The following is a 106,502-nucleotide window of genomic DNA, read 5'->3' as shown; positions in this document are numbered from 1 at the left end:
TATGCTGTTATCATATTCAGTCATTGTCAAATGTTTAATCTTTTGTTCGTGTGTGTACGATTGCTGCGTCAACCAGTATCAATCGAGAGAGATTAAAAACGAGAATTTCTGTTCAAAATATATCCGCTTGTCCATACTTTATTTTTTGCTACGATGTTTCTTGGGCTCGACTTTTTCTCATTACGCACAGAAGATCCATTTATTCTTTAGGCAGAATCCTAGATTGCCCTTTGTTACAATACATATTCTCAGCATGTGCGTAAAGGTTTTTCTCTTAACAGGAATATTCATGCATAATATCTATAATATGCAATCTATTTTTTCAATGTTTGATTTAATTTTTGCAATCGTTTGCCTCATATCATTCTCCTCCTGCGACGAAAACAAATATGCTACGTCTTAATTAACTTGCGGAAATTCTGGCTTCACAAATCTTACACGTGAATCTGCAGTCGAATGTATAGTATGGAAATTTCTATAATGCGCGTAACAGACGCGAATAATGCGGATCATACTTCAAATTTAATCAAACTGAATTCGTCAAACAACCAGGGTACATCGGAGTCGGTTACAAATTACGCAAAGCGCACGGAGTCTCACTGCAAGAAGCCGACCAAAATTCGACGAAATGGACTTTGACACATGATTCGGAATTCTGCCGGCCTAAAAGAACAATTCGTCAATCGACGGGTATTACGATTTCTAGAGAAAAACGAAAAAAGAGAAAATGTTGGGATTTTAGAACTTGCCTCACGAAATCTTAGTCCAATGATCGAACAGCGACGCAGCCCTCTCAAGGAATTTTTTGACCCTGAAACCAAATCTCTGGAAGACCTTGATGAGACCTTAATTGTCTGCTACAGGCTCGTCTCCGTACTACGGCATTGGCATTGGTACGTTAATAGTGGTACGGCACAGGTAGGTATACTTCGTAAATTATGGAAAGTAAATGTCGTAGAAAGTGTTGAAATATAAAAAAGCATGTATTGCATTATACAATAGTATTGGTACAAATATTTACACACATATACTGTATGTATAAATATTTACATAAGACAATTATATATAATATATAAAGCACAATGCAGTATAAAAACTTAGATCTGATGAACGTAGTTGTATGCTAATAATTTAACAAATACCAAGGGTATTGCACAGGGCGTTTACTTACTTTTTTTCTAATCAATATCGCAAATGCTTGATATAAGGAGTGTTTGGAATGACGGGCGATGCAATACTGCAAAACATCATTCTTATGCTAATCACTAAGGTATAAAAAAATCATTATTTTACGCGGAGTTATTTATTGGGTGCTGAATGCCAATGCTACAGTGAGAGTGCCGCTTATGCGGGCACTAGGTAAAATGGCTGGGTCTGTTGCACACGTGTTCAGCAACGAACAAAGACTCTGTAGGCTTACCTATCTACATACATTGTATAAAAAATATCATTACCCATAATCAAATGGCAATAAGTCATATACAGTATTGTTTTGCTCAGACAACGCACTCAAGGAAAGATTTGCGCGGTTGTCTATAATGCTAGAATCATCGCTAAAGTAAATTTTCTGACGCAGAACGTTTTCATCTACAACTTGATTAGGTTTGAAAGATAAAGTTTGCAACAGCCGCTGTCTAACGGAATGCACAGCCACTTCGTATTATCGTTCCTTTGTTTAAGTTTTGAAGGCTCCTGCTTGAGCAGCTTTGCGTATAAAAGTTTTCAAGGTAGTTTCGTCGAGATTGGAGAAATTCTGAGTTTGTATCACAGCCGTCATGTGGTTAAGGGCGAACTTGAAGCAAAATTCTTCTAGTTCCTGTAAGAGACACATTCCTAATATTCTGTTATCGTAGTTTTTTAATACTAAAATCGAGCAAACGAAACTTTTGAACACACCTGCGCGTTGTACTCGATTGCTGTACTGTAAAGGAACGCCGCGTTTTCGACGGTAATACCTCGCTTGATCATCTGAACGCAGCGTCTTTTCAGCTGAGTCTCGCAGTACGCGTTTGCCAAGTCCAGAAGTTCTACGGTACGTATCAGCAATCACAGTTCAAAATATGGATCAACTTCAACGATTTTGCTATGAATATAATGGTAATGAAAGAAATTTGGCGAACCTAATGCGTTCTCAGCAGGTAGATCGACCTCGTCAGTGTACAAGTACCTCAGAAAAGATTTATAGACTGCATGTGAGAATTGATCCAGCTGAACAATGCTGAAAAGTACATTAACGAAAACTTAGTTAAGTGACGATAATTAGATGTCGAAAGTAACAGTAAATAGAAGACTAGAAAATGCCCTGCATACTTTTGACTGTCCTCAGCCCAGTGTTCCTGGAACATGGATCTGAAGTGTTGACATCGGATCTTCAGTACCGATTTGTGAACGTGAATTGCCTTTCCTTGAACTTGTATCACTAGATCACTCGTCGTCTATTAACGCGGAAATTTGTTATCATACATTGCGGAACTGCGCTAACAAATGACAATACTGACAAACAACGTACCGCGTCGTCAAAGGCTTGCCTTAGGCAGTCGAGTATCCCGGTTTCTTCCTCGGCATGGAGAAGAAGCGGCCGATGCATGACACTTGGGTTGGCATAAAAGGCGAGGGCGTCGTGAGGATGAAGCAGCCGCGTTGGCGTCGGCCAGGTAACACTCTGGCCCCGACACTGCCCCCACATGTAAACGCATCCTCCTTGGCCAACTGCAACGCTTATGTGGTTGTAATGAACGGCTGCTATGTCTGATACTCTCCCCATCTCTACCATGGTCACCTTGAGATGGCAAAAAATGAGAAAATTATTTATCAGTCACAATGGGTGAAATCGAGTTGCGTTTGTGCCTGCCTATTCATCTGCCTATTAACTTCACCTTGACGGGACTAGAGGCATTCGCCTTATTGCCGAGTCCTAATTGACCATAACTGTTACCGCCCCAGACGTACAGAGTTCCTTCGTCGCTCAGAGCAAGGGTGTGGGCGTAACCGCATGCGACTTTTTCTAGAATGATTAAATTCACAGTTTCAAATACCCTTGCAGAGAAAGCCCCCATCTAGAAATTTACCGATAACCACCGTGGCGAGGGCGGCGACTTTGATCGGATTCAACTGGTTTACGTAATTTCCTATTCCGAGTTGGCCGACCCCGTTGTAACCCCACCCGTACACCTCACCACCATCAGTCACGGCTATGCTTGACGTTTGGCCACAGACAATGGACACAACCTTTTTTCCGGTCAGACCCGAGTTAACCTTGCGTGGGGCTCCCTGGTGTGAACTTATTCCGCTACCAACTTGCCCGCAGTTGTTCTGACCCCAGGCATACACCTGCGACATGTTAATTCTGACATCAATCAGTTTATCGTTACACGGTTTCTTACAATTTTTGCATCTACCATTCACTTTAGGTATTCCCTCTTCCTTTATTACACTAATATATTATACCTCTCCTTCATTGGTCAGGGCCAAGGAGTGGTGGCTGCCGCAAGCAACGTCTACTACGATTTTTCCTCCAGGGTGCAGACTCACGATCGTTGGGGTAAGGCCTTGGTTAGAAGTTCCATTTCCCAATTCAAAGTAACCGTTGTGCCCCCAGGAATAAACCTGTTACAAACGTACCATCATGTAAGACAGATTTTATTCTGGTGACAATTACCGTAAGATATTGGCCAGTGAACGGGTGTGTCTGATACGATTTTACCTCCCCAGCATTGGTGAGAGCCAACACGTGCGGACCGCTTCCGTAAGCGAAGGTCTTTACCCCTTTCTCACAAAGAGCTTCGACCTTCCTTGGATGCAGTGTGCTGTGGGAGTCGCCAGTACCCAGGCAGCCGGTCGTATTGCTACCAAGGGCGTATACCATGTCGTCCCTCGTGACGATCAACGCCTCGTTCCCCAGATTACCTAAATAGGGATGTGAGTAAATTAAAATTGTCATAAGCTTGCCTCGTTTCGAAAATTCCCGCGTTTAACAGATGGCGCAATATATCGCGAGAGTGCAGCCTGGCAGTAGGCAACAAGCGTCACGATGAAGTTCTTTGTCTACTGTGATTCGTCACGGAAAAGTACGATGGTAGAAATGTTGCGAGAACGAATACAGCTGTACTATACTGTACTGTCGTTGTTTAAAGGTAAATCTCGCGTTCGAACCGTTCGAAGAGCGACTATTAGACGGTTACCATTTCATCAAAAGATGAGAAAATAAAAGCTATAGTAGCAATTGTTCTGGCTGTGTGGGTGCACGCATATCTGCCGCAGACGCGTATACAAAACGTACGAGATTTCACCCTTCAATTTTATACTTTACCGCGGGTTTCTTACTGTTTCTTACCGTATACGACAATCAGGTGTATCTTGGTTACGAATTCCGGTTCCAGTAAACTAAATATTGGCCAATTCTTTAGATCCAATCGTGACATCTTTGAAGATAGGCGACGGCCTACCTATCTAGCTTATTGGTATGAAACAGATAAACCCTCGACGACAACTCGCGGCTGACGTGTCAGACGATTGTTCTTTTAGATCGCATAGCTGTTTTGAGGTTACGGCGCAAACGTCACAGAGATGCTTGGGACTAAACTTTCACTCGTCACCCGTCGCCGGAAGAGTCCTGTGAATTTATTACAAAGTTTGAGGTATGATAAGAAGACCCTGGTTCTCATTCGGCACGAAAGAAAACTGCGGCTATTCGACATCCGCTCCGTTCGATCGTCTCGAGAAACGTCAAACGATCATGCGTGCGTACAGTACGTGCGTTTGTTCCATAGGGACTACGGTCGTTCATTGACGCGCAGCGACAAACAATAGGCAAGATCGGTCGCTAAAAATGTCTTTACGTACGTAGCAGTCGTACTAGCAGTGTACGTGCAAAGGCATGCAGAGTTCACCGCGCCCGCGAGGTCTTCGTCGGGCTGTTCTATTTGCGCACTATCGGTTGGCCCATTGGTTCAAGGTGTCGAAGTCAGTTGCTTGTGCTTATATGTAACCCCGCCGAATCGCAGATTGCGACGGTGCGAGGAGTTTTGGTACAGAAAGATCTTATCCGTACCGACACGATTAAGCTGTTAAGTGAGTCGGTAAGTGTAGGGCACTGTCGCCATAGTTCATGACAACACCAATGGTTCGCTATCTTAAGCAATGTTCACTTTACGGTTGAGCACTAAGAGAAGCGGTAGCGCTGCGAGTGGCCTAGCCGGGAACTAGCGTCCATCTTCTTCCGGCGTCCATTTTCCGCGCGTTGTCCTGTTCTTGTCGGTACGTCGCGAGTATTTCAACAATTTCTGGAGAGACGTAAGTTACCCAAAAAAGCACCTATCACCTGACAGCTCGCACCCTCGGCGTCACGTCTGGACGAGACGCGGGTTCGAACAACTTTTATTTTAGTGAATTTCACGCCGAGCGTGAACGACGATCCTCGCGCATCCCATGGCGTCTCTTCCCTGGATTGCGTGACACCGGGAACGCGGGCCTGATTCGCGCCTTAACTTTCGTCGGCGTCACTTCTTGCTGATTTACTCCCGTTATTAGCATTTTTTGTTGTTTGACAGAATCCCAAGCTTAATGGACGGCTCACCAACCGGCAGAGGAGGATTTCGCGGTCGTGGAGGACCCGGCGGACCGCCGATGAGGGGACGCGGCGGCTTTGGCGACAGAGGACGGTAAGATTCATTCACTATCTTAATTACTCCGTCAACCTCTATACATTTCTCCCTTTGCTCTATTTCATTTTATGCCATGTGCAAGCTTTAGTATGGATTTTTCTGTCCAATATCAAACAGAGGTGGACCTCCTAGAGGTGGCATGATGCGAGGTGGCCGAGGGGGAGGTCCTGGCGGACCGGGAGGAATGCGAGGAGGACCCCCTGGAATGAGAGGCAGAGGCGGGCCACCTGGTCGAGGTGGACGTGGCGGACACTTTCCCCCAGGGTAAGATCATGATCATGGTTGTTCTTTTTAACAAGGTTTTTAAACTTGGAAACCTAATGATAATCAAGATGTTGAAAATCCAGAGTTTGCCATGCAGTATTGATATTCTTCTCAATGGTCGATTAATTGTAGCATTATTTTAATGACTCGTTTCCTGAGCATTGATCTGCGTTGGAGCATATCTCTTTATTTTATTTTATTTCACCAAAAACTGGTTCAGACCCAAGTCATAATTGCAAACTTACGTTGTATTAAAAGATACAAATTTTAAACAGTTATAAAACAGATTTAAATACACAATTCCAATTATAATTGATTATATGTATTGGTATATTGACATTTATCAATAATATGAAAAGTAATCAACCAATTTAACAGTCTTGGTTTAATTAATATTTAAATATTTACTTTTACAATTGATTTTTCAATAATGTACTATCAGTTGTAAATTATCAATTTTTTAAAGATTTTATTTTGTTATAAGACCCGTTCTTTAACTAGAAGCCTGCTTTAATTTTACTTAAATTCAATGTTGTGGAAACTATTATTTTTTTTGTTTCTAAATCTTCTTGATGGTATGTAAAACTCGAATTGTCATAAGATCTTCACAGAATCAATCATGTTATTAAACACCCTGTACAAATATAATGGCTTACTATAATTTCTTGCTAATTCTAGAGTATTCTGTGTTTTGTTGCATGTAGAGAATAGTCGGGTTTAAACAAATCCATTGACTCATTTATTTATAAGACAAGTGTTGGACTTGATTTATCTTAAATACATTTTGTAATATAGGCGGGATGACCATATTTGACTTCCAAATACCAAAATGGATTTTACGTAACCAATATATACAATCATCTACGTTTCTGAATTTTTTAATTTATGACACTTGAGTCCCAAAAGATCTCAATTCTTCCTTACAGTACTTCTGACGTTTGTGACATTTCTTCAATTCAAGATTACTGAAATGTAATCGTTGGATCTTTAATTTCCTCTACTTTCTCAGTTTATTTATTTTTTTTTTTAGAAAATAAATAAGCATTTCATGAGATTCTAGTTCACTTAATGAGTATGCTACTGTTTTACATTTCTTTGGATTGAAGGTCATTTTATTGTTTAGTCACCATTTCGCGATGACTCCAATATTTTCATGTAACTTGTTAACTTCATCAATATGTTTAATTCTTTTAAACTAATATATTGTCAACAAATAATAATGCATTAGAGTACCTAATGAGTTTGTTGACATTGTTGATGTATAATACGAACAATAAGACAGCTAGATTTGAACCTTTTTGAATCCCGGAAAGCATCAATATATTTTCTGACTGAAAATGGTTGATCTTGACAATCTGTTTTTTCATCAACTAAATATATTCCAAACTATTCTAATAAGTTCCAAATTATTCCATAATAGTTGCGTAGTTTCCAGATTAATCTTTCATGATCAACTGTGTTGGCAGCTTTTGAAATTTGACTTAAACTTTTTAACATATTCTTTGCATGCCAATGCACTAGTTACAACTGTATAAAAATACAACAAGTTCGTGATAACTGATCTTTTTACTATTGTTCCGTGTTCTCCTAATGAACTTGTTGAATTAAATTGATACATTCATGTAAACAGCTTTATTAAACAGTTCGGTAAAAGTGTTACTTATTGATGTTAGTCTACAATTCATTATATCATATACATCATTACTTTTGTGCAAAGGCTTTATGCAACTTGTCTTCCAACTATTGGCATAAATTCCACTTGATGTTGACCGATTCAATATCCTTACATTATATTTTCTGCAGAGGTCCACCAGATGTGGGAATGGTAGCGGGTCCAGGAGGTGGCCCTCCTCCACCAGGCATGGCAGGTCCTCCAAGAGGAGGTCGAGGCGGCGGTGGAGTTGGCGGCTTCCGAGGTGGGAGAGGCAGAGGCGACTTTGGTAGAGGTGACATGCGCGGTGGTGGTGGAGGCTTCAGAGGACGTGGAGGCGGTATGGACCGAGGAGGTGGTAGGGGGGGTGGCCGTGGGTGAGTTTCTTGTCTATCGACAATGAATTTCAAGTCGACACTATGAATTAGCTTGCCAATATAAACTCCTCTTGTTTCACAGTGGTGGCGGTCCCCCAAGAGGTGGTCCGGGCGGCAGAGGTGGGTTTGGAGATCGAGGTGGTAGAGGAGGCATTGGCGGCAGAGGAGGTGCTATCAAGCGGGGTGGTGGTCCAATGGGAGCTGGTGGTCCGGCAAAGAGGCCCAGGTTCGATCAGGCACCCTCGCAGAATTCAAACGGTTATTCTGCCCCACCAAATAAGTGAGTAACCTTTGTTGCTGAGCTGAAACGCTGTGGTAATTTGTTGTTCGCTGGTTCAAACTTTGATGGGTTCTATTCTTCTCTTTTCCCATTTGCCTGGAACAAAACAGCCAGGGTTATGGCGGTGGTGGACCACCCGGCAATGGCTACTCTCAGCAGCAGCTACCGCCGCAGCAACAACAGCAACAACCACAGCCAGGAGGTGGAGGATACGGTGGATACTCGGCACAGCAGGGACCCTATGCTCAGCCTTATTCTGGCTATGAGAGCTATCAGCAGGCACCCGATTACGCCCAACCTACCGTAAGTCTTTGCATGTTTCAATCGTCACGTTTCCTGCCATTGCGTTATTTCCGAAGGAGGGAGGGTTGCCAAAACTTGTACGATAACGCACAGTTATAGAATGTTCCGTGTTTCTACGAGTGCTGGAAGCAGTCTCTTTAGTTTAAAAAAAAAATGACAAAATAACATGAGACTTAAGTGCATGTACATGCGTACGTTGATTTGTCCTTTCTGAAGGGATACGCAGCACCAGCGCCAACAGACGGAAGGTATGGCGGAGCACCCAACGTACCACCTACAGCTGCCTACAACTCGGCCGACCCCTATAGCTATGGAAAAGCATCCGCACCCGGTAAGTAGAGCAATATGTGAGAGCAAAAAAGCCTTAACTGTATTACTTAATAATTTTTTCAACTGATCACATTTGACAATTTGCAATTTTGGCTCGATTCCTACCGTCCATGTCCCGACTTTCCTCCTATTTCTATCGTATTTGGTAATATTTATAACACGTACTGTGCGTGCATGGTCATATAAGAGTTGCCATATATTCGGCCGAAACATTTTTGGTATTGATTATTGTAAAAAATAATTTGGTACGTGAGAATGACAGAAATTAATAAAAAATAATAAATGGAGTGTATCACGCCCGGATACCACCGGATGTTGTTTTTCTGGCTCTCGGGCGTGTTTTAAATATCCTGGCTAAACTGGTTTCTTCTCACCCGCACAAGCCTCGATGATGGAAAATAATAAAGTCTCGTGACTGACAACGTCCGAGGGTTTGTCGCAGCAAAATCTTACCCATACATCGCCAAGACAAAGTTTTCTGTATTTGGTAGTTTCTCAGGATTCGAATAGAATATAACAAACTGTCGGATTGAGGGAAGTACAACAATTAAACATTGAATGAAATATAATACCAGGTGACCCGTACGCAGCCGGTTACCAGCAGGGGGCTGCAGCGGGTGCGGCAGCTGGGGGTGGCGGTTACGCCCCTGCCAACCCCTATGATGACCGATCCTCTAACGCCACCACCGCAACAACCGGGGGTGGCTACTCTACGCAGTCCTACGGTTAGTTATTTCGTATTCCCTACGGTTATTGACCTGATCTTCCCGTTTCCACCCGATAGCAATTCGCAATAGCTTCAAGATACGCCAGTCTTCACTCGCTGAGTGTGTCGTTCACTTTGTGAAACCGTCGCTTACACTAGGGGATTATTCGTATTTATTTGTGTTTTACGGTGTATGTCAATCTTGTAGATGTGTGCAATTCATTTTCGAGCCGAAACTTGTCAAGTGTTAAAATTTATTTGGCCAACTAATTGTCTTGCTTGGAATGCGTTGTAGCTCAACTACAACGGCATTGAACATATTCGCGATTGTAAACGTGTTTTCTTAGACGTAGCCCTTTGGTTGCGCAAATATATTTTGAACCCAGGGCTGGGTAAAATCCTCTAACGGATTTGGAATATATAAGTGAAATTAGTTTTTATCGTTATGTGTGAAATGTAAAATGTTTGATGGGTGCAAAAAACAATTCGACATTCAACGATGTTGTAAAATTCTCAATACTGAACAGCAAAGCAACAGAGGATTGGCATATGGCATTTTAAATCCACGTTCAGTATAACATAGTATAACCATTTTAAACGTTACCCAGCCCTGTTTTGAACCTTTGCAAGAGACGGATGGACGGACAGACTGACACGGAGGTAAACGCCGATGATTTGTACACTACAACATACTGAAGGTGAACGTTTCTTTCTGCTTACAGACTATCCGAGTCAAGATGGCGGGTATGGGAAACAGGACTATGGTAAGTAACGCTTGCAATTTAAAATATCACCCTAGATAGTAAGATTGACCATCATGATCATGTTTGTGTGTCAAACCGACACAGCGAGACTCGCGCGCGCACTCGCCAACGCGTTATCACCATTGCAAGTCGTACTCTACTCATATATAATACTATGAAATACAGTGAGTAAATGAAAAATAACATTGTGTGGCAAGGTGGCTCGATTTGTCAAACATAACTGCTCCTCGAAAATCATAAATAATTCAACACGGGGAAGCAGCCGTTAATCTTTGCAATGTCAGGCAGTTAATCTTCATTGATCACGGTACCTTTACACCGAATATTTATTATAACTGTAGTAGTCGATACAATGCAGCGTTGTATCAATACAAAGCCCAGAGATTGAAAGCGAGACGAAGAGAATATTTGCTTGTGGGGAGACAATTGTCGTTAAGTGATGACACAATTAAAACATGTAGTCGTGTACATGCTCGTCTATATCCCATACAGACTAATGTACTATATTATTATAATATCGCTACCTGTGAATAAGGTATAAAATTAACACGTTCGTGTGTAAGTTGAATTAAAAAATAATATTTAATAGAGAAATTTCAATGAAATTACCAAAGTGATTGAACGGAGGAGGTATGGTTGTTTGCAGGTGGCAGTGCTGGTTACCAAAACGCCCAGTCTCAGCGACGCTATTAATTATTACCAATTCAACTATTTAAAGTGTAAATGTTAGATATGAGTTTTTTTTTTCCAAATTATCTGACCCGTCTGTTGTTCAAGCGTGCGACAAATTCTTGTTTTTTGTTTTTTTATCTGTTCTATTTTAACATAAAAAACAGAACGAAGGAATTGTCAATCATGATAGGTTTTATACAATCGAAACGTTTTTGCGTTCCGACGCATCAGGACTATTGTGGGATTTGGCAAATGAGCAGTTCTTCTCCCCCCTGTCTCCTCAATATTTTATGCATGCAATGCGTATGATTATTTACTTGTGAGACATACCCTATGAAATCATATAGTATACGCATAGGTGGAACACAGGTGTATGTCGCACTCTTGAAAAACGACGGTGTTACTGGTGCAAGAAATAATTTTGTGCTAGGAATTCTCAACCAGAATTCACAGTAACCAGGAAAATAATACACAGAAAAAAAAACTAATGCAAAACCGACGATAAACTTTTACCATTGACTGGCGGAGAGAAATTGAAATAGAGAAAGGGTGACAGCGAGAAAATAGGAATAGATAATAGAACAGCACATAGAAATAACTGATACACAGAGACGGAGATATGTTCTCATTTTGTCGTCTATTCTGCTCATCATTTTAGGCTTAAGTAAGTTGTGTGGTAATTCTGACATGTGTTGTTGTAAACTATGCATTACATATATACTTTAATAGAATTACCTAAATTCCAAAATATTGAAGGAAGATTTAATTAGGCCGATTCAAGGAAAAAGCAAATGAATAAATTAACTGCGTTTGCGAGAAAATTATATAATTAAGGATCCGCGCTGATGCAATGGGAGTTTTCCAGTGAAATCCCTGGCATCTTACATAGTAATTATTATCATAGTGAAAACATTAACAATCACACCAAGAAGAAGCAAAGAATACAAAAGGCAAAGAAAGACGATAAAGAAACAAAATCGCAAAATATCAACTGTATATTAATATCCGAACTCGACACATTATTATGTAAATTCAGTCGTTCAAATGTACCTTACATGATAATTTATTAATTAAAGAAAAGTATAATAATGATAATTGTGATAACTGACTACGTTATCGGTGAAATACATGCGTTTGTCAAGACATGTTTCTCTTTTCTTTTAGTTTGACTCGGTTTCTTAATCTTTTTCTTTTTATATGTATGTATACATTATACATATATACTGCTATATATTTAGTATGGCATTTCTTGGCGAGTAATCAAGAGGGATTTAAATAAGTATTTAAACTACTTGATGAGGGAGGGATAATTCCATATGCATAACGATTTAATATGACACTTATATATACATATATTTTTTAAAAAATGTCATCAAAATAATGGTTAATCGGTTACACGATAACCATTAAAAAATAATCTTGTACAGAATGAAATGTCGTACATCATTGTTTTCTTCATTTTTCTAATACGCATTTTTTACCTGAATTCTTTTTCATTAATGTATATATATACATATATATATCAGTGTAGACACAATTATTATATATATTGATTACAATATATTACATTATATATATTGTAATCAACATAGCGAACGTCAACGTCAAAATATGAAGAAAACAAAAATTTAGTAATATCCTAAAAAAAAAAAGAACAAAAATGATCAAGGAAAATAACATACCATATTCTTTTATATTTATTGTTACCTTACCTGATTTTCTATACGTATACAATTTTTGCTGTTCGCAAAAATGATAACGCGAGGAGAGAGATTGAACAAAAAATAAAGGATACAAAAATAAATAACCAGCAACTGCCTTAGGATACCAGCACACAACCAATTAATGGGGGACTGCAAATTCCAATACTCTACATGTAGTCCTAATCAGCCATTGGCGACAAATAGGTAGAGCAAACAAACCAAACAAAAAACAAGAGACTAAGAAAGGCAAAAAAAGAAAAGAAAAAAAAAAAAGAAATGAAAATACACACCACAGAGATGAGAGATGACAAATCTCACAAGACGTAGGTATCTAAATGCAAGTATCACACCACTTCGAGTAGGAGAGAAGGGTGCGCAGGTAAAAACAAAACTTTTCTATACTCTAAATAAAAAAAATGTTTCACAATTTCTTTCAATTCGATTTCACCAGAATTTTTCAAACTGAAGCTTCTCATTTTTATTCTTTAGTTGCCTTATTTTCCCTCTATTGAATTAAAAAAAGCATTCATATTATTATTTTTTTTAATACAAAATAGAATAAGAAAACTGATCTGGAGACGTAAATAGTAACGATCTTATCGCATACTTTTTTTAAATTCTTTTTGGGAATTAGCGTAGAAAACGGGGTGTCCTGCACTTGATCTTATTAATCAACTGGCGAAATTCGAAAACGTTAGGGGATGTGTCTGCAGGCGGAGAAAATGTCAGGCAATTCTAGAAATCGCTGAACTGCAAAATTGCAAAATATACGACAAGGTTACGCTCTGCCGAAACTACAACGAAGCTTAATTCATGAATTTCAAGGCTCGAATTACGATATAATCTAAAAAAAAAAAATAATTAAGAAACCAACCATTATTTAATTCAACAAATTTGCATTGTTGCATTGTCTTACCTCGCCATTTTCAAATTATTTCACTACGAAGGATAAGAAGACGATGCTTTTTTATTTTGAGGTCAGAAAGTGTGGAAGAATCAAGGTCTAACAAAAAAAATTTAAGCGGACACCCTGGCTAGAATTTTTTCTCACAATATGAACATGTTCAATCACATCGCGATTCTTTTTTTTTTCCAATCTTTTTATCATTTCATCATCTATGTGTATACCGTAGTACGAAAATTTCAAAATCTATCTTCAAATTGAAAAGAAAAAAATGTTTATATATACATATATATATATATTATATATATGATGACAAAAATTAAGTTTATTTCACAGGTGTGCATACAATAATCAACCACCTGAGAAACTGAAAGAGTGAAGGAAAGTTAAAATAATGAGGTCAAAAAAACCAAATACAGAATAATCCATTAAGAGGTCTAACACTGTGCCTTCATTGTCAGCAAAAGAAATCTGTGTATTACGTTGGTATAGTTAACGTTGTTTACTATCATTGGGACTTTTATTACAAGCAATAAACTGTGTACAAATTTTAAAGAAAGTTAGATTGCCAGAATGACCACCCGACTTTGAACTCACTGGGTATTCGGTATGATTTTTTCGGCGAATTTGAAATCTGCAATTCTCATTGCAGGCTACACAGTAGGTCCCCTATTTTCCTAATCTACCCTAATTTTTCCCCTTTATGCACTCTAAAACTGAAGGTTTCCCCTAAATGTATCCTTAACTACAGTCAATTATCCCCTGAAACCCCCATATTTTTGCAAGCCAGTCGCTTTTTTTTTCCCTCAAATAAACTAAAATAAACTGAAAATATCAATTTGATGCTTGAGAACAATGTTTATACTTCGAATTTAACATGGGGAGGAAAAAAAAGAACTTATGTTTCACAAAACCATAATTTTTATGGTCTGATTGAGTATCGTTATCTACTGGATACGTGTGCTAATCCCAAATTATTTTGTTCCCACATTTAGTTAGAAATATAAAAATTATTCTCAAGCATCAAATTGATTTTTTCAGTTGATTTTAGTTTGTGAAAAACTTCAAAAATATCTATGTAATTTACATTCAAAATTGTAATCGTCCCCCCGGCACGTGTTAACATTATACTAAAATTTTTATATACTTAGGAAATTTTTTTTTTTTCTATAACATGAAGATATTTTCGTCGTGCAATCGAAAATAAATTCAAAAAGACCAAAATAACGGACACTCTAGCGTGTATCTAATTTTTCTCTATTTGGTCAGTACTATGAAAAAATATCGGCACCGTAATACCCCCTTATTTTCATAAAGTTTTTCCTTATTTCCTCTAAAATTACCTGTCTTGAACACTGTGAAGCCTGTTATCGTGGCCAATCATTGGAATAATCAGAACACATGACATATTATTTTTTTTCCTTCAAACGGAACTAAACAGTATAGTAAATACGGCCACGAGAATACCTTGAAAAGGCAGGATATTAGCTACACATATCAGTCTGTATACATATATCTTGACAGAAGAATATGAAAGCCGCAGAAAATGACCGAAAAATATCTTCACCACTTTTCGTGGCCATTCTGAATTATATTTTTCAACTTCCAATAAGCTGTTTCTCCTGTTGTTGTTATTGTTCAGGGAAAATTATAATCCGGCAAACGAATTAATGCCTCGTAGAGATGCCCAAATAATTGCGTCGATTAGTATCTGTTCGACGCCAACAATATAATACTTTTTACTATTCATTTATATCACGCAGACATGAATTTTAACAATTATTTGATTACTTTCGTATTTGGTTGGATGAAAAAGAAGGCAATACAAATGATGCTCGAGCTGCAACATCGGGAGCACTTACGGCGCACGATATTAAAATATGATGAGGGATTGAGGGCCGATTTGTTTTATTTGTAGAATTTCTCTACGCAGGCAAAAAAATAAATAAAGAAAGAAATCCTCAAACTAACGTGCAAAAATCGAAACGAGGCGAAAGTAAAGAAGTGTAATAATTGAGCACGACCAAGTGCGATTGAAAAGCGAAAGCAGAAAATGCCCGAGGCTTATTTGCGAGACACACGTTGTATGTACTGGCATAAATTTGTGGCTGCGATCGATATACTTATAAGTCAAATGCCTCGAGTTTCTACCTTACCTCTTACCTCACTCACAATCAGCCAAAGCTCAGGTGAGTAAAAACAACCAAATAATATACCTATACATTTATTCACTTATCGTTCATTTAGTCGTTCGTTCGTATAATTACCTTTATTGCGTATAGTCGAAAAAAGGCCAATGGTGTCCATCTGTTTTCTTTGAACGCCAGCCTGTTACTATTACAACGTTTTTTTTTTTTAAATTTTCTTTCTGTGGTTCTCTAATCGTATACACATCCTGTAATTTCACTGAAAGCCACGAGTCCGTACCTCGTGATTGATCAAAAGCACACGCGATGGTCTATGTCATTGTGTCGATTCGTCGTAGAAAAAGAATATATATCAAATGAATAAATGAAAACTATGCATAACCGCCATTTATGCTTATTGTGTATGCACGTTGTGCGTATACCAAGGAAAAAAGTAAAATTGAAAGTGAAAAAATATAGGCATAGGATACTATAATAAATATAGACGCAAAACTGTACAGGAAGTACAAGTATAGCCTAATCGATTGAATATGACGTGAAGAAAAAATATATTCTCGGAATCGCATGGCAGGTGTATAAACATACTTTATTTATTTTATCTTTGTCATTTTTTTTTCTTCGTTCCAAAAGAAACGCTTGTATCTTATACCTATCACACAGTGGACTAACTTATAGTAGCTTATTATGTACCTAAAAAAAGCTGCAGGAAAACTGCAGCGGGCAAGTATGTGTGTGAAGCAATGTACAGCGGATTCTCAATAACTTTTGAATTTTTAATGCTTTACTAGCCCCAGGAGTGGTAGTTTTTCAAATCCGAGCTTTTCCGTAAGCAAATTTCGGGGCATTGAGCTACGTAGCTCTAAGGGTCAGAAGTCGTGCAGGAAAAACTGCTCTACATGATATCACAAAAAGAAAACAAGACAAAGAAAAATAAAATCACAAACGGGGTGGCCAAACAAAGACGCGCGGTTTATTAGATATCCGCATTGATTATGTCGACACCTTAATATAGGCCAACGACCGCAGTACAAAATACCGTTTTTGTACCTTCCACACACGCTATGCCGTGACGTATCTCGTGTTGCCCCACCAAATTTCACGACCTTAACGCCTTTTCTTTATTTCTTTTTCTCTCTTTATCTCCCTCAATATAGGGTGGAACCAAAGAAGAGGATAACGATCACTAATCGGGTTCTTCCTCTGGTCGTAGACGAAGTCGAGCCACTCGTCGAGGGTGGTGAGGATCCCTGACAAACCGGCGAACGCCATACTTGACACAGGGTGACCGGAGCCTGACGCTAACCGGCCCAAAATTACCGGAAGCACCGCTCGTCGTTCCGTGAGTTTTTCCTCAGTCAGAAATGGTTTTATTTAACCAGGGTATGTCTGGGGTAGCTGTCAGACCAATTTGGGGAGCAAGGAATTGTCAGGAAATTAAGGGTTTTCTATGATCTTTCGTAAGGATAAAGAGAAAGAAAACCAGTTCAAAGATCTGAGTACCCTATCCGGTGTATATGCCGGTTTAACACGTACGTCTGATTATTGACCTTTTTTCATCGCAGTTCGGAGGAGTGCGGAATCGGTTTACATAGGCGAGGCTACTCGAAGCTCCTCGAAATGTACGTACCTTTTACCTATATATGTATACCATACCATAGTTTGTAAAGTATATTTACATACACCGGATACCGAACTAGCGCTTAACAATATTCCTTATGCAATGAATTTGCATCCCAGTGTAGCCTTCTATCACACATACATTCCCCCCCCCCCCCCCCCCTCCCTCTCTCCGCCGTAACGCGATCTGGAGCGTCACGGATATATTATGTAATCTGTATTGTGACCGTAGGATACTCACCAACACAGGGTATCCAATATCGCCGTTGCTATTCATTTTTACCATTCGAACGGCGAATGCAGAATGAAAAGACTATGCGGCGATCTAATTTTATCTAAACAAGGAAGAGAACGGCTAAAAAGTGTCCAACTAAGGCAGAAAAGAACACAAGGAGAGTCACGACCCCCCCCCCGCCGGGCGCTTCTCTTTTGTAAAGATCGTAGTCAGTGGATCCCCCCAACGAATTCTTTTGAGTTCGGTTTTCGCCGCAGTGCCGGTTGGAAGTTGCGCGCGCCTCTTCAGAGGGGACTTCCCCCAACCGCAAGCAACCAGATTTGTTTTGTCGATATAAACGTACCCGCCCGTGCGGGGATACTCACTCGCCTCTGCGTGTATTCGCCATTCATTTATGTCGTATTGCGGAAGGGGTCTGCCATCATCGTTCGAAATCGCGCCAGCACTCTAACCGAACCCCTCAGAGATCGAGGATCGCGCATCTCAGGCCCCAAAGACAGTACCGAGTCGGCCACATCTCCCTCCTTCTCTTTTTCTCACAATAAAAGTAGGTAGATTATTTGAGCCTAGTGTAACTGATCTAGCTCTCTCTCTGATTTCACCGCGTCCTTTCACGAGTATGTTTCTGTATTGCATACGGTTGATTCTTATTCGCCAGAAAGCCATGGTCTTAGACAAGAAAACCTGGGACTCTTCGGATGCCCTGCTCGCCAAGTTTGACGCCAATCACGACGGCCTCATAGACTATGACGAGTTCAGGAGCATGTGCGTCGAGCTATTCGGGCCCGACGAGGTTGAGCGACACGAGTACAGGGTCAGGGACATATTCGACATCCTTGACCTCGACGAAGACGGATACCTCAATCGCGAGGAATGGGAAAGGTACGTCGATCTCGCCGATTTAATGCGCTCTCAATTTATTTCAGATACGGCAAGCCAAGAAGAAAATTACGTTTTTCAGTCAAGGAAAGTGCCTCTCCTCGGCGAGTCATTGTCGGACGTCAATATTCAGTAGTCTATTTACAAATATTCGGAATCAGTCTGTATAGTATGCCAGGAATTCTCGACTAAAGAAACATAGCGTGCGAATTTTTATGTACACAAAGCTGCCCAGTATATTTTTAGATCAAGGAAATGAATTTCGGTTAAATTATCGTCACTCTGAAAAAGGCCGAGCAGAATCGATGTAAATCGTATACCGCGCAACAAGTACGAGGCAGCATTACCGACTAAGCAACATTTGTTGCGTAAGCCGGTTGCGACCGTTAAAATTCACCCTCAATGATCGTTGAAAATAAAAATTTTTTATTCTCTGTATTCCGCATTGATTCGTTTGAATATGTTGTCGATTTGTTTTATCATCGTGCACGTTGGTGCCCACTCACACAAAGGGATGATTTGTAGGTGTTACAACGAATGGACGTTGGTCGTGGTGAATCCTGTGAATGTTTTAATCGTGGTCGACGTGCAAAACGATTTCATCGATGGTTCGCTCGCGCTCCGACACTGCGGTAAGGGGCAAGACGGCATTGAAGTAATCGAGCCGATAAATCGATTGCTGGCTGAGGTAAAGTGGCACAAAGTTGTCTACTCCCTTGATTGGCACCCTGATACGCACATTGGGTTCTATGAAAACCTTGGCCTTCGCGAGCTCCACTCAGATTCTAAGGTACAAATTGCACCTTAAAATTTACACCAGATTTTCAAGTCATTACACGGCAGCTACCCAATCCTTGCATTGTCTCGCTGCAGATCTCCAAAGAGGAAGCCAAGCTCTTTGACACAGTCGTATTCCGCGATCCATACCTGGAACAGCGATTGTGGCCGAAGCATTGCGTAATTGACTCCTGGGGGGCGCAGCTGCACAAGGATCTGGTGATAGCGCCAGGATCAGGCAAGGTAGGAACGATCTAGGTGTTCAGTTACCTGGAATCCTTCGGAATTTCGTGAATACTTATGAAATGTCATTGATATTCAAGAAACAACGCATAATCTGCAAGCGCGTATGCCGCAGAACATGTCGCATGTTGTACACTATACGCACGAAGCTTTCATTTGAGCTTATAAATGCAGACTGCACTTTAATTATATACGTAAAATGATCCACCCTCAGGTGCGAAAGGGCCAGCATCCGGACATGGAGGCATACTCAGTGTTCTCAGATAACAACCGTGCGGACTCGCGAGAGCTGCTGAACATCCTGGAGGAGGTCGGAGCGACGGACCTATACGTGTGTGGCCTCGCTTACGACGTCTGCGTGAAAGCGACTTGCCTCGACGGTCTTCGACTCGGTTACCGGCTGGCCGTCGTCGAGGACTGCTGCCGTGGCGTCAACCCCGTCGACGTCGAGGACACACGGCGCCTTATCGAGGATGGTGGCGGCCTGCTGACCGATTCGCAAGCTGTGCCGCGGTTCGTCACCGGAGATACCCGCAGTCTCGTGATGGCTCTGCAGCTTGCCAAGTCAATGGCAAAGAAACATGGCGCCGTGGTCTCTCGTGCAGAATAATTGCATCGGATGTAGCGTGGCGTCGCTCGTTGTCAACCCACCTCACCATTGCAGAGTTTGCCCTTCCCTCCCCCGTGCTTGCTACTCACGTCTTACGTACCTGTAGCGTCGCTCCGTAGTCTTCTCTGGTTTTTAAACAAATTTGAACTGCGTACCGCTTCGGATGAATTATCTCCTCACGTGAGTTCATTCATGTGCGTTAGGCAAGTATTTTTCTCTAGTCTCTCTATCGCCGCAACAAACATACGCCGCGACTGCAGTTATAGGTTTGCACAAAGTACGACTGCACGTGAATAACTGTGGCGTTTGATGAAATTTAATTTAATTTTTATTCCTCATCTTCGCAAATAATGCATAGGTATTACAACTTACTTACTTACTATTATGTAACGGTACACAAGTCTTTAATCAATCATAGCATTCGTACATATGTATGTATCTATTTATATATGTACAATAGAGCGTATCTCCGTGTGTTATATCACTATGCTACGGGCAAGGCAAAGTATGTACTATATAACGATAATAAATGCTAAAATAATAAATATAAATATCAACTTGCGGTAGTGACTGTACCCCAGGCTTGGGTCGGTTTTCAAGCGTCGTAAACAAAGAAGTGAGCAAATCAAAACTTTAATCTACATTCTGACGGCGCATCGTCAATTGGCGCGCTGTCCTCTCGAGTTTGTTTGCGGACTCATCATCCGTGGAAAACTCGCAGACGTAGCTGTGCCTCGCCCCGCAATCATCGCCTTTGTACGAATATATCCTTGAGGTCGGGTTGTACTCGAGCTTAAGACATCTCCCGTCGCCGGTGACGTTTTGCTTAGTATCCTGGTGGACAGGTCGTGCGCTTCCAGCCCATATCCACAGGAGACCAGGATTTAATCCCCCTGTCCAGAAGCTCTTGCCCCGGACCTTTTTGACCGACTGCAGGTGGGCTATCAGGTCCTGGTTCTCCTCAACAGACTCCAACTCCGCTAGGTTGCCACCGAAACTTCTACACATGCTCGCCGACGACTTCCAGTCGAACTCGCGAACGCTGAAGTGGTAGCAGTTCTTGCCCACCCGCGTGTAGTTATTCGGGCACGGATCTGATAAAGGAGCATCGTGTCAAGTGGGCTTTTAATGACCGCGATAACGCGAACGATGCGTCAACCTTTCGTTGAGATAAGCCCGATTCGTATTCAAGGAAAAGTGTTGGGCCATAGCTGAGGCAGCGGTGAGCAGAGGACAGTTATTTGAAATGAATTGACGGAATTTTACCTTTAGCCTGATTGTTTCCAGAAACCACATAATAGAGCAGCTCCTCTGCTCTTCTTAAGCGTTTTTCCATGTAATCCACCCTGTAGACGAGTTTTTCTATCGCTCCTATGGGAAATGATAATGAAATCTACAAACTGTCTAGATTATTAATTTTAGGAAAAAACAACTGTTACGTCCGTGAATTTGGTTTACTCCCGATATGATATTTATATAAGAACTGTGATAGAGTCAGCGAGTAGGAACAATAGAGAGAGGTGGTACGCCGGACGTAACACAGCAATTGATGCTGTGCTGACTATTTAATTTGAGGCTGTAGTTTATGCTTCGTTTATACTTAATCTTACTGTTTAACTGATATAGGTTGCTGGTTATGAATTTCAGGGGCCAGATATGAAATACATATACTGTATGTAAACACAAAACTAATACTAATATCTGCAGTATTTCAATGAATCCTACCCAGAAGGTACAGGTCCGTTTCGGAAACATCCCGCTTGTTCGGCGAGTTGCCAGATGGTGAGACAGTCAGGGCATTGTCGCCGATCTTCATGACCCTTGACATACGAGATGAAGCCCCACCACTAAGAACCCAGTCTTCCAGAATTTCGCTCCAGGGCCCCGGGGAGTCGGCTCTCGAGGGTGACGACATTGACACGTTTGAGGGTAGGTATATCGCTGTGTGAAGAACAAGTATTGGTGTTGTAAGTATTATTGTAAGTAAGTATAATTAGTAAGTAAGTATTGGTGTGTCCATTGCGCTATAAAATGACTTCATCATCATCTTAAGCAGTAGCGATATCAATTCGTCACTTCTGAGGCATACGTACCACTCACACACGGCAATGTAATCCACACCGTCAGTAGAGGGGTCAGAACCCCAATCCACACCCCTAGCATCCTGTCGCGTTGATATTGGGATCCAAACGAAACTGTAAAAATTTGGATATTAAGCATGAGAAAAAAAAATACAGACGATTATTCAAAATTCATACTGCTTATTGCGTTCGTTCCATACATGCGTACACGTATATACGTGCGTATACTTTGAAACTTTCTCCCGGAAATTCCAACACTCTGATACAGCCACAGTATACGACCTGCAACTCATGTCGTTGCGGACCTTATCTGAGATCGGTTCTTCGGAATTCAACGATTAACGTGGCAGGAACCTGAGCCTCAGTTTACAGGACGAATGCTCCAAGCAGATGAATATGCAAAAAGATTGTGAATAACGGACGCGAGATTACCTGTATACAATGTATCTTGTCGAGGTGCACTTGCTGAGAGATTCCTCTGATCTACACTTGATCCTTGAATTGTTTTCGCTCCCCGACTCTGACTACGGTTCCGGAGTGTCTGCAGTCTGCCTCACCTGTGATGACGATCGGCCCGCTTTCTCCCCACCTGAATGTCTTTGCCGAGTGTTGTTCGGGGAACCGTTGATGCCTACGCGATACGCTGCTTTCTTTCCTTGGGTAGTATAAAATCTTTGCGGTGTTAAGAACGGACTTGAAACGTTGCACAATCATATCTCAACGTCATACGCGGATATGTACCGCAAATTTGTGCTGTTTTCGTACACGATTTGTGCAAGGCTGATGACCGGCTGACCCAATAACCCATTGACCCAGTTACACCTTGACTGGTTCTACGCGACACCGTATCGTGGACGTCTTACATTGTACCCAGGATATGAAAAATTGTTGACTCATTTTCACTTCGTTGAGTACATGTAGGTACAATTTATTCAGTATATAGTAATCATAAATATACAATATAAAGTCTTTAGTTTCATTATAATAATTTCGTATATGTGTCTTCGTCGAGGTGAGAGACTGCAATTAAGCTGTCGCATGGTGTTCAAAAGTACACGGTCAGATTAAGTTGCTCACTACCGTTGATACCGTTTCCAGGTTTTCTGACATCCGGCGCAACGTCGACACTGTCTACAGCCTGGAAAAACACGGCCAAGAATCACCCGCACGCAAATCCAGTCGACTCCACGAATCCGTTCGTACGAATATCAATCTGCATTCGTAGACTCACCTTGTCGGCGTCGTTGATCCTATGCTTATTGTTGTTATTATTGTGACCGTCGTTGTCGGCCTCGTCGACGTCGTCGTCGTCCCAGGACAGTTTCTTCACCCTCGTGGACATGGAACCCGCGGGCCAGGCGGACACTGGAGCCTGCAGCGAATCCGGAGGATCGGCAGAGTAGTTCGAGGAGTCGTTGACCGAGCTCGCGTTGCCGCGGTGAAGACCGCTGCCTGCAAGGTTGTTTATGTTGTGCACGAGACTACCGAGGTTCGGAATGTGGCTGATGGCTGCCAGGTTTGGGGCCACAGGGGGCAAGACCATCGGAGCTACCTTGTGCCTTGCGCAGACCTGGGGCATCTGTCGCGCCGAGGTGACACCTGTAAAAATGGAGTTGGAAAATTGCACAAATGAAGGAATGCCGCGCTCAATGTCAGTGCGGACGTACTTTTAATTGTTGCTGTGTAATTGCTGTCATTGTCGTCGCCGAAGACCGGGTTGTCCACGTCGTTCGTCCCTTTAGCAACACCGCGGCCTTCCGACGCGTCCCGTAACGCACTGGCAGCTAGCACCCGGGGCGTCGGACTCAGCGCCGAGGGAATTGGCGATTTGTCCCGATATCCCGAACCCGACGAGCTGACCGAATTGCTACTCTTCGGTCGTTTGCTAAAGAGAATAATGCTTAACTGGTATAAACTTTATCAGCCTCGTTATCCTGGTTCCTACTATATTGAAAAAAAAGGAACACGATGCGTGTGTGGAGGTATATATACGTACTGCTTGTATATGTATAGTATGAGGACGAGTATTACGACGCCCAGAAGCCCCAAGACCGCGCCAAAAACAGCGACGAGAAGGACGCTACTTCCGAGCCAGGCAGGTGCGGCCCTTGCGGCAATTGGCAGGGAACCGGTGTTCGGAAGATGAACGATTACTGGCACCATGCTGGACCTGAATACGAGTTGATATTGAATAACCTACTGAACACTTCATGTAATACGCCCATTCGGCAATCCTGTGATTGATAAATATCGGAAAATAACTCACCTCGGTGGCCGACCTGAGTCCGAGGCAATGGCGACCAGTCGAGCCGTTGTCCCATTGAAAGGGCCTGACGACCTCAGTATCAGTTCTCCGTTGTCCCGAATCTCGAAAGATCTGTAAAATGCATGAATTTATACGAATGCATTAGAATGTGTATGAATTAGTGTTAGCCCAATCTGTAATTGTATTTGAATTCCTATTCAGTGTAAACCGGTAAGGATTATATGTATAGTTATGCAAATTTTTGCATAGATTTTTTGACTTGCAGATACATTTAGTGGCAGTACAGCTCAGTCTAGCCAGTGATATGGATTAGCATTACATAGGATAAGCTGTGGTCATCATCAAGCAAATTCTCATACCTATTCATTTCATTCGACCCCAATGGTAGTTTAGAAATCTCGCCGGCCGCGGACATGTCCCATATTACAAAGTCACAGGTAGGAAGCGAAGGTTTAATTTTCAACAGTGCAGCTTTGTCGTTCACGTTGTGCAAAAATGGTCAAGATTTGTCATGGGAGACAAGTACATTTTTGTTGACGCTTAGAACTAGCATTTAAAAAAATGTAACTCATACCTCGCGTCTGGCCCTCTCAGCGAAAGCGAGACCCTGTCCCCTCTGTCCCCGTCTGCTGCCTCAAGCCTTCCTGTAAGCAAGAATTAGTTCTCTATGCAGATACCGCTCCGTATAAAAATTCGGCGTACGGGAAATTTGTTTTGTACCGACCTATAATAGAACCTTGACGGAGACTCCTCGCATGAAGCTCGTACCTGGGATGACGGAACCTTGGCTCCCATTCGTTGACGTCCTCGACTGAGACGTTCACTCTCGCTGTATCGTTCTGAACAGTAGCAATTTGGAAAATTGATTATGGAGCTAAAGTTAAAATGAAGAGACAGAAATGAAAACCCAACGCCTTACGTGGTGCCCGTCCGTCACATGAACCCGGAAGCTGTGCTGTATCCGACGCTCGTAGTCTAGGGTACCCTTCAGGATGAGCTCACCGGATCTTGTGATGGCGAACCTCTCGAGATCCTCGCCCGCCCCGACCAGCCAGAACCTCAAGTTCTACAGTTAGGTAAAGAATTACGGACACGCTGCTTGTTTCACAACTTACATCTATGATCACATAACGACAAATCTTACCGGGTCTATTTTGTTAACGCCTGCGGTGAGGAGAATGCTTCCTGGCGGTGTGTTTTCCGGGATACAAGCCTGGTAGTCCTTCAGTACGAATCTCACCGGAAGTCGTCCACCTGTGCGATCATTTATTTATTGCACCGTTTGTATAAACGTGACCGAACCACAGTTAGGTCATAGAATTTGAAAGTTGAGAAATATGTCCTGAAAAATGACTTCAAATTTGTTTATAAATGTCCAAAAATTTAATTTACTGCCTCCGAGATAAAAATGATTGTCTAATTTTTTCTTTCTTTTTGTTCTCCAATAGGTAACGTGTGAAGAGATCCGTTTACCGGCTGTGGGTCCGGCGCCGAGTCCTCCCTCCCGAGCGACGACGACAGTTGCCAGAGCGTATCGATCCGGATTGTCAACCTGGGTCGCCTGCGATTGCCATGAATGGAACAACATAGACATTACGAGGTGTGCGTGCGTTGGGTAATTTTCTCCGAACTCGATGATATACACAAGACATCGATAATCTATAATTTGCAAACTTGACGGAACATCGAATCACCTTTATCACCAGCGTCGTGGGTGCGACGACCTCGTGGTCCCTCAGGCTTCTGGTGAGCACCACGTCCCCCGTTCCCGGGTTCAGTGAGAGGAACGAAACGGCTCCCCCTTGAAGCGTGTAGCGAACCGGCGAATTGATCCCGGTATCCTGGTCCACGGCCCGTATCGCCGCTGGTTCCACTCCCAACGTCGTCCCCTGCATCGCGCGAGGAGGTATACATTATTCTCTGATTCTTTTCCACTATATTTCTCATGTAGAAAACGGTGAACTTATATACTACGAGTATTGTTCGGTTCTTGAATCCACTAATTCCAGGTGGTTTAGAATATTTCTACTTACGCTTTTTTCTCCGATTGGTACAGTGATCTTGTATTGGTCGTTTAGGAAGGCTGGATTTTGGTCATCGGCATCGATCACGTTCACCCGAAGGGCCGTATCCGTCGACTGCGGGGGGTTGCCTTGGTCCTACAGGAAGAACCACTCATAAGGATGTACCTTAGCATATACTGATTCTGAGAGAGAGAAACATCATCTCGTGCAAACCTGAGCTCGAATTCCAACGGAAAAGTTGCTCAGTGTCTCGTAGTCCAGTGGCTTGCGCAATACCAGAGTGCCTTCCAGAGCGTTTACAAACACGAAGTAGTCCTATGCGGATAGACAGTTATATACGGCAGGTAAATAACCGAGAAATGACGAGTATGTCGCTTAATAAATGACTGATCTCGACTACACTTCGACTAATATTATTGATTCTACTACTAAGGTCATGCACGTGCTCGGGGTACCTGCAGACGGAGTCTCTCACCGTCCACGAACACAGCTGGCTGTACATAACACTAAAAGTAACGAAATTTGTCGTCGATGCAATGTTCATCATCTGCGCTACCCAGGTAACACAAAACTGAAGTTTGTCTATCAGACGTCTTATAAGAGTCTTATAACGTGACTTTGGACGCCTAAAGGAGGTCTTATATTCAAACGACGTCTTTGTGACGTTGGACGTCTTTTGGAGGCCGAAATTCGCGTCATAAGATTTCCATAAGACGTCTGATAGACAAATTTTAGTTTTGTATCAGCTATAGGTAACTGCAGCTTCGTTATAGTCATCAATTCGGGGAAATCAAATCACCCATCATAATCATCTTCACTGATTACAAGTTTTACGAAGGGAATTCACAAATAATATATCGATAATTATCTCCATATTTTTGTCTGATTATCTAACTTACCGCGTGCGGTCCTGGCAGTACGGTATACTCGACCGTCGAGTATGGACCTGGTTGATCCCCGTCGATCGCTCGAACACCTTGAAGCACTCTCGTGCCGACGACCGTCACCTTCAACAATGCGAAGAAGTGGCCGCTTCATTATCGTGATCTAACGGTTTTTACAACAGTAGGTCAAGAGTTGCCCATGCGAGAATTTGGGTGTATGTACAATCGCTGAGAATAAGTCTTGCGAATACGCATCAATTAACTCGCAGATCCTCCTTACCTCGGAAATGTTAAGGACGTAAGGCGCATTGACGAATTGTGGAGCATTGTCGTTCGCGTCCGTCACTCGTATATTTACCGGTATCACGAAACCCTGCGACATTGGACAAAATTGATGTTACACAATATATTCTTTATTAAAACTATTCTCGTTCTGCGAGATGAAAGTTAAACTTCAAATAATACAAACCGGATCGAGAGTTCGTCTCCTTTCACAAATAACGTTGACATAAACACTGGCCGGTCCCTGGACACCCTCCTTATCCAATGGCCTGGTGAGGGTGAGATTCTTTGACCCGGGATAAATTGCTACTGGGCTATCCTTCTCCTGCAACCGCAGCTCAATATCTCCCTTGGATCCCAGATCCCCAGGAATCACAGGATCCCCAATCACGCCGATCGCACCGACGACTCCGCCGACCTCCAGCTCTTCTCCGACGAAAAGGTGGGCCGCTGTTGCCCCGTTCTCGAGAAAACATCTTGTGTCGCGTATTACTGATCAACCATTAAAACATATTTTTATACATCTAAGGATTAAGTCCTACGCTTTTAGATAATAGTTTTTGCACATTGGTTCCGTTGGTTTCTTGATAGGGTTTTTGTATCGGGATCCGTCATTTTTTAATAAATTCAGTTTCGGCTTGCCCCTTGAGAATGGCATTCAACGTTGCTGTAATGAATATTGCGTTGCTTACACTTAGGCGTCTATTAACTACACTCAGATTACCTTCTCTCAGGCGCTTAAGGTTTAGTCTCAATGAAGTTGCATGATCATAGGCGGCTATCGTTTTTCGTTATAATACAAACTGCGATATTTTTACTTTAGTCTTGTTTCGTTCGTGTAGGTTTTCGATGGCAATTTTATTTGATTTCTGATTTCAATCCCATGTGTTTTCAGTTAGTTTTATTGGCTCATGTGAAAATAAAAATTAGAGAAATAAAAGAAATTTATTAATGATAAAAGCCCAAATAGAACAAAAAAGAAAGTTGAACAATTTCCAGATAAACGATCGGGCTCGCTTCAATATTTTTCTAATTGTTTCAATCGTTGCGAAGATTTGCGGAAAGGCTTTTTTTTGCGTTTGCTGCTAGATAAATCAGCTGTAACCGTTGCGTCAAAGTTGAATATGCCTTCAGTTGATCCCTTATTTACACATTTCCTTCTTCCGTAACTCCGTCACGTTTTCCTCGCGTTTTGTCGACTACAGTACAAAACGTTCGATAGAAAAAAAACAGTCTTAAAAAATTATTTGGGTTCACGAAACTATCTGACTGAATGGTACACCAAAAATCTATATCCGTACGTTATTCGAACCCTTAAGTTGATACAAAAGTAAATAAAATATTGTCAACAAGAGATTAATAATTCTATAACGATACTCACAAAAAGTCTATTTTTATTACTACGGAACACACAGTGAAATTGAAAGAACTTTGGGAACGAAGGTGCGCCAAGTTAAGAGTAAAACATACGCGCAGGCTGCGTATTAGTAAGAATACACATATTGCGTGAAACGTATGATGAAGGCGTTGGATAATACGCGTGCGCTCATACCGCGCTTAAGAAGTAGGGTACAAGTTACAACAAGAGTAATACTTCGTACAATGGTATACTTGTGCGTGTCAAGAATTATATTTTACTTGGTGCGAGGCACACACGCACGCGCATTCGGCCATCTGCCCACACGATGTGCTATGTACTTGTATATCATAACAGCAAACACCTATACGTTTGAGCGCCTGTGTGTGCCTGATTGTGGATATTCTATATACATTCGCGGTTCCTTGGAGCGAACTTCCGGCTAAGGCAGGGCTAGCTGCCTGGCTGGGCCGTCTGCCAGCCGCATTCATACCTCGAGCTGATCGCTTCGCATTCGCGTGCTGGGGAGACGCATGTATACGACTACAGGCATAGAAATATCCCTCTATGGGTGTCTTATATACGCGGATTCTACGTAACTCGCAATGGCGCTAATTATTACCAGATTTATTGTACACATGCGAGCATTATTTCCTTATCGATATTTTTTCCGTTATTTTTTTACTCGTTTCGCTATTCCCATAATAGTTTAATCAGTCGCTAGTGTAAGAACGGACCGTCTGACCGTTACTAATTGCCAATTCTGGGAGGCGGAATTTCGACTAGGCTGTCTAGGTATCAACAAACTATAACTGGTTTTCATTAATATTTGCAAATATGAGAAAAGTTGCCGTCGAAATAAATGATCCCTCGTTCGAGAATTATCCAAATTATTAAATCAACTGAATTACTTGTTGATATTTGAATATTTTCGATAGCTAGTGAGGAAATTTGTGAAAAAGATTCGTTGCGAATCGTGGGAATCGGTGATTGTTCAAGATGTGCAAATAAACGATCCTGATTCGCGATGACGAATCCAACGTGTGTTACAACGATAGGTTGGGCTTGTAGGAAGGCGATTAGTAAGCACGTAAATGTATGAGGACTTACGTTGAGCAGCAGCAGGTTGATGCAGGACGAGGCGGTAGTAGATCAGCGAGATTATAATCTTTATCAGTATATCTACCTCCATATCGTATCAAAGTCTCCATCCATGAATACGAACATTTCTTCATTCATCTGTAGGCGTGAGAACAGTCAAAAAAGAAGTATAGCATTAGATATATCAACAAGTCGAATAAAATTGCAAATCGTTGTATTATCACGAGCCCAATTTGTACCGCACCCTTCACTCTACGTGCACCATGAACACCTCGGATGATCCTACACATCCATCATCTATATGTAACATATCTGCAGAAATAAAATGTGCCGCTGCAGAAGGGAAAATAGAGCCGGTGTACTATTGTACACGCGTGGCTAGAAAGCATGCGGAGAGAAACTTTGTGCAGCGATACGTGGGCTTATATTCTATGAGCCTGTATATGGATGTTAAATATGTGGGTGATGATTGTATTCGCGATTGTCTCTCCGAATCTAGTTGCTGCTGCCAAGCGTTTCCTGATCGCGGCTACGATTTAATTTCCACTCTTAATTGTGACTGGTTTCGTAATTTCTCTTCCCCCTTACATGTTTCTTTTTCTCCACATCAGCCGGATCCACGGTTTAATTTTCGGTTTGAGTTCCTGCTGCGTATTTCCTACTATGACTAATGCTGGAACCGGAGGTTGCGACAGTGATTTCCCCACGACCAATACCGGAAAACTGACATATCGGTGCAGGTACCCGATATTCATCATACCGAACGTTTCTTTCGGCTCCTTAATCCTTATACTTCGTAAACGCATGTAATGACGGTGGTCGACGCACCGTGACGACGGCGAATCCTCGATACACGCTCCGAGGATTCTACCCACCGAGAACGGCACCGCGTGTCCTACATGACCAAGAGTCAAGGCAATTATCTCACATTCCGGTATTCCATGCTACGGGCAGCTTCGGTATTGTTGAAAATTGAAATGGTCAAGTACTTTGTCCTCCCTTTCTTCGCTTTTAGATTGACAAATTGCGGTGATGAAACTTTCTGGGAATGTAGCGATATAACAAAGCCGAAAAACTGCTGCCTTTACGTACGGTGATCACTTTACACACGCTTATACTTTGGGTATACTCACCACGGTAAAAATTGTCATCTGGAATATCCATGAATTGCAGGTCAAATTATTCGTAAGATCCAATTTTCACTGCGAGTCCAGACTTCGTGAGTTGGGGTGCCGCGTCATTGCAAAATCGTTTGAGGAAGAACCACCATACCCATAGTTGGGCTACACCCTTGACACACGAAACTATAATACATAAAATAAAAAAACAAAAAAAACGTAGCTTTATGTCGAGGAAGACTCGCGAATTTTACGCACAAAGAGGTGAAAAAATCACCGGGTCTTGCACGGCGGCGGCGTGTGTATTCTGTACAAAACAAGAGCCCGGAGGATAGTAAGCGGGCATCGAGGGGTACGGCCAAGGTATACAGCCGAGAGGGCAGGAAGTGGGGCTACACGATCGCCGGGGACCGACGATGACGACAGGTGTTCCTGAAACGGGGGAACTCGCTACGTATAAACTATAACGTCTAACCCTGCACCCGTATCCCTCCACAAATTTACCGGCATAAGCAGCTACGACGACGCGTACATTTCTTTGTTCGTAACTGCAGCAGGTTAACTCGATTCGGGACTACGGTGATAACACACAGGTGTAATTTTTTTTTTTTCTTTATTACTTTTTTAAGTTACTCCACGATACTCGTGAAGAACGATTGATTAAAATCGATCATTTAATTCGATCACAATGGCTTGCGTGCTGTTGTTACAGTATTTACCTTCACGGAGTCCGGATGCGCATCGGATCGCGGATCTTTTCTCACGGGTACCGGTAAAAAAGTTGTAGCGAAACGAATAGGAATCTTTTTTCACGGTTTAATGATCCAGAATGATCGTCATCGTCGCCTCGGTCAAACGATCATTTATCCTCCTCCACTTCGTAGCTGCGCGATGCTCATATCGCGTTAAGTTTTAGACGAAACGGGATTAACCCGGTTCCCATGACCCCGACTCCTTTTCCAGTTTAGTGTTAAATTCACCTGTTCGCGTCTACCATCGTCAGAGCTATACCTGGGCGTTTATGTTTAATTCACACCGGTGACGATTAAAAATAGTTGCATCAAAACTGGGACAACGCTGCAGTTGTTCAACGGTCTAGTTCCTAAATGATTAAACGTGTGTACATGATGCTTTCATCCCGACTTCAGATAAATTATCGTCACTCTCTTTCCGCAGGAAACACCTTCCGCGGTATACGCTTATAGGTTGGTATTATTTTGGAACAAGTGTGTAAGAGTTTGATCCCGGAAAAGAAAGTGAACGAGCGGTGTGCACCAGAGTATTTCAGCTGTAACCTCTTACATACGTATATCGTTTGAGAATTTCACCTCTTCGCAAAAGTGGCTTTCTTTCGTTTTCCTTTACTTCTTATCTTCTATTCTTATTAAAGTAAGCTTTGTTCCGTACGTGCGATCCTTCCAATTATCATTATTTACCGAGTCATTGTCTCGACTCCTGAATACCTTAGATTTGTGGGAAGTGTGTTGTTGGGGTGTATAACATATTATAGAGTCGAGTAAAAGAAAACTATGCGCGAATTCACCCTCTGCCTACATGCGAGTGCAAAGATAGCGTGACGACGAACGTTTCTAGGGCGAGAGGATGGATGAACCCATTCGGTGTTTGCGCACAGATATATCTATACCTAAATATATATACCGTTTGTACAATCATCGCGTCGATCGAATAACGAATGATGAAATAATTATTAGACGCGACACGTAAGATGACGCGTAAAGTAAAGTATGAGATAAATACGGGTGAGGCGTTTTTAAAAATTGCTTCAAGCCGTGAATTTTGGAAATTCTATATTCTCTTCATTATTTCAAGTTGATATTTAATTCAGGATGTAGCTCAATTGTCTATTTCGTCTCTCTCAAGTTTCTCCATTTGATGCGCATGGGTTACATGCCTCTAACGTTACCTAGGATATATGCATACGTAGATTTACGTAGACACCTGGCACCTAGATTCATTTCTGCTTACAAATCGAATGTATAGTAAACTATTAAATTATACATAACAAAGCCATGTCATAGGCGTAGGATCGATTTGCCGAAGTTCTGTTGTTCACAGAATTTTCATTACGTACAGCATTTACCAAAATAAACCATACATATATATTTACATCATTTAACACAGTAATTGCTAATTTACAACTAGAACATGGTTTAGTACAATGAAATTTACATTTAAAGAAACATCGTTACCGTTTATATGCGTGCATGCATAGGTATACTACATATATTATATTCAAGACGATACGTATCTGCCTTTTGTCGCTGCATCTACGCAATTATAATATCTATAAAACCGGGCTGCCGTTCCATTGAATCTGTGCGTCTTGCCACCTGCGGAGAAGATCGAAATTAAGATATACCTACGTCTTAATGAGATAAGATATCTGCATGAAAGATATAAATTTAAGACGTAGATATAGCATCTCATTATACAAACTTGGTGTGAATCAGCTTCTCCAAGGGAGTCGAGGCGACGTCGACCAGTTGATCGTCCCTGGCAGCGTTGTCCGCTGACGAGTCTTCGCTGGCTCTCGTGTCGACCGTCAGGGTGGCGTGGCTTCCACCGCATGTGTAATATTGAATCTCGAACCTAGAACGGGGATAGATCCGGGATTAACGCGTTGGTCTCACGACTTTCCCCCTTGCGCTGCAGATCGTATCTCACCTCCGCTCGGCGTGGTAATTTCTGAGAAGTTCACGGTTCATGTTGAAAAGTACGCCGTAGTGGCCCTGGCAAAGGGTCAGCCAGATCGGCAGGCTCGGAGTCTTGAGTCGGGAACCGGGCTGCCTGTCGGCGTCTGCACCGTCACCCTCGTGCACCAGGATACCGACCTCGCTCCTCGCCAGGACGCCCCATCTCGGCACGGCCTTGACAGAGGACGAAGGTGTGTGAGACACGCTGCGACGAACCTGGTTTTACGTTATTTGTCAATATCAAAGGGCTCCTCCTCACGTAGGTGTTCTCGTCACCGACGTAAAGCACCCCGTTGTGGAGGTGCGGCGAACACCTTCCGGTTAACAGCAGCGTCGCGACGCTCATCGGTCCCTCTTCCGGCGACCCGCCGAGCATCGAGGTTCTTTGGTCTTCGAAGTCGGTCCGCACTCTACGAGAATTTCGTCATTCAGAGGGTCGGTCGCTTTCCTTTTGTTAGATTTCTTTATATTACACGTATCTCCTTAGGGTCTTGTCATAGTCTCATTATAGTATATATTAATTTTGCATAACGCGCACTCTAGACGATACGTGTAATTTGTGTACAGGAACACGCATGCGACTACGTGTATACGTATCCTCACTTGGCAAGTCCTCGAGACAGCACGGCGCTGTAGAGGAGAATTATCGCTCCGGGTCCACCTTCGTCGTGAAACTAAATCGACACCAAAATATAATACGGGTACTCCTCTCGAGTGTTTCGCAAAGGGAATTACGAACGACTTACCAGGTAAAGGTACCTCTTGACAAATATCTGGAGGTCTTCAAGAGAATGGAATTCGTAGAGATGTAGCTGTACCGATTTTCACCATATATTATTAACAGAAAATAAGATTCGTTAGTCGCCATTACTCGAGATCACCGTGCTGTAGGTTTTTTTTTTCTTATTCTTTTGTATTCGAGTTCGAAAATTCGAGAAGATAAAAAAATCCGACTACTGTACGCGTAAACACCATACCGTTTCGGTAATCCCGTCCTGAAAGTATTGCACGCTATGCTGAACGTAGGGCGTCTCCTGTGGCAGAACAACAACGGCCTTGGGCACAAAGACGCCGGAGGACGCGCCGCCTGTAGAAGCGAGATTGACAGCAGTCGCGGCGTTGCTGGGCTTGGCGTCGCCGCCTCCACACCTCCATATAACTTCAGCGATCGACAAGCTCAGGACTTCGACTTGCCGCTCGTGGTTCGGCTTCAGTAGACTGCAACAGAAGCCAAATTTCTATGCTATTATATCGGATTCATTCCCGGGCAATCATTAATACTGTTGTTATACTGCGCTCACGCTTCCGGGGATGCTGGTCTCGCGAAACTGGTGACAATCTTGTTAGTCCTGAAGAGAAAGTGCTTCAGCATCACTGCCTGTATCGCTGTGACCAAACTCCGAGTCGAGTTCCTCGCCGCCCTCAAACCGAAGGCAAGACTTTGCCCCCCTGGCCTCAGGGTCAAACCTGTCCTAGTCCATTCGCTCCTTGGCGGACTGGCGCAGGAGCCGAAAACCAACTGCCGTAATGCCTGCATTGCAGAAAAACCCGAGAATAATCTGCTATACGTTAGTTGGGTAGGTGTTCGGTGTTACGTTGTACATCATACCCACCGTGCACGTCTCCTCGCTTATCGGTGTTCCTCCGATCACCGGCACCTTAGCCAGGGTCTTGGTGCTTCTCGGATACAACACTCGCTCTGAAAATGAGGAAAAGAAGGCTCGTGAAGCAGCTAGTGAAACCGAGTAATTAAAAACTGGCGATAAAACCCAGACCTGCTAGCTGTAGCTCGTCGGGCTCGGACATCAGCTCGGCGCACCTCGCGGTGCGGGTGAATAGCAGCATGTTTCCAATACTAGCAAACGAGGTGAATGTGTACCTGCAGGATATTCGTAGGTGCAGGCCGCATGCCTGAATAATCGTGAAAAAAATCCGAGCGCGTATTTGCTTCACTCCGTAAGAATCGTTCCGGCCGGATTAGAGATACCGCCGCGATTGTAATCGGAGTGGAGGATGGTCGTGGTTTTATACCAACCGAACATCATCGCGAGACGTCAAAAATTCCGCGGTATCCGATGCGCCTGCACACCGATGTCTTGGCTCCGTTTCCCTCCCCCTACTCCTGCTCATATATCTGCAGACAAAGTTGGTTTCTCGCAATGTCAATTCGCCAGGGTTTTCCGACATGACCCACTAACATCTTCCCGAACCATCGTTATGCGATACACTGTTGTAACCAATTATATAGCCATAGGCACGTGCAACGGGAGTTTCTTCAACGTGCAAAACATTCCCTCTCGCGTTCGAATTTCAGCAAAACTTTCGCGCGCTGCGATAGCTTCATACCTAAAATATCCTAATCGGTTGACCGATCCACTGTTGCATGTGGGATTAAAGTCGATCTTCGCGAGTCCCGTGGCGTGTTAGCCGACGGTCATAAATCAGAATCTGATCGAACGATGCGGTAATGCATGTAGAACTGTTCGTTGGAACTTACCGCCTGCGCTCGATGAGATTGTTCGAAAATTCGACGGTAAACGATCTTATCGCGAAGACCCATCGCCGGGTACAAGCTATTTTTGGATCATATCGCAGCGCACCTCATACGTTCGTGCAAATAGCATTGCCTATAGCTCGCCAAGGCCTTTTAAACACTTTTTTATACGACACAAGCGATCTCTGCTGAATTTCACGTAAGCTGAAACACGGCGATTTATCTACTCAGAATTACCGCGCAGCTCGTACTGCAGAGGCAACCAATTTATACCTAACAACCAGAAATTAGTGACAAGATAGCAGAACGGTTTATAACATATTCTCACGCTCGAATTATTTTCCATTCTTTATTACAGGAATAATCGGTTATTCCCTAGGGAGACGACACAGTCGCTTGTCGTGCAGCCAAGCGTCATAAACACCAGACGGCATTGTTTATCACCTCCCACTGACGGCACGTGCTGTTTAAATTATCATACGTACACCTGCTCAATTGCAAATTATATTTTGTTGCAAGAAAGGGCCGTATTCACGGTATAGCATTCGCGATTTGCACCTACCTCTGTCTCTGAGGTAAGTTGGCTTCTCCGTGTTGACGTCTCGTTGCTGCATAAGACGCACCGCTGCGATTCTTTCGGGGATTCCCCGGCTTTCGATACGCTGTACTCGTTGACTCGTCGTCTGTCGATCTCCACTCATGCCTGTTCGACAGGACATGTAACTATAAAAATTGCCCAGGTATTGTGTAGGTATGTTCGGGTCCAATGGCTATAATTGTTCGATACATTGTCTATAGAGAGAAGGTGACTACGAAGTTACACTTGTGTACGTGATATTCGATTTAATGAGTGAAATCGGCAAAAAGAAGACTAATTCCTAAAGTTGTTGAAATAAACTCCCCGCAATTTAAAGTGTCTTCCTCTTCCTTGTACAACCGACCCCATTCCGTCAGGTATAACATACACCGACATACACACGATTTAATCCCGAAAAGTTGCGAAATTACAAATAGATAAAGTTATATGCATGAGTCAAACTATCACGCGAATCACTGAATATACGTATGTTTATGTATATAATGCTACATCTTACCGGATACGGGTTATTATTGTAAGTAGACGTGTATCGGTGAACGTAGTACGTGTAATAAATGGTCGGTGTGACTTTTGATTAAGAATTGAACCTGCTGCGGTGACTGCAGAGTCAGTGGAATTTTCACCTCAGCGTTTTTCCCTCCGTCCCGCAAGACAATAACGAAGTTTCAGGGGCTCCGTTACTCGGGACGTGCAGGTCGTCCGCACCGACGAGCAGGGCGCAGAATTGTTGACTGACAGGCAGCCGCTACGCTGGTTGTGCTCCTCGGATGGGGGTAGTGTAAGGCGGTAATTGTTACCACCTACCCTAAACACTCCGAAATTTTCAACCCGCCTTTCCTCGCACACCTCGACACCCTGTTGTCAGTGTGTGGGTGTGTGAATAGGTGGGAACGAAGAAGCGTCGACCCTTCGTTCCATCAGTCGATTCCAATAAGTTTTCAGGCTCACAATCAATCCGCGTTGCAACTCTGATCGATAGGTATATCTAGCCTCATTCCACCGAACCGTATATCGCGAAAGATATTTATGAGAATGGCGATGTTGAGTGAACACGTTGATGAGAATTTGTTCCGCGTTTCGCATATTTTCTGCGAACGTTATTATTAAACTCCTTAACCGCCGCTTTCGAAATTCTCTTTGGATTTCACGGCACGCTCGCCCGGCTGAACTGCCCCTGAAACTTTTGGTATACCTTACACCTATCCTACAGTCATATACTCTCATTGGCCGAGGAAGAAAGTTGTTCTAAGTTTGCGAGAGAACGTGCCGGGGGTTTCGCGCCGCTGGAGATCTATTTCGTGGTATTTCGCGGCACGCTATCGGGTTCATGCCTGTACTCTGTATACAACCGTGTTCGTTAATACATCCCGGTAATAGAGAGGGAACTAGTGCCAGGTGCGAAATACAATAGTCGGGAATGGTCTCTGTGTGCACTACACGACACGTTGATGTATGTACATACGTGCGTATGTACACCGGCAAAAACTAACGTAAGTCTAGTGTAAATAGATGCGTGTGATACTATGATGCATCGAACACACGGACCCGCCAGTCCACCTTAACCCGCTAAAGAAATGATCGATTACGTTGAGCGATCGTTAATTACGTGCCACGAAGTCGCCTCGAGATTGATTACCCCCGCAAATAACTTTTACAGTTTTTCGGCATACGACCAAGATATATAAGGAGAAGGGGAGATATAAACTGGACAGGTTCCGTCGTATACAGCTACGGATATACAATCGATTCTTTGCGTATGAGGAGTATTATGTACATTTATTCGTTAAAAATATCTAGCATTGTAAACAACCATTAACAAATCCAGAGAACTGGCCTTATGGGTATTATAAAAAATTAAAAATTAGTTAAAAAAGGAAGATTCGACGATTCCAATCGTATCAAGTATCATTAAACTTTCCGCCCTGTACGGCAACAGAAGCTAGGCTGATTCCTCCTCCTTCATCCTAACGAGAAGTTTATTCTTGGCAACATTCTCGCCAGCAGTGCAAAGGACCTCCTCGACAAGTCCGTCGCAGGCGGCCTTGATCGCGTGCTGAGGCGAAAAAAAATAATGCGTGTTATAAAGTTTCAAGAGCTCTCGAAGAGAAAGAAAAGCAAATCGTGGCATACTCACCTCCATTTTCATGGCAACGATCACCAGGAGAGGATCGCCCTTTTTAACAATATCACCTCGCTGAACGAGAATCTTGTCGACGACACCGGGCATTGGGCTCATCGCAGAACCAACCGCTCGCTGCTGACCGCTGATCGACGATACAGCGGTGACGAACTTCGGCGGCGGTATCGTCAGCTGCCACTTGCGCTCCTTTGAAACAAAATTCACGTGTTCATTTTCATCTTTTGCCAATGGGGCTTCACTGTAGATGTAGGGAACAATACTGAAAATTAAATATAGAATATTACGTACATTCGTAAATAAATAAAGCTCTCCATTGTTGTTAACGATCCTAGCGCGGGTTATTACGCCGTCGATTTCCGATAATAATTCGAGAACATTGTTCCTTTTTATCAACGAACCGCTCACGTTTCTCCAGGGGCCCGTGTCATTCGTTCTCATGTTAAACACACCTGGTCGAAGGTACCTTGCGTTAACCACAAATTCCTTATCTTTGAAGAGAAATTGAAATTTACGCTCAAGCGCGTGGTTCAGTCTGAGGCCGACGTTTGTTGCGAACGGGGTAAAGCTAGCGTCGTTCAAGGAGGGCAAACTCTCTTCTAGGATCATGGCTAATGCTCCTTGGGTCAGTATCTCGTTGGTGATTTCGATTTTCGGAAAAAGAGTTGCGTGGTTCTCCTCTATAAAGCCGGTGTGAACATCACCGCTGGCGAATTTCGGATGGCTAGCGAGGTCCATGATGAATTGCACGTTTGTTTCCACGCCGACGATCTACAATAAACATCGCAATGTATTTTTAAACGTTTTTCCCCCGCTTAGGCGCGGACAAACATTACTCACATTGTATTCCGCGAGTTTGGCTCCGAGTTTCCCGATCGCCTCGCTCCTGTCCTTCCCCCAAACGACCAGTTTCGCTATCATCGGATCGTAGTGCACGGAAACCTGATCACCCTGCCGCACCCCCGTCTCGACTCGGACGTCAGCCGACATCTCCGGGGTCGTTAGATGTAACAGGGGACCGGCACCAGGTAGAAACCCGTTATTCGGATCCTGTAACGCAGGATTCACTAGTCATTCGCGAGGTATTGCGAAATACAACGATGAAAACCAACCTCGGCGTATATTCTCGCCTCGAAAGCGTGTCCCGCCAGCTTTATCTCTTCCTGAGTAAGCGGCAACTTCTCTCCGGCAGCCACTGTGAGCTGCCACTCGACGAGGTCAGTGCCGGTAATTGCTTCGGTAACGGGATGCTCAACCTGGAGCCGCGTGTTCATCTCCATGAAATGAAAACTGTGAGTGTAACGATCGAGAATAAATTCCACTGTCCCGGCTCCCACGTATTTAACGGCCTTTGCCGCCCGGACGGCGGCTGCACCTAGCTCCGACCGCAACTCGGGCGAAATTCCCGGCTGTAAGTTTTGAAAAATTGCAGAAAATAACGTTGATTATCAGGATCACGTGGTAATGTATAAATATACATTATACATGTAGCATTAACAAACCGCGGGGGCCTCCTCAATGATTTTTTGATGTCTCCTTTGAACCGAACAGTCTCTTTCGAACAGGTGGACAGCGTTTCCGTGCTGATCAGCGAATACCTGAACTTCGACGTGCCGGGGTTCGGAAACATATTTCTCTAACAACACGGCCGAGTCGCCGAACGATTTTGCCGATTCGGTTCGAGCCGCCTCCAATGCCGTGAAAAAATCCCCTTCTTCAAAAGCTATGCGCATTCCTTTGCCTCCACCTCCTCGCACCGCCTTAATCATCAGTGGAAAACCGACAAGTCTTGCCTCTGCCATCAACCTGTCGTCGGATTGATCCTCTCCGTGATAACCTGCGTAGAGAGAACATTTTTTTTTTCTTATGACGAAAATAGGACCGCCGCAGGTAGCGGAGTTACGGACCTGGAACTACAGGTACGCCGGCCGCGGCCATAATGGCCTTGGAGGTGTTCTTTATCCCCATGTCCCTGATCGCGCTCGCCGGGGGCCCGATGAAGGTGATCCCCTCGCTCTGACAGAGCTCGGCGAATTCAGTATTCTCCGATAAAAATCCATAGCCGGGGTGTATCGCCTGGGACTTGGACTTCTTGGCAGCCTCAATTATACTATCCTGCTTCAGGTAACTTTCGGTCGAAGCCGCGGGTCCAATGTTGTAGGCCTCGTCAGCCAAACGGACGTGCATGGCCTCCTGGTCCGCGTCGCTGTATACCGCCACCGTTTTTACCCCAAGTTTACGAGCGGTTCTTGCAATTCGGCAAGCGATTTCGCCGCGATTTGCGATGAGGATCTGCGCGCGGGAAATAAAATCGCTCAGAATTAGCTGCGTTTTATAATTTCATCAGAGATTTGCTAAAATTTGATGTCTAAATTATGCATTGTACATATTATACGTATAGATATTGTGTGCATATACCTTCCCAAGCCTTTTTCCATTGTGTACGGTCGATAATGAAAATTCCCGATCGATCCACGAGGTTATATGCCAGGGCCTGTAAATATAGCACGATCAAGACACATGCATGTGGAGACGAATATATTTGATCTTATCTTATCGACAAACGGGTACTCCTTACGTTTTATGAACAGGCCAGACCGACCGTAGCAACAGGGTGTACATGACTTGGTGATACCTGTAAATTCTCGTATTAAAAAATGCGTTTTTCCTTGGTCAATTTTCGGTGTAAGGTGGACGCAATTTTTACCAACCACTCGATCAAGACGATTTCTTATCAAACCATTTCTTTTTTGCTGACACGTACAAACGGTCTCGTAATAGCGTCGTCATGAATATTGAGATAAGATAATGAGTTGCGTCAACAAAGCCATGTATTCCGTAAGCTGTTTTTAACTTATGCAGCCACATCGTTCAGGGACGTATAGAGTGACTGTGAATCGTTTTAAGAGTTAATTCTTATCATCGAATTCTTCTGCTTAATGAAAGCTTACTTTTAATTATTTTAGTTTGTTGTGATATACCAAAGAAAATCCTGAAGCTTTTTCTCTTGAGCAACATTTACATCTTGGTGATAAGACAAGCTCATAACCTGTTTGGTTCGTAGTCACAGACTTGTATGTCTGACTCCTCAGAACTATCAATCTCATAGATTTCATCCTTTTTGCTCTGAAAATCTAGTTCGAGAACTTCATCGTCATCCCCTGAGCACACATCAATCTCGGATTCGTCGTCCCGTTCGGCCACATTTGCTCTCTTCACTTTCACATAATGCTCTGTCTGACTACTGCTATACCTAACAAAACTATTTGACTCTAACGTTACATATGTATTCTCCCTAACATGAGATAGTCCGATTCCTTCTTGATTGAGTATTGGCACAGGTAACGCGGGTAATGATATTTCCAACGGATGTTCGGTTCCGGTAGGAGCTCGACTGTCTCTAGAGCTTAGAAAAAGTCTGAGAGACGTTAACAGCTGTGTTCGAAAGGCCATGAACGCTTCCAGCTTGTCATTGCATTCTGTGCACAATCTTCTGGGGAGTCCGTCAGTATGTGAAACCTGTGATCGATCGTCAGCCCATTTTAGAATCAAAAATTGAAGGCCAACCATACAGTTATTGGAAAAAGTTTCATGCAGACTTTTGGTGCTAGCATGTCGATTTTCTGACCCCAAAAAGTTAACCATAGGTACTGATTAGTTCTTCATATTTTTCACATGTTTCTATTAAAGCACTCTGGTGAATCGTTGCCTCAGTGTTATAGCAATTACTCACAGCCATCCCAGTGATTAGCTCGATGCCAGTCCTGATGTTGTTTCCCCTGAGACTTGACGATGCCTCTTCAGCGAATACATCGAATCCCGCGTTCTCAACAGCTAATTGTTTGGCACAGCCTCGGCACAATGGAGGTGACTGTTTGAAAAACATTCGAGTAAACGGATTAGCGATGCCGAAATTGGGACAAGCGTCCTAACATATGCTGTAAATTAAGCGTCAGTTTTTCGCCGCTCGATTGTATTCTTACCATTTCTAACCCCTAAGACTCAGAAGAAGTTATCAGAGAATTCCAGAGCAATAAAAATCTCCGCCTCCGTGTACATGAACATTTATCAACTATCGTGACTGTGAAAGGTTTCGTGACGAGGCGACCGCAGTTCAGGCCAGTTCAGTGACATTGTCATTTGTATTTCCGAATTGTAAGCCTTAACCTCGCTTTTCTATTTTCCTTTCATTTTCTTTCCGCTTTGTGCTAAAATTGCAGAAATTGTTAAGGAAATTGAGGATTTGTGGCGGCATCAGTCGTTCCCTCGTCGTTTTATGTTTACTCATCGAGCTTATACGGTAAGGGCAATATGGGGCCTGAGTCTGATTTATATTTCACGTACAACCGTGTATTTCACTCATGAGAAGATTTTCCGTCAAGTGAAAAACAAGTCAAAATCAGGGTCCAGTAACTCTACCTCTGTCGCCCTGCGCCCGTGATTGGTTGAGAAAGCACGCTAAGCCAATCACGGCGCAGAGCGAGAGAGACAATATACCGGTATTTCCTTTACACGGTCACGCATGCGAAAATGGGGATGCTACCTCCATGTACAGATGGGCTTACCCAGAGTATCCGGCAGTCGCCTGTTGGAGAATGTTTTTTTAAGTTAATGTCCCAGATTACATGAACACCGTGTTGTTGTACGTGAATACAAACGCCGAGTCAGGCGTAGTTTATGGTGATTGTTGTCACAGGTGGGATGTATCGGACAAACGTAAGTTCGCGTGTCATCCGACCGGCCTCAACCTTGTTTATTCTCTGTAGAATTTAACCTAACTTAACCTAACGTAATCCTAATTTTCACATTGTTTGGATTTCGTTTCAGAATGGGCAGCCTCGTAGAGGCGATGTTGATAACGCATACCGCGATAGATCGGCCGGTTTCAAACAAGCTGGACCCACTCACACACCGATGACCGTTGCCGAACAGTTCAAGGAATCTTGGCTGACCGCCATTATTGGGTCAGTTCTATTCGCAGCTGGGATGTGCCTGCTATTTTGGAACGAGGTATTGCACTAGACTTTGACTGGCACATTGTTCGACGGCTGTACCAAAGACCTTTGCAATTATGAAATCCCCATTGGCCTAGCTTGTTATAGGAACAGTCTGCTTTCAGAGAACATGCAATTCCCTGTTTACTCCTTGCTGCTTGTCCTTAGGGCCGTGCGGTTAGAACAGCACATTCGCTGAATGAGGCGCTGCGTAACATTGTGCCGCTGTCCAGTGTGAACCATGTGCTACCTGAGCATCAGCACAGACTTGTTCATTTTTCGGGACCACTGAGAGTGCTTGAACCGCTCACTGAACCTGATTATGGAATCGTTATGGCCAGCGTAAAGCTGAAGAGAAGGGTACAGATGTATCAATGGATCGAAATTGAAGAGGAACGTAGGTGAGGTAAATCTTGAATTGTACTTCATCTGTTTCGTTTCATACTGTTTTCTCACGGTTTGAAATTTTTACTTTACTACAATCTACAACTTCTCTCACCCAGTTAGAAATAAACTGATTCATTTCCATTGTGTCCGATTTCACCCTGTGCAGTTTTGGAGGTGTTACCGAAGATGAAAAGCACTACTATTATACGACAGAATGGAAGGACAAGCTTGTGGATTCAGATTCATTCGATATCAGAACTGGTCACCATAATCCCAAAATCATGCCTGTGCGGAGTCAGATACAAATTGCCAATGAGGTTAAGATTGGAGCCTTGACTCTTGGTGAAGAGTTAAAAAAGAAATTCAATCACTTTGTTGAGATTACTAGCGATGAGAGGCCGGAGCGTAGAGACATCAAATTGCACTCTGGCCTCTACTATCACAGTAATGACTTATGGAATCCTCAGGTTTGAAATCACTGCTTTCCGTTATTACAGCTCTTGCATTATTTCTACTTCTACTAATCCTTTCTAATTATCATCAATCAGGTCGGAGATATCAGAATACAATTTTCGTACGCTGGCAAGGGCGATGACATCTATTCAATTATCGGCATGCAGGTAGATGGAACTATCGTTCCCTATACGACCTCGCATGGCGAAGAAATCTTAATACAAAGAAAGGACGTGATATCCGTGGATCAGATGTTTCACCTAGAACATGTGCACAACTATTGGCGCACCTGGGCTATAAGGTTGGACTGGCAAATTTGTCTGAAAATGATAAACGCTCTGGTACGATAATTACGACTTACTGAGTCATGATTTCATCACTTGCAGAGGTCTGGGTTGGCTAGTGCTGTTTCTCGCTGCTACATGTTTGGCAAACATAATACGCACGCTCGTCTTGAATTCAACATTTTTATGCGGCGTGATTGCTATTGAATCTGTAAACATATCTGTCTCCATGTCCATCAGTTTATTGGTCATTGGTTTTGCCTGGGTATGGTACAGACCCATTGTCGGCTTGTGTCTGGCGCTGGCTTCCGTCGTACCATTTCTCTATTCAACCATCTTCTCGGAAAATCGGGGTCAACAACGAGACAACTATCGAAGACTATGACTGCAAACGCACGCTGTCTATGTGTCAAAAACATTCCATCATTCGCTGTCTACCCTCTATGCGTTTAAAGATCTGCATGATACACCTGCGCAAATGTTTATGGTATTGAGTCTAGTCACATCATTCAACATTTTTATTTTCCAGGTAATAATTATTCCTTCTCGGAGTTGTTTATAATTTCTTTTGTTCATTACAAACTTGACTTATTTAGTAGGAAGTAAAAAATTTCAATTCTGAGTATGCGAGCTGTAAATACAATCTCGCCAATCTACATAACTTTTAATAAAGACATTTTGATTGAAAACTTAACATGTAGATTAAACAAATCGATACATTAGATCAATGGCTCAATTTGTGACATATTTTTTGATGACTAATATCCCCCTATTTTCCTTTGAATCCCATTTTTTCAGGCCGACCACATGCCATTTACAATAAACAGAGCCAATCTTGTGGAAGTTGGCGCGCCAGAAAAATTCAACAGTGCATGCATTCTGCAGTACCGGCATGGTCAACTGACACATCGATACGGGCATAGTTTGGGATAGAGGTAGAAATCTTGTTGCCGGCCGAGTCGGATTTGCGCGCGTGAAACACCGTAGGTGGCAGGGCAATCTAGAAAAAGATTGGGTACAGTAATTCGCGCAAGGAACACTGGGTAGGGTAAAAGTAGTGCGGCAGTTATGGCTGCCGATTGGAGGTGGTAGGCGGCACTGCGGCAGCGAAGAGCGGAGGAATCAGTAACAATAAACCCAAGGTACGTGCATCGTTGCTGTCGCTCGCTATAAGGTCCAGGGCTGCCCAGACAGCGCATGTATAGAGCCCTGGATGAAAAAGATGCGTCCGCGGTAGAGTCGGTGGTGATTCGCAAGTGAGTCGAAGTGTCATGCTCGCCCTTAGACGGGAGCGGCTATAGAAAGCGCAATCATTGCCGAACGACGCGCAGCTGAGGAAAGAAAATGAACGGCCCCGATCAGATTCAGGGGTTAAGTTGTCCGCCCGATTCGCGATACAGAGACGTCAGTGAGTGTATGTGAAGTGAGCAGTGCGTGTGACGATCTGACAGTTTCTCGACTTTCGCGACCTGTCGTGGAGTCAACGTAGTTGGCTGTGTTTTCGGATTTTTCCTAATCGCAGACGCGAAGAGTGTCCGTTTCGGTGCCGCCGGCCTGGTAAAGCGTCGCGACGACGACATCGCACGCGCCAAATATGCCAGGGCTCATTGCGGTCGGCGAGTTCGTCGAGGAGACCAAGGAGGACTACAACTCCCCGACCACCTCCACCTTCGTCTCGCGTATGCCTCAGTGCAGGCAGACCATCACATCGCTGGAGGAAGTAAGTTCTCATCGTTTTTATCTGTCCTCCTAATTTTATTGTCGTCGTCGTGATGTATGCCTTTATTCTCATACACACACCGAAATGCGCACATGATTATACCGATCTTAATTCGTCCTCTGCCGCTTCCTCTTGACATCCGTTACCAGTCCACTCGTTGGACGATCATTAATCATTCGTCGCTTTGCTTCGCCTGCTCGCGCAGTACATACATTAGCAAATATCTATCACGTAGGTACGGTCATCATTATTTCACACCGATGCATTTACCCGCCCCCACTGTCACTGCTGTATTCACGTACATATCCGTCATAGGTTATTCTCAACCCACGATATCGATATCCGTGCCCACAACATGTGCATGAGACAGTTGAGAATTAAGGCCGTACTTGCATGCATGTGTGTGCAGGGTAAGTAAAATGCACGGTTGCACGTTAGCGGCAGGGGGGAGAGGAAGGGTAGATACGGCACGACTGCCAGATACACATCTAGCTATACGATGCAACGATATTCTACCTCTGAGACTTTTCTCAATTGTCTTTGATATCTATCAAATAATGAAATAACAACACATGTAAACGGCGGAGTATGTTTGCAATATTTTTGGTTGCTGTTAAAGCAGGTATCGCGAGGCATGGTTGTACGGTGTGCGGAACCCAGCGACGTGTGGTGATAACAACTAATCGCACGTGTGCTGATTTTAAAGCAGACACCGCGGTAATAGCCTTCTGCTATTTATTGTCAGTATTAAGAAGGGTGCTATGATGTCATCTTTGTTAGCAGGAAATGCCGGGGCGGCTCCCTTCGATGTTAGATTCTCCGTGCTTGCGTTGAACGGTTAGCTCTTCTCCCTCTTTCCTATATGACTATCCCCCCCCCAAGCAGCGGCAGCAGCCCTTCGGGTCGAACGAGTTCTTCTGTCTCGCTGGGTATTCATACGTACGTATAGGCAGGCATAAGTAATTGGCGAAGAACGTGCCGAGGGCTAAACCTCCGGTGGAACCCCTCATCCATTTTCCCGTGCCTTTCTAACCACGAAAGAGATGATGTATCGTAGATTTTTTCCCTTTACTTTACATTTTTTTTTTTTAACGTACAAACCGCGCAAGTTTTCGCATGTTACAAAGGATTTCAAGCAGATTGCGTGTCTAAATGTTGCTCCAATTTCAGTGTTGTAAGATTAGAATCTCGAGAGAGCCTCATCTTACTTATTTAGTTAAATCAAAGTAACCGTTGCTCGTCAGAGCGGTGATTAGTAATCGCTCGTTAGCCGACGATGCCGACGCACCTGCATCGCCTACGTGCCCGCTAGCCATGTACCTAAAACCACGAAATAGTTAATACAGAACAATATGTAGGCATTCTTAACTGGGTCATGCAGACGTGGCGGCTATGAGGTATATATTTTAACCGTTTGCATTTTTCCTTTCGTATATCAAACCTTTCTTCGCTATAATATATGAAACTGGTTAGCAAAATTTGATACGTTAACCCTCTGAGTCACACATTATTATGCCAGGTCAATTTTTGTAACAAGATAGTAATCTACGATTTTCGGTGTCGCTGATCGCATCCGCCATAGTAAATTTTCAAAATCTGATTTCAAATTTGTAATCAGCGACCCCAAACACTTATAATTTATGTAAAACATGTTTTACGGAAATGAATTGTACCTTCAATTTTCATTATAGCACTATAATTAAGTACTCTCGAATATTAAAAACCTGTTAGTATACTATCAGAAACTGCTGAAATTTTTCATCACTTAGCGATAATGTTTACAAATTTTTCCGTGTATTCGTTTATAATTAGATTACGGATATACGCGGCGTGCCGCGGCTGCGGTGAATAAAGCGGTAGAACGGATGTAAACCGCTGTGTCTGCTTCCCGCTGACAATCAGCTGTTACGTGCCCCCTTCCTCTCACCCTCCACTTACTTACTATCTGTACACACGTCGCTTGCACCCAACTCACACCCGACGGGACTTGTTTGACCTGCAGATGTTGATGCATGGCGACGAAGGTGATATAAGAACTATGATAACAGTGTCATGTATGTATATGTATATACATATATACATATACACACACACACACATATATATATATACCGCGGGCGTAACTGCGGAATGTAAAAGTTACGCAAGGTCGCGGTCGGGAGGAATCGATAAGTTACACGCCTACCTGCGTGTCCGTTCTTCCGCTCGGTCGATCATTCGATAGAGTAATTTTGCCTATATTTACTAATAGTATATGCCATTTAGACAATAGTGTAGCGCACACTTAAGCCTTCCCTCGTAAATTAGAATATTATATGAATTATTTCACTTGGTCATTCATTACCCACCCCTAATATACGAGTCGTTGCTGCACTCGGTCGTTTTCGCAATATGCAGTATGTTCGGTAGCTGCTGCAGTGTCTTGCGGCGTATTGTTGAAAAAATTTTTTTCTTGCAAACTTTTGTCAACGGTATAACAATATGTGGTATGCAAACATCAGGACAATCTTTGGAGTTAAAGGATATATTAATAATTATAATAGTAATCTATTGAGAGCTCGATGATAACGATACATTTCGAAATTTTCTGTTTGAGCCTGTAATTTACGTATCAATGACATGCATACCTATACATGTACGTATATATACATGTTGTATTACATTCATCACAGGGTTATTTGCCTAGTTAGTAATTGCGTCAGCATATAATAATATAAGCTTCACGCCGCTTTCGCAGTCGAAAACCGCGATGGCTTAAACAGCCAAGGATTATTTAAACAATTATAACTGGTCGAATGGATTTGATTTTTCTCCCTATAAATCGAATATTGAATCGATATAATTAATTGATATTTGATGATGGCCTTACATTGAAAAATAAAATTACTTTAAACAATGTTTTAAGAAAAATATGAATTAAATCATATGTAGCTTAGTTTAACCAGATGAATTAATTTGTTCTAAGGAATTTTTTCCGCTTAAAATATATTGTTCTGTTTAATCCAATGAACATAAATTTTACAATTTTAATGAAAAAGAATTTCAAATAATAGTAACAATAATAATAATAGTATGTTAATGCTGAAGGTAAAGCTAAATTCTGTTTTATTTTTATTTTTATTTTTTTGCAATCTCAACGGTGATCATACTTTTCTCTAGATATACATATAATTAAAAAAAGTTGAAACAAGGATGTTAATGTTATGCGTTCACGCGGAATTCTGTCCCGCGTACCGGTGACCTTGAACCAACCCTGCATGTCCGCGATATGAGCTCACCGCCCATACCGAGGAAGTCTTCGCTTTCTTCCGACTTCCGGAATGCTAGGCCGACGATACGCGTTGGACGCGAATCTTTGTCTAAGGTTTTGATTAAGCTTCAACTAAAGCAATCTTTTTCTTATCCATTACAGACATTGGACTTTGACAGAGATGGTCTGACGAAGCTGAAAAAGGCCATAAAGGCTATACACAATTCGGGAAATGGTAAGGATGCACAGATATGTAATAATATCGTAGCCACGAGATCGATTCTTTTCTTTTATTTTCTTGATTATATTTTTATGCATGCAACAGTTATTTTTCATACAACGTGTTGTTTATTTTCTACTTGCGGAGTTATGGGCCGTAAACAACGTTACCTCTAACTAACAATTACCTGTAATAAGTTGATGTGAATATGTGATTGATGGTGGGTATAAAGCCTGCAGTTCACTGCCTGTGACTTACACCCGTGCAACGAAATTAAAATACCATAGCACCACCCGCACTGATTGTGCACACATGCGGGGGCTGCAGAGTTCCGGCTTCCAGGCTTCCGGTTGTTGAGCGGAAATTCGTTGACACGTGCGCGGTGCGCCAGCCGTCACACGTAGTCTGCGTACTCAGCGGTATGACTGGGTAATTGGTTGGCAAGAAGTTACAGAAGATTCACAATCAGTTTAAATAGTACATTATGTAACATGAAAATAATCGGCTTTTACTCCTGTGTTTACATATAGGACTTTATTCCCGTATTTTCCTTTTACATGTAAGTGTGATCTATCAGTTTGAAAACTATAATATTACTGAATGTTTATAGTAATACAGAGAGATGCAGTTCGAAATGGAAAAGAAGGAGAGAAAACCAGGAAGACTGAAAAATTATTAATGAGGTCATATTTTCTGCAAATGTGGGATAAAAGTACTACTTTTTCCCTGAGGTGAGGGAAAAAAGTAAAGAGGGAATAATATGTTACTTTCGTCCCGCTTTTCAGGTCAACAAAGTGAACATTATGGTCGAGTTGAAAATAATAGTATATTGTGTACCCAGAGCGTAAAGCGGGCTTTTTTAAACCTAGTGTGGAGATTTCAGTACGACTCGAAGGTGAGCATAAGCGGACAAAAAAAAATGACAACGCCCGCTGCTCGGCGTAGCGGTCGTCATTATTTTAATTTTTTTTTTTTTTGCCTCCCGGTTTGAAAATGGTCACTTTAGTCCCGCTCAATGGGTCAATAGAACGCGAAAATTGTGCATGCGTTTCAAAAACAACATTTTCACGGAGTCTACCTCATAACTGCCTTAAGAGCTGCCTTTATGCAGGAAGGAAATGGAGAATCGTTGGGATATAGGCACTCCGATGCGGGGGATGCGGGAAATAGATTCAGGGCATGTACCGTGCCTCCTAGCATATGTATATGTTATGTATCCAGCTATGCATGTATATGTGTATGTGCGCCGAACTCGACAGACAGATCGATTTTCCCGGCGCCTGCAACACCGCCGCGGTACCGCTGCAACGATGGCAGGCAGGGAAAACTCTCCGTTGCTGCAGGCCGCAATGCCCTCTAAGATTCCTTATTTTCGAGCTCCGCAGCTTTAACCAGGGTGGCCACTTGTCATGAAATTTGGAAATTATGGAATAGTCAGGGAAATGTCAGGTGTTTTTGCGGGAAGTCAAGCAATCATTTGTTATATTTTTTTTTTTCATACGCATACGTCCCACCATTTTTTAAAGCTTTTGATCAATTAAATCGAATACAAATTTTTTCACCAGCGGCGGAAGATTCTCTTCAAACTTTAAATATTCCTAAATACTACCTTACAAACGATTGTGCGCATCGGCTAGATGAGTCCGTGTAACCCATGTGACAGTTCGTACCTTCATACAAAAAAAAAATTTATATGGAACATACGTATATTTTTACCAATTTGCTATAACGAATTTATTCGAATTGGTCAGGGAAAATTATAAAATTACTGTTTGGAAAAGCTCGATAAGTCATCGAATTTCGTAATGGAGATTTAGTAGCTATCCTGTTTAACCCTCCTCCTGAATTTCGTATAGGGTAATTTGGGGTGAGATAGTCCAATACAGTAAAGTACGTAAGAAACTGTACTGTCGGCCATCTCCTACCTATGGCCATCTCATCCAGAATTACTCTATATGGACAAATGACTGATCAAATGTTATCATTGTTATTATCAAGCTAAGCGATAGTTTACATCGCCATTTTTTACCCACATGTGCAGATATTGCTCTTGCTCTCGTTTATAACACGAACTGTGAACAATTCTTAATTTTGATATAACTAGTCAGAACCAGTGCTGCTACATGGCTGTATTTCAATATTTGGCAAACCTATAACAATACATCGTATAATTGCACGCGCTCGCTTCCCATTTTTTTTTTTTCAGCTCACGTAGACAACGAGGTGTACCTCGGTCGGGCACTGGAGAAACTTGGGGACGCGGCATTGAAAGAACAGGAACCGGATATCGGCGCTGCCTTTCTTAAGTTCGCTGTAGTCACCAAGGAACTCAGCGCGCTGATGAAGACCTTGGTACATATGTACAGATTACTGAAAAAAAATTGAAAAAACATTAAACAAATATATATATTTGCGGAAATGCAATCTTGCCAAATTTCTCCAAGTTCAAGTTTAGAAGTCATAACGGAAACATTATCTTGATTTTCATATCTCCGTAGATGCAGAATATAAACAATATCGTGATGTTCCCACTGGACTCGGTACTGAAGGGTGACCTCCGAGGTGTCAAGGGGGACTTGAAACGCCCATTTGAGAAAGCGTGGAAAGACTACGAGGCGAAATATGCCAAGATTGAGAAAGAAAAGAAGCAGCATGCCAAAGAGGCCGGACTTATACGGACTGAAGTGACGCCGGCGGAAATCGCCGATGAAATGGAGAAGGAACGACGAATGTTTCAGCTCCAGATGTGCGAGGTTCGAACCTTTTACTCCGGTCGTCTTATTGTTAGACCTATTGTTAGTATATAGGAACACTTCGATTGATCATTCGTTGACGAACGTCGATATAACTTTCAACACGGTATCTTACAAATGTCCTTTGGCGCTTTCAGTACCTCATCAAAGTCAACGAGATAAAAACTAAGAAAGGGATCGAGCTGCTTCAGCACTTAGTAGAGTATTATCACGCTCAAACGAAGTAAGTAAAAGAAGACAGTCGCGGCATTTGCACACCACCGTTGTTACGATTTATTCGTGATACTTTACATTTACTTGCAGTTACTTTCAAGACGGCCTGAAGACAATAGAACATTTCGGTTCTTACGTAGCGGATCTCAGCGTTAAATTACAGAAGATCAGACAGACTCAAGACGAGGAACGGAAGCGATTAACCGAGCTCAGAAGTTTACTGCGAAATTCCGGCTGTGACAAAGAGGTAAGAAAGCTAACGATGCACGTATTTTTTATTGCCTATCATGAAACTTACTAATCCAATGACTTGTATTTGTATTGCAGATGAACGTGAACGCGAGTGTAGGCTATTCGCTGCACCAGCTCCAGGGTGACAAGCAGCACGGCGTTACGCGGTCAGGTCACTTGCTGAAAAAAAGCGAGGGAAAGATGCGTCGAGTATGGCAGAAACGTCGGTGTGCCGTGCAAGCAGAGGGTTTCCTCGACATATGTCACGCAGATGAAAACAAACCGCCAACTAGAGTCAACTTGCTAACGTGCCAAATAAAACTTGTTCCCGACGACAAGCGGGGATTTGATCTGATAAGCTGTGAGCTATTCTTCGTATTCCTTATAGGCCACGGAACGTATCTAACATTGCGTCAACTCTGTGCAGACAACCGGACGTATCATTTCCAAGCTGAGGATGAGGCAGATCAGCGGGCCTGGATGTCGGTGTTGGTGAACTGCAAAGAACGAGCCCTGCTCAGAGCTTTTGACGCTAGCGGCAAAGCTGAGGCGGGCCAAGGAAACCCCAGCTTGGTTGAACTTCAACAGGCCGTTATTAGATGTGTCACTCGACTACCAGGGAACGACCATTGTTGCGATTGTTCCTCTCAGAACGGTAGTTAGAAGTGATCATTTCCTCCTCGATCATTGGCCAATGTCATAGCTTTGCCCAATTATATTGACGTCGTATTCGTTACAGATGCTACGTGGTTGTCAACAAATTTCGGGATAATCGTCTGCATCGAATGTAGCGGTATTCACAGGGATCTCGGTGTTCATATATCGCGGATACAATCGTTGACTCTCGACAACATCGGGACGGCGCAGCTGTTGCTTGCACGTCACATGACGAACCAGTCGTTCAACGAAGTAATGGAAGCTACACTGCATCACAATCTGAAACCCACTCCAACCTCGACAATGTAAGTATTGCAGGTGACGTACTCTTCCCTAAATCCATGGATCTCGATACCATCTTTTTGCGTCCTATTGTAGGGAGGAGAGGTACGAATTCATACGCGCCAAGTATGTCGAGAAGAGATACGTTATGAGCACATGCGCCGACGAACGTGATCTTCTGTCGGACTTGGAACATGCCGTGAACAACAGGGACCTACAACAGTTACTCCAAGTATTTGCTGAAAATGTGGATCTATCGGCACCGCTCCCTACTTCGGTGCGTTGATTTGATTCATGCAGATATGACATATCAGGATTAGTAGGCATATATTTCTGCATTGCTATTGTATATTAATCTGTTTTTCGTTTCATCTGGATCCAGGATATCGGCGAGACGGCACTCCACCTGGCGATACTACGTGAAATGGGAAACAGCCTGCACCTAGTCGATTTTCTTGTTCAAAATATGCACGCCGGCAGCATCGACAGAACTACAACTGAGGGTGAATCGGCGCTCCACTTATCCGCAAGACACGACAGAGCCGAGGCGATGAAGCTCCTTCTCAGGGCTGGAGCTGATCCGATGCTGAGGAACAAGCAAGAAAAAACACCGCTTGATATTGCACAGGAGATGGGGCATCACACGTGTAAAGAACTGGTAATGCATACCTTGTACTTTTACGAGAATTCAATGTTCGGAATATTACAATACGACATGATTCTGGATCGCGAAAAATCTGTCGAATGTGCGACAATGAAGTTGAAATAACGACCTTTTATTTCTATGTTTTAGCTTAGCCATGCTCTTCAGAGGCAAAAAACGTTGTTTGATAATGTGAACATCGACTGGAACTTGTCGCATGACGAGGGCTCAACCGATTTTTCTGACGACGATACGATCATCGAAGACAGAGTACGTTGAAACGCAGAGTATGACAACGCAATTCAAAACACAAAATCGAATTGATATTACTTTGAATCTAACACGTGGCTGATACTTTGCCATAGAACGGATGTTCGACACCAGAGAAAAAATCGCGTAGCAGGCCACCGTCTTACGCCGGGGGTGGAAGTGGCGGACCAGGAGACTCGCCCCAGACCTTGCGAAGTCGAAGCAGTACATGCGGAAGTCTTCAGGGTGGTTCCTCGCCGAGTTCGTCGAATAGACAACAAATGCCACCGCCACCACCACCGCAGAGTCGGAAACCCCTCGTAACTGGTGAGTCGCTCATATCCCTGATCAGACATCCGCCGTCCCACGCTATGTTTTTTTTTTTTGCTTTACGCACGTTACTCGTCACATGAACGATTTCATATTTGAGTCGCCGCTGAACACGCGTGTAAATGTTTGTTTCCAAATTTCCATGATTCAGTTACGTCTTCTGCGATCGCATCTTCGGACATCGGGATTGTAGCGGCAGGCAACGTTCACGGGTCATTGAAGAAACGCGTCGCGCCTCCTCCGCCCGCGGCGTTGATTGGGACAGCCAGCTCGAATCTCTTACCTTCCCACTACGGCACCCTACCGTCTTCCGGAACTTCGACTTCCTCTCACAGTCGGACAACCAGTGAGCCGATTCTGGCCGGTCACACGCTCCATACTCTGCCGAGCTCGTTGAATGCCCTGAACACCCAACACCACCTGCATCACAAGCGGTCCCCCAGTGGCGACTCATCCTCCTCTACGGCACACGGTGCTTACATTTTTCTCGGTTATAGGCAATGCACCCTTACTCTCAAATTCATTTACTCACCCGTGCGAAAGTGTCTCGTTCACCGGGATTTTATCAGATTTCGTCGCGTCCTCCTGATTTCTCAATTCGGGAGATTCGGTTGTCATTAGGCATTTAAGTATTTGACTTTTGATAAGACCCGTTATCGTACATTTTATGTCATCAAATCTCTACTTATACGCTAAATATTATTTTGTCGAGTTGTCGGTAATCTTTCCGTCCCGTTTATCGATGTGTGTATGTATGTCCTCAGGTGTAGAGAAGGTATCTACACTCCAGAGGCCGCGAAACCCACCACCGCCAGCACCAGGGCCAAATGCTCAGCATACGACGAGACTGAGCAATGGACGGAGCAGTGAGTCCCTCACATCCTTGTGTTCCGAACATGCGTTGGGTAACCCCGTGCCACCACCGAGAAAGGTATTTACCCGTATATTCGTTCGTATACGCTTGTATTGTATATTCATCAGAGTTGTGACTAATGCATTACTGTATTCGTGACACATTACAATGCGTAATGTGAAATGGATGAGTGCTTTTGTGCACATTACTTTTGTAATTTGTAATGGTTTTGAGTGATCCATTACAAATAAAAAAGTACTGTGTAATGGGTGCATCATACATTACAAATAAAAAAGTAATGTGTACTGGATGCATGATCCATTACAAATCAATAAAGGAATGTGTAATGAATGAGTGCTCTATTACAAATTTAAAAAAGTAATGTGCAACTGATAAGTGATCCATTACAAATTACAAATGAAAAAAAAAGTAATTTGTGATGTAGGATATTCAATAAATTTTTTTTTCTTTAAATTTGTTTTTCTATATTAACTTTTTCACCGCCTTACAATCTGTTAAGAGTTAAACTTTGGGAAATGCTGAAATACGTGTTTTATTTGTAGTCTAGAGTGAGGAAGTTGGTTTTCAAGTAATAGCTATCTCACATAGATAACTTTGTCAGCGTAATAAAACAATGAGAATGCAGTATGCCAGTTTGTTATTTTAGCCTTTTTCTTCTACGTGACGTATTGATCTCTAAACAGAAAAAAACGAATTTGCCCAGAAGAAACTTTTAGTGAGCGAAATAAAATAATGATGGAGCAATTATTCTATTTGTAATGGAGCACTCATCCCTTACACATTACTTTTTTTATTTGTAATGGAGAACTTGACCAATACACGTTGTTCAAAGTAATGGGTAATGCATTACATTTACATAACTATTTTCACAACTCTGATATTCGTATGTCAACGCTTGGTGACTAAGGCATACGGGTATTGCGCTTATACATATTCATCCCGCTCGTTAATTGGCCGTGTGAAATTTTGCACTATCGATGCATCATCATTCTGACTCGACTCTTGAGCCGATTCTGAAAAAAAACTCTACAAAATATATAGGAGACTTAATTGTGCTGTTGATGCAATCCAATTTTATGTTGTGTTTGTATATACGATCAGTGCATCAGATAAAAATCAATCATACTATTATTCACTTACCTATAAAATTGTGTAGACGTAAATATGAATGATTAATTGAAGCCAGCAATTTTCGCACTCTAGATACATACCATACGCCTTGTTGATTTTGTTGTTGTTTTTGCTGCTGTTGTTGTTATTGATGTTGTCTCCATGGTCGTTATCACTGTCGGTTGTAATGCTGTTGTTCATGTTGTTGACGGTTATTGATTGTACAGCGAAGGGAGCAGCGATCTGGAATAGAGAGGGGTACCGAGGAGTCTTCTTCTTCTTCTTCTTCATCTTTGCTCTCGAATATCACGATCAATCTCAATCCGGTAACATTAACAATAATCACATGCTATATATGAAATTTTATATGAGATTGCTTTGAGGTTTGAATGTACGCCGTGTGCTTGAATTATATTAATTCGTAACTATGATAACAAAAACAATAACAATGATCGCCTTATCTACGAGCTTTTTTTCCTCTCATAACTTGATTCGAAAAGGAATGATACTGGTAGTTTGACAATTCTTTGTTACTTGGCATGCCCCAGACATTACCAAGCCTGTCTTCGGTAGTTAGTCTTGTTCTGAAGTGTTTCGCGTGCTTCATGTTCAGCGTAACATAAAAGTGCGCTGCATCAACTCATACGCCATATTATCGGCCACTCATTATCGCTTTAGAATCTGATGCTTTTCACACTGGCAATAATATTCCTTCATAAACGCGGGCGGCGGCCTTACATCATTGCGCATGATTTGTCGATGGGGAATGGGGAATGTGTACAAAAAAAAAAAATCACGAATGCCAATAATGCAGGTACATTAACGCTTCCTATTGGGACAGCCGTATCTGTTTTATTCCCTGCAGCCAACGTCGCCTGGAGGAGGATCCGGAACCGGTGGTTCGGTTTCCACTGGCGGGCTTCGGCGGTGTCGCGCCCTCTACGACTGCGAAGCGGACAACGAAGACGAGCTCTCATTTCGCGAGGGCGAAGTAATCGTTGTGACCAACGAGCACACCGACGACGACAACTGGATGGAGGGTGCTCTCGAACGGCAACCGGACAGACGAGGCATGTTCCCTATAAGCTTTGTCCACATGCTGCAGGAATAACATTCGGCGAGCCTCGGTTCCTTGGCTTCGATCGTCTCGGGTGATGACGTCACCTGTCACGAATCTGACATGGTTCGATTACACGGACGTAGCACTTGTTCCGGAAAAACTCGCTCATCATCGATGAGCCTCACGCGACATCGTGTAAGAAAATCCGAAGATGGCCGGACCATCCCCCGCAGGTCGAACATTCATTAGATACGAAACTTTCTTTCTCTCTCCACCCGTTTTGGCCACCGTGTTAGGGGTGCTTTAACGCATTTTATGCTCCAGAGAACCATCCAGAGATTGAGAGAAGGAAATGAGGGATAGGGGGACACAGAGAAAACGGTATCGTAAATTTCAGATGAAGAAGATGAGGGAAAGGGAGGAACGTTACTTAAGTATTAATCGTGTTCCTACTCGTGAACAATTAATTATAACGACAAACACCACCACGCATGACACTAAAAAAAAAGTATTCTGTACATATGCAATATACATATATCGGTCACAAATCGTCACAATGTGAATATTATAATCGAGTTTATTTTTATGCCATACTAACTTTAATCAGTAACGTAAACGTCACACGATATTCAACCTGCGGCACGCGCATCATGGATACGTCGACTTGTATTATTTGAAGAAATTGAATGTACGAAAATTAATTGAAGAGATTCAATTTATCTTTATGTACCTTTAGTAAGATGTTTAAATTCTCACAAATTTATGCGTAGAATGAAATTATATTATAGTAGAAGTAGGTGTGTGACAGTGATGCGAGGAACGTACAGAAGAACGAATTACAACAATATATAGTAAGATTATTCGAAATTAGCAAGTTTACATTTCGATATCTCGAGACCAAAGAACAACTTATTAAATTAAATTAATGATCAAGAAAACCGAGCCAATGCGAAGCGATGTATCGTGTGTATTTATATAATATTGTATCGTTTCGTGGTTACTTCTTCCGTCGATGCTCCTGATATTTTTACATTTCTCACGTCGCAACGGGTTTTCCTCTTCATTACTGTTATTTTTATTATTAATTACCGCAACGTGACGGGTATTCAGAATTAGATCGAAACGTAAATACTGGCCGTTCGGTCCGTATACACACACCGGTACATCCATAGATCAGTATTGCAAGTCTTGTATAAATATATTTTAGTAATTGTAAGTATATAATAGATATGTACGATTCTACGTTCATCTGTTGTTACTTGAATGCTTGAGATTTATTGAGAATCGATTGTCGAGTCTGAACAATGAACATGAATCTCAAACATCCGAGTGCGGAAAACGGTGCACACTTCCTGCAAAGACCTGTGTTGTTACAAGTACTCATACATACTCTCGATGTGTGTGTAAATATAAATCGATGTTTTTATCAATCTGTGGACACACACATACACACACACACACATGATATGTATGTGCATAATGTATACATATAATATCTATTCGAAGTAATGAAGTAACGATATATACATAATATATATATCACGGAAGTATATTACGTTCATGAATGTTGTATTCTTTGTATTTTAATCACAACCGTATGTACAATATATCAGAAATTTGGATATATACATACATACATTACTGTATACATGTGCAGTACATAAATTTAGGTACTAACTTTAAGTAAATTATTAACTAGACAGATAGGGAATACGTAGTATGTATTGCGTTACTCAACCGAAAACCCACTGATAGTAATACATGATTGTGTGAGAATAACAATCGGAGATTTTGTATAAAAGTCAAATGGCCCTCTAAAGCCTCATAAGTCATAGATAGCATAGCCACAGATATGCACGATACGCAATTTAGCGAACTGAGTGAATTCACCCATGCAAATAGATTGCGTGCCAAGATTTTACGAATTGTCGTGCGACTTGCTCGGTCTCAAAATTTCGAATCGTTTTCAACTATCGGTGTTTGTAACGCTAAATCTAACTTAATAAGGAAAACTTGCGCATTTCTACAACTTAAATTCTTACGAAAGATCGTATTATTGCGGATTGAATTGTCGGTCGATTTGTGCAAACCTTTTTTCAGAAAAAACTTAAAAAAAATAAACCCACGAACAAAAACCATTTGAAAAGTTGATATTATAATACAATAATGTAAAGCGTTATTCGTGTAAATAATATACATATGAATACATATAATAAATGCCGTTCGGACATCCAGTAGTATCCACGTGTATACATATATTTATACATACATACAGACATAATAGTATCATGATCAATTGCCAAAATGAGTCATGTTACAACTTATATGTCACTGTATGTCCAGAGCGTAGAAATATCTTACACTACCGTCTTACCGAATTATCTTTACAGCTTACAAAAAACTGCATTCGAGATACAGGACCAACGGCAATTTCAGTGTAAAGCTTTTATTCTAGTTGTTAATTTTATAAAATTTCCTTGACAATGAAATTTTTAGTTCCTTCATGGAGTAGAATTTTCTAAGATGATTAAGAATCTCGAGCAGATCGACTTGGAACAGTCAAATCTTCGCCAATCTAGATCTGATGCATCATCACCCGGCGAAGCACCAATTATAATGTACAGTACTATATGTATACTTATATTATTATTTACATACATGTTATAGCTGTTTATGTACACGGCTCAACAGAATCCGCGCAAGTAGGAAGATGCGATGATCAGTCCATCTCAGAGGATGGGAATTCAGCGGTCTGGTCTAGCTGGCGGAGGGTGACCATGGATAGGATGCTGCAAATGGTTTTCTGGTGTCTAGCGGGACTCAGGGAAGGGTTACTCGTCGTCTGATGCTTATGTTTCTCATCTTCTTGAGACTGGGGGAGTGTGGCTGTCGCTAGCGTACAATTTAGCAGTCCTTCTTGATCGGAAAGAATAAAACTCACTGTCATAAGTTTGCCAATCGTTCGAAACTACGCCGTAATAATTACAAAAGAGAAGAAAAGGTTGGTAAAACGGTACTTTGTCTTACTATATACACACAGTTTATGTACAAGACACAATAATACCATGCTGTAGCTGTGAAATTAAGTGCATAATCCACGAGCAAATCGTGTTTAACCCACCTATTGTTTCTCCCCTCGTGCCTGGGAGTCCTGTCAAAAATATATCTACGTTATCGAATATCGACAGTGAGGGGTGCAAGGATACCTACCATTTCCCCTGTACTTGTTGAGCTGCTGGTAGACCTGCTTCATACGCTCGATATTTATCCGCGAACTCTTCCCGTGGTCGACCATCGGCAGTGGATAGTCCTTCCCAATTATGCATTTGGCCGTCTGCTGAATGCTCTGCGGCGCGTTCCACGGCTCGTGTATGTACTTTGCTGGAAAGGTCTTCAAGGCTGGCACGTAGCGCCTGAAGAAGCGAAGAGCCAGGTTGATTATATGCTCGATCGCTTGCGGGTCGACGGTATTCTCACCTTATGTAGTCGCCGTTGGGGTCGGCTTTACGGCCAAACCGGACAGGACAGTAGCAGTGGAAGAATTGCTGGAAAAACGAACTACAGGAGAGCCACATCCACATACCGGCGTTTACGGACCAGTCGGCATCCAAGAGAAGTTCGTCGAATACCTGGTGCAGGATCATGGGTTTGTTATAAAAAAAATCCATGTAACATTGAGATAAGACGACTATTACCAACCGGCTGAATCTTAACAAATCCTATACGATATATGTATACCTTCATCCCCTCCTCCCAGGATAACCAGAGATCCCCTCTGGTCAGGAAACACGCGACTGCATGTCTCGTCAGATGATGAATCCAGCCTTCCTCTCGGAGCTGAGTCATAATTGCATCGATCCAGGGAAACCCTGTTTGACCCTGTCGTGGAGATTTATCTGTGTAGCCACTATACAGGCGACCAAATTTTGTCGTATAGCAAACTCACGTTCGCCCACTTGGCGAGCGCCTCGGCATTCTTGTCCCACGGTATCTGAACGCAAATCGGGTTACCCTGCATCCTGTCGAAGCTCGGATTCCGCGTAGCGGCGCAGTAAAAAAATTCCCGCCACAGCAGCTGCCCGTGAAGCGACAATGGCGGCACGGCTTTCTTAATCTGCGAAATTGATCACCACCTCTCGTTATGTACCTTTTTAATCATCCACATTTGTGTTTACCCCAGAAACAGACACGCAAAACCTTTTTGTACAAGTCCGTGAGCTGGTAGAAAAAGAGTCTCGTGCTGAGACAGCCGAAACGGAGATAAGGAGAAAGGCCTGTCTGACTCGCGAGAAGCGATTGCGGGGTCATTTTGGGACGGCCGAAGCTTGCCACCCAATATCTACGTGCGAGGTGATACTCAAGCCTCACCAGGGCTTCAGTCTCGCCGCCGATCCAAACAGGAGGCAGCAAATTCTCGGTCTCGAAGCCTGAAAGAATCTGCGATGCAGGCGATCCCTTCTCATATTCCCATCGCAAAGGGCAGTGGTTATTTATCGGTAAACATTAGGGTGGTTCTTATTTTCGTCAGATCAGAATTTCTTTGTGCTTACCTCCCAAAAGTAATCAAGCATAGAAAAAAAATTGGCCGCAACCCAGAATTTGTCCAATTACTCTAACACGCCCCGCCAAACAGTCGAATTTTTACATGGAAAATGCATTTGAAATTTTTTTAAGAACTGTTGATTGCTTTAAAACAGTGCATCATAAAAAAAATTTCTGTGCCTATTTTTCAAGAAATTTGTTGCTCTATAAAAGAGATGCTTTGAAAAATTTTCGTAAATCTAATATTTTCACGTTATTAGCGAAAAAATTAAGACAGTTCTTCGCTGATAACGTGATAAATATTAGATGTACGACAATTTTTCCGAAATATCTTTTTTGTAGAGTATTCATACAAAATGGTCGCAGGAAATTTTTCCATAATACATAGTGTTAAAGTAATCAACAGTTGCCTTCGAAAAAACTTCAAATGCACGCATTTTTCCATATAATAATTCCGCAACTTGGCGGGGCGTATTAGAGTTCTCGGACGAATTCGGCGTTGCGGCCAATTTTTTTTTTTTTTTCTATGTGATTAGTTTTGGGGGGTGAGCGCAAAAAAATTTCGACATGACCAAAATAAGAACTACCCTGATACACATACCTAGCTCCTCTAGAGTGGGCACGCCGTACACGTCGTTGTGATTCACCATGATAGGCGTGTAAGCTCCAGTCGTGAATTCGGAAGTTACCAAAGCCTCGGGCGGTGGCGGTGGGTCCATCGCGGCTGCGACGTTCTGGAACTGGTGATAAGTCAGAGGCGCCTTTCCTCCGTTCTTCTCGATGATACTATAATGAGAAATTATTGAAAACACTGGACGCGCATAGAATTACTCGCGGTTTGTCCAATGCCATGATACAATTATTCACCTGTCCAGTTTGTAGAGCGTGTGGGACACCCTCTGCACCACCGATATGCCCATTTCCTCGCAGAGCGTCGTTATGTTCTGGTTGAGAACCCGTCCGAACGGCTCGGGATCCTCTTCGAAGGTGAGATCCGTGGTGCCCCACTCTTTAAAGAGTTTTGGTAACACGTCGGCTGGTTGTCCGCGAATAACGAAAAGCCGGGAGTTTAGCTTCCACAAAGACCGGTCGAGGTCCTCCAGACACTGCAGCAGGAACCTAGGGCAGTCGCAACGTGTAAACCGAGATTCTTTAGCAAAGGTGTGCTCAATGCATCTCTCCAATACGGATAATATCATACCGCCACTTGTTAATGCCGACGTTGGTGCTGCCGGCGAACCACGGGTCGAGAACGAACACGCACCGGAAGGTCGTGGCGCCTGTAAGTCCCTCCCGAAGGGCCGGATTGTCATGGAGTCTGAGCCCCTTCCGGAACCAGTGGACGGTGTGCTTCTTGCCGTCCCTCCGGAACGGTTTCAGACCCCCATGCTGGGCCTTCTCACCGTCGGTCATCTTCTCCACTAGGTCTCGGTGGGCGCTTACAACGTTACGTGGAATTCCACGATTGTGCTTATTTTTTCGTTCGGTTGAACTGCACCTACTGCAGGTTTATATATCTTTTGCGCAATACTGTAGCACATGGGTGCAAGGTGGACGGTAATTATTTATTTTCGATTCAATAAAACCTGCGATAGCATAATTATCAGTTATTTGAAGTTATTCTCAGATATGTGTGATAAATCCAGCGCGCAGAACAATATACCTATAATTGTATAATGGAATCTAATTAATTAATTGTAATGTCTTTATACATACCGAGACATCAGAATAAGTCTATGGTTCAGAGTCGTTACGTTGCGCATCCACGTAATGTCCCGGTATGTATAAAGACATTACAATTAATTAAGTAGATTCCATTATACAATTAAAGGTATATTGTTCTGCGCGCTGGATTTATCACTGATAACTGATAAATATACTATCGCAGGTTCTATTAAGACGAAAATAAATAAATACATAAATATTTGTTATTTGGTAAATATATTCTTAGATCTCTATTATATACATAACAAATATCTAGAAACGAATACGACGCGCTAAAATTATAGCTCAATCGTCATGTTGACAGTAGCGCGATACAGATTAATTGTAAGGTTGAGAAAACGTGACCCTTCGGCGAAGGGGACCATGTATATTGAGCTGCAGATTCTACGTTACGTGTCTCCCTTATAATTTTGTACTGACCCTTCTCTGGGAGTATAATTATAGGTACAACACTTTTAGACGACAGGTAAATACGTCTTTCCATGGCTTCTTCAGTTATTAGCTATGGATTTTTGCAGTGAATTCATTCCGATCAATGTAAAGGTACAGTTTTTATCGTAGTTATAAATACTTTTGTAAGCGCCTTCTAATTTTGGAGTTGCTTGGTGCGTTATTATCATAACATCTCCAGATTTGTGTGTAAAATTTACCAAAATCTGAAGTGATTTGATTATCAGTTTGAACGTACTGCAGTAACTCAAATATATTTATTTCAAATATTAGTCAATTAAAAGTAGGCTGATCAGTGAATGACGTTAATATTTTAAGTTTTATACAGTGTCGTAGAATCTGATGTTGCCGGACTTGGTACGGAATTCTTCCTAGATATACATCGCATCGAGCTTTCTCTGACAGAGCGCTTACAATTAGTTACTAGATACGGTGTACCGCATAACTCGATATTGTCAAATTCTCAAATCTTTACACGCACCTACATGCGTTAAGAAGGCTGTGCCCTTAGTACGTATGCTTATAATATAGTCGTCGTTTCAGGGCATGGATCACGTGTTTTTAAATCAAAATAACATTTGTACATTTTCTTTTTTATCACAATTCAATCACAAGTATTAGCTAGAAAGAGTTGGCCAAAAATTGTCCAATACCCAACTAATATGTACTTTGGTCGGAAAAAAAATTGATTGTAATTTTCCGAACCGTGGCGAATTTTTCCAGGTCGCAAATGTATCTCACACCCAGTTTTCAGAGACTGAAAATTTACAAAAAAATAGCTAAATAATTTTTTACTCACGACAAACGATTAATCCGTTACAATAGATCGTAAAATGATCCTGCGAGTAAGGTCACGATATTGTAGATGAGAAAAAGCAACGTCTCGCTTTTCAGTGTTTTAGTTTCCTAGTTAACTGCGGCTCGTGAATTTTTTTTTTTCTTTCTTTCATCAATCAGCTTCTGCACAGGAAAAAAATATATGTCGCAAATCGTCGGTCGACGTTACAGCTGGGATACCAGCAAATTACACGAACACTAAGAGTATGGAGATGTGTTGACGGGGTACTGACGCATTTCTCGGTCGCCGTGACTGAGCCAACTGAGCTTACCTGCAGAGCGACGTTGTTCACCTCCTGGGTTACGGGGGACGGCGGGCGCCGCGAACCACGCCGCATGCAACGTGACCGCAGAAATTATGCTGGGTGATTCGTTGACCGGGTCACGTGGTGGGAGCTCGGCACGTTGCCTTCGCCGTGGTCGGTCGACGCCGTCCTTTCGTTCCAACACATGTAATATACAAGAACTGAGATCTACGGCAATTTATTGCAACACAATATAAAGCAGGCCCCGCACGGGCAAACAATGCTACTCAATTGTTGTATGCAATGCTATTTATTTTTCCACAAGAATAATAACATCAGCGGAAAGTATTTCGCCTTTGGGCTGCTCCGTTCGTCCAGATTGCATTATATGCGTTTTCCAAATTTGTTTGCTCGACCTACTGCAGTTAGATATTTTACCTGTATACGATTGCAAGCGTATATATATAGCGAGCTAAAATCTGCGCCAATCCTTGAAGAAAGTTGCAAAATAGACATACCGCGATATAGGTATACATTGTGCGACATGTTCCAAACTTGTACCATTTAGCGATTTGATCATGCAATTGTATGAAATAGGCTATACATTAGAGTGTTGACGAATTTTTTCCGTTTCACCCTCCAAATCAACTTCAAAGAATTCAAATATAATTGCCTAATTTTTTCACATTCTTACCTCAACTCTAACACGTGCCACCAAGATGGTGGATTTCCTCATTTAAAATACACGTGTTTCGGACACATCTTAGCTGATATTTTATTGTAAAAGTAATAATGTTCAAATAAAATCCATAACTGGAAGGTTTTAGCGGGCATTAGTGCTACTAACTGAGAAAAAATTCACGTCATCATCAAGCAATCTAGACGAAGTGCACACCCTCGAAATCTCATTTTTCTTTTTATTTAAAGGAAGTGCAATTTGTCTAGATTACCTGGTATGATGATGTGAATTTTTTCTCAGATAGTAGCACTAATGCCACTAAAACCTCACAGATACGGATTTCTTTGAACATGATTACTTTTACAATAAGATATATGCTCAAAATGTGTCCGAAACACGTGTATTTTAAATGGGGAAATCCACCCTCTTGGTGGCACGTGTTTGAATTGAGGTAAATATCTGAAAAAATTAGGTAATTGCTTTTGAATTATTTGAAGGTAACTTGGGGGGCGAGACGGAAAAAAATCGTAAACACAGTATACAAGCGACACTCTAGGGTTTCGTCATTCTGCGGAAAAGTGTACATTCCATAAAAAGTAACTTTATTATAAGTGAATTGATGAAATAAAAAGTTATGCGATATGTACTGACATTGTAAAATTGGATACATAGGTAATATAGAAAACCTGACCTTATACTTGAAACAGATCGAGAGATATAACAGTCCGCAAAGTATTCATGACTATCTGGGCAAATTAAATCCACCTGTGTATAAGCAATTGACACTGCTTTCGTCATAAACCTTACAAAATGCAGGTCATAAGAAGTAGCAAAACAATGCCTACACACTGTAGGCGGATTCCCTCGCGTTAATACTGGGCTACAGTGGACATGGACAAGAAGACCCTATGCAAGAGATACATGCATGTGTAAATACGAAGTAATTCAAGTCGGATCGAATAGCACGTCGAGTGATAAAAGAATAAAGACCAGGAGGATCAGAGGGTATAGCTTTCATAATTTCCTCCATCAAAAATAATCAGGATCCGCTCGGAACGGCGGAACGAGGACCGCGGTAGCCGCCATCCCAGTTTTAAGCGTTCCTTCTGCTATCCCGAGCAGTTGAAAAAGTTGAGAGAAAAACTCGCGATGGAAAAATGGCGACGTATTTGAAACCAACGTCAAAATTGTTTGACCTTCCTTCGCGCGCGTCCGCGGAATTGAATCTTGCCGACTTGATGTGCCCCGTGTGCAGGGGAATCCTGATCGAGCCTGTGACCCTTCCTTGTGCCCACAGCCTCTGCCTGAGGTGCCTCAACGGTACGATACAGCACAACAGCCTAAGCTGTCCCCTCTGCAGAGTCAGAGTAGGTTCCTGGCTAAGGACGGCTACCAAGTCGGACACTCTCGTCAACGGCCAACTATGGACGCTGATCAAGACCAGGTTCTCCAAGGAAATACAAGCTAAACACGACGGCGTTGACACTGACCTCGATTCCGGTAGGTCCTGACTCCACAAACAAACATAACCTCTAAATTATATCTCATTCAAAAATAAGTTGAGTCTTAATTTTCTCACCCTCGGCCAGCCTGCTTGCTCCACAGCTTCGCTCTTGGATCTCATGCATCTCTCCAGCTGTCCTATCTCGCTTCGAATTGTAATGCAAATAAGCAATCTTGTATCGCAACTGACAATAACGCCAATTCCCCCTCCCACTTCCATTTTGTAAACAAACCAGTTTAAAATGTCCATTATTTTTCCTTCATTAGGATTTGGAAGGACAAACAAAATTTTGAGCGCAGCTGGTGAGATTCGGCGGGAATACGAGGCGCAACTCGAACTTGCAGAAGAGGAAAGAAGGCGGCTACGAGAGGCGGAGCGAATTGCGAGCGAGGCGTTGATTCACAAGATACAGGCAGAGGAGCGGCAACATATCACACGGTTGGTCAAGGATCGCGCAGTCGCAAAAGATTTAGCGAAGAGACATACTGGAGACAAAGTCAAGGTGAGGGAGAAACATGCCGACGAGCGAGAAGCTGGATGCGACAGAGAGATGCAAATCGCCAAGTCGACTGCGACTGAGTTGACCAAGTTGACAGAGCGAGTAGAGTGGAATTCGAATATTGCTCTGATCTCTAAACTGCGCGCGGAAAGGTATGCCTCCGATGGAAAAGCAGGCATGTCCAATTCCCATAAATGCCCTGCAGACAAGTTCCAGTCCCCAAAATGCGACCAGCTCACGAGCCCTACAAGTAAGTCAACCAAACACCAAGTCGCGACCAAGATCAGGTCACTGCCAGCCCAGAGCTATGTGTCCAAGCCCAGCTGCTCGACTTCGAAGATCTATGGCACTCAGAGCAAGGAGGAGCTCCATGTGCCCAGCGACGTCTTAAACAGGAAACCGAAAAGTCTCGGTGTTGAGGTTTGCTTGGCGACTGGCGGGGATGACCAGCGCATTGGAAGTGCAGAGAGTAGCTGCAGCCATGACAGCATAAACATAGAGATACACCATTTCAAACCCATTAAAGCAATGCCGAGGACACCACTAGGAGTAACGCCAGGTAATTTTTAATGCTGGATGTTAAATTATCATCACATGTTATTGAAAAAGAACTGGATAGTAAACAATGCAAGGCTTACAGTTGGAAATCGTTTTCAGATGGTTGCCCAATTGACCCAAAGCTGATCAGAGTTGTCGCCACATTGCAACAAGTACAAAACGCCATTCCCAAACCTCCAGTAGCAATGGAGTTGAAACGATTGTCGACATGGTCCTACAGCGCGTTCAAAGGTAATGTTTTATTCTGTGTCTACCCACATCATTTATACTGTGACACATTCCATCCGAACTATACAATAAATTTGATTTTTCAGGAAAAACGAAGAAAATGTTGAAACTAGAGCATCGTCCAACCACTAGCAATGTTGTGAAAGATGAACCGGAAAGCAGACCATCAACATCACACTGTCCGAACCAACCACAGCCAAATCCGAGCAAATTAGCAAAATCTCAGGTGTCAGAGACAGTCCGCAGGCTGGATTTGTCCACAGAAATTCCATATGATGGTAATAAAAACTATGCAAAAAACATAAACAGGATAATAAACGGTACTAAGGTGAGCAAGAAGTTGATCCTCGATGAGGACGTGGCACTTTCAATGGCACATCAAAAGTACGACAGCCCAGCAAAGTTCAAGCGGAGGAAACATTGCTCGTCCAGCAATGACCGGGAGGAAACGAATACAGACCAAAAAACGAACAACTCCGGAGACGAGGCGTCAAGTTCAAATTCCTCCAGTAACAATTCTTGGTCTCTCCCGTTGGATGGCCCCAACGAAGCCGTCGAAAATATTGCTGAGAGGATAAAAAAACGGAAGATGTCCCGCGGTGTTAAGAGTAAACTGCAGAAAACGGAAGCGCCTGAGAAGCAGCGTTGCACGGCTACCGAAAAAAAGAGTGCGACCGTACGAAAACCGCTCACAGAGACGACTAAGTCAGCTGCGAAGCAAACGACCAACGCGAGACTTGGTGCCCAGCAGAAGAAAGGCAGGTGTACCAGATCCGAGGACGAGGACACCGATTCGCAGGTTGATTCGGAGTCTGTGGTTGAGACGGGTGCGATCTACGGTAGCAGAAAGTCTACAAGAACCTTGACCAGAAGCGGCGGGGAGTTGAAAGGCGAAAAAACTACGACGACGAAATCCCACCAAGAGTCTGAAATGCAATGTTCAGACCTAGAAGAAGAAGCGGGGGAGGAGGAGGATGAAGATGAAGAAGTACAAGAGCAGCGGCGGATAGAGAGGCTGCTCCTGCAGGAGAAAAAGGATTTTGAGCTCGCCCAGAGGCTGCAGGCAAAGTTCGACGAGATGGAGAGGATCTCCGGGCGTACTCGAGGTTCTCGGCGCAGTCGGTTCAACTCGAGGAACATCGAGCAGGTCCTCGCAGTTGACGGCGTCGGCATCAGAGACCGATTCAGCAAGCAGCTGCGCATCCAAGGGAAGGAGACTTCCATGCTGGAAAACGAAAAGCGCCGTGTGACTCGAAGACGGTGTGTCTAATGACGAAGATCACCGCGAGTGACGTTCATTGGCAACTTGAAAAGCGCATTGATTGGCAGGGGAGACGAGAGACCGCGGTACACATACTTCGTCTAATTCCTTGCCATACATACGCACATAGATGTATCGCCGGTGTACCGACAGCGGCGTGAATTGATTTTTATTGTGTTAAATAGATTATTACCGTACGCATGTTAGTTGACTATACAAGGTAAAAGATTGAAAATTTTATTGAAGGATATCGTTCGGCTCACTGGTGGTGTCGCAAAAAAGAAAAAATGGATGTGCGTCATCCGGACAATAGTCGAACGGTAACTAATGAACCTGAACTTTATAAGTTGCGGTGAATATTGCCATTCGGCAGGGAAGGTTATACTGTCTTAAAATTCCTGAAAAAAGCAGATGAATACATTTATGATGGCGTATATGTTGGGTTTTCGGATGAACTCCGAAATCTAACAATAAATTTCAACAAAAGTGCAACTTGTACATAAGAGTTCCCTCGACCCTGATGCAATCGCAGCTTGCATACATATTATATGAACACGACACATATGTCTCATTTTCTCTCTAAACACTATATTATTATAGACTTATAGCGTGATAGTTATATTATGCGTAGTGAATGTAATATAAACTGAACGTTGAATAACAAGTAGCACGTTGGAGGTGTTGGGATTTTGAAGAGGAAACCGAAAGCCAATGAGAATTCAACGTTACTTTCATTTCAGGCTCAAACCGGTATCTGCGGATTTATCGTGATATACCACCCTTGGGACACCATAAATTCGCACGGTAGTTGTGTTTTACCCTTTCTCCCTAACGCAACGCCTATATAGGAGAAATATGATATATTTTTTAGTAAGAACAGTGTGTAATAATGAGGAGATTTAAGTTGTACATGGAATGGACTTAGAATCGGTCAATTTCTGCGATTATGCGTGTACGTATAATATACGATGTAGGATCATATTGTAATCATGTGGAAGTGGTGAGGTAACGGTTACTACCGTAAACAAACATTTTTTTAAATGAAAAAAGAAAAAAATAATAAATATACGGAATAGCTTCCAGGCAGCATTTTAGGTATGCAAATATAGCAGATAATTATATAGATAATCATCAGCCAATTGTCATCTTGTAAGGATGTGCAAAATAGAATTAATCGATGCAGCCCGTTATCTTCGTCGCTTTCTGCTGTATCGTCGAGGACACGCAAGCTGTATATCATGCAAAAGGTGATTCGTAGCCACGCGTTGTATCCGTCGCAGATTCATCCCCTGTGCAACGTACCATACTTTCGTACTACATACCTATGTGCAACAAAAAACGCAGGTAAATCTAACACGAGATGCTTTATTTTCCATCCTAATAAATTTAACTGCGGTTGACTTTAAAAAAATCATATCCTCTTTCTTTTCAAATTAATATTATTTCCGAGTATTACAAAGGTATATATATATATATATATATATATATGTGTGTGTGCGTGTTCTATAGAGTGGCTCACCGGAAAAAAAATGATATTCAATATGCATTCCTCATAAAACTGTTATTTATGATGACAAAAATCCCCTGCAAATTTGAGCTCGATCGGATAAGATTTAGAGGTCCTGCTTTCGAGGTTTCGTTTTTACATTGAAATAATACGTAAAAAAAATGCTTACCCGAATTCATTGTCGATTTCGTGTGAAAATATAGACGAAAATGAAAAATATCACGAGACCTTTTTCGTTATAGGTAACAGGATATTTTAGAAACAGAAAATGATAAAAACCTTTATTTATTCTGAATTCAATACAATTATCTTTGATTTTTCACTTTTGTCAGTTTTAAGTTACAGTAATTCTCGAAATATGCAAAATTGAATAACATATCTAGAGACTTTTTTTGTACTAAATATTATTGACTACAAAAAAGGTCTCTTGATATTTTTCATATTTGTCTATATTTTCACCCTAAATGGACGGTGAATTAAATTAAGCATTTTTTTCATGTTTTACTTAATACGCTGTAAAAATGAAAACTCGAAAGCTGGACATCGAAATCTTATCCGATCGAGGTCAAATTTTCAGGAGATTTTTTTTCCATCATAAACAACAGTTTTATGACGAATCCGCACTGAAAAAAAAATCTTTCTTTTATGAACCGCTTTAATATATATATATATATATACACACACACACACACACAATATCGATTCTATCTGTGTATGTAAATATTTTCATCGTCTCTTATAAATATTATCGTGCAAAGACATGTACATGTGTAATGTGCATTAATAAAGTTTATTTTTGTTTTAATGATACATGTGTAACGGGCAGATGCGCTCTAAGCTACTACAAACGTGGGCATTACACGATACGATAGATTCGACACTAGGCTGAAGTATTCGAGTCCTCACACGCCGTCTCCTTCGCGTCAAGACAGCAAATCGGTTCCGGGCTCTTTAGCCCGGTGAACTTCCACTCGTCTTTGCTGCCGCAGGATCTCGCGAAGACGGCAGGTGTCAGGTTGCTCACAAGAGCGCCAAACTTCTCGCAAATCATTGCCGGTGCCTTGTCCTTTGCACCTTGAGCCTGCGTTGCAAATACAATTTATTTCATCAAAACGGTATTTGTCATTTTACTCTTATTCATTTTCCATGGGAACTCAAGCGAAACGAACATTCTTCTAAGTTCCGACGTTATTTGTTTCACTCAAGTATAATGTTTACCAGAGCCACGCAGAGTTGGGAACAGATCTCAGCCCCCTCCTCGTCACAGCTCACGTTGTACTGCAGCGATTGCTCGATTATTGGCGTTTGACTGTTCATCGGAAAGACTGCACAGTTGCATCCACTTTGGGCCGCTTGCGCTTGGCTAAAAATAACATTTGACAAGTTTTCGAAAATTATACGTACATTTAGATACATGTATGTATCTTGTAAAAAGTACATGGACACGGACTTACACAGCTGATACAACGATGTGAAATATAGTTACGACGAAGATGAGATACTTGGCCATTTTTTGTGACGTTGTAAGGACCTTAGGTTGATAACCAGCCGGTAATATGCGGCCCAAGCGGTCTGATGCAGTCTGGAATAGCGAGATGCCATGATTACCTTATATATCAGCGGTAGCTACCCGGATTAAATTCTGCATTACTGTTTATTTAATATAACTTGATTCGAGAAAGTGATTCCAGTACATGATATAGCTCAAGTATCACAATGGTTGTTTGATTGTTTGGATTGAAAAACGAACTGTGAAAAGGTGATTCCAGTGCGTGGAATTATCTCTGTATCTTATATTATGTGTGTTACCGGTTTCTGACTGCGGGTGCAGCCTCGTATACACAACGTTTGAACGAGTAATACGATCAGTTCAGTATTTGAATTCTCAATATCAATTCAGCACATTCAAAACTCTGCAGTCAATTCTTATTCTTCTGTTTATGCATTTTAAATCCCCAGCTGGCAAACTTGCGCCTTGCAAAAATCATTCCCTGATAAGGAAGATTAGAGTTGGTTGCGTGGTGCCCAGAATATTTTCCTGAGCGACTCGCTTGGAATATAAAGGAAAATTTGAGTCACAGTCTGTTGGTAGACAAAAACTTACCCAGAAATTGCCAGCAGGTCTTGAGGCTCCTTCAGCTCGATTTAGATCAGTGCCATGTCAACTACAACCCAGGTAGCGTTCTGTCACAAATTCACGTAATAGCCATCACCTGGACGCATGCATGACTCTGCCGGCAGACCACTATGTTTGTCTGTTTCCGCAGTTGTAGGAAGACTTGCATATGTGAGCTTTCGAAAGAAGCTTGCTGCAGATTTGCGACAAATGACATGTTACGCTCTACCGCTTAAAAAAAAAAGTATCTCCGATCACTGAGCCACTTCACCATAAACGTTCTGATTAACATGCAATCAGCATTTTCCCACCATTTTTCTACAGCTGTTCACTATAGCGCTGTTTTCACATACATAAACGTGCATCAATCAAGCTTATGTACGAATCTCATTATAGTTTGTGCATTCGTGAGAAAGTAACAAGGAAGAACCGTTGAATTGCCACCTGTATGTAAGAAGTCGAAATATATCTTCTTCTTCCCGGTGGCTATTCCCCAATCGAGGATGTGCCAAAAAGTCGAAGTATATCCGTGAGCAGACTCGTGCATGTCTGTCGTTCGGGCTTGCATGATCGGATGCTACAGGAAATACTACGTCGGAACCGCTATAACTGCTTGCAGAAGGCGTTTGTTCGGTTTTACATTTCCTGTGCTGAAATTGTGGTGAACGTCAAAGAATTGTTTTCGTCAATTTTGGAGTTGAATTTAACCGTCCAACACTGCTGCTCAGCTGACAGGACCCAGGTAACATTTCCCGTAGCATCAGAACGTGCATGACTGTAATCGGCAGTGCTGTACGACAGAATTGGGCATAATGGTTGCATGCTACTGCAGTGTCGGTTAAACCGGTCAAACGACAGGTATGCGTGGGTCCACTCGTTGATACACTTCGACTTTTTACATACAGACTTAAAAATTTCGATCAGCTCGATTATCCCCGTGAGGAGACGCGAAACCGCGTCCACCGCCAACCGCCTCCAACGATCACCGCGTTCACGGCCAACTACCTCCAACAACCACCGCCAACCACCCCCGAACATCTCCTACCACCTCCGTCCTCCTCATACACCTCGTCCTTCTCCTCCTTCTCGTGCTCCTTGGTCACCCCCAACCACTTCTGACCACCTCCGCCAACCACCTCCAATTGTCATCTCATGTGCCGTAGTCATATCAAACTAGGAAATGGTGTAAAGAACTTAACGGAGTCGTGAATTTTTTTCAATAGGTACAGGTAGGCGCCGCCAGTAACATGTTATAATGTTGGTGAATCGATTTAGTCGGAGGTTTCAAAAATGTCCATCAACTGGCCGACATTCGTGTTTTTGTTTTTTGTCGATTATCTCGCTTCGCGTTGGTCGTCCAAAAAAAAGTTCCACGAGGCTAAAGCTAGCAGCCAGAATTAGCAGCCAATTCTTTTTTTGGTACATCGATAGTAAAATGATGTGCGAATTAAAAATAATTCTAGTTTTTACATTTCAGACAAGAAATACGCACTTTATCTTTCCTGCCGATTCCAGACTGAAGCGACTAGGCCCTTCGATGGTCAGCCGTTGCCTAAAGATATATTTTTCAGTTAACGGGTCAGCTAATAACGCTGCCGTTCTGCGACAGTTGGATGATAAAAATTTTTGCTCGTACCTTTCAAATGTGTTAAAATTCACTCGAAGTTTTAAGAAGCTTCGTTCTTTCTCTCCTTATCAAAAAACAAAAAATCGCCGACAATCACCTTTTTAGGTCTTTAAATCAGGACGCTGCGTTAAATACTATCCAACGTAGATACTTCACTTGCGAATAGCTAAAACAGCGTTTCGATTCTATGCCTACGAAAATTAAAGATTGAGAGAGAACCTGAAAAGTTGTTGGAATAATTATGAATGTTATTGAATACATCGAGCGCGTGTCGAGTAGAATCCCATTTCGAAATGAATAATTCTTGTATTTTCATATTATAGACGTATTATTGTAGATAATCTAGTTTGTCGCCTGGGAAATTATAAAATTTATCGTATGCATCACGTATTAATCGTAAATGGATCATATATATTAATTAATATCGTACATGGACCGCATATACATACCTATATACTTTTTGGTCTCTGCATCATTATTACATCTGATCTATTATTATTTATGATCTATGTATACATTCTTCTCTCAGGTACCTATACTTTAATTAAATCACTGTTTTGCTACGAATTTTGGAAGAAATTTATTTTCGGTATTAATTTCTTGTATCGCCGACAAGTCGGTAACGCTGTAAGTCGGTAAGTACACACAGGCTAAGTATTGGCTTGGGCTTACCATTGCGAAGACTGTGGTACTTGGAAGGTTAATGCAGCCAGCATTACAAGTGCATGTCTAATATTAATATGAATTTAGCCGACAAACCATCAATGTAATATAATATAATTAATGAAATCATTCGCAGTTCGTCTGTAGATGATTGTAGTGCACTTATAATTGTTTGATAGTGAACCCATGTTTCTAAAAAAATAATAAAAAATTCTACAAGTATCTAGCCGACAGTCATACATAAATTTGAATATTTTCAATAAATTCCATCACATATCGATAGAGAATTTTTGGTAGTGTAATAATTTATTGTTGGAATTGTTTGATAATCAACACCTTGTTCTGATTTATTAAAATTACAAAATTGCGTTAAAGTTCGAGTTATGACGTCAACATTGGGCGACAGCCACCTTCCGCGTTTTTCATACGTAATGGGGTGTGTGTTTTCCGTTATGCCCTCGCCGTACGTAGGCCGAAAGATTAGAATAAGTTTGGCTATATGATGGAAACACCATCATTGACCAATCAGAGTATTTTTGCTGCTGTAGCATCCTGCTGTTTGCTGCTCGTGAACAAGCAGCTTTATAATCGGTCTCCCTTATTGTCGGCTAGTTCCGCGTTGTACTGTCGTTTTGACTGTGTTGCGCTAGTAGTCACTTTGCCTGGATGTTCAACATAACCGTGCAAACGATATAAACAAACGGAATTTAAAATACGTTCGATTTTCAAATATGGATTAACAGTATGGTTATTTTAGTTCCCATTTCAGGAAAATCGACTGTGACCACCTTAATAGGTTAAAAACTTTAAAAAAAAAAAACAAGACCGAAAACTACCAGCGCCACAACGGTGAAGGCACCTACTAGTGGGCAATAGGAGGGCGCGATATTGCCGGGAGTTGCCAGTCCTCCAATATACGTCGGTAGTTCTTACCGATATACGTCGGTTGGTTCTCACTATTCACGGGTTGTTTTGTTCATCATTTTATCGGCCTGTCTAGACTGTGCGCATTCAGTGGTGTCGCGAGTCAATTGAACATGGCCGAAAACAATGGCAATAGTTACTGACTCGAATTTGTTGTATCCCTTGCACACTTGTCAGTACCGAAGCGGAAGCCTCTAATAAAACCTGAAAGCTAACTCGTTTGTCCGACTGCAAAGTGAGTAATCGTCGCTCCTGTGGGACATCCCCCATCTCGGGCCTCCGCCCCCTCGATCCTTGTTATTGAGTTCTTCACCCCAAATACGCAGGTATGTACATACACCAGATGCACTCACGCAAGCATTGCGGCGAGGTTCTCGATTTTCGAATCAATTAAAAAAAGCTGCCGGTTCACAGGGGTGGTCAATTCGCAACCGTCTTTGGCTCTCCTTCCTTTCCGTCAACCTTAAACTTTTTGCGTACCCTAACCGATATCTGTTGTACGCGTTTCTTTCGTCTTCGTCAGAATCATCCAGAATCCACTTTCCTTCGTTGCTCTGTATCAATTTTTTCTGGTTGCTGTTCACCTGGCTCAAGTTCCTACCCTCGCTGCATTGATAATCTAACCCCCCAGCTTCACTAATGCCAACAAAGTCTCCTGCTTTGCTTCCTGTGTTATACTCGGTTTGTTGTATTTCGCTTAACCATAATCCGACGAGATAGAGTGTAAATTATCAGAGTTTACTGTTTTTATTTCAGCGGATTCTTTCCGTACATTATGCACAGCGACTACCCATCGACAGGCGCTGTCCCCATGATGCGAAATTGAATAAGAAAAGGTCGTAACTGCTTGATCGAGCCAAGGTGAGAGATGTGGCTCTGATAAGCAAGGTCAAAATAGGTGCTGCGAGGAATGTGTATATGTTGTTAATTTCAATGAGTCCTGGACATTGCTCCAGATCCTTATACTCGTTGTCCAACATTTCAGGTGGCTGATATTATGGCAACTGCTATTCAAAAGAATGGCATGAAACACCTGACGAACGGAGCACTAAATCACGTCGACAATGTCAGCAGTCTGGAAAGGGCAGGAATGCACCCGGACAGCAAGGATGTTATGCTCGCCGAGGAACAGGAACAGCCTGAGATACAGGGGGACATGGAAGTTCGCGAGACTGAGGCTGCTGAAATGGAGGCCCCCGAGATAGACATTGTGATAAACAACGTAGTGTGCAGTTTCAGCGTCAGATGCCACCTTAATCTGCGCAAGATTGCGCTTGAAGGATCAAACGTCGAGTACCGGAGAGAAAATGGGGTAGCTGCTCTTCTCGAAAATAATTTTACTATGATTATTCTTATTGATAGATCAAGACATTCTAAAAACTTTTGACCAACTTGTTACACAGATGATAACCATGAAACTGCGCCGGCCTTATACGACTGCATCAATATGGTCATCAGGCAAAGTGACATGCACAGGAGCAACAAGCGAGGACCAAGCAAAGATCGCAGCCCGACGTTTTGCCCGCTCCCTGCAGAAGCTTGACTTCAAAGTCCGCTTCAACAACTTCCGGGTAGTCAATGTCCTGGGGACTTGCTGTATGCCATTCGCCATAAAGATCACATCATTCTCTGTCCGGCACAAGGATATTGCGGAGTAAGTTTGACGATATTTGAGGCTCACAATCAGAAGCTTGTACAATCCCCAATCTTCTGTATATATAGTCCTAACATTTGCATACCTTCTTCAATCTTTCCGCAACAGTTACGAGCCAGAGATTCATCCTGGAGTTACATACAAACTGAAGGAGCCAAAGGCCACTCTCAAGATATTCTCAACGGGAAGCGTTACTGTGACTGGTTTGTACTTAAGTATAAACAATAGTAACAGTAAGATTGGTTGCGTTCAATTTAGGGATATCTCGACATATAGTATGTTCAAAAAAAGCTTGGACTATTGATAAAATTAGTTACGTGATGGGTAACTCTGCCTTTATCATTCTGAAAAACTTTTTACTTGTATCTCAGCAATCACCTTATTGCAGCTCCAAGCGTAGCGGCAGTACAGGCAGCGATCGAACACATCTTTCCACTAGTCTACGAGTTTCGCAAGGAACGAACCCCGGAGGACCAGCTCGCCCTGCAAATCAAGAAGCGGGGCCTGGCGGGAAACAAGCGGACCGGCAATTGCACCGGTGCCTTTCCACCGGAGGTAGTGCCGGTGCCGGATGATGACGCGATGGGCTCAGATGACGAAGGCGACGCCAGCGACGCAAGCTGGAACTGATCTGCCTTTGTCGCCTGAGAGTGCTAGCTCGCGTTTCTCAGAGACAACACAAATACGATGTGCTATTTTAATGTGTGTCGGACAATCGCGCCAGAGCGGAGCAGTAGCCGTGGCAAAGTGGCAAGACCGTGGTGTGCATAATTTATGTTGTTTTGAGCCAATGCGTGACTGACGAAAAAGAGAAAGAGAGTGGGTGGTTTGGAAGGGAAAGAGAAGTAGAGAAATAGAGACAGAGAGGAGAGAAAAGAGTTGGGAATGCGCGTACGATATCGCGATGCTTGACTCATGGCTCCTGCAATTCTTAAGGGTAAAGGAGTGCAAGGTAAAAGCTCAGATGACTAGTCGAGTGTGTTGTATTCGAATTAAGTTCTTTCAATCAATTTACTCGATAATCATACGATCCAAGGGGCTGCATTGGTGCTTGCTGACTTAGCTGGCCATAAATGAAACTGTGGTGTTTCGTCTTACGACGCCCAGTCAATGCAAATGTCAAGAAAATTTGTGACGCTCCCCCATGCGTATTATTATAGTTTTTATTTTTTTTTTTTGGTTTCCTGTAATAATCTACCGTGCCAAAGATGGATGTTCAAAATTGGAGGCAAAGTTATTGTTTTTGTGTAGAACATTACTTGTACAGCTGAAGATTTTGTTCATTATAAGAATAAGTTTTCTCATTATCCATACGTCCTCGCTTTTTTTCGTAATTACAAACAGTGATCAGTCGATTGCAATTGTTTAGCAAAAAGTATGGAAGCCTATAGTTTCTTTTGTAAAATTGTAATTCCAACTGGCACTCGCTACCTTTGCTTGTAACGATACGTCGTTGCACCGGCTCATGGGCATAGAAAAACTACCAAAATTTAAATCTGGTGTCAGGTCCGCGTGGCCCGGCTCGATTCATACGCAGTTATCACTCAAATACAACTTGCAACCGTCAAAAATTAATATAATATCGAGCCTTCGATAAATATTACAGACTTCTTCAACGACCCATGATATTAGAAAGATTCGGTAGAAAGGTAGTAAGCGAAAAAGTCAGGGAGCGAGGGAGGATTCAGTGAGTCTTTCGCCAATTCCTGGCGAACCATACAGCGACGCAAATAGGTATTTTTGCATGTTTGCCTACACGAAACCCAACGATCTTCCAGATCCCGATATACGGTCGAAAATTTCAGGAGAAATGATTATTCAACTATCAAACAATTAAGGAAAATGCTATAATCCTTTATTGATTATGTGTCTAACAGAATCTCAACGGCAAGGTTTAGAAAAAAAAGCGGAAACGGAAACACAATGCGACCTTATTACATTAATTTGAACGATTTAGCCCAGAGAGAATTCATTCTGAGTAAACCATTGTCTACATTTCATGAATACAGAATTGTACCCTAATATTCGGTCTTTGGCCGTTAGTAAGGGTTAACCAGCCTCATAGGCGTCAACAGAGATTTCTCTAACGATATTTACGCAGTTAATAAATACACATAAATACTCGTGCGAAACTGTTTATTATTGTCGAGTCTGTCCCGCGAACTAGATCTTTTTCTCCTCTCTAATTCGTTATGAAATAATTTTTTTCAAATGAATCAATAGAGAGAGAATAGCGTTCGCAGTGAATATTCTTCCCTTTTAACGAATATTATATCCATCCGTGTATGTTCCGCAATATCGCCACCACTTCTCTTCCCTGTTAATTCGTGTACTTTTTAAAACTATATTTGTTTCATCTCTTTCGTTGAAATCGGCAGAAATTCAGGGCAGGATGACCTCCACCAATTCACTTTCATCCCGACCTGAAACACTAACCGTAAAACGCGAGAAAATTGTCAGAGTAGGGGGGAAGAAACGGTGCCGTAATCCAGGGCAATATCTCATATCCGACTATTTAAAAGGTATAAATATTAGTAGTTATACTGGGTGCGCCGAATTTCAAATGTACCCCGCGACGCGTATCACGATATTATAATGCTATAAGAAACATTTAAATGGGGTATCGCGTTATCATCCCCCCTCCGCCCATGTGTCATTGTAGCTAGTTGTAATTACTTGAATGAATATCATCCTCGCACACGCATATATATATATATATATATATATATATATATATATATATACACATATAGGTATATATGTATTTATACACACATATATATATATGTATTTGCGTGCGCGAGTGTATCATTATATGTATGTATGTATATGTACACAGTGAACGTCGAAAATAAAGCAATTTTGTTATATGTGCGAGCCTTAGCGGTGCATTAATTAGATTCCTGTGTATAAAATATGTACTATGTATAAAAAGTAGCATCGTAATAAAATCATTGACAATTGATCCGGGGAGGAACAAAAACACAATTATATCTGAAAATTGAATATTATTATCGATATACTGAATATGGTATAGCATAAAGAGTAGATCTTAAATATAAATGTATAATGTAAAGAGAAGAGAAATGGCACCTGATGATTCTCTGAGCGTAACGTTATACATACATACATACGATTATTGTACCTAGCAACTTATTATGTAGGTATGTGACGATTTTTAAGCGAGTTTTGAAATTAACCGAGCCGCCGTACGTAAAACTGCATTATCAGAAGCGTGGATTGAATAGTAATAATCGATGATTCGGTGAGATCTCTCTAATAAAAATAATATTAATAATAATTAAAACGACATAAATAATAGTTAAAAGGTAAAATAAAAGATGTACACAAGACTGTTGAGTGAGATGTAATGATAAATTAATAAAATGTAAACGGAGATAAAAAAAATTTTGCGTAAAGACGAAAGACAAAAGTGAAAAAAAAATGAAGTATGCTATAATTAATTGATTACTCTTTATAGTCATTATCGTCATCGTCGTCGACATCGGCATCGTCATCGCGCGTTTAATTAGTGATATGGTATCAATAATGTTAAAAATACGTCTATCAAATACCCTATTTGCGTACAAAATTGAACAATAAAGACGCATAAGTATATATCTGTGTATTTATAATGTACCTATCATGTATACGGATGCATACGACTGTGACAGGACGCCTGGCTGGCGTACCGACACCTAGAGTTCGGTGCGTGCCCCCAAATATTATGCTTGGTGGTGACAAGCCCAAACCTCACTACCCACTCGATAACCCCACCACACACCGGTAATCCAACCAAATCGCACGATTTACCGTACCCCTTCTTCAGGGGGCGCGACCAATCTCTATCCCCGAAAACGGCGAAACTAGACAGTAAGAGTATAAAAGACGAGCGCAAACGTGGATCTAGCTATCTATCATCTATTCAGCCACACGCCCAGGTAGATCTACGAACGATTCAACGCGAGGACCCATCCGTGGTTACATTCACGGAGCATCCCACGTATACGAGGAGCCGGATATCGACGGACCCACGATCAGGAGACGTGGAGTTGTCCTTCCAGGAATCCTCACACACCACTTCCCATCAAAGGAGGGCATTCAACGTATTAACATTTTTACTTGTTTTCAATAAAAAGTCCTTAGGTACTAGGGAGCCATGTCTGAGTGAAGAACAGCATTGCGTCTGACCTCATAGCTCAGATACAGTGATCGTCTCACAATCCTCTGACCCATAGGTAGGGCACTTGAACTTGTAGAGAGTCTCGGTCATTGCGACTGAATGTCTTAATACAGGTGAAGGTATGTTTGCGTAGAATTCCCTTTCAGTCTTGCCATACGCAAACTGAACTACTATCCAAGTCCTTCTGACTACTATGCTATCACACAAATAATATTCCGTCTTAGTACTAATTAAACGAATAATTATTAATATCGAAACCAACTGTCAGCGACGACTCCGCATTGTCGAACACCGTCCCTCTGACGACCAGGCTATCACGTAAACAATGTTCAGTCTAGCCATAGGTAAACCGAACTATTATCTAAGTCCTTCCGACTACCTTGCTATCACGAAATAATATTCTGTCTTAGTTCTAACTAAACGAATCATTATCAATATCAAAACCAACTTGTCAACGACGATCCAGCATTGTCAAATACCGTCCTTCTGACCACCATGCTATGAAGCATATATTAGTCTTGCCGTAGGCAAACCTAATTATTATTAAAGTAAATCAGGAAGAGCTATCCCTTCATAAGTTACCACAAATTTCTCAAAAATCACAAGAAAAATAAATTCAAAACTTCACATCCTGTCTCTTGTCCCGCCTCACGGGAACAAAACATTTACTCATTATTTCAATACTTCCTTTCCGGAAACAAATATCTCGCATCACGAGACATCTTCTCATAGCGATCGATCTGTGCGTGCTTCACACACACAGATCAAGTTTGACCCTCAACCGTTTACACGGCCTATGATGATGGGTTTATTCCACTCGTGCCTTTGCACATGAGGGTGAGGAAACATTTTCTGAGGCTATCTCGAAAACCAAGTTGAAGCGGTCAAACGGTTCAAGCTTTTCCAGGAGTTGATCACACAATCGACAAGTAATCATTCTCCTCCTTCCTTCCGAGTCCAGAGACCGAATCCTGCAGCTCTATCCAAGAGACAGGAAATTCTCAAAATTAATATAACATTCGAGCTTGCGCGATATCTCCACGTTATCTCACATATTACGTGTGAAATTCTGACGAAGTTAGCCCGCGAACAAGCTCGAAACGTTTCAACGACCCAAGATTATTAATATTATCGGTTCTATAATTGTATTATTATTATGAGTGATTCTATTCATTTAATTAATATTCAGAACGTGATAGAATTTTATTTACACGGATACACCATATCCACACGATGTTCATGCTGACAACTGCATGTTTGTGTCGGATGAACCTAAGCGAATGAAATATAATACAGCTTATATTCTAATATTTAGTTTAGTACGCACGAGTCGAACGTATAGTTGAGTATATATACGGTTTCTGATTTGGTATGGAATATGCGACCCTGAGTCATAACGGGTAATTTTGTTTTCCTGTGTGACGACTTTGCTGGTGCTAATTCAGCATAATTTTCGTGATCCTATTCGAACGCATACCAACGAAAATAATTGTCAATTGACGAAGTAGAATCGTTTTACGAAAGAAGACCCATAAGCTTTTCCTCATGTAGAGCGATAAGCAACATCAACATGCCTCCGAGAGCGATTCCCGAAAGCTGGATAAGAATTCCGTGTGCCTTCGCGTCGGTTTTCACAAACGACATCATTTCTGGTACCTGAAATTGAATCGCAACATTATTACCATGTAAGACCAGAATTCCCTCCTAAACGTAATACGATGAGTCGATACGTACCAAATTGGCCAAAGCGATGTACATGAAGCTGCCAGCGGTCACAGCGTATATCCAATGGCTGGCGTTCCCAATTTCGCCGAGGCAGACACCGACCGCGGCGCCGACGAAGCTGAGTGCTGAAGAGAGAAGATTATACATCAGAGCCCGTCTCACGCTCATTCCGGTGTTTATCAGAACCGCGAAGTCACCTGTAAGAATTCGAAGAACGATAAGCATGTGAACTCTGCATGTGCCCTTGCGATACGCGATTTTCTGGAAGCGTTACCGAGTTCGTGGGGCAGTTCATGGCAAAAGACAGCGATTGTTGTCGCCAGCCCAGCGACCGGGTCGCTGGCGAAGGAGGCACCGATTGCGAGGCCGTCTGCCATGTTATGGAGGCCGTCGCCGACGAGAATGAGGAGGACCAGAGAGGACGATTTTCCCTCTGGGAGACCGTGGGAGTGGCCGTGCTGCGTCAGCATCGAGCCAGCCTCTTCCACACTTTTATTCGCAGCCGACGAGGCTCCTAGCTCAAAGGAGACGTCGGGTTCGTCGCCGGGAGCCTCCTTCTTCCGAAGCTGGAAACGTATCGGTATTATAGATAGGTATAACAGTTACTGAGGTCGATCAGGAAACGCAATGCCAATCAACTCACCTTAGGAGACCTAACGAGGAAGAGGGTGGCTTCGAGTGCATAAAAAAATACAACGGCTAAGAAAGTTGCACTACATCTGAGCGCAGCGGTCTCGTGATCCATATCCTCTGAAAGCAGAGCCTAGAAATTATTAATTGTCTACGTTACTCGTAGGTCAGCTGACTTCACAACGATTACACTCACATGCGGCAGAAGATGCAGCAGGGCGTCCCCGCTGAGCGTGCCGACAGCCAGGGCAACCAGGAAGTGAAGGAACGACGGACGCCGAGTCAGTTTCACCATGGTAACGGCCAAAAGTCCCACGGAGCTGATCACCCCAGTGGCCAAAGTCGCGTGAATCCAGGCTGCCAATTATCGAGATTAGAGAGAATCGAGGCGTTAATCACCACGTCGATTGACTACACTTGACTTCTTGACTGCAAGACCTCAAGAGACTTCGTGAAGTCAATTGACTTCATGTGACTTCACTAACTTTAAATAACTTGAAGTAACTTCAAGTGACTCGAGGTGACTCTATGTGGCTTCACATGACTTCAAGCGACTTAATTGACTTCGAGTGACGTCAAGTGACTTTGAGCAACGTGTACACCGGACTTCAAGAATGGTTAATCCCACAGAGAGAATATTGGTGTATCGAAAGCGCTACTTGGGAAGAATTAATCGAGAACTCACCCTCGGTCCGCGACACCTTTTTACTAAATCCTACTTTGATGCTCAACGTCGAATTGACTCTGACATCGCAAGCCCTGCGATCGAGCTGGTAAATGATCGCCGGACAGAGGTGCAAAAAGCGCGGCGGTTTAATCGCAACGGAATGATTTGGTCTCAGACCAAAAGTCTGGAGCAGGGCTTGAGGCGAGAGACACAGGCTGTCCTCATACTGCTCGACTCGTTCTCCGGATATTTCTGAAATCCGGAAAAGAAGAAAATCTAAAAATGTACGTTATTAGGAATCAACACCTTGTTATAGAAATGAGAATGTCGGTGACGTAATCTCATGGAGCACTTGAGGCTATTTTGATGACATTTTATATCATCTATAATAAGCTACACTTAAGTTGCCAACGTTATCGCTGGAAGCACAGCTGTGCAGATTATCTCCCCCGACTTAAGTCATCTATGGCCTTATAGGTAGGTAATCGTTTGATGATACTTCAGTGTAAAAACGTGAAGGTCTCGCCGAAGGTCTTAGATTGCACAGATATCGTGTTATGTATTCATAACAACCTTCAGCTAAATTCCTCTTTGTGAACTTCGTCGTGGATTGTCCGAAGTTTCTTTCGGATGTCGAGAAATCGTCAGCCTTGGCGAAGACTTCGTCGGCTTTGGCAAAGTGTCCGTTATCCTGGTAACTTGCATCATCGTCCGCGTAAAACTCGGAAAACTCTTGGGCGCCGTGGCGATGGTCGTGGAGTTGGAGGGCATCGTGCATTTCTTGGAAAGAGCCGTTTATGCGGTGCGCCGAGACGTTGTGGTTCTTTTCAAATGACAACCGCCCGAGTCCAAGGTTCTCCAGCAGATGTTCAAAGCCCTGCAAGGATAATTTTACGCCGATGATCATGAAAAAAAGAAAAAGAAGAATCCTGGATTCATTTGAACTGGTGCCGAAAGTCAAACAGTGATCGCGCGAATTAAGGCCCTACCTCAAAAGTGATGATGCCCTTGTCTCCGTATTTGTCAAAAATTTGCTGAAGGAAGAATCGGTGATCACGGTGTGCCTGATTGGGGATAATCTTGTTTCCGGAGCCGCACGTGTAGCAGACCGCGAAACTCATAACAACGAACCAACAACCACAAAATTCGTACCGTTTCGCCATCGTAATTATCTATGTGTGTGAATAATTGTCAAAGAACCTCTCGTGGCGACGTCCGATTTATATCTGTTTCACTTCAGTGGTGCAAATTATACAAAACGTCGGATCGGCACTACTTGATTGAATGGTATAAAAACCCTTCCCGTTCAAGCTTATATTAAGCCGCATCGTCGTATGCGCACACAGGTATACGGATGCGTAATGACCAGTTTTTGCTATGCGTATGTATCATCGTATCTACAATGAACGTATGTACATGCAGTACTCGGCGGCGGAGTAGGGGATCAGTTGGACGTTAAACACTGCCATATGACACATATCGTACTTGGCCGTTATCAAAAAACTGTCAACGTATTCCAAGTGTGCTGCCACACTTACACCATGATCCCGACGGGCTTCCAACCAAGCGGTGGACGCGGCTTCTGTGTTCTTCTGCTTGCCACCCTGTTCTTCGTGAACGATGATTATCCTCATATCTTTACTCTGAAGTTTTGTCTGGGATCTTTTTGAAAGTTTAGACCAAAATCATGACGTGCTTTGCACACTGCAGCCTGCACTGTCTTCGCAATGATTAGCTCGAATTAAGCACTTCCGGTAGCGACGGCGAGACACGGAGCGGTCCAACCGCCACGCTCGTCATCGACAATCGTGGACCAGACGTCGTTCTGCTTTGATCGAATCCTGTCTGGAAACTTTTCCGCGTCTGCTTAATCAAAGGATTTTATTATTCTATCTAAGCCAAAGACCATATGCGATTCCAGCCTGCGAAGAAGTTGCTGGACAAACAATATTATAATCTCGTTATTGATGTAGCTGTTATTGTTACTGTTTACAATATCAGACAGCGTTATATGAGGATTATTACAGTGGAGTAATACTTAACAAGCATTCAACTATGTGGCTACAAATAGAATTTGTGAATAGGGAGAAAGACGAGTTCGTCGGAACAGCTTCACGAGTGACAAGATATCAACCATTCGACTGTTTACATCGTATGATTATATGTCATGGAATGGAAAATAGGTACGCGTTTGAGGATAAGTTTGATAAGTCAGTACTTCTTGGACTTTACAATCAGGTAAAAATACAGAGGCCCTTAGAATCACTTATCGTTGAGTTATTATTGACACAGCAGCGATGGTGTATTTACTCCGTAAGATAAAGATAATCTGATCGCACTTTGATGAACGAAAACCTAGCGAGCCAGTTGGTTCAAGAATGCAGTAAATAATATTGAATGGAAAGTCATAGAATTGATCCATCTCATAGTTGAATCTCGCAATATTTCCAAACTCCTTCATGAAAAACTATTCAGCCGTTATACAATTTTAACAGCACAAGAAAATGTGCATAATTACAATATAGTTAAACAAAAGTATATTCGTGTCAATGAGAACAATGGTTTTATAAAGCTGAGATTTATTTCAGTGAATAATAACTATAAAATAATCTCTTATATAATAATTATATTTATAATTTTCCATCGGTATCATGGTTTCTTAATAACTCATTTTTTTCTTTCTCTGTCTCTTATTATTTACGATGTACTCGCACGTAAACGATCGGTTCCAACTTTCATTACACATCGTGTATAGAAGATATTTGTCCAAATCTAACAAGGAATCGGCATTGTTGCCTGAGCAGTACAATATTTCGAAGACTCAACTAGTTGTCTAAAATCTGCATGGGCAAACACGATCGATCCCAAACACCTGCAATACGTTATATTGCAATTGGTCACTCAATGTGTTCCTTAACATTTATGTACATTCCTTCAATATGTACAGAAGAATCTTAATAATGGTAGAATTTTTTTTTATTATTAATAATATTAAAAACGACACAGGAGCAAAAGAAACACAGACGATTTTCTAGTATTACTCCATACCTTCGATCGTTTGGGGAGAAAAAAAAACCTCCATCGGAATCAATTGACTACGCCTGCGGTCAGTGGTGAAATTTTTCGAGTATACACTCATTAATTCTAACGGTGTAATAATAGCTACGATTTATGGTAGATAATAATAATAATAACAATAATAATAGTGTAGTAAATAAGTTTAAATAAATAGCAACGAGAACGGGATGTAGTTAGTCACACTTAATTCTCACAGTCGATTTTCTATTCTCTCTATATTTTATTTCCTTTTCATCGTTTTTCATTTTCTTGCATCAAGCTTTTCATCAAGACCTACTATAGTATGCATGTATATGCGATTGCCGATTAAATGAATTGAAACAAATCTGTATGCTCGTATCGCACGTATGTCACATTGTTGTATTTAGTAGACGCTTATCGTTTCCAAAGTCTTTCACCTCCGTGGCGCAATCGATAGAGCAATTGCCGACATTCAAGCTGTGCGTCTCTTTTACTCTACAAATCAGTTTGAATAAAAACTCATTGCTCATATCATTCAAACTTAACGAGAGCCGCTCGCCGCGCGCATATTCAATTTTAGCCTGATTATACCCCGAGGTCTATTAGACGGGTTGGACACGATTAAAAAATTTATAATTAATCTACACAAATGTATGTACTCGCAATGCGTACCGCTGTATTTTATAGCGATTGTCTTCCAAGTTAATCGTGAATTTAAATTGGGAAGTTGGTGGGATTTTTTTTCTGTATCATCAAAAGAACGATCGGACGATCACTGGCAATTGCATGAAAATTGTGCACGCATCTTCCGAATGCACGTATCGTTAACTACGCAATTAGTCATGATTAGGGAAATAGTGATTTTCTTTTTTTCTTTATTTTCTTCCAGGATAACGTATAAAATTAGTTATAAAAAAGCTACGCTTTGGGATCGCTATTCTAAAGCATCTTTCAATTCTTATTAGGTATTTTTCTCAAATTAGGTTGAAACGAAGTATGCTGAGACCCCGTAACACATCACTCACCCTTTGCCTTCGTATAATATGTGTAAACATACATCAATTCGCTCGTGGTGCCAAAATCAACACGACCTCCGACGAAATTCACTCCCAAGATCTCATCTGTCTTGAGAAAGAGGAGAAAAGGAGAGTGAGAAAGACAGAAAGAAATCTATAAGGAGCGTCGGATCCAGGGTTAAAATGTATCTACATACGGCACGACATATTTAGTAAAGTAAAAGTCAGACAAGTGCTCCAAAGTCAACATGCGCTAGCTGTTTCATTTAAATAGCATCAGCGTCTTAAGCCGGTCTAGCTTTTTCTCACCAGTGCAATATTACCGACATTATCTCATTAAATAACATTTATTGTACCTAAATTTAATAATATAAAATACCTAAATCACAATCTCGTGCCGCCACCTTATGCTTGCCGCGACGGTGGCCTCCAGTCTAACAGGCTCTCCTCGATCGTCAACGCTCGTTTATTTTCCCCTTGCACCGTCGCAAGACGACCGTCGTCACCGATGCGAACGAGTGTCATTTTCGACGTGATTGCGATAGTAGTTTTTCTACAAGACCGCGTTTCGACATCGCACAATCGATTAAGAGGGGGTACAAATTTGTAAAAACGCAAAGAGACAGAATAATGTTCAGTGTGAGATGAGAGTAACAAGAACAAATCAACGGGGAAATTCGTATGGCAGCAAAATATTCGTCATCCAATGATGTGTGTAACAACAAACGACCGATGCGTTTTCCTCAGGGTTGCGCAAATTCCTCATAACCCGGGGCAAACGCATTTCGGTATCCAGATAAAGTAAAATCTATCTACCTAAAGTTTGCCGTTTACTGCATAGAGCGCTTACGAACTAGGACTTCCATTCGTTGAACGGAGTCTTCGGGCGGTGCGAAACATGGAAGAGGAAGAAGAGGACGGGGAGTGGGGCTAGTTGGCTGGCTGGCCGCTGAGTGCCTCATGGAGAGCCTGCTGCTGGTCCGTCGTCAGGGCGCTTATGCAAGCCTGGAACATTGTCTCGTTGTTCTGAAAAAAATACAATGCGTCAATACAGGGTTCATTACCTGTCTACTGCCTGACAAATATTACGATAACAAAGAAATATCAACGAATATTTGCGCACCTGGATCTGTCTAACGATACTGAGAATCCTGGCCATTACGGGATTTTCGGCCGGCACCGCATCCTTAAAAAGCGCCTCGGCGAAGAAGCTGATTAGTCGAGGTAAATTTGCATTGTTCGGTCCAAGAACCACGGGGTGATTGCTTTCTATAAGGTCGCAGAGGTAGCCGTATACATGCGGCGCCTCGTCCTCATCTTCCACGACCGGCAACCACGACAACCTGATAGTGACACAAAAAAAACGGACGACGTGACGCATCGCGAAACCCGGGACATCTGCTTACAAAACTTACCAATGAGGTAGCATATCGTCGACGTTGATCGCCTTGCTGTTATACTTCAGTATTTTCGTAACCGCCGAAATCGCGTTTTCCGTGGGATTGACGTTCTCCGGCGACCTGGACTCCGGGTCGTTGATAACCTCCATCAGCCTCGGCAAGGCCTCGGCGCAGGCTTGAGCGAAAGCCTCACCACCGTACTGTCCGAGCACACCGCAACCGTAGGCGGCTGCCTGCCTCACCTCCGCGGACTTGTCGGAGACATATTGTATCATCGGCCGCAGAAAGTACTCTTGATACTTGGCACAGTCCGATCCGCCGAACTCTATCACGTCGTCGAAAACGCACAAGGCCCACTGATGATCCGGCCATGAACGTTCAGGCGCCAGAAGGTTCACGAAGTGACCACAAATTTGATCGAAGTATGGGAAAAACGAGGACTTGTGCGTTGTGAAGAGAGCGTGTAATATGTCAGCGATTTTACTCAGTGTGTATATGTCTTCATTGTCCTCATCGGCCAGCTGCTCTTCTACCATCTATGAAATATAAACAAATTTCTCTTCACATATTTATTACTGCAGTACCTTGAATGGATGTGAATTCTTGAAAAACTTATACCATAATTAATATGCAAAAAATAAGCAACGAAATCGAGACCTCGTAAACGTACCTCGTCGTAATCTTCATCTTTGCGTTTTTCCAGCCTCGCAACGGCCCTGTCAAAGTGCTCGTTCAATAATTTGTCAAGAATCCTGAGGAGTTCGGCCATTTGTTGCGTACCCAAACACCCGGCGCCCAGAGTCTCAATACACTTTGCTAAGGAGAATAACAACTCTAACAGAACCTCAGATTCTGGCTCCGTATCTATGGCCTTTAGCAACTCGGGGCAAATGTACGCCCACATACCTTCCAGGTATTGAGGTCCTGAAACAAGATGCGAAGTGAGTTGAAACAAACCTCAGCGATGAACGAATCGAGATTGACCGAGGTAACACACCTTTAATTTTGGCGCAGTCCAACAAGCACGGCAAGCTTTCCGCTGCCGCGGTTCTGACGCCGTCATGAAAGTAGAACTTGAGCATGGGGACCATTAGTCTGACGACTTCTTCGGCGTAATCGGCGAAACCATCTTTCAATTCGCGGGCGTAACAAACAAGCATTTCACAGGCCGAGGCCTTATCCTCTAGACCCGCGGTCTTTATGCCGAAATTCTGCTGCTCCCCAAGGGAAACGAATTGCCAGTCCAAGTCTCCCTCAACGCCCTCCATGTCTTCGTTGTCCAGGAGGGCTACCTCTGGCTTCATCGCAGCTGTACGGAGGACCGGACCCATCACCAGTGGCAAGTATTGTTCGAACTGTTTGCCTGGTGCAAGGAAGACACAAGTTCAGAAACTTCACCAGTAACACGATTTACGGTTTGAGAAAAATTTTGAGGCTTGTAAACGAGCCATGATAAACTTACCAAGAATTTTACAAATCCGAGCCCATGCGGAAATGAGGTAACTAGTCTGAGGATCATCGTCTGGAAGTTCACCTTCTGAATGTGTCTTCAGCAGCATGTCCATTACTTCGCTAGCGTCGGTGATAAACTGGATGGTGAAAGTTTGAGATTTTTAAGCGAGGTCCAAGCAATGCAGTTTCCATTATCGAAATAAATTAAACCAATTGCTACCTTCTCTGGTCCAACCGCCAGGCCGATCAAGCTGACGCACTCAATGGTCTTTCCCCTGAGCATTTTATGCTCTTGTTGATTTGCATTCTGGATAATGTACTTCAGGCACGGCATCAGCCGGTCGTAGTAAGCCACAAACTGTTCCTCGCACGTGTCGGCAACCGAAGCGATCGTGGTCACAACCTACCAGGAGAAATCGTATCTCGGATCAGGGACAATCAACTAAACGTTGAACCAAGGTGTACAAAGCAAAAAGAAAACAAGGATTGCACTGTATCGTTTGATCGTGGCGGCAGAATTCTAAGGCATGAAAACGAACCGCTTACAGCAACCAAAAGAATTGATATCCTCTTCATAAGTGACCGATCAAATCTGAAGCGAACTCATCGGTGGATTGTAAAGAGGTACTTTTTCGGCCTCGCTCTCTGCTGACAGTCGACGAGATTAAGAAAATTGTGAAGAATCTCTTCCTTACCTGTTCTAAAACAAGCTTCGTGCCTTTTTCGACCAGTTCTTGGAACTTTGCCGTGAGTATAGATTCGAGCTTTGCCATGATAACATCAAGATAAGGAGTCATGATGTTCTTCGGACAGTCTTCACTGAAGTTGACTAGCGCCGCGCCGGCATGCGCTTGCACTCGAGGATTCTCATTGTCATCTAGCACCATTAGCAAGCCAGGTATTATTTTGTCGTGAAACTTTTTTTCAACAATTGGTGCGAAATCAGTTGACATTTGCCCCACAGCGTTGCAAGCAGCGTAACGGACGCGCGGATGCTAAGAATAATGCAGAGAAGATAATTAATAGCACATTTCCCGATAGAAGAGATCGCAATTCCAAGTATTCCTGCTTATTACTTACAGGATCCTGAAGATATTGTATAACCCCATCCATGATCTGCGGCAGTATGGCCTCCATCTGCTTATGACAACCTTCACCGACTGCCGATATGGCCATCAGAGCTGCATGTCTGAAAGACGGTATTAAGCGATTTGCAAATAAGAAATTTGTCATAGCTTGAATACTTAAAAATGACGAGTACAAGTTATTCGATTGAAATACAAGTTATTTTGTTTGTTTCGAAGTGCTGGCTATGACGGAAAGAATCATGGTCTGCGTATCGAAACTTCCCAAGAGGAGCTTCACATCCGTGTCGTCAAAACGACGAACTTGGATAAGATAACGTTCTCCTAGGTTTATCTGTCATGGGTGTAACGCTGCTATACACATTAATCGAACATAGCTGCTGACTCCACATGATGTGTACATCGATTGCAAAGATAAAAAGATTGACAAAATCTCACCTATATTTCCAGTCTGTGTTACTAAGCATCGTTGGAATGTTCTGTACAATTTGCGGCAGCATCGTCTTGCCGCCAAGGCCACATGCCAGCCTGTCTAAAGCGCTCTCAGCAACGACGTTATTGCTGTCGTTGTCTTCTTCGATAATCTCATCAGAAAAGCTCCACTCCTCATCTTCCTCAAGGTCGGTCATCATCTTGAGAACGAGCGGCACCAGAGCGGCGATGTACTTACCTCCAACTTTGCGCATCATGGCTGGCGCGGTTTCGGCCAGTGTAACCAAGACTTCAAGCGCTAGCTGCCGCCAGGAGTCTCCCATCTCTTCGTTGGAGAATATTTTCATGCACATCTCCATAATGTTTTCCAGCTGGGGTCGCAGGAACTTTGGTGTCGACTCTGCCAGGTCGATAAGAACCTTGATCAAAAATTCATCATCTTGCTTCTCGACTGACTGCGCCATGACCTGGACCACTGCTGGCAGCAGCTCTGAGAAATGTTTCTGGATGTTTGTCTCCTTCTCGTGCAGCATGATGAAGGCGCCGATCGCCCGGACTGCTTGAAATCTCACCTATATTTCCCCGTAGAGTATAAGCGATGTTAAAAAAGTTTGCTTTGGAATATATATACATGTACGAAAATAGAATGAAAGTAAGAAAAGCATTTGTAAATAATCAGTATTTGTATATGGATCATTTATTTGCTCCGTATCTGTCTGTAATTTAACACTCAACAAGTTACAGTCATCAGAAAGCAGATATAATTTTGGGAGAAATTGTGAATAGTGGATACAATTTTACATCCGCTAACGTATCTTCCTCCCGATATGTATGCATTATATACATGCGACTCACTTCGTAATTCGTTGCATCCAGCACAGACTGCTGTAACATCTGCTTTATTAGATCCAAGTAATGTGCTTGCTGGTTTCCGAAAACACCAGGTACAGACCTAAGTAAAAAAAATAGTACATTCAAGTTATAGTCAGTTGTTTCAGTGCCAGAATACGTCTCAACTTAGAACAAAACAAATCTTACGTGAACATGCGGAGAGCGCTCTCTTTGAGGGCAGGGACTGGCCCATTGGCACACTGGAATAGGAACTGAAGAAATTCCGGCCACTGATTGTTTCCGTCATCATCGATAAGATTTCGTGCAACTTCGGCAGCAACTTCGCATACCTTACGTCTGATTGTATCAGCTTGTTCCGTTTGAACAGAGAGTAAGATTCTCTCCTTCAGCTGAATTTGAGCTTCTGGTGGAATCTGAACAAGAAATTTTTTGAGACTGTTGTAGCAGCGACATGATGTGTGGTCCAAAGTGATTTGAAATATTCGTGTGGTGGTGTATGTTTCGAAACTATGACTACGCAATGAGAAACACGCAGCCAACTCTCAGAAACGCCTTACGAGGGCCTCGTTATCCCAGCTGTCAAAACGACAGATGGGAGAAAGACTGGACTAGCAAGTTCATCTGCCATGGGTGTAACGCTGTCAAACTCATTAATGGAAAATGACTGCTGACTCCACATGGCAAGCTAAAACGAGGATGCAAACGCAACACTTATGCCCATGGATATTTTTATCAAACTTATTCTAGGCAAATGTCAAATGGTCAATGCAGAAAAAATTAGGCAACTAGTTTCTAGTCAACAAGACGAAGTTGGTCAGAGGCTTTGCTTTGCTGAATAGTTTGGATGATTGAAACCAAGTGATATTTCACTTACTTTGGGATAAAAATCCATGAACTCTGAAGAAAACAATCTTCGAAGTAGGACTGCAGCCATTGCGCGCATTTCCTCGGCAAGTGTAGCATTGCAGATCGAGCCAAGCAAGAATGTCACCTTATTCTCCACTGGCAGGCTGTTGTACGCTTCCTAAAAAAACAAGGGGTTACAGGGGTTACTTATAAACTGATCTGCGCTAAACAAATCATGTCTTGTCTTTAAACTATGCATCATGTCAAGTTGAAAATCAAAGATTGAAATGACTTCTATCCCTCACATATCGTTGTGCATACATATGGTTCCTGACAGACACATATCCATGCACCTTCTGCGGTTCCTGTACGCACATACGAATAGGGAGTAAGAGTTTTTTATCAAGCCATCACGCAACATATAGCATATATCAATAGGCAGTATCACCAAGATCGTGTGAGTCTGTCATGGGCGAGGGACACGGTCCGATCATGTGGACAGAAGGCGAATTCGGGAATTGCGATGAGTAGTGAGGTGGATGCGCGAGGCGCGCGAGTATCTCGCGACATGTACGTATATATAGACTCAGGGTGCGTGACTGTGCCAAATCGCGCGAAGCGCGTGGCTCGGGCAATGAATTGCGCGTCGGTGATCTTGAACGCCGATGATGCGCTTATTGGGAAATTGGAATCGGGGCTTAAGGGATACGGCGGCATGGAGGATGGCATGCGGCGTGGCCATGGCCGTGAGTAGGAGCGGTTTGGCGGGCCGCGCGGCACGCACCACCATTTTGACCTTTAAGCGAAAACCGGGCCACCTGTCAGGCCTCGAAGAGTCATTAAATATAAGTAGACGCGGCGAGGGTGTTGCGAGACGTGCCCGAGGCGGCGGCGTTGGGGCCAAAAAAGAGCGACGGGGACTTGCGAGACGACCGCATGTTAGCTTTTCTTTCGTGACAAACACGTTGCCGACGGGCTTGCAGCTGCGTTGTATCGCTTGTATTTCAAAAGCAACGACGTGTCCCGGTCGAACTGGGACGTCGGCTTCGCAAAGGGGAAATAATGGACGCCATTACGTACCTCGGCTTGCGTCCGGACATCGTTGTCGGTGCTTAGGAGTGTGTTTAAAAGCTGTTGGAACTGCTCGAGGTCTGCCGCCATTGTCACCGCCGAACGAATGAATTGCTGCGCAAGCACCTCCGAGTCGATCGTCATGCGGCGACACCGACTTGCCGCTAATACCACGTCGGAAAATTCCCCAGCTCATCGCGGAGAACTAACCGAGAACGCGATCTGTAACGCCACCTACCCGATCACCATGGTATGGCCAGAATTCCTCCAGATGACACTTCGGGGATTCTAGTTGGATGGGCTATGAAGTTCAAAATTTAGGGTCTCTTGAAATTCACTGGGTGCCTTTTCCATACTCAGGACAAAGACGATCGGATTGTGTTGGACGTTGAGTGAAGAATATAAAAACAGTTGCTATTATGGGCTTTGGTGTGACAAATGAAAATCGTCATGCGCTTGCGCTCCCTGAGATGTTCCGTTGACTGAAGAATATACAGTTGCCGTAATGGTATTTGGTGTTTAAGCCCAAGCCAGTACTTAGCCTGTGTGTACTTACCAACTTGTTGGCGATACAAGGAATTAATAATGAGAATAAATTTCTTCCAAAATTCGTAGCAAAACAGTGATTCAGTTAAAGTATAGGTACTCGAGAGAAGAATGTATACATAGATCATAAATCAGAATAGATCAGATGTAATAATGATGCAGAGACCGAAAAGTATGCTATAAGTATGTGCGGTCCATGTAAGATATTGATATGTATTACGATTAATACGTGATGCATACTATATATTTTATAATTTTCCAGCAGACAAACTTTATTATCTACAATAATACGGCTATAATATGAAAATAGAGGAGTTATTAATTTCGAAATGGGTTTCTATGCGACACACGCTCGATATATTCCATAACATCAATATTCATAATTATTCCAACAACTTTTCATTTGCTCTCTCGATCTTGAATTTTCGTAGACGTAGAATAGAAACGCTGATTTAGCTAGTCGCGAGTGAAGTATCTACGTTGGGTAGAGAAGCAGAATTGTTTCAAGAAGTGTTCGTATAGAAAAAAAATCGGAGTAACTGTAATACATCACGGATGCGCTAATTTTGATCGAGATGAAATGGATGCTCCGTATATGAGACAGTATTTAACGCAGTATCCTGATTTCAAGACCTAAAGAGGTGATTGTCGGCGATTTTTTTTTTTTGACAGGGAGAGGAAGAACGAAGTTTCTTTAGACTTCGAGTGTATTTTAACACACATGTGAAGGGTACGAGCAAAAATTTTTATCATCCAACTATCGTAGAACGACAGCGTTATTAGCAGACCCGTAACTGAAGAATATATGTCTTTAGTCAACGGCTGACCATCGAAGGACCTAGCCGCTTGAATCGGCAGGAAAGATAACGTGCGTATTTCTTGTCTGTAATGTGTAAACTAAAATCATGATAAATCTCGTCATATCATGCATCATACATCATACATCATACATGGTATTAAAGTTCAAAACCATAGTTTGGATGATCGGATTTTCAGAAAGTGACGTCTCCTAAAATTTTTTTTCTCTTGACGTCATCGATCTACAGTAATCAGCTAGTCGAATTCCTCAGTCTGGAAACAACCGCGCAGTAGAGCGGACGTATGAAAATCGCGTTCCGCAGATTTCGGGTACCGGGTTCTCTACCTCCGGGATCCTGCGCTTCGGGTCCGCTTCCTCGTGCGCCTCGAGTTCCAGGACAAGTGCTCCGTAGTTTCTACGCTCCAGGTCCGCTACCTGGTGGAACGCGACTTTCAGGACAAGCGCTCCGTGGTTCCTGCGCTCCAGGTTCGCTACCTGGTCAAACTCGACTTTTAAGACGAGCGCTCCGTAGTTTCGGCGCTACAGGTCCGCTACCTGGTGAAACTTGATTTCTAGGACTAACGCTCCGTAGTTTCGGCGCTCCAGGTCCGCTACCTGGTGAAACTCGACTTCAGGGACAAGCGCTCCGTAGTTTCTGAGCTCACGGTCCACTACCTGGTGCACCTCAAGTTCCAGGACAAGCGCTACATAGTTTCTACGCTCCACGTCCGCTACCTGGTGGAAAGCGACTTTCAGGACAAGCACTCCGTGGTTCCTGCGCTCCAGGTTCGCTACCTGGTGAAACTCGACTTTTAAGACGAGCGCTCCGTCGTTTCGGCGCTACAGGTCCGCTACCTGATAGAACTTGATTTCTGGGACTAACGCTCCATACTTTCGGCGCTCCAGGTCCACTACCTGGTGAAACTCGACTTCAGGGACAAGCGCTCCGTAGTTTCTGAGCTCAAGGTCCACTACCCGGTGCACCTCAAGTTCCAGGACAAGCGCTCCGTAGTTTCTACGCTCCAGGTCCGCTACCTGGTGGAACGCAACTTTCAGGATAAGCGCTCCGTATTTCCGCGCTCCAGGTCCACTACCTGGTGAAACGCGACTCTCGGAGGACGAGGAAAACGAGGTGAACAAGGCGGATGAGGAGGACGAGAATTTCTACCCGGTAAGTATAACATTTTTATAATATTTAATGGCAATTGTGACTATATTCTATCTAGAATTTTTTCAACTCGTCATGTTTACAATATATTATTTCAATTCATTTTTCGCACAAGCCCAAATTCAGTAGCTATCATTGTGCTGATAATATTTTTATAATTTTTAATAATTTTGTCAATCTTCTTGGTAAAATGTGTCAGTAAAAAAATAATATTAATCCTTACACAATATTTTTGATGTGTTCTAATACTGCAAATGTTTATTAATATTCGAGGTATAACCCGTGGTGGTTAGCGGTGGTCGTTGGAGGTGGTTGGCGGTGGTTGGAGTTGGTTGAAGGTGGACGAGAAGGAGGACGAGGATTTGTGCTCGGTGAGTTTAACATTTTTGTAATATTCAATGGCAATTGTAATTGTATTATACCTGAAATTTTTTAAACTTGTCATGTTTACAATAAATTATTTCGATTCATTATTCGCAAGCTTAAATTCAGTAGCTATCAATGCGCTAATAAAATTTCTATATGATTTTTTATAATTTTCTCATAATCTTGTTGGTAAAATGTGTCAATGAAAAAATTATTTTAATCGTTACACAATATTTGTGATGTGTTCTAATTTTTACAGAAAATATTTATTAAGATTCGGTGTCTACTCGTAACCCAAGGTGGTTAGTGGTGATCGTTAGAGATGGTTGGCGGTGGTTGTGGGCGGTTGAGGGTGATCGAGGTGGACGAGGGGGAGGAGGACGAGGTAGACAAGGAGATCGAGGATTTTTGTACGGTGGGTAAAACATTTTTCTAATATTTAATGGCAATTGTAATTATATTTTATCTAAAATTTTTTAAAGTTGTCATGCTTACAATAAATTATATCGATCTATTTTTCGCGTAAGCCCAAATTCAGAAGCTATCAATGCGCTAATAAAATTTCTATAATTTTTGAAGTTATACTTCTTTAGGCGCGTTATGAAAAACTGATGAGAGTGAAATTTCAAGATGCGCGCGCATCACTGTAACACAAAATTGTAACACAAAATTAACAGGATGAAGTTGCCCACTCAACCGAATTCAATGTCAAGATGCGCTCCGTGGTTCCTGCGCTCCAGGTCCGCTACCTGGTGAAACTGGACTTCAGGGACAAGCGCTCCGTGGTTCCTACGCTCCAGGTCCACTATCTGGTGAAACTCGATTTCCAGGACAAGCGCTCCGTAGTTACTGCGCTCCAGGTCCGCTACCTGGTAAAACTCGACTTCAGAGACAAGCGCTCCGTAGTTTCTGCGCTCCAGGTCCGCTACCCGGTGAAACTTGACTTCCAGGACAAGCATTCCGTAGTTTCTGCGCTCAAGGTCCGCTACCTGGTAAAACTCGACTTCAGGGACAAGCGCTCCGTAGTTTCTGCGCTCCAGGTCCGCTACCTGGTGAAACTTGACTTCCAGGATAAGCACTCTGTAGTTTCTGCGCTCAAGGTCCACTAGCTGGTGAAACTCGACTTCCAGAACAAGCGCTCCGTAGTTCTGGCTATCCAGGTCCTTGACCTGGTGACTTTTGACCTTCTGGACTAATTTTCAAGTTTACAAATTCGGTTATTGGAAGTGTCATGTTTTGTACTATCAAACCAATATGCATGCTTCAGATAACATTTTGAATCCGAAAAAAAAACCGAACGACCAGGATCAACAAATTGCAATTGGTGAGTGGTTGGCATTGTATACGTAGGAATACATGACAATAACGTCGATCAATTACAGCTAAAATTGCTGTGCGTCGTGTTTAAAATCTGAGAGCACTTAGCTGATTGTACTATGGTATTTTTTGACAAAATTTATTGTCATAAAATCACAATTCGTTATACTTACATGCATGTGTAAACGTGATTTGTAGCACTATATAGAAAAATTCTTACTGGCAGATTCGATTTGCGTCACATGCGCAAAGACAGTGTTCAGTCTGTATACTGTGAAGCAAATACCAGAATTTTTTGGGGGGTCATCGTGCCCCAGTCTCTCCTACAACTATGGCATCTGGTAAAACATTGACAACGAGTAAGCGAGTGCCCGAGCACAAAAACCAGTTACACTAGGCATCCGACCCCGAGCGAGTTTTAGCGAGCGAGTGTTTTAAAACTATATAGTTATTATTCATTTGCGTACCATTCTATTATCGATGTACCAAAATAACCCAAAAAAAACCGTAATATCATATTAATCGTCGAGCTCAAACTTGAAAAGTAACGATATTTACTAAGAAAATACTGAACGAAAATGAATGTGATTTAACGTTTTTTCTGAGTTTTTTAGTTCATTGATGACAAAAATATATGTCAATTCAAAATAATTTTAGATTTTCCATTTCAGCTAAAAATTACGCACTCCATCTTTCATGCCAATTCGAGATTCCAGCGGCGAGGCGCTTCAATGGTCAGCTAATAACTTCGCCATTTTCCGAAAATTGATGATTAGTAAGTTTTTCTTGTACTAACCAAATCTGAGTTAAAATACACTCGAAATTTTAAAACGCTTCGTTAGTTATCTCCCATTAAAAAAAAATAACCGACAATCAACGTTTCGCTTAAAAATTAAAGTATGATTGATTTAAAAAAAAAAAAATATGTGTACTTTTCCCGATCTTTTATATAGTAGCATTTCAAGAACCCGGTTTCCGCTTTGAACCGACATGAAAGATATTTTTTCTCCATTATCTGATTTTATTGTTGACCTTTTTTCGGTGTTACTTAAATATTTAGCTATATAATTATTGATTGCTTTCAGTTTTTAACCATTTGTATACGATAATAGTACAAAATAAATCATTATAATCAAATATTTTCATGGAAATCAACAAAACGTTATGTTACTATTTGTGCCCAGTGAGTATAACATTTTTATGATATACATTATTTCGATACATTTTTCGCATTAGCCCAAATTCAGTAGCTGTTAATGCGCTATTAAAATTTCTATAATTTTTTATAATCTTCTCATGATCTTGGTAAAATGTGTCAATGAAAAAATTATATTCATCCTTACACAATATTTTTGATTTGTTCTAATACTGAGAATATTTATTAGTATTCGAGGTATAACCCGAGGTGGTTAGCGGTGGTCGTTGGAGGTGGTTGGCGGTGGTTGGAGTTGGTTGAAGGTGGACGAGGAGGAGGACGAGGATTTGTGCTCGGTGAGTTTAACATTTTTGTAATATTCAATGGCAATTGTAATTGTATTATACCTGAAATTTTTTAAACTTGTCATGTTTACAATAAATTATTTCGATTCATTATTCGCAAGCTTAAATTCAGTAGCTATCAATGCGCTAATAAAATTTCTATATGATTTTTTATAATTTTCTCATAATCTTGTTGGTAAAATGTGTAAATGAAAAAATGATATTAATCCTTACACAATATTTTTGATGTGTTATAATACTGAAAATATTTATTGGGATTCGAGGTATAACCCGTGGTGGTTAGCGGTGGTCGTTGGAGGTGGTTGGCGATGATTGAAGATGGTTGGAGAAGGAGTAGAAGGCGGTGGAAGAGGTCGATAACGACGAGGCGGAGGACTAGGTAAACGAGAACGACGGACGTGGTCGAAGGGAGTAGGAGGTGGTAGGGGGTGGTAGGCAGGAGTAGGAGTTGTAGGAGTAGTAGGAGTAGGAGTAGGAGTTGTAGGAGTTAGAGTAGGTGTAGTAGGAGTAGCAGAAGTAGGAGTGGAAGTTATAGGAGTTAGAGTAGGAGTAGTAGTAACAGTAGTAGGGGCAGGTGTAGAAGTGGGGTGGTACAGTGGCCTACCCTACCCTACCCTACCCTATCCTACTCCTGATCCTACTCCTATTCCTACTCTCACTCTTGAACCTACTCCTGATCCTACTCCTACTCCTGATCCCACTCCTATTCCTACTCCTAATTCTGAATAGCAATGTTACGTAATATATAGACTGCGTGTCGAATTGAATCCCATATCAAAACGAACAATTTTTTTATTGTCATAGTATGGCCGATTATAGTAGATAATCTAGTATGTTTCCTATAAAATTATAAAATTTATAGTTTGCATCACGTATTAACCATAAATGAATCATATATATCACTGTCGTACATAGACCGCATATACATTTATACTTTTTGGTCTCTGCATCATTATTACATCTGATCTATTTTTATTCAAGATCTGTGTACACATTCTTCTCTCGGGTACCTATACTCTGATTAAATCACTGTTTTGCTACGAATTTTGAATGATATTTATTCTCATGATTAATTTCTTGTATCGCCGACATGTCGGTAAGTACCCTCAGGCCAAGTACTGGCATGGGCTCACCATTGCGGAAACTGTGTTACTCAGAACGTGAATGCAGCCGGCATCATGTCGGAATCGGAAACTCTCTGATGTTCTGCAATCAATTCTCAACTCTACCATTGGAACCTCTCACGGAGCAATTTTCGGTTGTCACATCAAAGCCCATGAGGGCAACTATCTTTATATTCTTCATCCAATGGTAAGACTAACCCCTATGTATTTTTGGCGAAAATTTTCGCCATTCTAAAAAGTGCTTGAATGAATTCTTTGGCGCACTATTCCGACGTAATTTTGCGAGAGAAATCGATTGGGCCCAGTCCCAATACGCTGCGATCAACGCGTCAAAAGTTACAGCCAAAAAACGAGAACCTGTGATTTCGACATTTTTCAGCAGGTGCTTTTTCGCTCGCCATTTCTCACCTGTTGATCCTACGCTCTTTTCGCTGCGTTTTCTGAGTTCCTGGGGGTCCGATCTGTCAGGTAAGGGTCGTTCAAATCGAATTTGAGACCAAAAATTTTCGGCTTCAAAAATGAAGGAAAACTAAGGCTAACCCCTTTGTATTTTTGGCGAAAATTTTCGCGATTTTGAAAAGTGCTGGAATAAATTCTTTCATGCACTATTTCGACGTAATTTTGCGAGTGAAATCGATTGGGCCCAGTCCCAATACGCTGCGATCAACGCGTCAAAAGTTACAGCCGAAAAACGAGAACCTGTGATTTCGACATTTTTCAGCAGGTGCTTTTTCGCTCGCCATTTCTCACCTGTTGATCCTACGCTCTTTTCGCTGCGTTTTCTGAGTTCCTGGGGGTCCGATCTGTCAGGTAAGGGTCGTTCAAATCGAATTTGAGACCAAAAATTTTCGGCTTCAAAAATGAAGGAAAAGTAAGGCTAGCCCCTTTGTATTTTTGGCGAAAATTTTCGCGATTTTGAAAAGTGCTGGAATAAATTCTTTCATGCACTATTTCGACGTAATTTGGCGAGTGAAATCGATTGGGCCCAGTCCCAATACGCTGCGATCAACGCGTCAAAAGTTACAGCCAAAAAACGAGAACCTGTGATTTCGACATTTTTCAGCAGGTGCTTTTTCGCTCGCCATTTCTCGCCTGTTGATCCTACGCTCTTTTCGCTGCGTTTTCTGAGTTCCTGGGGGTCTGATCTGTCAGGTAAGGGTCGTTCAAATCGAATTTGAGACCAAAAATTTTCGGCTTTAAAAATGAAGGAAAACTAAGGCTAACCCCTTTGTATTTTTGGCGAAAATTTTCGCGATTTTGAAAAGTGCTGGAATAAATTCTTTCATGCACTATTTCGACGTAATTTTGCGAGTGAAATCGATTGTGCCCAGTCCCAATACGCTGCGATCAACGCGTCAAAAGTTACAGCCAAAA

At 42.4% G+C, this 106,502-nt stretch overlaps 15 protein-coding genes, 3 long non-coding RNA genes and 1 other non-coding gene across 47 annotated transcripts; 8 read left to right on the top strand and 11 right to left on the bottom strand.

Annotated features, from left to right (window-relative positions):
• Positions 1–964: 964 nt before the first annotated feature.
• LOC124218641 (RCC1 and BTB domain-containing protein 1-like) lies at positions 965–5,000 on the bottom strand. Of its 4 annotated transcripts, none has more exons than XM_046625269.2 (11): positions 4,843–5,000; positions 4,334–4,612; positions 3,704–3,906; positions 3,448–3,606; positions 3,069–3,330; positions 2,877–3,004; positions 2,510–2,779; positions 2,311–2,435; positions 2,121–2,218; positions 1,897–2,027; positions 965–1,816 (listed from the first exon to the last, which is right to left on the bottom strand). In XM_046625269.2, the coding sequence occupies exons 2-11, from the start codon at positions 4,419–4,421 to the stop codon at positions 1,676–1,678; spliced, it is 1,605 nt and encodes a 534-aa protein (XP_046481225.1). In that variant the 5' UTR covers positions 4,422–4,612; positions 4,843–5,000; the 3' UTR covers positions 965–1,675. The 4 variants fall into 4 exon arrangements, with proteins under 4 accessions (XP_046481225.1, XP_068992469.1, XP_046481227.1 ...); XM_069136368.1 differs by having other exon boundaries at positions 4,446–4,612; XM_046625270.2 differs by having other exon boundaries at positions 1,716–1,833.
• Positions 5,001–5,140: 140 nt separating this feature from the next.
• On the top strand, positions 5,141–17,383 carry LOC124218642 (uncharacterized). 4 transcript variants are annotated; one of them, XR_006883139.1, is made up of 11 exons: positions 5,141–5,292; positions 5,550–5,660; positions 5,781–5,927; positions 7,731–7,955; positions 8,038–8,235; positions 8,346–8,538; positions 8,755–8,869; positions 9,444–9,593; positions 10,297–10,338; positions 16,919–17,103; positions 17,327–17,383. XR_006883139.1 is itself a non-coding variant. In XM_046625272.1 (10 exons), exons 2-10 carry the CDS (start codon positions 5,563–5,565, stop codon positions 11,029–11,031), a joined length of 1,215 nt encoding a protein of 404 aa, XP_046481228.1. In that variant the 5' UTR covers positions 5,141–5,292; positions 5,550–5,562; the 3' UTR covers positions 11,032–12,153. The 4 variants fall into 4 exon arrangements, 2 of the variants coding, with proteins under 2 accessions (XP_046481228.1, XP_046481230.1); XR_006883140.1 differs by lacking the exon at positions 9,444–9,593; XM_046625272.1 differs by lacking the exons at positions 16,919–17,103; positions 17,327–17,383 and adding an exon at positions 10,985–12,153.
• Positions 8,146–17,858, bottom strand: LOC138191013 (uncharacterized). Its single transcript, XR_011177235.1, has 2 exons — positions 17,623–17,858; positions 8,146–8,331 (listed from the first exon to the last, which is right to left on the bottom strand). It is a non-coding gene; the product is annotated as an uncharacterized lncRNA (long non-coding RNA).
• LOC124218643 (nicotinamidase) lies at positions 17,601–20,676 on the top strand. The gene is made up of 5 exons (XM_046625275.2): positions 17,601–18,163; positions 18,275–18,498; positions 19,021–19,285; positions 19,369–19,515; positions 19,730–20,676. Exons 2-5 carry the CDS (start codon positions 18,281–18,283, stop codon positions 20,123–20,125), a joined length of 1,026 nt encoding a protein of 341 aa, XP_046481231.1. The 5' UTR covers positions 17,601–18,163; positions 18,275–18,280; the 3' UTR covers positions 20,126–20,676.
• Positions 20,351–22,775, bottom strand: LOC124218645 (C-type lectin domain family 2 member L). Its single transcript, XM_046625276.1, has 5 exons — positions 22,639–22,775; positions 22,219–22,320; positions 21,851–22,066; positions 21,392–21,496; positions 20,351–21,219 (listed from the first exon to the last, which is right to left on the bottom strand). Exons 2-5 carry the CDS (start codon positions 22,286–22,288, stop codon positions 20,759–20,761), a joined length of 852 nt encoding a protein of 283 aa, XP_046481232.1. The 5' UTR covers positions 22,289–22,320; positions 22,639–22,775; the 3' UTR covers positions 20,351–20,758.
• Positions 22,776–23,108: 333 nt separating this feature from the next.
• Positions 23,109–31,560, bottom strand: Cad96Cb (protocadherin Fat 4-like Cad96Ca). Its single transcript, XM_046625268.2, has 18 exons — positions 31,254–31,560; positions 30,130–30,258; positions 27,850–28,154; positions 27,661–27,753; positions 27,396–27,503; positions 26,710–26,811; positions 26,506–26,631; positions 26,167–26,361; positions 25,946–26,033; positions 25,617–25,726; positions 25,392–25,538; positions 25,197–25,311; positions 25,047–25,116; positions 24,473–24,583; positions 24,203–24,376; positions 23,874–24,091; positions 23,438–23,805; positions 23,109–23,344 (listed from the first exon to the last, which is right to left on the bottom strand). Exons 2-18 carry the CDS (start codon positions 30,209–30,211, stop codon positions 23,252–23,254), a joined length of 2,505 nt encoding a protein of 834 aa, XP_046481224.1. The 5' UTR covers positions 30,212–30,258; positions 31,254–31,560; the 3' UTR covers positions 23,109–23,251.
• On the top strand, positions 23,798–27,313 carry LOC124218646 (uncharacterized). The gene is made up of 5 exons (XR_011177233.1): positions 23,798–24,418; positions 24,738–25,548; positions 25,921–26,378; positions 26,551–26,840; positions 26,930–27,313. It is a non-coding gene; the product is annotated as an uncharacterized lncRNA (long non-coding RNA).
• Positions 31,561–33,057: 1,497 nt separating the features above from the next.
• Positions 33,058–38,137, bottom strand: LOC124219585 (inactive ubiquitin carboxyl-terminal hydrolase MINDY-4B). 4 transcript variants are annotated; one of them, XM_046627321.2, is made up of 11 exons: positions 37,541–38,137; positions 37,009–37,169; positions 35,566–35,651; positions 35,254–35,483; positions 34,930–35,170; positions 34,699–34,764; positions 34,556–34,626; positions 34,212–34,362; positions 33,924–34,126; positions 33,696–33,848; positions 33,058–33,589 (listed from the first exon to the last, which is right to left on the bottom strand). In XM_046627321.2, exons 2-11 carry the CDS (start codon positions 37,163–37,165, stop codon positions 33,544–33,546), a joined length of 1,404 nt encoding a protein of 467 aa, XP_046483277.1. In that variant the 5' UTR covers positions 37,166–37,169; positions 37,541–38,137; the 3' UTR covers positions 33,058–33,543. The 4 variants fall into 4 exon arrangements, with proteins under 4 accessions (XP_046483277.1, XP_046483279.1, XP_046483278.1 ...); XM_046627323.2 differs by having other exon boundaries at positions 37,009–37,149; XM_046627322.2 differs by having other exon boundaries at positions 37,009–37,149; positions 37,668–38,137.
• A 653-nt stretch (positions 38,138–38,790) lies between these two features.
• Mccc1 (Methylcrotonoyl-CoA carboxylase 1) lies at positions 38,791–42,297 on the bottom strand. Its single transcript, XM_069136366.1, has 11 exons — positions 42,163–42,297; positions 41,893–42,071; positions 41,760–41,816; positions 41,600–41,675; positions 41,089–41,473; positions 40,684–41,018; positions 40,294–40,590; positions 40,022–40,231; positions 39,473–39,952; positions 39,179–39,370; positions 38,791–39,097 (listed from the first exon to the last, which is right to left on the bottom strand). The coding sequence occupies exons 3-11, from the start codon at positions 41,801–41,803 to the stop codon at positions 38,984–38,986; spliced, it is 2,133 nt and encodes a 710-aa protein (XP_068992467.1). The 5' UTR covers positions 41,804–41,816; positions 41,893–42,071; positions 42,163–42,297; the 3' UTR covers positions 38,791–38,983.
• Positions 42,048–46,357, top strand: Tmem43 (Transmembrane protein 43). Of its 6 annotated transcripts, XM_046627532.2 has the most exons (7): positions 43,467–43,481; positions 43,737–43,897; positions 44,009–44,191; positions 44,344–44,576; positions 44,729–45,029; positions 45,111–45,316; positions 45,402–45,993. In XM_046627532.2, exons 2-7 carry the CDS (start codon positions 43,859–43,861, stop codon positions 45,682–45,684), a joined length of 1,245 nt encoding a protein of 414 aa, XP_046483488.1. In that variant the 5' UTR covers positions 43,467–43,481; positions 43,737–43,858; the 3' UTR covers positions 45,685–45,993. The 6 variants fall into 6 exon arrangements, with proteins under 6 accessions (XP_046483493.1, XP_046483490.1, XP_046483486.1 ...); XM_046627537.2 differs by lacking the exons at positions 43,467–43,481; positions 43,737–43,897 and adding an exon at positions 42,048–42,237 and having other exon boundaries at positions 45,402–45,994; XM_046627534.2 differs by lacking the exons at positions 43,467–43,481; positions 43,737–43,897; positions 45,402–45,993 and adding exons at positions 42,584–43,048; positions 46,098–46,357 and having other exon boundaries at positions 45,111–45,356.
• A 25-nt stretch (positions 46,358–46,382) lies between these two features.
• Positions 46,383–61,029, top strand: Asap (ArfGAP domain of ASAP). Of its 6 annotated transcripts, none has more exons than XM_046627509.2 (17): positions 46,383–47,019; positions 50,432–50,504; positions 52,696–52,841; positions 52,988–53,284; positions 53,380–53,465; positions 53,546–53,702; positions 53,783–54,047; positions 54,114–54,341; positions 54,426–54,648; positions 54,722–54,902; positions 55,008–55,283; positions 55,419–55,538; positions 55,634–55,844; positions 55,999–56,319; positions 56,612–56,778; positions 58,059–58,157; positions 58,697–61,029. In XM_046627509.2, the coding sequence occupies exons 1-17, from the start codon at positions 46,894–46,896 to the stop codon at positions 58,940–58,942; spliced, it is 3,222 nt and encodes a 1,073-aa protein (XP_046483465.1). In that variant the 5' UTR covers positions 46,383–46,893; the 3' UTR covers positions 58,943–61,029. The 6 variants fall into 6 exon arrangements, with proteins under 6 accessions (XP_046483465.1, XP_046483464.1, XP_046483470.1 ...); XM_046627508.2 differs by having other exon boundaries at positions 58,673–61,029; XM_046627510.2 differs by having other exon boundaries at positions 46,384–47,019; positions 52,988–53,242; positions 58,673–61,029.
• Cry2 (cryptochrome 2) lies at positions 60,998–66,693 on the bottom strand. Of its 8 annotated transcripts, none has more exons than XM_046627521.2 (11): positions 66,408–66,693; positions 64,635–65,019; positions 64,301–64,552; positions 64,035–64,219; positions 63,080–63,318; positions 62,838–63,005; positions 62,630–62,770; positions 62,369–62,520; positions 62,102–62,304; positions 62,013–62,042; positions 60,998–61,807 (listed from the first exon to the last, which is right to left on the bottom strand). In XM_046627521.2, exons 2-11 carry the CDS (start codon positions 64,844–64,846, stop codon positions 61,611–61,613), a joined length of 1,779 nt encoding a protein of 592 aa, XP_046483477.1. In that variant the 5' UTR covers positions 64,847–65,019; positions 66,408–66,693; the 3' UTR covers positions 60,998–61,610. The 8 variants fall into 8 exon arrangements, with proteins under 8 accessions (XP_046483477.1, XP_046483476.1, XP_046483479.1 ...); XM_046627520.2 differs by having other exon boundaries at positions 64,635–64,934; XM_046627523.2 differs by having other exon boundaries at positions 60,998–61,804; positions 64,635–64,934.
• Positions 66,694–68,477: 1,784 nt separating this feature from the next.
• LOC124219650 (E3 ubiquitin-protein ligase RNF169) lies at positions 68,478–72,505 on the top strand. The gene is made up of 4 exons (XM_046627517.2): positions 68,478–68,869; positions 69,140–69,931; positions 70,030–70,161; positions 70,245–72,505. Exons 1-4 carry the CDS (start codon positions 68,527–68,529, stop codon positions 71,426–71,428), a joined length of 2,451 nt encoding a protein of 816 aa, XP_046483473.1. The 5' UTR covers positions 68,478–68,526; the 3' UTR covers positions 71,429–72,505.
• Positions 72,506–73,697: 1,192 nt separating this feature from the next.
• Positions 73,698–75,113, bottom strand: LOC124219657 (uncharacterized). The gene is made up of 4 exons (XM_046627541.2): positions 75,031–75,113; positions 74,381–74,508; positions 74,145–74,289; positions 73,698–74,007 (listed from the first exon to the last, which is right to left on the bottom strand). The coding sequence occupies exons 2-4, from the start codon at positions 74,434–74,436 to the stop codon at positions 73,807–73,809; spliced, it is 402 nt and encodes a 133-aa protein (XP_046483497.1). The 5' UTR covers positions 74,437–74,508; positions 75,031–75,113; the 3' UTR covers positions 73,698–73,806.
• A 3,204-nt stretch (positions 75,114–78,317) lies between these two features.
• On the top strand, positions 78,318–83,528 carry Trf2 (TATA box binding protein-related factor 2). 3 transcript variants are annotated; one of them, XM_046627540.2, is made up of 6 exons: positions 78,318–78,582; positions 79,013–79,154; positions 79,242–79,568; positions 79,660–79,910; positions 80,019–80,113; positions 80,299–83,528. In XM_046627540.2, exons 3-6 carry the CDS (start codon positions 79,254–79,256, stop codon positions 80,538–80,540), a joined length of 903 nt encoding a protein of 300 aa, XP_046483496.1. In that variant the 5' UTR covers positions 78,318–78,582; positions 79,013–79,154; positions 79,242–79,253; the 3' UTR covers positions 80,541–83,528. The 3 variants fall into 3 exon arrangements, with proteins under 3 accessions (XP_046483496.1, XP_068992471.1, XP_046483494.1); XM_069136370.1 differs by having other exon boundaries at positions 79,013–79,157; positions 79,235–79,568; XM_046627538.2 differs by having other exon boundaries at positions 78,319–78,582; positions 79,013–79,117.
• On the bottom strand, positions 83,331–88,528 carry LOC124219653 (Zinc/iron regulated transporter-related protein 71B). Its single transcript, XM_046627529.2, has 8 exons — positions 88,105–88,528; positions 87,689–87,992; positions 87,134–87,367; positions 86,645–86,805; positions 86,462–86,581; positions 86,093–86,384; positions 85,828–86,015; positions 83,331–85,749 (listed from the first exon to the last, which is right to left on the bottom strand). Exons 1-8 carry the CDS (start codon positions 88,276–88,278, stop codon positions 85,609–85,611), a joined length of 1,614 nt encoding a protein of 537 aa, XP_046483485.1. The 5' UTR covers positions 88,279–88,528; the 3' UTR covers positions 83,331–85,608.
• A 1,151-nt stretch (positions 88,529–89,679) lies between these two features.
• On the bottom strand, positions 89,680–98,479 carry Karybeta3 (karyopherin beta 3). Its single transcript, XM_046627507.2, has 14 exons — positions 98,318–98,479; positions 97,266–97,415; positions 96,578–96,804; positions 96,395–96,491; positions 95,546–96,111; positions 95,103–95,211; positions 94,718–95,017; positions 94,243–94,425; positions 94,033–94,159; positions 93,568–93,933; positions 93,241–93,494; positions 92,586–93,106; positions 92,294–92,513; positions 89,680–92,196 (listed from the first exon to the last, which is right to left on the bottom strand). The coding sequence occupies exons 1-14, from the start codon at positions 98,450–98,452 to the stop codon at positions 92,101–92,103; spliced, it is 3,351 nt and encodes a 1,116-aa protein (XP_046483463.1). The 5' UTR covers positions 98,453–98,479; the 3' UTR covers positions 89,680–92,100.
• Positions 96,235–96,364, bottom strand: LOC124220750 (small Cajal body-specific RNA 8). Its single transcript, XR_006883666.1, has one exon. It is a non-coding gene; the product is annotated as a small Cajal body-specific RNA 8 (non-coding RNA).
• Positions 98,480–103,187: 4,708 nt separating the features above from the next.
• On the top strand, positions 103,188–105,004 carry LOC138191011 (uncharacterized). Its single transcript, XR_011177232.1, has 3 exons — positions 103,188–103,279; positions 103,890–103,995; positions 104,268–105,004. It is a non-coding gene; the product is annotated as an uncharacterized lncRNA (long non-coding RNA).
• The last annotated feature ends 1,498 nt before the right edge of the window (positions 105,005–106,502 follow it).

This window comes from Neodiprion pinetum, chromosome 5 (genome assembly GCF_021155775.2).
Source record: "Neodiprion pinetum isolate iyNeoPine1 chromosome 5, iyNeoPine1.2, whole genome shotgun sequence".
Taxonomy (NCBI): Eukaryota; Metazoa; Arthropoda; class Insecta; order Hymenoptera; family Diprionidae; genus Neodiprion; species Neodiprion pinetum.
This window is presented reverse-complemented; position numbering and strand designations above follow the sequence as displayed.

Bases quoted from the DNA above. Each gene is read 5' to 3' on its own strand.
- LOC124218641 (XM_046625269.2), bottom strand. From the start codon at position 4,421: ATGTCACGATTGGATCTAAAGAATTGGCCAATATTTAGTTTACTGGAA. The intron at 3,331-3,447 runs GTATAATATATT...AACATGTCGCAG, and splicing joins CCCTGACCAATGAAGGAGAG to GTGTATGCCTGGGGTCAGAA. The intron at 2,028-2,120 runs GTTCGCCAAATT...TACGTACCGTAG, and splicing joins ACCTGCTGAGAACGCATTAG to AACTTCTGGACTTGGCAAAC.
- LOC124218642 (XM_046625272.1), top strand. From the start codon at position 5,563: ATGGACGGCTCACCAACCGGCAGAGGAGGATTTCGCGGTCGTGGAGGA. The intron at 8,539-8,754 runs GTAAGTCTTTGC...TCCTTTCTGAAG, and splicing joins CCGATTACGCCCAACCTACC to GGATACGCAGCACCAGCGCC. The intron at 9,594-10,296 runs GTTAGTTATTTC...TTCTGCTTACAG, and splicing joins CTACTCTACGCAGTCCTACG to ACTATCCGAGTCAAGATGGC.
- LOC124218643 (XM_046625275.2), top strand. From the start codon at position 18,281: ATGGTCTTAGACAAGAAAACCTGGGACTCTTCGGATGCCCTGCTCGCC. The intron at 18,499-19,020 runs GTACGTCGATCT...GATGATTTGTAG, and splicing joins AATCGCGAGGAATGGGAAAG to GTGTTACAACGAATGGACGT. The intron at 19,286-19,368 runs GTACAAATTGCA...GTCTCGCTGCAG, and splicing joins AGCTCCACTCAGATTCTAAG to ATCTCCAAAGAGGAAGCCAA.
- LOC124218645 (XM_046625276.1), bottom strand. From the start codon at position 22,288: ATGCTAGGGGTGTGGATTGGGGTTCTGACCCCTCTACTGACGGTGTGG. The intron at 21,497-21,850 runs GTAGGATTCATT...CATTTCCCATAG, and splicing joins AACGGACCTGTACCTTCTGG to GAGCGATAGAAAAACTCGTC. The intron at 21,220-21,391 runs GTAAAATTCCGT...CTCCTTTATCAG, and splicing joins TGGAAACAATCAGGCTAAAG to ATCCGTGCCCGAATAACTAC.
- Cad96Cb (XM_046625268.2), bottom strand. From the start codon at position 30,211: ATGGAGGTAGATATACTGATAAAGATTATAATCTCGCTGATCTACTAC. The intron at 27,754-27,849 runs GTTTGTATTATT...CCAATGTCGCAG, and splicing joins GGAGACGAACTCTCGATCCG to GGTTTCGTGATACCGGTAAA. The intron at 25,312-25,391 runs GTAAGGCGTTGG...GCTACTGTTCAG, and splicing joins ATGTGACGGACGGGCACCAC to AACGATACAGCGAGAGTGAA.
- LOC124219585 (XM_046627321.2), bottom strand. From the start codon at position 37,165: ATGTCCTGTCGAACAGGCATGAGTGGAGATCGACAGACGACGAGTCAA. The intron at 35,652-37,008 runs GTAGGTGCAAAT...CCTCATTTTCAG, and splicing joins AACTTACCTCAGAGACAGAG to AGCGAGTGTTGTATCCGAGA. The intron at 33,590-33,695 runs GTTTGTATAATG...TCTTCTCCGCAG, and splicing joins GAGAAGCTGATTCACACCAA to GTGGCAAGACGCACAGATTC.
- Mccc1 (XM_069136366.1), bottom strand. From the start codon at position 41,803: ATGTACACCCTGTTGCTACGGTCGGTCTGGCCTGTTCATAAAAC. The intron at 41,676-41,759 runs GTAAGGAGTACC...CTATATTTACAG, and splicing joins GTCTGGCCTGTTCATAAAAC to GCCCTGGCATATAACCTCGT. The intron at 40,591-40,683 runs GTTTGTTAATGC...CAAAACTTACAG, and splicing joins TCATTGAGGAGGCCCCCGCG to CCGGGAATTTCGCCCGAGTT.
- Tmem43 (XM_046627530.2), top strand. From the start codon at position 42,974: ATGCCTCTTCAGCGAATACATCGAATCCCGCGTTCTCAACAGCTAATT. The intron at 43,049-44,008 runs GTGACTGTTTGA...ATTTCGTTTCAG, and splicing joins ACAGCCTCGGCACAATGGAG to AATGGGCAGCCTCGTAGAGG. The intron at 44,192-44,343 runs GTATTGCACTAG...GCTTGTCCTTAG, and splicing joins GCCTGCTATTTTGGAACGAG to GGCCGTGCGGTTAGAACAGC.
- Asap (XM_046627508.2), top strand. From the start codon at position 46,894: ATGCCAGGGCTCATTGCGGTCGGCGAGTTCGTCGAGGAGACCAAGGAG. The intron at 53,285-53,379 runs GTTAGTATATAG...TGGCGCTTTCAG, and splicing joins GTCTTATTGTTAGACCTATT to TACCTCATCAAAGTCAACGA. The intron at 53,466-53,545 runs GTAAGTAAAAGA...ATTTACTTGCAG, and splicing joins TATTATCACGCTCAAACGAA to TTACTTTCAAGACGGCCTGA.
- Cry2 (XM_046627521.2), bottom strand. From the start codon at position 64,846: ATGACCGACGGTGAGAAGGCCCAGCATGGGGGTCTGAAACCGTTCCGG. The intron at 64,553-64,634 runs GTATGATATTAT...CGACTGCCCTAG, and splicing joins GTCGGCATTAACAAGTGGCG to GTTCCTGCTGCAGTGTCTGG. The intron at 64,220-64,300 runs GTGAATAATTGT...TTCTCATTATAG, and splicing joins ACGCTCTACAAACTGGACAG to TATCATCGAGAAGAACGGAG.
- LOC124219650 (XM_046627517.2), top strand. From the start codon at position 68,527: ATGGCGACGTATTTGAAACCAACGTCAAAATTGTTTGACCTTCCTTCG. The intron at 69,932-70,029 runs GTAATTTTTAAT...AATCGTTTTCAG, and splicing joins ACCACTAGGAGTAACGCCAG to ATGGTTGCCCAATTGACCCA. The intron at 70,162-70,244 runs GTAATGTTTTAT...TTGATTTTTCAG, and splicing joins GTCCTACAGCGCGTTCAAAG to GAAAAACGAAGAAAATGTTG.
- LOC124219657 (XM_046627541.2), bottom strand. From the start codon at position 74,436: ATGGCCAAGTATCTCATCTTCGTCGTAACTATATTTCACATCGTTGTA. The intron at 74,290-74,380 runs GTAAGTCCGTGT...TGTTATTTTTAG, and splicing joins CACATCGTTGTATCAGCTGT to CCAAGCGCAAGCGGCCCAAA. The intron at 74,008-74,144 runs GTAAACATTATA...TTTGCAACGCAG, and splicing joins CCCAACTCTGCGTGGCTCTG to GCTCAAGGTGCAAAGGACAA.
- Trf2 (XM_046627540.2), top strand. From the start codon at position 79,254: ATGGCAACTGCTATTCAAAAGAATGGCATGAAACACCTGACGAACGGA. The intron at 79,569-79,659 runs GTAGCTGCTCTT...CTTGTTACACAG, and splicing joins AGTACCGGAGAGAAAATGGG to ATGATAACCATGAAACTGCG. The intron at 79,911-80,018 runs GTAAGTTTGACG...TTTCCGCAACAG, and splicing joins CGGCACAAGGATATTGCGGA to TTACGAGCCAGAGATTCATC.
- LOC124219653 (XM_046627529.2), bottom strand. From the start codon at position 88,278: ATGGCGAAACGGTACGAATTTTGTGGTTGTTGGTTCGTTGTTATGAGT. The intron at 86,806-87,133 runs GTGAGTTCTCGA...GATAATTGGCAG, and splicing joins AAAGGTGTCGCGGACCGAGG to CCTGGATTCACGCGACTTTG. The intron at 86,385-86,461 runs GTGAGTTGATTG...ATACGTTTCCAG, and splicing joins TCCTCGTTAGGTCTCCTAAG to CTTCGGAAGAAGGAGGCTCC.
- Karybeta3 (XM_046627507.2), bottom strand. From the start codon at position 98,452: ATGACGATCGACTCGGAGGTGCTTGCGCAGCAATTCATTCGTTCGGCG. The intron at 95,018-95,102 runs GTAAGTAATAAG...CATTATTCTTAG, and splicing joins TACAATATCTTCAGGATCCT to CATCCGCGCGTCCGTTACGC. The intron at 92,197-92,293 runs GTGCGCAAATAT...TATTTTTTTCAG, and splicing joins GTATCGTTAGACAGATCCAG to AACAACGAGACAATGTTCCA.